Genomic DNA, 144,179 nt, shown 5'->3' on the forward strand with positions numbered 1-144,179 from the left:
TCAATTTCTTCGCCATCTGCAGAGCTAGTTGGCATATAAACTTGTAATAGTATAGTAGGCGTGCGCTTTCTGTCTATCTTGGCCACAATAATGCGTTAACTATGCTGTTTGTAATAGCTTACCCGCATTCCTATTTTTTTATTCATTTACAAATCTACTCCTGCATTACCCCTATTTGACTTTGTATTTATAACCCTGTATTCGCCTGACTAACAGTCTTGTTCCTCCTGCCACCGAACTTCACTAATTCCCACTATATCTAACTTTAACCTATCCATTTCCCTTTTTAAATTTTCTAACCTACCTGCCCTATTAAGGGATCTGACATTCCACACTCCGATCCGTAGAAAGCCAGTTTTCTTTCTCCTGATAAAGACGTCCTCTTGAGTAGTCCCCGCCCGGAGATCCGAATGGGCGACTGTTTTACCTCCGGAATATTTTACCCAAGAGGACGCCATCATCATTAACCATACAGAAAGCTGCATTCCTTCGGGAAAAATTACGGCTGTAGTTTCCCCTTGCTTTCCACCGTTCGCAGTACCAGCACAGCAAGGCCGTTTTGGTTAGTGTTACAAGGCCAGATCAGTCAATCATCCAGCCTTTTGTCCCTGCAACTACTGAAAAGACTGCTGCCCCTCTTCAGGAACCACGCGTTTGTCTGGCCTCACAATAGATACTCCTCCGTTGCGGTTGCACCTACGGTACGACTACCTGTATCGCTGAGGCACGCAAGCCTCCCCACCAACGGCAAGGTCCATGGTTCATGGGGGGAGATGTGATCTACGTGGCAGAAATAATTCACTTTTTCCGCTGCTGTAGCGTGTATCTACGTATAGTGGACCTCGAGCAACAACTGTGGACTATCAGCAGTTTCTGCCAACGGAACGACCCGAAACACAGTCTAGCTTGACGCAGCCAGTCTGTGTATTGCCATACGTCAACACCATGCATATACAAACGGTTAACATTATAAGTAAATTTATGGTTTGTCGCCATATGGGAACACCACGCAATAGAGGGTTAGGGTTAGGGACAGGGACAACACAGGAGAAATAAGTTGATCACATACCCACACCTACTAAACTACTCTTGATTTCTTAATTGCATCCCGACATAAAATCCAAATTCAGTATCTACTTGTTTGGACACAGAATCCATTACATTACTTTACAGATGATCATCCGACTCAAAATCAGAGCTGTAGCGATCTGTAGCCTGGCCGTTCCCTCTGGAGCTCGCGGTACTCGTTCAGACACACTACTGAAAGACTGACTGGCTCCCCTTGAACATGCGTAAATGACACGGATTACTTTACTGTGTACCTGAAAAAGGATTATCGTTATATGTACATGTGATATATCCAACATAATAACATTTCAGGGTAAAATTTCATCAAAACTAAACTACTTGAGTGACCCCAGTTTGGATCAGGAATTGAGAAAAAGAATAAGTTACATATTTCTGTACCACCAAAATCACTAGCCACTCACCTCCTCTTCTTGGTACTTGTGGTTTCATTTACAGGTACAAAAGTCAACTCTCTGGTATCCTCATTAACATAGACTTCAGATCAAGAAACAAACTTACTCATACGCAATACCTCCATATATACAAATAGCCCATACATCATAAAACACAAATGAAATGCACGAACCTATTCCAGATAAAACTTGTTACAATATTCACACTATCAGATCTCCACATAACTCTCAGGTAAGGGGAAACCGATTAACATCAGTCGTCTTTGTTCAGTAAACGATTTCACGTTAGATATGTGTTGGAATTGATTCGATTTTCGAGTGTGTACGCCTTCCACTTCCACAACATTAGGGTGAGAAATACACATAATTCGATGGGGCCTGTTGAAAAAGTTGAAGAACTTTTTGCCTCAGCCATCCTGCTTCTTAAACAATTTGTGAGCTCTAATTATGTGCTCTTTCTCTCTGATCTTTCTCGCGTGACAACAATAAAAATATGTAGTGTGGGCGCGAAAGACTTTTTAAATGATTTAGATTTGGATGTAACGTTGGACCGAATTCAAATTATTTTTGAGTTTATGCTTTTAATAACTGACTGATGAGCAAACTTTTTGTTCACATTAGTTACTGTAATATCAGCCAGTCTAGAAACACATTGCATTTAACATGAAAACTGAAGTAATATCTTTGAATTTTGCCTCGGCTAATATTTTTTTTAAAATTATGAGTTCTTTGTTATAATTTGTAACTGTCCACATACGCGAGAGAATTCTTCTTACTACCGTTAACAAATAATTGGAATCCGAATCATGGCTCTGGATCTCGGCGAGTAACTGAAAATAAAAATCTTAAAAACTGTGTTTTTTGCTGCTGCGTCTGACGGCCTTGTAAAAAAAAATATTTGTTATATTGTGAGCGGGCGATCTTTTCGCTTCCGTTAAATTCGTGAATTAAAATTGCCACGTAATGGTGTCTGTTGCTGCAGCGGCGGTTGCAACTGTTGCGTTGAAAATTATTTAGAATACTGGTTTTAAATACACTCCTGGAAATTGAAATAAGAACAACGTGAATTCATTGTCCCAGGAAGGGGAAACTTTATTGACACATTCCTGGGGTCAGATACATCACATGATCACACTGACAGAACCACAGGCACATAGACACAGGCAACAGAGCATGCACAATGTCGGCACTAGTACAGTGTATATCCACCTTTCGCAGCAATGCAGGCTGCTATTCTCCCATGGAGACGATCGTAGAGATGCTGGATGTAGTCCTGTGGAACGGCTTGCCATGCCATTTCCACCTGGCGCCTCAGTTGGACCAGCGTTCGTGCTGGACGTACAGACCGCGTGAGACGACGCTTCATCCAGTCCCAAACATGCTCAACGGGGGACAGATCCGGAGATCTTGCTGGTCAGGGTAGTTGACTTACACCATCTAGAGCACGTTGGGTGGCACGGGATACCTGCGGACGTGCATTGTCCTGTTGGAACAGCAAGTTCCCTTGCCGGTCTAGGAATGGTAGAACGATGGGTTCGATGACGGTTTGGATGTACCGTGCACTATTCAGTGTCCCCTCGACGATCACCAGAGGTGTACGGCCAGTGTAGGAGATCGCTCCCCACACCATGATGCCGGGTGTTGGCCCTGTGTGCCTCGGTCGTATGCAGTCCTGATTGTGGCGCTCACCTGCACGGCGCCAAACACGCATACGACCATCATTGGCACCAAGGCAGAAGCGACTCTCATCGCTGAAGACGACACGTCTCCATTCGTCCCTCCATTCACGCCTGTCGCGACACCACTGGAGGCGGGCTGCAGGATGTTGGGGCGTGAGCGGAAGACGGCCTAACGGTGTGCGGGACCGTAGCCCAGCTTCATGGAGACGGTTGCGAATGGTCCTCGCCGATACCCCAGGAGCAACAGTGTCCCTAATTTGCTGGGAAGTGGCGGTGCGGACCCCTACGGCACTGTGTAGGATCCTACGGTCTTGGCGTGCATCCGTGCGTCGCTGCGGTCCGGTCCCAGGTCGACGGGCACGTGCACCTTCCGCCGACCACTGGCGACAACATCGATGTACTGTGGAGACCACACGCCCCACGTGTTGAGCAATTCGGCGGTACGTCTACCCGGCCTCCCGCATGCCCACTATACGCCCTCGCTCAAAGTCCGTCAACTGCACATACGGTTCACGTCTACGCTGTCGCGGCATGCTACCAGTGTTAAAGACTGCGATGGAGCTCCGTATGCCACGGCAAACTGGCTGACACTGACGGCGGCGGTGCACAAATGCTGCGCAGCTGGCGCCATTCGACGGCCAACACCGCGGTTCCTGGTGTGTCCGCTGTGCCGTGCGTGTGATCATTGCTTGTACAGCCCTTTCGCAGTGTCCGGAGCAAGTATGGTGGGTCTGACACACCGGTGTCAATGTGTTCTTTTTTCCATTTCCAGGAGTGTAGGATGAGGGCATGACACAGGGCCCACCTTCTACAAATAAAAGTGAACAATAACTTTAAACTATTATATTATATTATTAAATTAATATCACAAATGAGATTACACTCATCAGCAATTAACAAATACGTCCGACCTCTACCACATCAGACAAGAGAGAGAGAGAGAGAGAGAGAGAGAGACAGAGAGAGAGAGAAAATGGATAGTAGAACAATTGATTTCCGTTCTTCTTCACATTAAACTTAAACATTGATTGTCTTGTACATAATTAGTAATTTTTGCACTCGAAAACTGAAATCAACATTTTATATAATAGTAACACACACGAGAAAAATTTGTTCGCATGTGCGAGCAGTACCGCAGTCATTATAGTATTTCCCAATGAGGCAAAAGTTCTCGTCTATATTAATGCTTTTTAATACTAGCATTCGTGTCTCTTTGGTAAAAAGTTCGTCACTTCGTCACATAGACTGATAACTTGTTCTTTTCCATCTACGTCATCATCGTTCTGGCCGGCCGATGTGACCGAGTGGTTCTAGGCGCTTCAGTCTGGACCCCGTGACAACTACGGTCACAGGTTAGAATCCTGCTCGGGCATGGATGTGTGTGATGTCCTTAAGTTAGTTAGGTTTAAGTAGTTCTAGGGGACTGACGAGCTCAGCTGTTAAGTCCCATAGCGCTCAGAGCCATTTGAACCATTTTTTTCATCGTCATTCTCAAAAAATGCATTAAATTATGTTGTCGCTTAACAAAAAATATAAAAGGAGTTATATGCAGAAGGAAATAGTATTCTTTTGCCAGAATGATATTTTCACTCTGTAGCGGAGTGTGCGCTGATATGAAACTTCCTGGCAGATTAAAGCTGTGTGCCGTGTGCCGGACCGAGACTCGAACTCGGGACCTTTGCCTTTCGCAGGCAAGTGCTCTACCAACTGAGCTACCCAAGCACGACTCACGGTCCGTTCTCACAACTTTACTTCTGCCAGTACCTCGTCTCCTACCTTCCAAACCTTACAGAAGCTATCGTCCAAACCTTGCAGGACTAGCACTCCTGGGAGAAAGGATATTGCGGAGACATGGCTTAGCCACAGCCTGGGGGATGTTTCCAGAATGAGAGTTTCACTCTGCAGTGGTTATGTATATACATAATTACATTAGTCGTAATAGTACACAATTCGAGCCCCACCGTGGGCGCCAGTTTCGCGGGACAATAATAAAACTATGTAGCGTGCGCGCGAAAGACTTTTTAGAAGTTTGAGATTTGGATGTACCTTTGAAATGTTGGTCAAAAGATAAAATTTTCTTAGAGTCCATAAAGACAGTCCTGATCTTTCATCACAGTAAAATAGCAGTGTTTTTCTCAAAGTCTGAGCAGTAAAAGAAAATGCACACAGAAGTAGTGGATTTCCATGCAATCTTGAAGGAGTAGTGCTGTCCTTCCAACGGAAAGACAGTGCTGACTCTCGACATGCAGACAGGTAATGGGCCACAACAGAGCAAACACACCGCAGAGTCAGTCGAAGTTTTGAAGAATATTGGTAGGTAGGTCGTCACAGAGAAGACCCACTGTAGTCCTGATAGAGATTACGGTATTGGTGGGCCATCAAATGTGCAGACCTACTGTAGTCCTCGTAGAAATAATGGTATTGGTGGGCCATCAAAGATGCAGACCCACTGTAGTCCTTGTAGAGACAGCCAGCAGCCATCTGTTGCAACTGTGCAGGTGCACAATCACCATCGAAGAGTCATGCGGACAATATAGCAAGTCCATAAACCACCACTTGTGCACTCACAAAGTTTTTGGAATTGTCCTTAGAACCAGTAATGCTGTTATCCAGTCCCTTGCTGAATTATTAACACACATGCAAACACTAACAGTCCCTACTTCTCACATATTGTCCATATACTATGACCATCAAAAATGTGCGCAGTGAAATGAAACTTACAAGTTACTTAATTTTATGAACTGGTGTCAATTACAATTTTATAACATAAGAATACAAAAACAAAGGTACAAAATACATCATTAAAGAACATAAAAGTACAGATAACATTTGTTGTAACACATACTTTACAAAAGACTAGAAATAAACATATACATCAGTGTTACAGGAAGTATGAAATAAGTAAATATATAAAATAATGAGAATAGTTTTCGAAACATTAATTTTGCACATGAGCATTGAAACAGAACAGAATTAACAATGTCTAAACATCTTTACAAAGTAAATAACATAGTATCTGAAAAATTCTACAACATAAATCTTGTTACCTAAACACTTAAAGACAGGAAAAAGACAAATACACAAGGGTACATAAACACATAGCGGAATAATACAAAAGGTAAGACAGCGTCCGTTTTCAGTGTGACATTTGGTACTGCAATGCAATCCAAAACTTCGTTCTGTAGATCTTTCCTCTTATTTCAACATTTGTTTCCACCAAAAAAATCGTATTCAACCATGTTTTCTGTATTCTGTTCACATCCTCTTTCAAAATTCTTTTTGGCCAAACCATTTTTTAAGCTTCTCAATGCATTTCTTCCATTTCATCACAACTCATTCTCACATATAGCCTACCCCATCTTAAGCTAACTTAAATCTACAAAACAATTAACACAAACAGCAATGACAAAAAAATTCAAATTGGCAAAGCAAGCAGCAGGTAGTAAATCTGGCTTAACAGAGTAATAGAAACTGAAATTTAGTAGCACCATGCCTGGCAAACAGCAGCAGCAAATGCAATAACTTATACCTAAACATGGCATAGCTCAAGCAGAAAAAATTGTACACTAAAGACAACAATGCAGATAAGGGAAATGTCCATTCACATCTTAATATCTATGTAATTAAAGTGGTCCACCACAATTTATTCTAAAAGACATTATCAAGTACTTGAAAAGAAAATTATGTATACAGTCACTGTTATTAGTCCCTTCTTATTTTTCTTTCCTTTCCAAGTGCTTCGTTTTCGAAGAATGTGGATCATAAAATTATAATTTAATAGATCTGTTGACAGAAAGTGTTCACATTAGCAAATGCATTTAATTTTATTTTACGAAACCAATGATGCAACACACCTGGAAAACAGATATCAAATAAAATAACCAACTATGTACAAAGTAAAGCATAAAATAATCATTCAGTAGTCATGAGGCATTTCATAAGTTAGTAGAAATTCTCTCAATTCTCATAGAAAGACACTTGTCATAATCAGGTGTGCAGATGTTCAGATATTTCCCATCAATTCATAAGCATTTCAGTAAGTAGCACAAAGTACGAGTAATGATATGTTTTCAAGTAATGAGGGTGTCACATTTGCGATGCTTTCTACAAAGGAATGTCAATAGCGAGGTTAATGGTCTCTCTTTTTCTCCACCTATTGCCTCTGAAAGGCACACACTAATGGCTTGTTCCAGGCGACTGTCGCGCAGCTCGCTGCCCAGGACGCATTACGTGAAGGTGGTAACTTAACTTTCTTACCGAAATATTTACGACATCAGTTTCCGTGTCAGTGACAGTCTCATATAAAAATTTCACAGGTCGAGAATTTGCTTTGCAAACGTGTAGATACAAATGAATATAACAGTGTCCAAAAAATTGTCGCCGGAATTGTGATACATTCATGCATATATACACATTTCATAACTCTTAAAGTACGATTCTTGGTTTCCAACATCCTTTTTCACAAGTCAGAGTCCCTAACCACTACTCATTATTTCTTACCTTATTACACATATACATATTCGTCGATACGTAGCATAATCAGATTCCTCATATAGCATCAGCCTCAACAGCATAATACACATTGTCATCATAATAATACCATCATAAAAACTCAGTCAAATCTCAAAAGCGTCGTAGCTTTCTGCAATAATTTCAAAACCTAAAGAAAATTCTCTGCTCATTTCAATAGTGTCATCTACCTCAAACATACTTTAAAAATCATGATCCCATACCAAATATGTCATTCAAAGCTCTCATAGTATCACAATGGTTCCGAAAAAATATGAACTGTTCACAAAGTACAGACAAAATACAGTTTCATAAGTATGAAGTTATCCAAATGTGTAATTGCGTAAACATCTGTCTCTGACATAGTAAAAAATGTTTGTTTCTCTGTTAAATAATCAGGTAGCGGTGCAATTCTGTGTTGGAGGAATATGGTACCGAGGTGTAAAGTTGTATAAGCAAATACCATATTAGCTAGGGCTCCTTGTGCTTGCCAAACACATGGTACACAAAGTAAGCGTGTACCTCCCTGAGGATTAATGTAATTATACCCTCAGGTGTTACAGATTTCAGCAATGGAATGAAATGTATCACGGAAAACCTTTGTATCATTGTAATTAAAAATGTTTAAAAATAAATGTTTTAAGTACAAAATTAATCACTCAAATACGTGTACTGTAGCGCTAAACTATGCGTCTTGTTGTAAGATAATCTCTATGGAAGTGTCGTAGTTATCGTCCTCCGAAAGCTAAGTTCTGCAGACGTCAGTGTACTTACCTCATGAAGAACAAAAGTGAAATGCTTTGCGTATAGATATCTTCCTTATTACGCTTATTGCCGCGATGAAGAAAGTACTGTGCTGTAATGTATTGTTGTGCTACAGAAAAGGCTGTCTCATTGTAGCTATACCACAAAAGTTAATACAAAAACATGTTTTACTTTCCAGAAGAATTCAGAAAAACTGTGCAGATATGAAACAGATACAGCTTAAAAGCAATAATAATAAATTGTGTCACTCATTAGTAGAGTCCTGATATAATCGTGTAGCTGTCAAATAAACTAACCACTGTGTCGTCTGGTATTTCTCAGAAAGTACTTTAAAGCCAGCGGTACTGGTACATGTTCTAAGTATGTAAGCCTTATAGTCGTTACGTAAACGGGCAGCTAACAAGCAGGAATGTACACACACAATAACACTGTGTCGTCTGTTCACTATAACAATGCATTTGTAATTACTGTCTAAATATGTTCCCTAGGTTCTAGACTGGATAGTTAAATTTAAAATATAGTTGCATTTTAACAGTTTCTAAGTGTGGCAAAGAGTACTAGTAACGTGAAGTAAAAAATTTTATAGCAAAGACTAAGTTAAAAAAAACAACAGATTATCTCTCAATAAACGGTTTTACATGTGAAATGTCGTGCAATCTTTTTCCCTTTATAGTGCGCAGACTTTCAAATTCAAAGCAATTATCATGTTGTATACGTCGGTAAGGAATGCTAAAATTTTTCTCAAGGTTAGTGTCTGTGTTATTTTTCTCTGAACCAGCCGGCGCACGTGGCTGCCTGCGGTGCGAGTCATTGTCTGCTGTCTTTTTGTTGGCGCGCGGCATTATTGGGATTTGGAGACCTTACTTCCATAAATTCACCTTCCCAAAAGGGCCCTGCCTTGTTTGAATCCCGCCAGTTCTGATGCAATTCAGGTCTGTCGTTACGATCATATCGTCTGTCGCCATGTCGGTAGATTCCATAGTTTCTTTCTTGTCGGTCACGTGGTGGAGAATTTCTCCCTGAATCGCAACTGCGCGCTGGACCGTTGCGTCTAAAGCTATTCTGTCCCCCTTGATAATAATTATTTTGGTTCCCATATTGTCTGTTACTCTGATTGTCTCTGTGATAGTCACTATTTCGAAGAGGTGCTCTTTTCCTGTAATTATTACTACTCTGCCAACGCTTGTCATACGGGTGGTGTCTGTTTTGGTCACGATTTGTGTTGTGGGAATAGCCTTGTCGTGTCCAGTTATTCTTTCTTTCATCGCGGAACTGCGTCGGATGTGACCTGTAATTTTTGTATTTTCCTGTTTTCGCGTTCCGCGATTGTCAGTGTCAATTTGTAATTCTTGTAAGAGTCCCTGAAAAGCTTCAATGTCGTCTTTGCAACGTCCTGCCAAAATAATATGTCGTAAATGTTCAGGTAATTTGATTAAGCAAATGCGGATGAGTTCTGAGGGGCTGTATGGGTTTGACAGGTACTGATTCTTGTGCAACATGTCTTCAAAATATTTCACAAGACTGGAAAATTCAGATTGTTCGAAATGTTTCATCATTATGATGCTATGTTTTACTCGGTCTTGTGTAGCTTGAGACCAATACGCTGAGAGGAAGGCATGATAAAATTCTCCAACACTGTTGCAATGGTGAAAGACCGATCGCATTCTCACAGCTGGATCATTCTCTAAATAGCCACACATAAATTCTAATCTGTGCTCTAATGACCAGTTGGGAGCAAAACAATGAGAGAATTGATGGAGCCACGCTTGTGGATGAATGTCGTTGCCAGAATTCTTAAATGTTTTGAATTTATGTGTAGTAACGAACAGCTTATAGTCAACATCATCGTGTCGGCGAGTAGCATATCGGTCATTGTTAACGTCGTGTCGGCGGTTCCATTTCCAAATTCGATGCACCTTTCCAATTTCTTTCATAATTTCCGAAATGCCCTGTGTTATTATTTTGTGGCTTTTCCGTATTTCTAAGTTCCTCTTCCCATGTTGGAGCGTGAGTGTCCTCTGAAATATGTAATCTTTGTATTACTTGTGCCAACTGATCTTGTACTTCCCGGATTTCTCTTTGGTGTTGCGTATTAATTTGATTCTGATTTTGGTTGAATTGCTTAATTTGTTCATACTCTTCTGTGTCAGTGATGGCTACAGGTCTTGTACCATTCAGGTCATCTTCCACCTTTGCAGATAAGTTAGTGAAGTGATCCGAAGTTCGACTACTTTCTCCGATAGTGTACTTATTTCCTCAGTGTGTTTTTCTGAACCAAGTTTCAGAGTGTCCATTTGTGTTGAAATCGTGCCTACTGTGTCCTTTAAGTTTTCCTGAGTTTTTGTATGTTGCGTAACCGAATCGGTAGATGCAACTGAGTCAATTTTAGCTTGCAAGGTCTCATGATTTTCATGAAGAATAGTTTGCAGTTCTTTTATGGCTGCTTCGTGATTCTGTAATGTATTTTCATGCCGCGAAAAAATAGGTTGGAAATGCTCACAAATTTGTGTTTTTATGTCATTACAGACTTTTTGACATTTAGAATCGATTTTATGTAACTCAGTAGTTAAATCTTCACGTGTTTGTTCAAGTGTATGTTCCACTGAGTCTAACTTTTGAAGCTTTTGTTCCATTGCGTCTAACTGTTGCTGTATTTGTCTCTGGTGTTGTTCCATTGTGTCTAACTTTTGAAGATTTGGTTCCATTTGTTTCTGATTTTGTTCAAGCGTCGTGTCTCACTTTTGTAGCCTTTTCCCATTTGTTACATTAATTGCAATAACAATGCACTGGTGTCTGAAACATGTTCCTCAGTGCTTTTCGGCAGTGAAGTTGCACTGGCAACATTCACATTTTGACAAGAATAAAATGTGTCTTGACTTATTTGAGAAAACGGTGAGGACCCAAAACCAGAATCTGCAGTATTTGCAAGATTGTGTCCTGTCATTCCCGATTCCTGAGGCGGGCTGTTGCCGACCGATTGAACGATAATGCTTCCCTGTTCACTCATTGTTTCACTGTCTACACCACTGTTTGCCGGCCGCTCCATTACCCTACGCACAATTACCAAATTACTATATAGAACATTAGTTAATTCATTACACGGTGGCGCTAACACACTGCTTTCGTCTTCACTGTCATTTCTCAGTTTACTTTGCAGCCTAGTATTACGTTTTTCACACGCCATAATTGTCACAATATTTCACACGATAACCCAGAAAAGCACAATTTGAAGAGCAAAAATAAGAAAACACATTAACATAGCACTGAAAATAGTAGCTAGTTAATCACAACCACAGCTGCGAAATACTTGGTGCAAATCTACATGCATGCCACAACTGTTTTACTGTACAACAATGGAAGACTGCAACTACAAAGGAGATTCTCTCTACAATTACGCACTAGCAATAAACAAAAGCTACACTAATTACACAAACTACAAGGAAAAGTCAGAATTTTCCAGTGAGGTATCCTGGCAGGGTCGCCATATGAAACGTCCCCTTTGAACAATTATACATGACTGTGCTTAAACTGACACACACTATTTTTATGGGAACGCAATCTGACTTTCAAAAATCCCAACAAAAGAATGGTCCTGACTTACATTAACCTATACGTTTCACAAATCACTTCCCTCACAAAAATCTTCATTACTCGAACAACTGCAATACAGCGAGCACCAATACTGCCAGCTAAATAAAAGATTCAAACTATGGAAGGCATTAACTACTAGTAAGCATAGTTAGCAAAAGAAAGATTTTGATAGAGAACAAATAATGTATTTACCTTAATATTGTTCAAAAGTCATATTATATATATCAGTTCATGACATCCAGTCTTACAAATGTACTGTCCCTGATGGGCACACGTCCAGATCATCCGCTCTCGAAAATCTGCCATCTCACTTCCCCACATCCACCACTGCTGGCGGCTCACCTCCAACTGCGCAACGCTACGCACTGTTAACAGCCAACTGCCCAACACCACAATAGCGACTATTGCAACAATGCCGAGCAGCCTCAGACTGCACACAGCACAGTCAGTGATCTTCATACAGAGCGCTACGTGGCGTTACCAATAAGAAATCCTAAACAGCCTGCTTACACATTTAATTTGAAAACTGAAATAACATTTTTGTATTTTACCTCGGCTATTATTTTTTTTTTTACAAGTATGAGTTCTTTGTTATAATTTGCAACTGCCGACTCATGCGAGAGAATTGTTCTTACCACCGTTAACAAATAATTGGAGTCCGAGTCGTGGCTCTGGAGCTCGGCGAGTAACTGAAAATAAAAATCTTAAAAACTATGTTTTCTTCCGCTGTGTCAGACGGCCGTGTAAAAAAATATTTTTTATATTGTGAGCGGGCGATCTCTTCGCTCCTGCTAAATTCGTGAATTAAAATTGCCAGGTAATGGTGTCTGTTGCTGCAGCGGCGGCTGCAACTGTTGCGCTGAAAATTACTTAGAATACTGATTTTAAATAGGAAGCGGGCATGAGACAGGGCCCACCTTCTACAAATAAAAGTGAACAATAACTTTAAACTATTTTATTATTAAAATAATATCACAAATGAGATTACACTCATCAGCAATTAACAAATATGTCCGACCTCTACCACATCAGATAAGAGAGAGAGAGAGAGAGAGAGAGAGAGGGGGGGGGGGGGGGGAGAGAACGGATAGCAGAAGAACAATTGAACTTCGTTCTTCTTCACATTAAACTTACATTGATTGTCTTGTACATAATTAGTAATCTTTGCTCTCGAAAACTGAAATCAACATTTTATTTAATAACAATACAAATGAAAAAAATTTTGTTCGCCTGTGCGAGCAGTATCGCATTCAATATAACATTTCGCAGCGAGATAAAAGTTCCCGTCCATATTAATGCTTTTTAATATTTGCGTTCGAGTTTTTTTTCAATATTTTCATTTGGGACGGCACATCTTCTTGTTTGTCCTCTTAATATTCTGCAGCACGAGGTTCGCGATTGCTCGGTATTCTTGAACATCAAGGCATGTGGCAGCATCGTCAGGGTATTTAGTAGTCCACTAAGAACATCTTGAAATGCACTTAAGTTCGTGTTCCGTGGCGCGAGCTGGGCCCTGTTGTTGGGGGTCGTCAACTGCTCACCACGTGCTTTGCCCGACCTCTTGGCTGTCAGGGGCTAAGTCTGCCTTAGCCGTATGTACGTGGCTTATGATGCTTAGAAGCTGTGGTGCAGGAGATCAGCGCGTGGGTCCGTATGTCTTCTTATCGGCCGGTGGAACCACTGGCAGCGGTTGGCTCTGACGACAATTGGAAGTTCAGCGTGTTCCCGGCGCTGTGGTGGAGTGTGAGAAGTTGAGTATATAAGGGGTCTTTCAAGTTCTAGTGAAGTGTATGAGTTTCTTCACGAGTGGCTTTGTTGGGGTCTTCCCACCACAGTTTTCGTTTGCCTGTCCGCGGGAATGGTGGTAATTGCTTCTTGATCTGGCCGTTTCATTCACACCTTGATCGGGTAATTTAAGGTCGGTGTTGTGTGTCTCTATGGTTTGGAGTCTGTGCAAGCACCGCCCTTGCTACGTCTTCTGGTGTTGGGTAACTCGGGGAGGTGGTGGCTTGTAATGGAAGTTTTAGGGCTGATATGCTGTGGCGCTTAGAAGACCAATAATTATTCCGCCTATTGTGATTTGGGCCCCTTTACACATGTCATTCCCTCACCGAGCTAAGGAAAATTTTTTGTGAACTGCCTTTAATGTGAAGGTTTGTGTGCTGGCTTATTCACATTTATCTTGTAACAACTGGCAGGTGTAATACAAGTTATTTAACTGGCGAGAGACAACTATTTTAGCTGTAGTACAAACTAGCTACTTAAAGGCGTTTTTTTAAAGGAATTGTTCTCTTATAGATATAACAAGTTTAAAACAAGTTTAAAATCTTATTATTGGGTAGTTGTTAAAGTCATATCTTGCAATATCCTTTACATAGAGAAAATTTCCCAGCTATTTAAAAGAGTTTTTTGAATTGTTGTCATATATATATTTTTTGCATTGTAAAATGTTAATTACATCCGGAGATATTGTAACCTAAAGTTGACGCAGGAGTACCACTCCTCCGCTGTTCGATCGTGTGTATTGGAGAGCACCGAATTACGTAGGGATCCCAAGAGAACGGTGATGGACCTTAGGTACAGAAGAGACTGGAACAGCACATATCGTCCACATGCTAACACCTTTTTATTGGTCTTTTTCACTGACGCACATGTACATTACCATGAGGGGTGAGGTACACGTTCGACGGGCGTTTCATAGGACATGGAGGACGCATAAATTTGGCAGCCCGTTCTCCTGATCTTACACCTCTGGTTTTCTTTCTGTGGAGTACGTTAAAGGAGAATGTGTACCGTGATGTGTCTACAACCCCTGAGGATATGAAAATACGTATTGTGGCAGCCTTCGGCGACATTACACCAGATGTACTGCGGCGTGTACGACATTAATTACGCCAGAGATTGCAATTGTGTGCAGCAAATGATGGCCACCACATTGAACATCTATTGGCCTGACATATCGGGACACACTCTATTCCACTCCGTAATTGAAAACGGAAACCACGTGTGTACGTGTACCTCACCTCTCATGGTAATGTACATGTGCGTCAGTGAAAAAGACCAATAAACATGTGTTAGCATGTGAACGTAATGTGCTATTCCAGTCTCTTCTGTACCTAAGGTCCATCACCGTTCCCTTTGGATACCTACGTAATTCGGTGCTCTCCGATACACACGATCGAACAGCGGAGCAGTGGTACTCAAGCGTCAACTTTAGGTTACCATATCTCCCGATGTAATTAACATTTTACAATGCAACTAACGGCACTGATTACGTATTTGTTTATATGTTCAGATGTGCTAACAAAACTAAGGGGGTTCCATTTTTAAAAAAAACGTAGGTTTGTGTTAAAAAACATACTTCGGTGCATTTTTTTATGGTTTTGTATTAACCAATTACGCTAGCCACTTTCCTTACGTTCGGTCTCTCGAATCGATTAGTAATGTTGTTGCATTAATTTGTTTTGAAAGTGGTACTGATATTCAAGACCATAAAAGTGGGTTAAAAGCTGTGAGCTATCTGAGGAAGTTAACCTTGCATTACTGCGCAACTGTTTCACCAGGTATCCAGTCCAGCTTACCAAATTCCCCCAACCAGACTAACATTAATTATGAGCTTTTAGTACTCATCTTACGATAACCGGTGATATATATATATATATATATATATATATATATATATATATATATATACACAATTTAAATAAAAAGAAATAAATCAGTTTATATTTGGACATTTATTTTAACATTGATCATTGTTCCGTTAAAATTTCAGCATATCATACTTGATTCATAACTAAACTGGTACCTTATTTAGGATTGTGTAAATGTGAGTTTGTAATCTTACGGAACTCATCAAATTGGGAGCCAAGATTGGGAGACTACATTCATAAAATAACACACGAAGAACGTTGAAACATATGCAAGAGGAAATTAACCACAACCAACCGATTCCATTTTCACCCAAAGAAGTTACGCTCGTAGCGCAATCCTATCCGTCATGAAATGACCACACACTGATATACTAAATACTACCTCTCTGTGAAATCTTCCCGAAAAGAATAGCTGAGGGCTACTTTGATGCTTACACCACACGCTTCATGTGGTCAACTTGGTTTACACAAAGAGTGTAACTCCACAATAATTTTGATAATTAAAATAAATTAGATCGAAAAGCAATTTACAAAAGAAAAACCTGGTCTTACTATTAACCTGATGAGTCAAACAATTGTGTAAGCACGTGGTACTGGTCTCACAAAGTACACCCCACGTGGGTTGAACATAAAAAAAAGTTGCTATATTGAAAAATATTGTCAAGACGTGACGTTATAATCTCACGCACATTCGCATGTAAGATTGATCTTAGTTAAAGTTACTGATCAACACGTGGTTCCACTTTACTCACAAAGTAGTAACAAAGCAACTACAGGAATATATTCTGAACTTCACACTCGAATTACACTGCGTAGCAATTTAAGATAACATTAGATATTTTAGAGCTAAACCTGAAATAAAGGTGATTAAATTTTCAGTTAGGCTGAACTTAAGAAATCAATTGTCCTGCGGACTTAGCAGACACGCGCTTAGCCGGAGATCTTACCACTTCAGACGCTCGCCACGGACAGACTGACCTGGGGGACTCCTACCGAGCGTGCTACACCGTATACGAAACGGAATTGACCAGAGAGGCAGCTTCCTATACCAACATGACAAGGGATGGACAGGACCATACTAAGGATAGAAACCTCTTTGCTTTTAGAAAGCGTAGCTACCTGTTCCGACGTTGGTCCTACTGTTCTCTAGCAGACAGGCTTGTCTTCTACCATCAAGCATGCAACTAGAAATACATTTTCTCATTCATCCTCTCACACAGAAGGGAAGGGGGTTGACAAAATCAAATCATATACAGTATATAAAAGAAGGCGGATGTAGGCTCCGTATGAGACTGTGTGACATGAATTACATATAAACTGTGTTTTAAAGTGTAGTAGTGTGACAGATCATTCTTGTTTAGGTGTAAAAGTAACACGTTTCACTGCTTAGTCTCCTCCCAGATAGTCAGAAACACCACAGTAAATTTAGAAGAGGAATTTATGCCGTAAATGACAACAGATTTAAGAAATTAACATGAAAGGAATCCAACAGAGACATATATATATATATATATATATATATATATATATATATATATATATATATATATATATATATAAAACCTTACTATTGGGAAGTTGTTGACGTCACATCTGGCAATCTCCTTTTCATCAAGAAAATTATCAGCTAGTCGAAATTGTTTTTTTTAATTTTTTTATGCCAGACTTAAAAATTGTTTATTGAGAAAGCCTGTTTAAAATAAAAAGATAACCTTAGCACTGTGTGTTGTTTCACTACCACCTCCTGGCCCCCACTTCCACGATATCGTTTTTGGAATAACATATGTACTTCAGTTGTTGTTCGTGAACCGCCCTAACTGACGGTTCAATGATCACGACAGCAACACAGTCGGCTTAATTTATGTATCTCCTTCATAATTCATTCACTCTAATTGGAAGCTGGGTGGAATAGGGATATAAATACAGGTTTAATTCTTCTCCTCCTGAGCGTGCACTTCCAGTGTCTCGATCAGAACTGTAGCCCATTGTTTGAAATTACACGACACAGGGAACCAATTTCTTTGAGGAAATGGTTGGTGAAAGCTGCCGCCATTGTCTTTCCAATGGCTCGGCGCGGTGGGGTTTGACACACAAACTTGAAGGTGAGCTCCATCGCCTTGGAAACATATGCATAACCTCATTGAAAACGAACGAGAGGCTCGAGAAGGTCGACAGCAGCGAGGCCCCTGAGTCTGCACGGAGCAATGGGATGTACTGGTGCATAATACGATGCAGTGGGCAGTTTCACTCGCTGGCAGGACCTGCAAACTTGAATCACACGACGAATTCGCCTGAGCATGTCACTGAAGTAGCTGGTTTCCTGCAGCTTTTCAAAGCACTTCCGCGTACCAAAGTATCCACAAGTCAAGTGCACATACCATGCCAGTTCGTTCACAATCTCGTCATGGATAGGTACGAGCCACTGGGTGTCATCAACTCCGTACCTTTTGAACAATATACCATCACGCACGAGGTAATATTGCCGTAGTGTAGCATCGCACTTTAAGTGCCATTTCGCTTTTGTGTCACGCAGAACCTCGTCCCTATCCTGCTCGCGACCAAGGTCACTCAGCAACGTAGTGATGTGGTTCCCAAACATCGCCCTTCAAATACATAATGCTAAAATCGTTCACCCGTAAGTCACCTCCATAAAGCGCCATCACGTCAAGATCGGTTACTGAATAATTTCACTCGCTGCATGAGAGCACCGGACTGGCGAATGAAATGGTTTACCAGGCTGCGACGTCGTCTCACTTAGATCACTTAACGAGCTGCCAACCATCAGGCAGACTCTGGTCAGAATGGACGCGGAACGGTGCATCCACTAACGTTCTTTTTAGTCAATTAAATTTGTCTTGCGCCTGCTGATCCTGTATCGAACAGTGTTTTTAATTATCAAGGAGCACGGAAGTGGGGTGCATGATATGTTTAAGTTTATAAATCTTCCGTAAAATTTACGCAAACGTAGGACTCCCCTCTATTGTCTCTTTGTCATTGGTCTTGTACACGTCGCTGTCACAGGGACTTTTTCCGGGTCATGATGGATGCCCTCCATGGACACAATATGCCCAAAAATTTAATATCTTTGCTGGCGAATTGGACCTGACGAGGTTAAAAGTCACGCTAGCCTCTACGAAGATGTCTAGTAGTCTGTTCAGAAACCATATGTGCTCCTCCTAAGGCTTTCCCGCAATCGGCATGTCGTCGACAGGTATCGTCAATCATGTCTTCAGATCATCAGGTAACATACTGTTCAAGCCTCTGATGAAGTTGGCTGATGAAAAATTCAATCGAACGGAAGGCGGCGGAAGTGTAAATGGTTAGCGTAACACAAGAAGGCAGTATACTGCCTGCAGGATGGGTCCAGGGCGATTTGGCAGTGACTTTGTAGGTCGATCGACGATAATATTTTGACTCCATAGGAACGTTGGGGAGCTCGACAAGGCTCTTCGGTCTGTCTGTTTCCGATCACGGTATTTATTTGCTGGGGGTCTTAGCACCAGACGAACAGGGTTGTCACACTTTGGTACAGCCAATAATAGCGAATTATAAGAGCTTCCCGCTCGCTCAGTCACCCCGCTCCCTAATCTGCCGTAATTCGTTCTCCACAGCGCAAGTGGAATTAGGTAAGGCTTAACAGAAATGAGAATGAGACGTAAACAGAATCAAATGGGAGGACAGTGTTACGAAGCGACTCTGCAGAGACGTTTCAATATCACTTGTGTCAAGGTCTTTATGGACTCCTTGCAGGGAAATAGTGCATTTGTAACATTTTCGTCAGACAAAAAAGTATTTTTTACCGCCTCTAAACCATAAACTATTGTAAACGTAGTTTGTTTAGAAGAAAGAAACCATTTTAACATTGGAGGACTTGCTCGTATCTCAAACACTAAGAAATCTAGTGTTGGTTTGATGAAAGCTTTCTCCGTAGCTGGATAGGGCGATACATCACTCCAACACTGGAGGGTAGAGTGAGTGAAGAAAGGAGAAAAGGAAGAAGGTAGGTACAAACGGAAATTAAACTCCCATAGGATTAGGTTACCATTAATACCGGTAGATAACGATTACTGTCTATTTAATAATTCGTGACTGATTTATCACTAAATGAATCATGCCTTTATACAGGTTAAGGTACGTCACCTTGGCATCACTACAGTACAACTATCGTGGCTGTCTCGCTATTTGTCTGAGCATGTGGGATGCAGTCTCTGTCAATTGCATCTGGCAGATGGATGCAATCTGGAGAGTCCTCTGAAAGCTCTTCTGAAGGTGAGGGTACTATTTAAATCACTTATTTGGTTTGATCAGGCTCGTATGAGTCACTAGCCTGCGCTGTGGATGAGGCCATAACAACGTCTTTGCTTTCAGAAGCAACGTCGGAACCAAAAATCCAGTATTGCTACACTTGCGGCCGTTCTTTGCAGAGAAGTGAAGCAGACGAGGCAGATCTCGGGTCACCCTGCAGAAGGTGTGGCGCTCCAGGAGGGCAGCCCCAAGAATTTCGAGGGCGCTACTACAACCCACGTAAGCTGTCGTTCACAGCAGCAGCAGAAGAATCGCCATTGTCGCCACTCTCCTCTTCCGACAGTCGCAGTGTGCTGTCGCCAGTTGCTTTAGAAAACGTTCCACAGGCATCCCAGTCTCTCGCAAGTGAGCAACAACCCCAAGCACCGATGTATCAGGGCGCCCCCTCGTCAGTTGGCTGGGCGCACAATGTGCCAATGCCACCAGCAGACCCACGCATTTTCGGCCATGGATTCCCACATGAACAACAAGCTCAACATCCTGTACCTCCAAACCAATGTGGGTGTTCGCATGAACCACCAGCTCAGCGTCATGCACCTCTAAACCAATATGGAAACTTGAATGAACCACAAGCTCATTGTCCTGTACCTCCAAAGCAATATGGATGGCCGCTTGAACCAGAAGGTCAACGTCCTGTACCTCCAAACCAATATGCATGGCCATATGAACAACAAGCTCAATGTCATGTACCTCTACACCCATTTGGATTGTCGCAGGAAGCACAAGCTCAACCTCCTGTACCTCCAAACCAATTTGGATGGTTTCTTGAGCCACAAGCTCAACGTCATATACCTCTAAACCAAGTACCTCTAAACCAATATGGATTTTTGAATCAACCACAAGATCAACGTCCTGTACCTCCAAACCAACGTGGGTGGTCGTTTGAACCACAATCTCAACGTCTTGTGCCTCCAAACCAACGTGGATGGTCGCTTGAACCACAAGCTCAACGTCCTGTACCTCCAAATCAATATAGATTGTCACATGAACCAGGAACTCAACGTCCTGTACATCTAAACCAATATGGACGTTCGCGTGACCCGCGAGCTCAACGTCCTGTAACTCAGGAACCTGTCCACCAATATCATCCACCACCATCCACGAATGTACCTTCACATACCTTTCAGCCCATCCTTCAGTCATCTCTTGCAGATAATCCGGCTCTTCCACTACAGCAGGATGGGCGTGGCCTCCAAATGTCACCTGTGTCATCTATTGGGGCACCTAATCCGGCACTCCCACTACAGCAGGATGGGCGTGGCCTCCAGATGTCGCCTGTGTCATCTATTCGGGCACCAAGTCCACAGTTAGGGCTGCCTGAACAGTGTTTGCGTTGTTGCGTCCAACGGGAATCCCAGGCGCTTAGAGATCAACCTGATGCCCAGGAACCACAAGGTGGACAACTGCCAACAGCTGATACGGCGAGAAACGCAATGCAAGGCGCTCAGGAGCGGCCACAGCCAAATGTCGTGCAAAATGCAGTACCTGCACCTCATCAGGTGATGAACCCTTTTGAGGTATGCCAGCGTTGTTGTTCTGCCAAGGAGCCAGCTCTACCTGTTGTGTCAAATTTGCCTCATAATGACACACCAGCACCATTCCAACTATACGACAGTCTAGAGTCTGTGACCATAGGAGGAGGAGAAAGAGGAAACGAGTTCCTTGTTGTAGACCCAAAATCAGGTACAGCAGAACAATTTCAGATGCTGTATTCTGGCTCATATACTCTTAGACCTGCGCAAGGAACCAGAGGGAATAATATACAGTCACCTGCGTCTGCTCAAGTTATCCAGCCGATGGGATCAGTTCAGCAAGAGTCCCCAAATTTGCCTCCATCTGCACAATTACCACCATCTCTACAAGTACCTGGCGCAAGAGGAGTGCAGCCTCCACAACAGTCTGAAGCACAAGGATTGACTCAGCGCACAGCCAACGGTGCAGACGTGTATGTGCGATTGCCAGATGCGTCAGAATTGAACGGACACCTGCAGAGCAGTCTGTCGGACGCAACAGAATCCCAGATACTGCGGGCTGCAATAGCAGAACTGTCTCAGTCGAAGGCCAAGAATCCTGCTGTGTTTGTACGAATACCTGATGCAACTGAAGTGAATCAGCAACATTCCACCAAGATGTCTGCGGGTACGGACACACCTATGTCACTGGCCTTTATCGAAATGCAACCCTTTACACAACAAACTCAGGGAGCATCCAGGTTCAAGCCTCCAGTTACTGAAATAGGTGCTAGAGTACTCGAAGTCTTGCAGGAAGACCCACCACAGAATATAAAGAGGCAGTCTCACGGATACGTAAATGATGTCCGAAGTCTGATGCTTAGACGTCATCTTCGTCTTTTGCTCCAGGGAGGGCACGTATTTCCGCATTCTCATGATATAAAAACATTACAGCAGTTAAAGGAGTACCTAGAGCAAAGGCGAAAAGCAGCCGAAGAAGCTTCATTAGAGGATTCTGAGGCAGACGTATCACCTTTGTCTGTGACAGTCATTGAGAGCCAAGCAAACGAGACGGAAGAAACACCGCAACCCACCACATCACAGGCAGCAGCACCACCACAACCACAGCGATCGTCTGAAACGACTGGATCAGAGCTCGTGTCTACAGAAACTGGTCAGCATGTTGGGAGCCAAGCATCAGCAAAGGAGAACGCATCGCAACCCACTACATCTCGGGCAGCCGCACCGGTACAACCGCCGCGATCATCCGAGACGGCCAGATCTGAGTCCGTGCCTACAGAAATTGGTCAACAGGGTGGGAGACAAGCACCAGCGGCAGCACATGATTTGCAGGTGAGTACTACAGGGAAACTACCTATCATGATTGCTGCAGTTACTGCAGAAATTTTAATTGTATTTAAACTGTCCTCTGTTTATATAACTATGCAGGTATTCGTGGCTGCTGTCACTGAAGATAAATCTTTTAGGTTATTGGGCCATGTCGTGTTCCTCTTCAATTTCTTCTATGTGTTTGACGTTTCGACCGCTCAGCTGGGATCTCCTGGTGTCTACAGCTAGCATTTACTTCTAAAAGGGAGTTTTCCAGCGCTTATACTGAAGAAATAGGGCTGTTGGGTAACATTCTACTGGCTACAATTGGCGGACCATCGTAATTGGATAGAAAAGGAGATTTACCACTCTTAATATGAAGAAGGGCTTCTGGCTAAATTTCTCCGGCTGCAAATCGTGGTCTATCGTCATAAAGCAGAAGCTAAATAGGTAGAGCAAAGAAGGGGGAAAGTTTATCGAAATATTCTTGTCGTTGCGCAGAGAAACCTTCCAGCCCGCTATTTGTATTTCTTGCGCACCGTGGCGGCGTATTTACTTCCTTGATCTCGGTAAGTCACGAGGGTGCAAGCTTGTAGCAGTCTTCTCTAATGAAGTCACATTGAAACATTCCCTTAGAAATTTTTTATAAATGACAGTGCTGGAAAACCTCTACTTTATTTGCTTTTCAAACAGCTGAGCAAAACTGAACGTGCTCAGACATTTCTCTCTCTACTTATTCTGATCATCAATAAACTGACATACAATATTTTTAGCGCAACGCAATCTGACTTTCAATAATCCCTACAAAAGAATGGCCCTGACGAACAATAACCTATACCTTTCGTGAATCACTTGCCTCACAAAAATCTTAGTTACTCGAACTATTGCAATACAGCGAGCGCCAATACTGCAAGCTAAATAAAAGATTCTAAGATTCTAACTACGGAAGGCACTAACTACTGATAGGCATAGTCAGCAAATGAAAGATTCTGATACAGAACAAACAATGTATTTACCTTAATAGTGTTCAAAAGTATATCAGTTCATGACATCCACTCTTAGAAATTTCCTCTTTCTGATGGACACAAGTCTAGATCATCCGCTCTCAAAACTCCGCCATCTCTCTCCCCACATCTACCACTGCTGTGTGGCGTTACCAACATAAAAACCTAAACAGCCTACTTACAACATTCGTTCTTGCAAATATTAAACGCTATTCTTCTATGGACGTTGGTCTCCTTGGCCAGCACACGTACGTTGTTGAGATCAGTGCCTTGATCGCAGTTCTAAGGCTCCACCAGTGTAACTTCGATTTAACTGCGTCTGACGAGCCGGCCGGAGTGGCCGAGCGGTTCTAGGCGCTTCAGTCTGGAACTGCGCGATCACTACGGTCGCAGTTTCGAATCCTGCCTCAGGCATGGATTTGTGTGATGTCCTTAGGTTAGTTAGGTTTAAGTAGTTCTAAGTTCTAGGGGACTGATGACCTCAGTTGTTGAGTCCCATAGTGCTCAGAGCCATTTTTTTTGTTTTGCGTCTGACGATCATATTCCATAATAAGCTCTCTCATAATCCTTTCCTTTTCGCCTACATACACTGTGCCATAGCCACACGTCACTTCATAGACCCGCATAGTGGGATGATGGATGTCCAAGTGCGTCTATTTTGTATAGGAAAAGTCTTATATGTTTTTTGTTTGTTTTGTTTTTGACTTTAAAGTATCATTTTCCAATAGAATTCTGCAGATTCTTTCAGTAACTCCAGAACCAGAACAGTGGCACGTAGATGAACCATGCGGTAATCTAACACAATGAGAAAGCGGTTCCTCGTAATTCTTACTATTATTTTTATTGTTGTTTGATGCAGATCTCCGTTATACTCTATCCTGTGCAGTCGTCTTCATCTCAGAATAACTACTGCAACCTGCACCCATTTAAACCTGCTTACGTATTCATCTCTTGGTTTCCATCTACAGTTTTTACTAAGCTTCCCTCCAATAATTGACTGGTGATTCCTTGATATCTCAGAGTATGTCTTATCAACCGAACCCTCTTTTAATCAGGTAGTGCCACTCATTTCGTATCTTCCCATTCTATTCAGTACCTCCTCATCAGTTACGCGATCTACCCTTCTAATCGTCAGCATTCTTCTGTAACACCACATTTCAAAACCTTACGTTGTCTTATTGTGTGGTCTTCTTATCGTCCACGTTTCACTTCCTTAGAATGGTTCCCTCCAGACAGATACCTATAGGAAAGATTTCCTAACGCTCAAATTTATATTCGATGTTAAATTCTCTTCGTCAGAGACGCTTTCTTGTCATTGCCAGTATATATTTTATACCCTTTCTACTTCGGCCATCATCAGTTATTTTACTGCCCAAATAGCAAAACTCATCTACTACTTTAAATACCTCATTTTCTAATGTAATTCCCTCAGTGTCGCCTGATCAATTCGACTTCATTCCGTTACACTTGTTTTACCTTTGTTAATGTTCATCTTACATCCCCTCCTTTCAAGACACTGTCCATTCTGTTCAACTGCTTTTCCAGGTCCTTTGCTGTCTCTGACCGAATTACAATGTCATCGGCAAACCTCAAAGTTTTTATTTCTCGTCCCTGAACTTTAATTCCTTCTCCAAATTTTTCTTTGGTTTCCTTTACTGCTTGCTCAATGTACGGATTGAATAAAATCGGGGATGGGCTACGAACCTGTCTCACTCCATTCTCAGTCACTGCTTCCCTTTCTTGAAAACAGCCCTTTCGTTTCTGTACAAGTTATAAATAACCTCTGCGTCTTTCACAGTTTCAGAGTGGGTATTGCCAGACAATGGCCCGAATCTTGAAACCTTGTCTTTGTCGGGAAAGTACTCTACCAACTGAGCTTTTCAAGCCCCACTCGCGACTTTGACTCGCTTAACTTCCGTCAGTATCTCACCTCCTACCTTCCAAATTTCACTGAAGTTCTCCTGCAAAGATCCCAGTTCCAAGTTCCGGACACGCACAGAGTTCTACTCTACCAGAATGCTTTCAATAGCGTCGCAGAGTGAAAAGTCATTCTGGAAAGGTCGTGAAAAGGTTTCTTTAAGTCTTTAAATGCTTTAAAAGTAGGTTAGCCTTCCGTCAGCCTATCTTTTTAAACAAGTCATATTGCCTTCCGTCTTCCTATATGTCTCCGGAATCCTGATTGATCTTCCTCGAGGTCGGCTTCAACCAGTTTTTTCTTACCAGTCGCCAGTAAATAATTCGTGTATGTATTTTATAAACAACACTTATTAAACTGATGGTCATTAATATTTAAACCTGTCAGCACCTGACTTTTTTTTGAACTGAAATTATTACATTCATCTTGAAGTCTGAGGAAATTTCTCCTGTCTCATGCAGCTTCCACTCCTGGTGGAATACTTTTGTCGTGGCTGACTCTCCAGAGTACCCTACCACCTTCCACTGGTGTAGTCAGTCGTTGCGTAATATTTCCTCTGAAATGCGCAACCAGCTCTGATACTTTATCTTGTCCAGATCGCATCAGCATAAATTCTTACCTTTTTGCAGTTTCTTCAGTTTTAGTCCACAGCTCATAACCAATATGTTGTGGTCAGAGTGTACGAGGTGCATTAAAGTTCTAATGCCTCCGAATTTTTTTCCTAATTAACTACTCACCCGAAATCGATGAAACTGGCATTACTTCTCGAAGTAATCGCTCTGCAGAAGTACACATTTTTCAAAACGCTGACGCCATGGCAGCGACTAAGGCTTCTTTAGGAGTCTGTTTTGACCACTGGACAATCGCTGAGGCAATAGCAGCACGGCTGGTGAATGTGCGGCCACGGAGAGTGTCTTTCATTGGTGGAAAAGCCAAAAGTCACTAGGAGCCAGGTCAGGTGTGTAGGGAGCATGAGGAATCACTTCAAAGTTGTTATCACAAAGAAACTGTTGCGTAACGATAGCTCGATGGGCGGGTGCGTTGTCTTGGTGAAACAGCACACGCGTAGCCCTTCCCGGACGTTTTTGTTGCAGTGCAGGAAGGAATTTGTTCTTCAAAACATTTTCGTAGGATGCACCTATTACCGTAGTGCCCTTTGGAACGCAATGGGTAAGAATTACGCCCTCGCTGTTCCAGAACATGGACACCATCATTTTTTCAGCACTGGCGGTTACCCGAAATTTTTTTTGGTGGCGGTGAATCTGTGTGCTTCCATTGAGCTGACTGGCGCTTTGTTTCTGGATTGAAAAATGGCATCCTCGTCTCATCCATTGTCACAACCGACGAAAAGAAAGTCCCATTCATGCTGTCGTTGCGCGTCAACATTGCTTGGCAACATGTCACACGGGCAGCCATGTGGTCGTCCGTCAGCATTTGTGGCACCCACCTGGATGACACTTTTCGCATTTTCAGGTCGTCATGCAGGATTGCGCGCACAGAAATGCCAACTCTGGAGGCGATCTGTTCAACAGTCATTCGGCGATCCCCCCAAAAAATTCTCTCCACTTTCTCGATCATGTCGTCAGACCGGCTTGTGCGAGCCCGAGGTTGTTTTGGTTTATTGTCACACGATGTTCTGCCTTCATTAAACTGTCTCACCCACGAACGCACTCTCGACACATCCATAACTCCATCACCACATGTCTCCTTCAACTGTCGATGAATTTCAATTGGTTTCACACCACGCAAATTCAGAAAACGAATGATTGCACGCTGTTCAAGTAAGGAAAACGTCGCCATTTTAAGTATTTAAAACAGTTCTCATTCTCACTGCTGGCGGTAAAATTCCATCTGCCATACGGTGCTGCCATCTCTGGGACATATTGACAATGAACGCGGCCTCATTTTAAAACAATGCGCATGTTTCTATCTCTTTCCAGTCCGGAGAAAAAAAATCGGAGGCCTTAGAACTTGAATGCACCTCGTAGAACTGCTTCTGGAAACGTCTTACAGTTTAAAATCTGGTTCCGAAATCTCTGTCTCACCATTATGTAATCAATCCGAAACCGTCCGGTGTCTCCAGATCAGGTCGGTGTGTACATTATTCTTTTGTAATCCATAAACAAACTGTTAGCGATTTTTGAATTACCCTCTGTGCAAAATTCGACAAGGCGGCTTCGTCTTTCATTCCTTGCTCGCAGACGTACATTTGTCCTTTTCTTCCTTTTCGTACTATAGAATTCTAGTTATATTTCCCTTTCCCTTAATTACCTGAAAACCTTTTTGTCCCTTGTCACATATTCTTTTAATCTCGTCACCATCTGCGGTGCTAATTGGCGTCTAAACTTGTAATACTGTGGAGGGAGTTGGCTTCGTGTCTGTTTTCGCTACGATATTGCATTCCCTATGCTGTTGATAGTAGTTTAACCGGAGTCCTTCTTTCTTATTCATAATTAGACCTACTGTTGTATGACTCTCATATGATTTAGTATTTATTACGGTGTACTCTCTTGCCACCGCACTTTACTAATTCCCACTATATCCGACAAAAACCTATCCATTTCCCTTTTTAAATTTCCTAACCTACCTACCCGATTAAGGGCTCTGATATTGCACGCTCCGATCCTTAGAACGCCAGTTTTGTTGCTCCTGATAACGATGCTCTCCTGAGAGTCCCCGCCCGGAAATCCGTATGGGGACTGTTTTACCTCCGGAATATTTTACCCAAGAGGATGACATCGTCATTAAACCATACAGTAGAGATGCATGCTCTCGGGAAAAGTAACGACTGTAATTTATTCTTATTTCAGCCGTTGGCAACAACAACGTAGAGGGCCATGTTGGCTGACGTTACAAGGCCAGATGTCAATCATCCAGACTGTTGACTGTGCAACTACATTAAAGGCTGCTCCCCTTCTTCAAGAACCACATGTTTGTCTAGTCTCTCAATAGAAACCCCCCCCCCCCCAATTGTAGTTGCACCTACAGAACGGATATGTGCTTCGTTGGGTCTTGCAAGCTTCCGCACATCGGTACTTCCGGGATTCATGGAAGAGGGGGGCTTCATATTAAAATAATTAATAATGTTTTTTTTCGAAAGCCCTGTCTATCGACAAATCATCGTAGCCATTGGCCGTCATTATCTTCTTTAAGAAGTCCAATTCGTTTTCCAAGCTGTTATTGTCACTGATGCGGAGGGCACCTGAAGAATGAATCTGAGGAAAGCTTGCTCCTGGACTGTGTGGTGGTGCGAAGAGGCATCTAAATATCTGTTTGCGTTTTTAGGCTTGTAGTATTGTCAAATTTTGTATACATCAGTACATCTACGAAAGGAATACTGGCCTCACTCTCTACTTTCAGGGTGAAGTTGGTTTTGCGATGAATGTCAAGTAACGGTGTTCTTCTTTGCTTTGTGGCCATGTAACAAATGTGGCATCCACAATGTGGAGCCAACAAGGAGGTTTTAATGGCGTTTACTTCATGCTTATACTTACTCTTTATTTATTTATGGCTTTATTTAGAATACGGACTTCAGGCCATCTCTTACATCGGATCATGTACTATACATATAAAAACTGTTATTTTATTTTCAAGGGTCATCAGTCTACTGACTGTTTTGATGAGACCCGCCACGATATCGCGTCCTATACAGACCTCTTCATCTCATAGTGATACTAATACCCATCGTCCTCTATTATTTGTTGGATGCATTCAGATCTCTGGTTTTCACTGCAGTTTTTACCCTCTGCATCTCCCTCTAGTACCATGGAAATTTTACCTCCATGTCTTAACATACGTCTTGCCGTCATGTGTCCCCTTCTTATAAGTGTTTTCCACATATTTGTTTTATCTGCGTTTCTGCGAAGGACCTCCTCATTTCTTATGGGTCCACCTGATTTTCAACATGCATCTATAGAACCACGTAGCAAAATTTTCATTGCCTTCTGTTACAGTCTTACTACTATACAGCGCTATGCTCCAAACTCAGAAAAGTATTATCCAAATTAGAGCCAGTCTTTGATGCTAACAGATTCGTCTTGGCCACGAATGCTCTCTTCGCTTGTGCTAGCCTGCTTCCTTTGTCCCTCTTACTTCGTCCGTCAGTTCATATGCTAATATAATGTGTTCCATGGTAGAAAGACCTTCCGTTTCAACGTACAAGACGGTGCGCGGCCGACAAAGTATAGCTTAACCTTCGAGTCATTATGTAACTAGTTTTAAAAGTATGCAGAAATTTATTCACCGTAATACTGTGTAACTGTTGAATTAACAATATCCTAGCTTTAAAGTATTGTATAGCACTTAAATATGTAGAACTGACGGTACATACAAACGCTACATAGGCCGGCCTCTGTGACCGAGCGGTTCTAAGCGCTTCAGTATAGAACCGCGCGACCGCTACAGTCGCAGGTTTGAATCCTGCCTCGGGCATGGATGTGTTTGGTCTCCTCAGGTTAGTTAGGTTTAAGTAGTTCTAAGTTCTAGGGGACTGATGACCTCAGATGTTAAGTCCCACAGTGCTCAGAGCCATTTGAGCCAAACGCTGCACAAAACAGAACTTCACGTCTCACAACAACACCAAAAATAGCAGAAAATGCCGGGAATTGATTATGGCAGTCTCTAGTGCATATTGCGTCATGTGATTCTAAACTGCAGTAACTAGATTGAAACAATCATGTGTTCCTAGGGACTCTATCCTCCAGGACAACTCTCTCCCCCACTCCCCACAATATATACACTATGTGATCAAAGCATCCGGATACCTCAAAAACTATTCTTTTTCATATTAGGTGCATTGTACTGCCACCTACTGCCAGGTATTCCATATCAGCGACCTCAGTAGTTATCAGACATCATGAAGAGCAGAATGGGGCGCTCTGCGGAATTCACGGACTTCGAACGTGGTCAGGTGATTGGGTATCACTTGTGTCATACGGCTGTACGCGAGATTTTAACACTCCTAAACATCCCTAGGTCCACTTTTTCCGATGTGATAGTGAAGTGGAAACGTGATGGGACGCGTACAGCACAAAAGCGTACAGACCGACCTGGTCTGTTGACTGACAGAGACATCCGACAGTTGAAGAGGGTCGTAATGTGTAATTGGCAGACATCTATCCAGACCATCACACAGGAATTCCAAACAGCATCAGGATCCACTGCAAGCACTATGGCAGTTAGGCGGGAGGTGAGAAAACTTGGATTTCTTGGTCGAGTCGCTGCCCATAAGCTACACATCACGCCGGTGAAAGCCAAACGACGCCTCGCTTGGTGTAAGGAGCGTAAACATTAGACGACTGAACGGTGGAAAAACGTTGTGTGGAGTGACGAATCGTGGTACACAATGGGGCGATCCGATGGCAGGCTGTGGGTATGGCGAATGCCCGGTGAACGTCAGCTGCCTACAGTAAAATTCGGAGGCGATGGTGTTATAGTGTGGTCGTGTTTTTGATGAAGGGGACTTGCACACTTTGTTGTTTTGCGTAGTAATATTACAGCACAGGCCTACATTGATGTTTTAAGCACCTTCTTGCTTCCCACTGTTGATGAGCAATTCGGGGATGTCGATTTCATCTTTCAACACGATCGATCACCTGTTCATAACGCACGGCCTGTGGCGGAGTGGTTACGCGACAATAACATCCCTGTAATGGACTGGTCTGCACAGAGTCCTAACCTGAATCCTATAAAACACCTTTGGAATGTTTTGGAACGCTGCCTTCGTGCCAGGCCTCACCTACCGACATCGATACCTCTCCCCGGTGCAGCACTCCGTGAAGAATGGGCTGTCATTCCCCAAGAAACCTTGAACGTATTCCTGCGAGAGTGGAAGCGGTCATCAAGGCTAAGGGTGGGCCAACACCATATTGAATTCCAGCATTACCGATGGAGGGCGCCACGAAGTTGTGCGTCATTTTCAGCCAGGTGTCCGGATACTTTGATGACATAGTGTATGTAACAAAATTTTAATTTTAGTGTGGGGCAATAAGCAACACAGCCCAAGAAGTAAATTAAAATAGTTCCAATCCCCCAGTCTGACGGAAGTTTTCGGAAGGTTTCCCGTGGTCATTAGACGAAAGCTGGTACTGGGAACCCCTTCTCAAACCTTCCCAGATGGAATCCTCTCTGCCACACTCCGAGCTTACGGATATAGTGGCTGAAAGAACCAAGCTCCCCAACAGCAGGCTCTGTCTCACGAGTTGGGAACGAAAAATATAAAAAAGCAAAAAAAAATTATTCTAATCATTGAATTCTCATCTGAAAATATTCAGTTTTGATTGCTCTAGTGACTGCGTAAATTTGCTCCTCAACATTTGTGGGACCTGTGTAACAGTGGTGTTAATTTTAATCTATACAGTAAGTTCTAAGAATAGCGTTTATTGTAAAAGTGTGACGCCTGCGGCTTATTAACTACTCCCAAAGGTTTTGTACCTTCCTCGTATCAACGAATGTGTGAGTAATCGCTTTAAGAGCAGTCTGTATCAAAGTGCACATCTTTAAGCATCTTTAAAGTCAAAATCTGTTGCTGGGTAGCATTCAATACCGTGTCCTCCGTATGCATTGTAATGCGGTTTGACCTCCTCGATGTTATTTGCTTTAGTCTTTAGTTGTCTGGTGGCAACCGGTTTCGGAACCAAGTACAATCATCAAGCCATATTATGATCAAAAAGCACAGCACTTAGTTAAAATAATTCATTAAGACACATTTGGAAAATATTATTCCTGTATCATGCCAAGTGAATGGTGCAGCGCGCAACATTAAAGTGTAGGCAACCCCTTACCCGGGGCGTACAGTCATCAAAATCATCATGGGATTGCACGATGATAAATAAAAATGCATGTGTGGGCTAAACCTAACGATATTTTCTGGTTGTGATGGCCGCTTCAGCAAATGGCAGTGTTTCCCCAATACGTGCCTCCTTCACATGCTACAAAGTTGTCGGAATATCTGTCCCACACTTCAACAGCGAACTTCCTGAAGTTATCCAGTGTGTGAAGAGAGCTTCTATGATAAATCACTGAAAAAAGTTTTATCTGGTCCCAAGTGGGGCTCAATCAAGTTTATGTCAGCAGATACTGCAGGCCATTCCAATCGGTTGATTCCTGCATACTGGAGCAAGGTGTTACGAAGAGGGTACAGTGTTATCGTGCATTATTATCTTGAAAGACTAAACTGTCGCCACAATGGTGACTAAAGAGCTGGACGACAGCTTGGTGTATTCTGTCTCAACATTGCACAGGTCTGAAATTACCCTCACTAGTGATTAGGGGCGTTCGACATCGGCATATGAGACGGCTCCAAAATATGACCGACCCTCTTCTCTGCTGCACCAGAGGCGATCACGAGGCGTCGGACAAATCATACATTCTTCAGTGAATAGACCTCGACGTCTTGGCTCCAGTTTGCACAGTTGTTTTCTTGCTAATTTTCTTCACGCACCACGGTGTTGGAGCAGGGCTGGCGCGGACGGGGGCGAGTGAGGGATAGATTGGATAGTCGAGAGGCATGCCTCAGAAGCAAACTCCGAAGTAAGCCGATCACGCCGTCTGGTGCAAATGCACAACCAGTTAACAGGCTCTGGTGGGCCCGAAGCTGAAGGCACCTGAGTGTGACTGCGAACGGAGGATGCAGCATACGTGGCCCAAGGATTTTTGTGAGTGTGTGTGCGCGCAGTGGTCGACACAGCCCTCCAGGTTGCCACCCAAAATGGCAGCATGGGGGTCTGTTCATTTATCGTCTAGGCCTCTATTGGCTGCAATTGGTAGATCTTCAGTGTTTTGAGTCTCGCCTCGCGATAGCGGATGAGAATTCGAAAGAGTCCACTATGGTGTGTACCAACTCACCTGCTACATACATGTATTGACAGCTCTCCTTGCTACAAAGTTATTAGGTTGGAATGAAATGTCAGAAGCACGTGGACGACCTGAACACTGCGCGCTCTTCTCAGCTGCACTGTCAATGGAGGTTTACTCACTTTTCTATTACGCAAGTGCCTGTAGTCAACGATTGTGTGTAATCAAAATAGTGTTTACGAATTTAAACGAGTTATGAGTGTAATGTACAGATATTTGTGGCCAGCTAAGATCAGTTATATTTTCTTTAGCAAGTTAAGAGACTGAAGTGTTCGAATATGTTCTCTGCAATCACCATACTAAATGAGTAGAGTATCAATACGTTCGCAAAGCCTCGGCTGACGAAACACGTTTGCCTGGTTAGACGCCGAGCTCTTTTCCATTTCCGTAAAATCTTGGTGACACTGAGTTTTCTGTCTGATGGTGCCGAAGCCGCAGACCCCTGTGCCGCAGTCGAGGCGAGCAGTCATGCGGGGACAGCGTGCGCCCATCCCGGGCCCCCGGGGAACGAACACAAGATCACCAGGATCCAGGTAGGAAATAATTACATCATTAACTCACACACCGGCACTTGTTGTCATTTCTTTGGGGGGGGGGGGGGGATGGAGGAGATGGGGGGGATGGAGGGGATTCTTCCAGCTGGTTTTGTTCGGCACGCCATGATTTCCTCTGTTGTGTCAGTGTCTCCATCTCCGAGTAGAACTTGTAGAACTTATAATAAATAAAATATAAAATGTAGCCGAGCGGTTCTAGGCGCTACAGTCTGGAACCGCGCGACCACTACGGTCGTTGGTTCGAATCCTGCCTCTGGCATGAATGTTCGTGATGTCCTTAGGTTAGTTAGGTTTAAGTAGTTCTAAGTTCTAGGGGACTGATGACCTCAGAAGTTAAGTCCCATACTGCTCAGAGCCAAATAAAATGTAAATGTCGTGTGACTGGGGCCTCCCGTCAGGGAGGCGCAAGTCTTTCGACCTGACGCCACTTCGGCGACTTGCACGTCGATGGGGACGAAATGATAATGATTAGGAAAACACAACATCCAGTCCCTGAGCGGATAAAATCTCCGGGAATTGAGCCCGTGCTCTTAGGATTGATATTCTGTCGCGCTGACCACTCAGCTACCGGGGGCGGGCACTTACAATGGCCTCAGTTATTATTGCGCTGTGTATTTCGCTCTCTGTCTTGCTCAGTAATTATTACCCTCTACCGAAATAAAATTGTTTTGATTAATTACATACACTCCTGGAAATTGAAATAAGAACACCGTGAATTCATTGTCCCAGGAAGGGGAAACTTTATTGACACATTCCTGGGGTCAGATACATCACATGATCACACTGACAGAACCACAGGCACATAGACACAGGCAACAGAGCATGCACAATGTCGGCACTAGTACAGTGTATATCCACCTTTCGCAGCAATGCAGGCTGCTATTCTCCCATGGAGACGATCGTAGAGATGCTGGATGTAGTCCTGTGGAACGGCTTGCTATGCCATTTCCATCTGGCGTCTCAGTTGGACCAGCGTTCGTGCTGGACGTGCAGACCGCGTGAGACGACGCTTCATCCAGTCCCAAACATGCTCAATGGGGGACAGATCCGGAGATCTTGCTGGCCAGGGTAGTTGACTTACACCTTGTAGAGCACGTTGGGTGGCACGGGATACATGCGGACGTGCATTGTCCTGTTGGAACAGCAAGTTCCCTTGCCGGTCTAGGAATGGTAGAACGATGGGTTCGATGACGGTTTGGATGTACCTTGCACTATTCAGTGTCCCCTCGACGATCACCAGAGGTGTACGGCCAGTGTAGGAGATCGCTCCCCACACCATGATGCCGGGTATTGGCCCTGTGTGCCTCGGTCGTATGCAGTCCTGATTGTGGCGCTCACCTGCACGGCGCCAAACACGCATACGACCATCATTGGCACCAAGGCAGAAGCGACTCTCATCGCTGAAGACGACACGTCTCCATTCGTCCCTCCATTCACGCCTGTCGCGACACCACTGGAGGCGGGCTGCACGATGTTGGGGCGTGAGCGGAAGACGGCCTAACGGTGTGCGGGACCGTAGCCCAGCTTCATGGAGACGGTTGCGAATGGTCTTCGCCAGGAGCAACAGTGTCCCTAATTTGCTGGGAAGTGGCGGTGCGGTCCCCTACGGCACTGCGTAGGATCCTACGGTCTTGGCGTGCATCCGTGCGTCGCTGCGGTCCGGTCCCAGGTCGACGGGCACGTGCACCTTCCGCCGACCACTGGCGACAACATCGATGTACTGTGGAGACCTCACGCTCCACGTGTTGAGCAATTGGGCGGTACGTCCACCCGGCCTCCCGCATACCCACTATACGCCCTCGCTCAAAGTCCGTCAACTGCACATACGGTTCACGTTCACGCTGTCGTGGCATGCTACCAGTGTTAAAGACTGCGATGGAGCTCCGTATGCCACGGCAAACTGGCTGACACTGACGGCGGCGGTTCACAAATGCTGCGCAGCTAGCGCCATTCGACGGCCAACACCGCGGTTCCTGGTGTGTCCGCTGTGCCGTGCGTGTGATCATTGCTTGTACAGCCCTCTCGCAGTGTCCGGAGCAAGTATGGTGGGTCTGACACACCGGTGTCAATGTGTTCTTTTTTCCATATCCAGGAGTGTATTATCTTCAATTGTCGACAACCGCAGCCAAATGTACGCTTTATGAAGGCAGCAAACGCCGCTCTGACTGTAGAAAGTTTATTAAAGCCGCGAATGGTTTCACGCCAGTTAGGTGCATCCTCAAGTGATCGTCCGCAGCTGGTGGTCGTGCGGTAGCGTTCTCGCTTCCCGTGCCCGGGTTCGATTCCCGGCGGGGTCAGGGATTTTCTCTGCCTCGTGATGAATGGGTGTTGTGTGATGTCCTTAGGTGAGTTGGATTTAAGTAGTTCTAAGTTATAGGGGACTGATGACCATAGATGTTAAGTCCCATAGTGCTCAGAGCAATTTGAACCTCAGGTGATCTAAACAGGGGTTAGAAAGCAAGTATTTTACAACTTTTATTTTTACACAGTTTAATGAATACTGTTCATGGAGTAGAACAGACCCGCACATAACGTACTTACGTAATTCTGTCTGGAACATTGCTTAAGGCTGTACTTGAAGCCTCTCCCCGTCCTTGACATTACTGATAAAATAAAAACCCGTTAGAAGCATTTGACGAATAGATAAAACGGGATCTCCCTAAGACAAAATAACCAGTATTTGGTGCGGAGAGAGTAAAATAAGCTCTTCAAAACGAGCGCAGATGCACATCATGACCAATAAAACTTACCATAATATCAGCTGAAGATGATGTGTGCTCGGCCGTAAGGAATACTGAACTAGCTGGAACCCTATACAAGTAGCCAAGAGGAAAACAGCATTGGCCGTGGTATACGAAAACCCAGCGGGATAGAGCTAGACAAAGTGGGGCTAGTGTACCGAACGGCGAAGAGTGAAAGAAGGAGAGGTGCTGCACATGAAGTAAATTACAATTTAAATCAGCAAGTCATATAAAACATGGGCGAAGCGGGAATAGAAACTAATACAGTTAATCCCGTATGCTACAAACTAATAATATTTTTTTATTAATATAAACTTTGTAATTTTCCACGAAATGGGAGAACCAATAAAGAATTTATAAAGAGTAAAAGCTTCCACTTGAAGTGAGATACGTTGTCGAGCATTAGAACAATGGGCTATTTCCATAGGTATTCAAAATTGTATAAAACATTCCTATGCCTCCGTTCTGTCTGGATATTCATGGAGATTTTTGTAAGTCTAGGAAAATCGCTGTCTCTTTTGAAATATTAAGGTTGTTACCCTTATTTTCCAAATATATAATCTGCATACTCTCGTTTATGTCCCTGATCTTGTGTCCTGTGTCGGTAAATGCGCACTTAGTGCTGATCTTGAATTCACGCAACAGGAATTGAAAAACATTCAACAGTTTGGCCTATATATTTGGCGTCACATTGCTGACAAGAGATGCGGTAGACACCCGATAACTTAAACATATCACGAAGCATACTTTCCTTGTGTCTAAATTTTTTTGCCGTAGTCCTTAGGAATATAATAAGCCGGGGATGTGTTTTATGAATTTAGGCATTTACCTATTCTTTCAGAATTTCCTCCAAAGAAAGGAATCCTGTGGTACTTTTTTTCTAGAGGAATCTGAATTATCGGTTGTGATCTGACGCTCTTCGGATGAAAGTTGTACCGCACTGCGATTCCTATTTTGCGCGTATTGGTGCGTATATACGAATTCGTACGCTTTCAAGGGCTGATTCAACTTAATCTGCATCAAATATTCATTTTATTTTGCTTTAGGGACACATTGTTTCATCTGTTCGACAGACGTTTCTGGCGCATTTTAATTTTATCGTGACGGGGAGAAGCTTCAAGAAAGCGTTTAATAATGCCACAGACACAATTACGTGAGTACGTAATGCACGAGTCTGTTCTACTCTATGTAACAGTGTCCACTGAATCTGCGTAAAAAAAAAGAAATTGTAAAATACTTCCTTTCAAATCCCTGTTTAGAGTACCTGAGGATGCGCCTAAACTGACGTGAAACTGCTCATGGTTTTAATAAACTTTCTACAGTTGGGGGAGTGTCTGTTGCCTTCATATAAAAATATTTTAATTAAAATTAATATATTGTGCAAATAGTAATTAATGAAACATGGATGACATTTTGACTATTACTGTGATGATGGAATGTTACCACTGAATTGGTGATTTTCTGTGACAGTGATTTCATTAACGTTTCATATAAATGTAATAGTCATATCACTTGAAAACTACGTTGTTCCTAATGAAAGATTTATTCTTATAACGGGAAAGTATTCTATATAATATCAGGTGCTCTACTTCAGTAAGTATTCGCAAATAATACGAGGTTTGTTACAAAAGTATCCTACCTTTATTTCTTTGTGAACACCTGATGGAGTTGAAACTAGCGCGCTTGCGTGTCTCGATGTTGAACCTTTTATGCGCAGGAGTGAATTTTTTCCCGCCTGCCGATAGCGTCGGTTGCTGGCAAGCAGCAGTTGAATGAAGTTCAATGAAGTAATGTGCAGTGCTTGGGTCGGTATTTCATTATAAGGGAAATGACGGAATAATTGGAGCAGCGCTACTGCATCAACTTTTGCCAGAAACTGTGCGACAGCTGGCTGGAAACCGTTCGGAAGGTTAAGACCACTTTTCGTGACAATGCTATGGGCGTCACACAGAATAAGGTTCAACCGGTGTAAGGACGACTGAACATTGGTGGAGAGCGAGCCACGCTCCTGTCGGCCATCAACATGCCCAAATGGCCAGTTCATTCACAAAGTGAACGCTTCTACATCTACAAGATTACTCTGTAATTCACGCTTAAGTGCCTCGCAGAGGGTTCATTGAACCATTTTCATACTAATCCTCTACCATTCCACTCTCGAATAGCTCGTGGGAAAAAGGAACACCTAAATCTTTCCGTTAGAGCTCTGGTTTTTCTTATTTTATTATGATGATAATTTCTCCCTACGTAGGTGGGTGCCAACAAAATATTTTCGCATTCGGAAGAGAAAGTTGGTGATTGAAATTTCGTAAATAGATCTCGAAGCAAAGAAAACCGCCTTTGTTTCAGTGACTGCCACCCCAACTCGCGTATCATATCAGTGACACCCTCACCACTATTGCGCGATAACACTAAACGAGCTGAACTTCTTTGCACTTTTTCGACGTCCTCCGTCAATCCTACCTGGTTATAATCCCATACCGCGCAGCGATATTCCAGCAGAGGACGAACAAGATTAATACAGGCTGTCTCTTTAGTGGGTCTGTCGCATCTTCTAAGTGTTCTGTCAACAAAGCGCAGTCTTTGTTTCGCCTTCCCCACAATATTATCTATTTAAGTTGCTCGTAATTGTAATTCCTAGGTATTTAGTCGAACTGACAGCCCTTAGATTTGTGCGATTTATTGTATACTCAAAATTTATCGGATTTCTTTTAGTACCCATATGGATGACCTCGCACTTTTCTTTGTTTAGTGCCAGTTGCCACTTTTCGCACCATACAGAAATCTCTCTAGATCATTTTGTAATTGGAATTGATCGTCTGATGATTTTACTAGATGGTAAATTACAGCGTCATCTGCAAACAATCTAAGGGGGCTGCTCAGATTTTTCATTTATGTAAATCAGGAACAGCAGAGTGCCTATGACACTACCTTGTGGAACGCCAGATATCACTACTCGATGATTTACCGTCCATCACTACCAACTGCAACCTCTCTGAGAGGAAATCACGAACCCAGTCACACAACTGAGATGATATCCGCATGCTCGCAATTTGATTAATAGACGGTTGTGAGGAATCGGCATCAAACCCCTTCTGGAAATCTAGGGATATGGAGTCGATCTGAGATCCCTTGTCGCGCCAGAACGGTAAACACATAAACTGCGGTGACACTCAGACGTCTTGCAGGTCGTTTCGCCCTGCATACAATAGGCGAAACTCGACCGAAGTCAGTCGTTCCGCCAGGCGCTTAAACCTATTGTACGAAACCCTCAGAACTCAGGGAAGTGCAGCCCCCAACCGAAAATGCCATGTGCCACGTCCTCCGATGCTTACCTCACACAGGCCACCCAGGGAAGTAACCCAACATGTATAGGAATTAAGTGAAAAGTATTTTTTGCACTCTCAGTCCAAATTCTCTCATTATAAGAATCTTATTCGGTCTATTACTACCGTGCAATGACATAGAACATTAATAAAATTGATGAAAGTGAAAGGAGACATACAAAAGAGGACATGGAACGTCTCAAGAACACTCCAGGAAATTGAAATAAGAACACATTGTCCCAGGAAGGGGAAACTTTATTGACACATTCCTGGGGTCAGATACATCACATGATCACACTGACAGAACCACAGGCACATAGACACAGGCAACAGAGCATGCACAATGTCGCCACTAGTACAGTGTATATCCACCTTTCGCAGCAATGCAGGCTGCTATTCTCCCATGGAGACGATCGTAGAGATGCTGTACGTAGTCCTGTGGAACGGCTTGCCATGCCATTTCCACCTGGCGCCTCAGTTGGACCAGCGTTCGTGCTGGACGTGCAGACCGCGTGAGACGACGCTTCATCCAGTCCCAAACATGCTCAATGGGGGACAGATCCGGAGATCTTCCTGGCCAGGGTAGTTGACTTACACCTTCTAGAGCACGTTGGGTGGCACTTTATGCATGTGGACGTGCATTGTCCTGTTGGAACAGCAAGTTCCCTTGCCGGTCTAGGAATGGTAGAACGATGGGTTCGATGACGGTTTGGATGTACCTTGCACTATTCAGTGTCCCCTCGACGATCACCAGAGGTGTACGGCCAGTGTAGGAGATCGCTCCCCACACCATGATGCCGGGTGTTGGCCCTGTGTGCCTCGGTCGTATGCAGTCCTGATTGTGGCGCTCACCTGCACGGCGCCAAACACGCATACGACCATCATTGGCACCAAGGCAGAAGAGACTCTCATCGCTGAAGACGACACGTCTCCATTCGTCCCTCCATTCACGCCTGTCGCGACACCACTGGAGGCGGGCTGCACGATGTTGGAGCGTGAGCGGAAGACGGCCTAACGGTGTGCGGGACCGTAGCCCAGCTTCATGGAGACGGTTGCGAATGGTCCTCGCCGATACCCCAGGAGCAACAGTGTCCCTAATTTGCTGGGAAGTGGCGGTGCGGTCCCCTACGGCACTGCGTAGGATCCTACGGTCTTGGCGTGCATCCGTGCGTCGCTGCGGTCCGGTCCCAGGTCGACGGGCACGTGCACCTTCCGCCGACCACTGGCGACAACATCGATGTACTGTGGAGACCTCACGCCCTACGTGTTGAGCAATTGGGCGGTACGTCCACCCGGCCTACCGCATGCCCACTATACGCCCTCGCTCAAAGTCCGTCAACTGCACATACGGTTCACGTCCACGCTGTTGCGGCATGCTACCAGTGTTAAAGACTGCGATGGAGCTCCGTATGCCGAGGCAAACTGGCTGGCACTGACGGCGGCGGTGCACAAATGCTGCGCAGCTAGCGCCATTCGACTGCCAACACCGCGGTTCCTGGAGTGTCCGCTGTGCCGTGCGTGTGATCATTGCTTGTACAGCCCTCTGGCAGTGTCCGGAGCAAGTATGGTGGGTCTGACACACCGGTGTCAGTGTGTTCTTTTTTCCATTTCCATGAGTGTATATGCTCCAAAATCCTACTGCATATTGAGGTCAGTGGTATAGGCCTGTGATTCAGTGGGTTACTCCTGTTTCCTTTCCTGAATATTGGTGTGACCTGTGCTACTTTACAGTCTTTAGGAGCAGACCTTTCGTCAAGTGAGTGGTTGTATATGATTGTTAAGAAAGTCTTTATTGTGACTGCATACCCAGAAAGGAACCTGACTGGTATAGCATCTGGACCTGAAGACCTGCCTTTCTTAAGTGATTTGAGTTGTTTCGCAGCACCTAAGATATCTATTTTTATGTCACTCATGTTAATCTGTACTAGTTTCGAATTCTGAAATATTTACTTCGTCTTCTTTCGCGAAGAAATTACGGAAAACTGTATTTAGTAACTCCGCTTTTGTGACACTATCATCAGTAACATTTCCATCGCTATCGCGCAGTGACGGTATTGACTCTTTTTTGCCACTGGTGCATTTTACATACTACCAGAATCTCTTTGGGTTTTCTACCATATATTGAGGCAATGTTTCAGTGTGGAAACTATTAAAAGCATCTCACATTGGCGTCCGCACTAAATTTCACGCTTCCGTGAAACTTAGCCAGCTTTGGAGATGTTGCGTTCTTTGGTTATGCAGAATTATCATGTGACTATCAGAAATCTAACGTATGAGGTAGACACTAGCACTTTTTCGGAACGTTCCGTTGTGACCGAATATTTGACCGTGAAGAGGGTGTAGGCGAAATTCATGCCGGAGCTGTTCACGGCGGAGCGAAAGCGACAATGCGTTGCAGTCTCAGAGGTCACGCTGGACTCCACAAACAGTAAACATGACATCGTGAACACCATAATCAGTAGTGACGAGACCCGTGTACAGGTACGACCCGACAGTGCTCCAGCACATTCCTTGCATGTGATTCAGACTTTTTCAGCGAAAACCCATATTTGTGCTTCTGTTCATCAAATTCAAGAGGCCATTGAAAGGAACGCGATTTCGGACAAGAGAGGAAATTATGATAGCAACGACAGCCGACTTAAACTCCATTCTGAAGGAGGCTTCCAGCAATGGCTGGAAGAAGTGTGTGGAGTCACAAGGGAACTACTTTAAGGGTTATTAGACGTCCATCGGTCCAGGTAATCCAGTCTTTTTTCCCGGCCAAATTGTCGGATACTTTCCTAACAGACCTCGTACATGGCCATTCAATCTATGATATATCTATACCTATGATGATTCATACATCCACCAACTGGTATGCCCAAAATGCTTCCTGTGTTTTATGATGTATTTTTTCTGTGCCTGGAATTGTTCTTTATGTTTTACCTTAATCTAGTCAGACACGATCTTCATACTAATTCGAGTCACCAGTAACAGATAAGGTGTGAAGTCAGAAGAGTTTGCATTACCCTGCCTGCACAAGTCCTGTGAAAGAGTTGTCGCAGGTACCTCTTCCAGTTACTTGATGCAGGGCTGCATTTAATGTTGTGGGGAAGCAACAGTGCCTCTGCAAAAACATAAAGGATGCTTCGATGCACTGTTGTTCTGCAGCATATCTTTCATGGAGTGCCCAGAGAAACACTTGAGACACCAGTCTCTTTCTGCTAACAGAATACAGTTTAGAGAAATTGTAAACATGGCACAGATCCCCATACTGGTATCTTTATCGTCTGGCATGAAATGGACATCAGATACACTGTCCAATCACATTAATGTGACCACCTGTCAAGAATCTGAATAAACATCTTTTCCAACTTGGACCACTGAGAGACACGCAGGAAGACAGCGAGTGAGGTTTTGGAAGGTACCAACAGGTATGTGTAGCTATGATGGCTCGAGTGCTGTGGCCAGCTGAGCTAAGTTTCTCGACTGAGGATCCACGACGTGAACAGCCCTATAAAGTGATGCTACACATTTTCGATTGAGTTTAAATTCGGCCTGTTTGGTTGCCATGGGTGTACGGTAAGCTCTTCCTGGTGCTCACCAAAACACATGCATACCCAGTGAGCTGCATGACGTGCTGCGTTGTACAACCACGAAAAACAAATTGCATGTACAGATGGACACGCTTCTAGAGGACAGATGAATGCTTGTGTTGATCCATTGTGCCTCCAAGAATGTGTAGATCACACAGGGATTACCACGAAAACATTTCCCAGACCATAACCTTCCGATGATTGCTGCAGGTTGTTTGCTTTCAAACGTTTCTCGCCATACACGGCAACCGCCATATGTGTGGTGGAGCATAATAAGTGATTAATCTGAAAAGGTCATCTGTCACCACTCAATGGGCGTCGAGTTACGTTCTTGGCATGCAAATACCAGCCTTTGCAGCTGATGAAGAGCAATCAGAATGGGTGCCTGAACCAGGCGCCCGCTGCAGAGGCCCAAATGCAGTAACGTTCGCAGAAATGTCGTTGAGGAGACACTGTTGGTAGTCCTGTGATTCATTTGGGCTGTCAGCTACCCAACAGTCACACTTCTTCCCGCACGTACACATTTCCACAGCCGTCATTCACCACTGCCATTTGTCGCCCGCAGTGCACCACTGTTATCTTGGCACTAGTTTTGAGATGCGAAAAATTTAAAGATATTGTAACAGCGTAAGGCTACATGTTTCTCACACGGACTGCATTACATCCAGTGCCTGTATGGAGACTGCATGGTACGAGACATCCTAATGCAGACGATGTAAGTCACGGTGGAAAACTAGGAAAAATACAAGCCACATGAAAGAATACAAATACGTTACCAGAGATAACAAAATATCAAAGTAATACGCAACACTGTGTATACAATAAACTAACAAAAAGCGCATGTGCTGTCTAGTAACTTCATAAAATAACCATTCAAAGAAGCGTAGCACTGAATAAAGTTTGCAGTTCACAGAAGGCATGAATATCAGAGTTCAAACGTGTAGCGCAAAGTGCCCCACCATACTTGAACTTAAACTATGCTTGCAACGTTAACGTCACAGAACATCCATACTAAGACATGAACATGTAAATCTATATCAGTATCAATGAAACGAAGAATGCAATAACCCTTTACGTGAATGTGTCCATCGAAAGAGATTACATTTTACAACTGATTATGGTGGCCCAAAACGAAACTGTCCGACATTTTAAAGCTGTTTTAAGACTACCTTAGTTGCAATTTCTAGTTTTCGTAGTGCTGGAATTAAGACGAAAGCACACAACAATTTCCTCTTTTTCTATTATTTTTGCTGTATGATGTATATGAAAAGTTTCTTAAGTATCCATATGTTAACTAGTATATTGTTTTATGAAATTCACTGTGAGGAAAGTCACATTCTTATTTTGTGTACTACCCCAAGCTACTTTTTCACTCAGAACTTGTAGCCTCTTCATACGTGAGGGAGAGTCTAGAAAGCGAATTGAACAGATTTTGCCTTTGGTTTCTCAACAGTAGTTTGCTGTGTTTCAGGGTTAAAGAAGATTTCGGGTCATCAGGCTCGGATTCCTACGATACTCCCGGACACAACGAGAACTCGTGAACTGGACTAAGATGACACTACCGCGACAAATTGTAAGTTAGTTGCCTTTCAGTGTTTAGGATTAAGCAAAGAACGGTAGAAACTTCGTATTTACATATCTTTAGATACAGCGCTTTAAAGCAAATGTTGCAATGCTGTAAACTTCTGCATGGTTTGAGTCATTAACGCAATGGGCACATTTCTGATTACAAACGCTAAGATACGGCATTGAATCCTTAGTCGGAATTAGGATTACTTTCTGGTCAGTACTTATGACTTCTTGCACCACTGACTATGATTTGGATGAATGAAAAATGGCCAGTGGTTTGGAGTCCATGTTTAACTGTAGATTTTCCTATAACTGGCTGGTAAGTTCGTTGAACGGCCAGAGGAACTCCAAGGCATACTACATGAAAGAAATAGTCCATGGCTGGTGAAACACTGCGGCTTTCAAACCAAGCTTTACATTCTTATTTTGGACGGAAGAGGAACGGTGAAATGCAATGTATCTTTTGATCAATAACAACTGCATTTGCCCTACTGAAAGAAGATTAGAGCATAATTCATGTAGTCATAAGGTTTCAGTAATTACCTCGAAAATATGAAGCTATGCATTTGATGTTGTGTTTTCTTCAGTGGTCAACGGGCATCACATCGGATGACGTGTGAACTGCATCAAAGCGCACTGCCAGTGTGCTGGTGCCCTGCTTAACTGTCCCGGCCTGGATTCCCCATTTGTGGTGTATGGGGCCAGTCCTCTGTCTGTCGTCAGCGATGTATTGCAAGGAACCACTTGAGTACGGCTCAATAGAACGCCTTCTCTTAGAAATTACGACAGTAAAAATGTTAGCTGCTAATGACTTAACAATGTGTATCGGAAGGGCGACTTTCTATAGGACATATGTATTACACTACACAAAATGGACATCGTAGACATTCAAGAAATGTTCAAAACAAACCAGTCACTTGCGCTATGAACATCGGAAGAGAAAGGGCGCGCCATAGTGATCACAAAGGTTCGCACGATCAAGATCGAAGGCGGACTGGTGGGAGTTACAAACCGTGCAGGACGTTCAGCTGGCTATCCACTCTTAAAGGATGCTTGTAGAACCATATTGGTGCAGCGGTGTGTCAGAACTGCTGGAATGTGATGCCATGCAACCAAATGCAGAACAGCTTATCGTGAAACTTGCTACCCTTTAAAGCACAGCTGCAGATAGTGCGATAAAACGTTTTATTGGCACGGAGAGAACAAACACCCAGAGGCTTAATTTGTCCAATGGTTCCAGGTGGCATGAGTTGCAACCTCACACGCTTTTCAGGAGGGATAGTTCTAAAGGTGTATGATTTTTATACAGAGGCCAGGAATGAACCAAAAGCGTGTAATTTTGACCAGCTATTGGCCATGAGCATTGTTGAAATTCTCTTACGCCAATTTTTCCACTATTGTTTGCTGTGACGTAAATATCACCTACTGTCCCTTCAAGATCAGGCACACAAGATGAAATCATAGGGGGCAGTCTATCAAAAACTCCTCGGAGCACAATAAATACACTACTGACCATTAAAATTGCTACACCAAGAAGAAACAGAAATGCCGATGATAAACGGGTATTCGTTGGACAATTATATTATACTAGAACTGACATGTGATTACATTTTCACGCAGTTTGGGTCCATAGATCCTGAGAAATCAGTACCCAGAACAACCACCTTGATAAACTTGAGCATTGAGTCAAACAGAGCTTGGATGGCGTGTACAGGTACAGCTGCCCATGCAGCTTCAACACGATACCACAGTTCATCAAGAGTAGTGACTGGCGTATTGTGACGAGCCAGTTGGTCGGCCACCATTGACCAGACGTTTTCAATTGGTGAGAGATCTGGAGAATGCACTGGCCAGGGCAGCAGTCGAACATTTTCTGTATCCAAAAAGGCCCTTACAGGACATGCAGCATGCGGTCGTGCATTATCCTGCTGAAATGTGAGGTATCGCAGGGATCGAATGAAGGGTAGAGCCACGGGTCGTAACATATCTGAAATGTAACGTCCACTGTTCAAAGTGCCGTCAATGCGAACAAGAGGTGACCGAGACGTGTAACCAATGGTACCTCGTACCATCACGCCGGGTGATACGCCAGTATCGCGATGACGAATACAAGTTTCCAATGTGCGTTCACCGCGATGTCGCCAAACACGGATGCGACCATCATGATGCTGTAAACAGAAACTGGATTGACCCGAAAAAATGATGTTTTGCCATTCGTGCACCCTGGTTCGTCGTTGAGTACACCATCGCAGGCGCTCCTGTCTGTGATGCAGCGTCCAGGGTAGCTGCAGCCATGGTCTCCGAGCTGATAGTCCACGCTGCTGTAAACGTCGTCGAATTGTTCGTGCAGATGGTTGTTGTCCTGCAAACGTCCCCATCTGCTGACTCAGGGATCGAGATATGGCTGCACGATCCGTTACAGCCTTGCGGATAAGATGCCTGTCATCTCGACTGCTAGTTATACGTGGCCTTTGGGATCCAGCACCCTCCTAAACCCACCGATTTAATATTCTGCTAACAGTCATAGGATCTCGACCAACGCGAGCAGCAATGTCGCGATACGATAAGCCGCAATCGCGATAGGCTACAATCCGACCTTCATCAAAGTCGGAAACGTGATGGTACGCTTTTCTCCTCCTTACACGAGGCATCAGAACAGCGTTTCACTAGGCAACGCCGGTCAACTGCTGTTTGTGTATGAGAAATCGGTTGGAAACATTCCTCATGTCAGCAAGTTGAAGGTATCGCCACCGGCGCCAACCTCGTGTGAATGATCTGAAAAGCTAATCATTTGCATATCGCAGCATCTTCTTCCTGTCGGTTAAATTTCGTATCTGTAGCACGTCATCTTCCTGGTGTAGCAATTTTAATGGACAGTAGTGTAACTATGCAGCCAATTTACCAACCAGATTAACAGTCGGCTTAAAAATATACGAATGCGTTAAGCCATTGATGTCAGTTGATTGTGATATATCTTTCTTCGTACCGTACCTCTAATTTGCAGGGTTCCTTTCATATACATCTCCTCTTCAAATACCGATTTGTTTTCAGTAAATTTCTTGCCGAATGATGGGATAAGTTTGTTTATCTCCCCTACAAATTTCTGACGAAATGTCAGCTTCGGCAACTATTGTTGTGGATATAATGCAGCCTTTACTTTGTTTATCGTTGTCATAGCTCTGCTCATATCAATACCACCAATGTTATGAGTTACTCGTCGACTAAGCGTTTCAGCTACGCTCCCGAGCCTAATGCTGTGCACACCACTGGATACCTTCAGTCCCGCACCCTGCTGCCATTGGCAGCCCATATTGTGGTTGCATGGTAGATAATATGTGGGGCGTCGAATGACGTAAACATCGTTGGTCTTTTGCGATCTTGCACTCAAGGGGTTCCTTGTTAGTGCCACCACTGCTGGTTCCCAAGCTTTTCTGAGTTGAAATGCTATGTCTGTCTTAATTAAATCGTTAATATACGTATTTCAATTGCTTGTTAATGATGGGGTTCATAAACATAAAATTGGGCGAGAGAATCTTTGTCTCTCCACAGTTCATGCTGTGTCCCACGTCAAGGCAGTGTTTAGCGTCAACAGATATTTCTGGCTGACCTAATCTTGTGTGACACGAAGATTCGTGGCATTTGTCTTTAACAGTGTGACGCTTCTGACCAGTGTAACATTACGTACTCGTGATCTCCTTAGATCTGATTCAAGAAACTTCGAATGAAATGTGCCTCCCGCCCTCCAGCGTGACTGCAAACGATGTTGGTTTCTCTTAAATATGTCCTAGATCTAAGAACGACAGGAGTGTATTAAATTAAGTAACACTGCGGGAAACCTTACATTCTCCCGAGGTGTCGCACTGTTAAAGACATACGATAAAAATAGACGTCACACCGGATTGAGTTAGCCAGAAAAATAAGCTGTTACTGAGCACTGTCGTGATACGGGACACGTCATAAAATACGCAGACAAAAATTTTCTGTCGGCCTCAACTTTCTGGGACTCCGCCTTTAAAGACGCAGTCAGGCAGTCAGAATACGTTTAAATAACTACTTAATTAACAGATACACGGGATATCAACTCTGCAAAGCTTGGAAACCAGCTTTAGCGGCACTAAGACATTGTCAGCTGCAGACAGATAAATGTAACGAGTTAACACAGATGAGGAATCGAAGTCAGGACCCTTAAGTCGGGTACCAACACCGTGTCAGCGCCACCAGCGCTTTTTCAAGCCACGCATGCGGAGGTAGTGTCCCGTTTCTCCGGAAGGGGGCTCCGGATGTCAACGCCCTCTAGGGCGACATTATAGCTCCACCCTTTCCATCTGCACTTTCCTTGCGGACTATACAACCATATCAGCAGCCCGGCAGCGGCATCTGAAGATGGCGAGCATCTGCCTCTTGAAAATATTGTACAGCTCACACAACACTATCCAACAGAGCGACCGTGAAAAGTTCAGGCATTTATTACCTTGGAAAGGCTCAAACAGGGCATTTGGTTCGTTTATGTAGACGAGATGATTAAACGGGAGTCAATAAACTCCGTAACGAGAGAAATAGACTACTGTGCTGCGTCTCTTTTTTATTGACATGTCGGGATCAGCAAACAATGACGTTCGCCAAGTTTGCTCATTATTTAGACTCTGCTAAAGACGAAACAACGAGTATTAGGGCATGGGCGAGAGAAAAAATCTGTTGCACAAGGCGATAATTACAAAGAGTCTCCAGAAGCCTGCCTTCTTTTCAGCTGATTATATCTCATGTCAGTCAGCGGATTTCTGGGCGTAGGTGCACATCGCTTTCAGACGGGATGCTGTAGCAGGTCAGACTTTCAAGTTCCATCGCCTTCCACGCTGATCGTCACAAGAAAATACAGTACAATAGAAACCTGCCATACTCACATCCAGTCAGTTTCTGAGCATATGAGAAGTTGTTTAAGAGTAAGAACGGCAGAGCCATCATGACTTTATCCCCTGCGCCGAAGATATATTAGGAAGGAATTCCGTTCTTCCGTTTGTGAGCAGTACTGGAGCTTTAACATATCACCTAGTCAGACATCTGGTTTCTCTTTTGGCCCCTTTGGTAGGAAAGTGCGAACACTATATTCGCTTTTCAGAAGATTTTATACGGCGACTAAAAAATCCAAGTCTCGGATCAGCTGACTTATTAGTGAGTTTCGTTGCGGTCTCTTTGTTCTTATGACTGCGTACGGCGAATTCACTACAGCTCTTAGGAGCTAAGCTGGAAGAGGACATCTTACCTCTTTTCAAACATGTGCTTACGCGGCCAGTATTTTGAGTAAACTGGCGGTCTTGATATAGGTAGCGCTCTGTCTTCTATAGTAGCTAAAATTTTTATGGAAGACTTCGAGGACAAAGCCCTTTATCTCGCGGATTTGAAACATAAATGTTTTGCAGAAATGTAAACCATACATTTGTGGTTTGGCCACATGTGACAGTAACTATTCCTTCATTTTTGAAACATGTTTTCATGTTTGTCTATAAAGGGTATTCCAGGAAGCAGATTCACAATTCCATCATGCACTAAACCTCAAGATCAGCCAGAAGAAACGGAGGAAACCAGGAATGTATAACATTCCGCGCCGGTGTGGGAAGTCTTTCATTGGCTAGACATGTTGCACTGTAAAGACAGATGCCACGAACATAGGCAACACACCGGATTGGATCAATCAGAAGAATCTGCTGTCGGTGAACACTGTCTTGACACTGGATGTTGCACGAAATACAGCGTGACGGAGATTCTCTCGTTCACCTTCGAGTACTTGGACTCCACCACTGATGAAGCAGCCAAAGTACCTAACAATTTAATTAACAGAGACAGGGATTTCATCTTGGCAGAGCACGAGAGCTAGCGCTGGTGGCATTCAACATCGTCAGCCACAGACGAACGAGTGTAACGAAGTAACGTAGACGGCATATTCAAGCCAGGATAATTAAGCCGGTCACCTACACTTGGCCAACATGCTGTAACAGTGTCGGTAGCCGCATATTTTGGATGGTAGCCATGCAGCGCTACAGAGACAGTCTAAAAATAGTGAATGCTCTTTATTCATGCATCTTGCCACAGCTGAGTACAGGATGGTGGTGACTCCGACGAGGGATTCTGCTGATTTTGGTTCTGCTGACGCCCAGGATTGGTGTGGAGCCTGGCGTCGGCCGATCATGGCCTTTGTGACACTACCTCCTCCTCTGTCAGTGGCGTTTCTTCATGCTCAGCGACCCCTTGTGCAGTTGATGTCGGAAGGCGGCTGAACGGTGACGAAACGTGCAATGACTTATTGCTCACGTGCTGGAGTTCGCGGCTGTTACCACGGCCCTTCGTTGGTTCGCTGTGGGAGCGGATATAGGATCGAACAGCTTCAGGATGGGCTGCCCCCCCCCCCCCCCCCCCATAGATGCGAACTGCAGTCCTCAGTCAGCATTCCATGTGGTGGCCAGGCGACACAGCTCCCATAGTGGTTGAGCTGAAGTACGGGCAGAAGTGGTTGTAGTACAAACGGCTGTGTGAGTCTGGGCAGTACATTAAAACCTTTGGCGGTCACCGATGTGGAAAAGATTGTGACACCTTGTTGCTTGAGTGCTGCTGAATTAAGTACACTACTGGCCATTAAAATTGTTACACCACGAAGATGACGTGCTACAGACGCGAAATTTAACCGATAGGGAGAAGAATCTGTGATATGCAAATGATTAGCTTTTCAGAGCATTCACACGAGATTGGCGCCGGTGGCGACACCTACAACGTGCTGACGTGAGGAAAGTTTCCAACCGATTTGTCATACACAAACAGCTGTTGATCGGCGTTGCCTGGTGAAACGTTGTTGTGATGCCTCGTGTAAGGAGGAGAAAAGCGTACTATCACGTTTCCGACTTTGATGAAGGTCGGATTGTAGCCTATCGCGATTGCGGTTTATCGTATCGCGACATTGCTGCTCGTGTTGGTCGAGATCCAATAACTGTTAGCAGAATACGGAATTGGTGGGTTCAGGAGGGTAATAGGAAACGCCGTGCTGGATTCCAACTGCCTCGTATCACTACCAGTCGAGATGACAGGCATCTTATCCCCATGGCTGTAACGGATCGTGCAGCCACGTCTCGATCCCTGAGTCAACAGATGGGGACGTTTGAAAGACAACAACCATCTGCACGAACAGTTGGACAACGTTTGCAGCAGCATGGACTATCAGCTCGGAGACCATGGCTGCGATTACCCTTCATGCTGCATCACAGACAGGAGCGCCTGGAATGGTGTACTCAACGACGAATCTGGGTGCACGAATGGCAAAGCGTCATTTTTTCGGATGAATCCAGGTTAGTTTTACAGCGTCACGATGGTCGCATCCGTGTTTGGCGACATCGCGGTGAACGCACATTGGAACCTGTATTCGTCATCGCCAGACTGGCGTATCACCCGGCGTGATGGTATGGGGTGCCACTGATTACACGTCTCGGTCACCTCTTGTTCACACTGACGGCACTTTGAACAGGGGACGTTACATTTCAGATATGTTACGAGCCGTGGCTCTACCATTCATTCGATCCATGCGGAACCCTGTATTTCAGCAGGATAATGCACGACCGCATGTTGAAGGTCCTGTACGAGCCTTTCTGTATACAGAAAATGTTCGACTGCTGCCCTGGCCAGCACATTCTCTAGATCTCTCACCAACTGAAAACATCTGGTCAATGGTGGCCGACCAACTGGCTCGTCACAATACGCCAGTCACCACTCTTGGTGAACTGTGGTATCGTGTTGAAGCTACATGGGCAGCTGTACCTGTACACGCCATCCAAGCTCTGTTTGACTCAATGCCCAGGCGTATCAAGGCCGTTATTACGGCCAGAGGTGGTTGTTCTGGGCACTGATTTCTCAGGATTTATGCACCCAAATTGCGTGAAAATATAGTCACATGTCAGTTCTAGTATAATATATTTGTCCAATAAATACCCGTTTATCATCTGCATTTCTTCTTGGTGTAGCAATGTTAATGGCCAGTAGAGCATTTCCTCACAGTAGCAGACCGGCCTGCTTCGCTATATTGTGACGGCTATCTTATAATTCATTAAGCACAACACTCATGCTCGCCTGCAGCTGATGCTGCTGCAGTCATCTTTCTAACTTCGTACATTTATGACCAAATGCGGTTTACACGCTACCTGTAGCAAGACCTGGTCCCTCGGGTCAACTTAAACCTAACTTACATTTGAACAGTCTAAGTAACTAATTCTCTGGTGGCTGGCCTAGTTGGCTTTATTCTGCTTGCAGTTCAGTATTATTTTCTTATGCACTACTTATCCTAGGGTTCACCAGTTTCTTCCTGGCCTCCTCTGGCCCATCCGCACTCTGCTCAACTTTACAATATTGCTTGTGTTATTCTGATGTCGATGCACTGCGGCGACCATACCTGTTACGAAACACATCAGATTAATTCTCAGTTGCGAATACGTCGTCAACCATGGTTTGGGTACGGCCGTGAGTCGTGCACGGGTACCCTAATGGTAAGGTGACCGCTCGCGATAAACGGGAAGTACGGATTCGAGTTCCGGTCCGCCACAAATTTTACTGTCGTCATTCCATTCTACAAACGACGGTAGTCATTATTCGCAATTGTGAATTCATCTGATCTGCGCAACTTTGGTCCCTGTTTGATGCTGGTCCACCGTGTATCGCTCTACGTGTTGCAGTAAAGGGATTCGCGTCTCTTGTTCTTTAATGAGTTTATCTATGGAATGCGTTAAATGTGGTCCAAACGTCCGATTCAGAATAGTTAAATTTGCGTGTGGTAGAACTCCTATGGGCTCCCCTAGCCAATGTAACTGAGGCTGAGAAATTCTCATTTGCGTCATTCCTGAGATTGTAGCAGGTATTGAGAAGGTAGGTCCTACTACTTCGCCTGACGTCAACAGTCAACTCATTTCCATCTCTACCCTTTTTACTTACGTCACCATCCCCTACTCATACCAACTGGCTACAGATTTTACTTTGGAGTACAACCAGTGCTCCTTAGTTTGCTGAAAGTACAACTCAGACCTCGTTACGTCTGTTGTGCAGTCTCTTTCTCCCTTCTGTCCTAATAATAATTTCACAACGCATCAGTTCTGGTCTCCACTCATTACTCTGTTTCGACACATTGTGATATTTCCCCTGTAGTATCTGTGAAATTCTGCTTCCTCCATTTCTGCATACCTGCTTTTATCCTCGGAAATTAACAACTGCTGCATCTGTACCTAGATAAACTTCTTTAGTGTAAAAACGTTTCCCAAAGCAAGTTTTACTGTCCAGGTCGCAGTGCTACGTACCCTGTTTACCAGTTTCAGCAAATTTATATTGCCATTTTCAGATCGTCACGTTGAAACGCCCCTTAGAAAAATTATACATGACTGTGCTTAAACTGACACACAATATTTTTAGTGCAGCGCAATCTGACTTTCAAAAACCCCTACAAAAGAATGGCCCCGACTAACACTAACCTACACGTTTCACAAATCACTTACGTCGCCAAAAATCTTCGTTAATCGAACTACTGCAATACAGCGAGCGCCACTACTGCCAGCTAAATAAAAGATTCCAACTACTGAAGGCACTAACTACTGATAGGCATAGTTAGCAAATGAAAGATTTTGTTGGGGACAAACAAAGTATTTACCTTACTAGTGTTCAAAAGTCATAATGTATATAGCAGTTCATGACATCCAGTTTACAAATTTCAAAAATCTGCCATTTCTCTCCCCACATCCAGCACTGATGGCGGCTCACCTCCAACTGCGCAACGCTACGCGCTGTTCACATCCATCTGCCCAACACTACAATGGCAGACAACAATGCAAACTAGCCACAGACTGCGCACAGCACAGCCAGTGATTTTTCATGCAGAGCGCTACGTGGCGTTACCAATAAGAAAACCTAAACAGCCTACTTACATAGCCCCCATGCTCCCCACAAAAATTTTTACAAATTGTTTTTGGCACTGGCCAATACATATTTGTTAAAAAAATTTCACAGTTACAATAACAAAGAAATCAAATGCACACACATATTGATACAACGTTGGTGAAAAGCTAAAATTTTCTCACAGTCCATAGAGAGAGTCCTGATCATTCATCACAGTAACATTGCACCGTTTTTCTCAAAGTCTGAGCAGTAAAAGAAAATGTACACGGAAGTAGTGGATTTCCATGCAGTCTTGAAGAAGTAGTGTTCTCCTTCCAACGGAAAGACAATGCTGACTCTTCACATGCAGATAGGTAATAGGCCACGACAGAGCAACCCCACAGCAGAGCCAGTCGAAGTTTTGAAGAATACTGGTAGGTACGTGATCACAGAGTAGACCCACTGTAGTCCTAGTAGAGGTTACAGTCAGCAACCACCTGTTGCGACTGTGCAGGTGCACAATCAGCATTGAAGAGTCTAGTGGAGAATATAGCAAGTCCATAACCCACCACCTGTGCATTCATAAAGTTTTTGGAATTGTCCTTAGAACCAGCAATGCTCTTAACCAGTCCCTTGCTGAATTATCAACACACGTGCAAACACTATCAGTCCCTACTTCTCACATATTGTCCATATACTATGACCAACAGCAACGTGTGCAGTGAAATGTAACTTACAAGTTACTTAATTTGATGAACTGGTGCCAATTACAATTTTATAACACAAGAATACAATAACAAAGGCACAAAATATATCATTAAAGAACATAATAGTACAGACAACATTTGCAGTAATACAGGCTTTACAAAAGAATAGAAATAAACATATGTAGCAGTCTTGCAGGAATTATGATATAAGTAAATACACTCCTGGAAATTGAAATAAGAACACCGTGAATTCGTTGTCCCAAGAAGGGGAAACTTTATTGACACATTCCTGGGGTCAGATACATCACACGATCACACTGACAGAACCACAGGCACATAGACACAGGCAACAGAGCATGCACAATGTCGGCACTAGTACAGTGTATATCCACCTTTCGCAGCAATGCAGGCTGCTATTCTCCCATGGAGACGATCGTAGAGATGCTGGATGTAGTCCTGTGGAACGGCTTGCCATGCCATTTCCACCTGGCGCCTCAGTTGGGCCAGCGTTCGTGCTGGACGTGCACACCGCGTGAGACGACGCTTCATCCAGTCCCAAACATGCTCAATGGGGGACAGATCCGGAGATCTTGCTGGCCTGGGTAGTTGACTTACACCTTCTAGAGCACGTTGGGTGGCACTTTATACATGTGGACGTGCATTGTCCTGTTGGAACAGCAAGTTCCCTTGCCGGTCTAGGAATGGTAGAACGATGGGTTCGATGACGGTTTGGATGTACCGTGCACTATTCAGTGTCCCCTCGACGATCACCAGAGGTGTACGGCCAGTGTATGAGATCGCTCCCCACACCATGATGCTGGGTGTTGGCCCTGTGTGCCTCGGTCGTATGCAGTCCTGATTGTGGCGCTCACCTGCACGGCGCCAAACACGCATACGACCATCATTGGCACCAAGGCAGAAGCGACTCTCATCGCTGAAGGCGACACGTCTCCATTCGTCCCTCCATTCACGCCTGTCGCGACACCACTGGAGGCGGGCTGCACGATGTTGGGGCGTGAGCGGAAGATGGCCTAAGGGTGTGCGAGACCGTAGCCCAGCTTCATGGAGACGGTTGCGAATGGTCCTCGCCGATACCCCAGGAGCAACAGTGTCCCTAATTTGCTGGGAAGTGGCGGTGCGGTCCCCTACGGCACTGCGTAGGATCCTACGGTCTTGGCGTGCATCCGTGCGTCGCTGCGGTCCGGTCCCAGGTCGACGGGCACGTGCACCTTCCGCCGACCACTGGCGACAACATCGATGTACTGTGTCGACCTCACGCTCCACGTGTTGAGCAATTCGGCAGTACGTCCACCCGGCCTCCCGCATGCCCACTATACGACCTCGCTCAAAGTCCATCAACTGCACATACGGTTCACGTCCACGCTGTCGCGGCATGCTACCAGTGTTAAACACTGCGATGGAGCTCCGTATGCCACGGCAAACTGGCTGATACTGACGGCGGCGGTGCACAAATGCTGCGCAGCTAGCGCCATTCGACGGCCAACACCGCGGTTCCTGGTGTGTGTCCGCTGTGCCGTGCGTGTGATCATTGCTTGTACAGCCCTCTCGCAGTGTCCGGAGCAAGTGTGGTGGGTCTGACACACCAGTGTCAATGTGTTCTTTTTTCCATTTCCAGGAGTGTATATAAAAGATCAGAATAACTTTTGAAACATCAATTTCACACATGAGCATTAAAACAAAACAGAATAAATAATGTCTAAACATCTATACAAAGTAAACAACATATTATCAGAAAAATTCTACAACATAACTCTCATCAGATAAACACATAAAGACAGGAAGGACACAAATACCCAAGGGTACACAAACACATAGTGGGATAACACAAGGAAAGGACAGGGTTTGTTTTACTGCAGTATTTTGCAAACAAAACTTTCTTTACTTCTCAGAGATCTCCCTTTGTTCTTCATTATTTCCAAAAAGTCCTATCTATACCTGCTTTCTGTACTTTTTTTCGTATGGCTTCTCAATGCAATTTTTCCAATTCATCATAGTTAGTTTCTTATATAGTCTACACCCCTCTTAAGCTAACTTACATATACTGAGCTCAGATGCTAAACTAAGGGATGAGGCAATGCAGCAGCACAAAACAATTAACACAAACAGCAATGACAAAAAAAAATGGAAATTGGCCAAGCAATTGTAATATTACAACTAATATAAGGTACTGTGCAGCAAACAAGAAAATAAATCCGTAATAAAACTGGCTTAACAGAGTAATACAAAGTAAAATTAAGTAACACTATGCCTGGCAAACAGCAGCAGCAAATGCATTAACTTATATCTAAACATGACAAAGCTCAAGCAGAAAAAATATTACAGTAAAAATGGCCATGTTTAATACCTATGTCAAATCTTAACACTAGGGTGATGCATCACAAGAACGTATGCTAGCAGATAAGTTACCAAATCGAAAAAAAAATATTTATGTAATTCCTGTGAAGGGAAAGGTCTATTTATGTGCCCTTGTATTCTTGGAAGTAGATCATAAATTTATTATTGACTGGATCTGTTGGCATGAAATAACTATATTAGTACATCTATTAAATTTTATTTTAACCAATACTGCAGTGCAGCTAGAAACTAGATATTAAACAAAATGAGCAAATATGTACAACAATAGGATTTTCTTTCTATACATTTGTAATGCAAATTTTCGACGTGCGAAATGTTTATGTAAGATTGTCACTGTAGTGCAAACTGGTGTTGTAAATATTTCGGTAAAAAATTTATGAGACCACCTTCACGTAATGCCTCGTGGGCACCCAGCTGCGCGACAGTTGCCTGGAAAAAAAGCCATTTGTGTGTGCCTTTCAGAGGCACAGGTGGCGAAAAAAAAGAAAGAAGCCATTATCCTCGCTATTGACATTCCTTTGTAGAAAGCATCGCAAATACGACACGCTCAAACTTGAAAACATATGATTACACTGTGGAGCTCGTAATTTATGATATTTACTAAAATGCCTAATGAGACGATGAGAAACATTTTACGGCTATTGGCTTGCAAGTTGAGAGAAATGCCATATGGTATGCTTTACGTATTTATTTACTCATTTTGTTTAATATCTAGTTTCTAGCTGCCCTGCAGCATTGGTTAAAATAAAATTTTATAGATGTACTAATATAAATATTTTATGCCTACAGACCCAGTAAAGAATAACTTCGTGATATAATTCCAAAAAAATGAGGGAGCACAAAGAGACATTTCCCTTCACAAGAACTGCATACATAATTTTCTTTTCAAGTAGTTGGTAATTTATTTCATAGAATTAGTTTTTATGGTGCACCAATTTAATTATATAAACATTAAGATGTGAATAGACATCTCCCTTATCTGCATTGTTGTCTTTAGTGTAATATTTTTTCTGCTTGAGCTTTGTCTTGATTAGATATAAGTTATTGCATTTGCTGCTGCTGTTTGCCAGGCATAGTGCTACTAAATTTCACTTTGTATTACTCTGTTTAGCTAGTTTTACTACTGATTTATTTTTCTTGTTGCTGCACATTGGCTCATATTAGTTGTAATGTTGCATTGCTTGGTAATTTAGATATACTGTAGCTTGCTTTGCCAATTTCCATTTTTTTGTCATTGCTGTTTGTGTTAATTGTTTTGTGCTGCTGCGTTGCCTCGTCCCTTAGTTTATGCATCTGAGCTCAGTAGATTTAAGTTAGCTTAAGATGGGGTAGGCTATATAAGAGAACGAGTTGTGATGAATGGAAAAACTAGTGTTCAAAAGTCAAAATATATATAGCAGTTCTTGACATCCAGTCTTACAAATTAAAAAAATCCGCCATTTCTCTCCCCACATCCAGCACTGCTGGCGGCTCACCTCCAACTGCGCAACGCTACGCGCTGTTCACATCCATCTGCCCAACACTACAATGGCAGACAACAATGCAAACTAGCCACAGACTGTGCACAGCACAGCCAGTGATTTTTCATACAGAGCGCTACGTGGCATTACCAATAAGAAAATCTAAACAGCCTACTTACAACGTGTGTGAATTATAAAGCCCCTACATGGGGCTCACTGCCATCTGGCAATTGAAAACATGTCTGAAAGAACAAACACAACATACATATAAATAGTTGGAGATGGCCCACCTATGATCCCATCATTACAGATGTACAAAGACGCTCGAACTCTTACAGGAATCAGAAAATCGCTGCAAGTATCAAGGATAATGAGCAGGTGTGCTACGTCAGTAGTGTGTGGATATGTTAGAAATCTGAATCGATGAGGGACCTGGTCCAGATGGCCATGGCTGTGAAGTTGACCTTTTTTTACGGGTTTCACTTTTGGTCCAGCACAAATTTTCATCTTTACCCATTGGTGTATTTCATTGTCCACTATAAGCTAATGTCATTATTTCCACTGGATCATAAAATAAAATAAACCTTCTGGGACATCATGTTGCACTTGAGACAGTTGAATTCGTTATTTCAAGGTGAGGATGGAACCCAATAATGATCACTTGGTTGTTCACACCTGAAGGGTAACTGTGTGTTGTACATCAAAGTCCAGGACGTAGCCCGATACACAACACATGCCTCTTGGGCAGTTGTGTTACATAAAGGTAAAAAGATCAGGTTTGTTTATAAGCAATAACAGTGATATAACAAATTAGCATACAGTTTATGGTGAACAATAATTTTATTTGTTTGTTTGTTCATGGGCGATAGTACTTTAAAAATTTATAATTCTTTTTAATCTATAATTGATTAACAATAATGTTCAAAGTTAATGAATAGCTTAGTTTTTGTGCTTTAAAGATTGCTTGTGTACATATAGATATTTTTAAACTAATACTATCAGGTACAGAGATACTTTTATATACATACATACAGTGACACTTTTTGTTCGTACTAATATTAATAGAGAAAACGAGGAAACTATATATTACACATCCCATTTAAGCGTTACTTTCTAAGTGGTTTTTATACAGATCAATTTTCTTTCTTTTCACAACAATAACTTTTTTCTTATACAGTTTTCATTCCATTACACAATATATGTAGTGCATGGGAAACATGGACTAATAGTAAAAGGTAAAGAAAGCCACACATGCATGCGCACACACACACAAACACACACATGCACACACACTTGATGTTCTACAAAAACAAAAATATACAATTTACATGGTGTGCAGTTAGATAACTAGGGCACACAAACACACGCTAATGACAAGCAATTAATTTTACTATTGTGTGTACACTTGCAGCCAAACACTGTTTACAAATAAATATCCATCCACTCTCAATCACTCAGGTGTTTAGTTTGAAAACGAGACGGTCCTGATACTGTCTTCACAGATGAACTGTTGTTGTCATAGGATGACAGGCCAACTTTCAACTGTGATGCAGTATATACCACATGGTCTCATGACCGAAATACTACTTGGTGCGCCAGATGTGGAGGTCGAGACGGAGTACAGAAAATGCAGAGAACTGATACTAAATGAAATCTTTGGTTGCAAGAGCTACTGAGGCTCCACAATGCACAACTTTAGTCCATTTGTGGGTGGCACCTGGATCTGTATATTTTAGATCTGAGCTCCACAAAATCCACAATCTGCGACCCATTGACCTTGTCTTTCATCGGGCTAATAACCTTCTTGTTTTGAGGTATTAGACCATAAGTGTTATCGGCTGCACGCCCAAAAGAGTCGAATATGTTTGTTAGGATGGAACGTAACTGCTGCTTATAAGTCACAGCCTTTCAGCCAGTGTATGAAATTGTCTTAATGCATACAAAGTATTTTTGGATCAGCGAAGTTTTGCTTTGCAAACCCATATTGAAATGGGTACAAGTGGAGTTTAGAGTGGTCCAATATGCACATACTTGCACAAACAGATTTTGTGAACTGCACCGAAACCTTAGCCATTTCCAGAATGACTAGTCCTTGATTGAAGGTAACAGTCCACTGAAAATGTGGCCTGACGATATAGTACCTTGTACTATAGCGCCCCCTCTTCTCCCCTTCCCCCTGTGGGATAAACAAAAAGAATTTTGCAGTGGTTTCTTACATTTTCCACGGTTTTCCCGAAAATTTAATTATTCATTAATTTAAAAAAACCTTTTCAAAATAACATGTCATGAGAGCCTTCTTTCAGTATTTACATTTACGTATGCCCCCATCCAGAGTGGAGTGCTTGAAGGAAATGCCGCTAATAAGTTTCATGTCCAAATTGAGACATTACTGGAAGTTTTGTATTGCAGAATATATATCTATTTAGTCCCCAGTGCGTCGTCATCAGTTTGGGGATGGAACCCCAGAATGGGACTAAGCGCTCTGAACACAGCAGCAAGCCACTGTGCATGCCACGTAAATCAGTAGGATATGCCAGGTCTGCCCCCATACCATATTCTTTACCAGAACTCACAGCCACATCTTGGAACGCATACAATCTAGCGATTTCCTCATCCATTGGAACCCTCCAATCTGCAGCGATTGTTACATTATGTACCAGTATAAGTTATACGAAAAAGAGCAATATGTCAACATTGGTCAACAGTTCTACACTGACCCATGTCTAGTTTTAACATTGTATTGATGAAAACCCTGACACAGTGTAATAGAAGGGAGGGTCCAGAGTGTATCTATCCAGACATACACTGTATAGTTTCTTAAAAATATCTTCGAACAGGCATTCGTCAGTGTTAATGTATAATGTAGCATATTCTCTAAGGTTAGGGATGTTGAACTCCATCCAATCATTCACCATGTTCCCATACTCCGCTTCCATTATGGCACTGCCAAAGAGTTTAGTGGCAAATGTTACTAAGCTGAGAAGTGTGCTTTTTTGAGTCTCTCCTTCAAATCCACTTATATTTAAGAAAACAGTCACTTCCTTGTCACTGATTGAAACTTTGCGTCATTGGGATTGCAGCTCTGGTAATATGCATATCCTCTTCATGCATTGTCTCACCAGGGACACTGAAGAAACACATGCTTGAAATTAAGTGAATCGAGGAAGTAGAAAGTGGAGCATTATTGATGGATGATTTTCTTGCAAATGAGATGTAGTTTTCAACAGCCGTTTTCAACAGTGTCTGGTATGACAATAACCTTATCATTTTCCAAACCAATATACCCAAGTGCTCAACAAGATAGTATCGTATCTGCTCGAATTATGGAAGAATGTGGTATGTGTCACGGCAGTTAGTATTTCAAGTCGCATGTATTGTGTGCTGTGTTCGTGAACTTTCCTGTTACATGACAGTGACCTCTATGTGGAAGATCCGCTTTTCTGTCCAACGGCAGCTCACAAGTATAACAGTCAATTGCCTGCTGATATAGGTGATCACTGTCCTGTGATTTGGTCAAGTGACTGTTTTTGCCACAACAGCATCTACACACTGCACAAGTTTTCCTAATTTAGATAGCATCTATCTTGTGGGATTATCCTAGAGGTATGAATCGATATGATTGAGATTAGAGTCATAAATGCATAAAACTTGATACACTACAGCATATGGTAAATACTGTTCTATGAAGGAAGTGTGAGAGGCAGTGGGATCACTTTCACAGTGCAGCACAGGAGCTAGAATGCACTCGAAATCTGCACAAACTATAAAGGTTGATGTTCTTAAATTTAGCTAATTTCTTGGCCTCAATAGAGATTTCTACACACACCAGTTCCTGGCTAAAGCAGTAAATAAGATTGTTTGATAAATACTCACTCTTAGTAAAACAGTTGAGACATCTGTGACAAAAATGCCTTTTATCTCTGTCTTTACTCATATGTAACGGTAGTAGGCGGGACATGTCTTTGATGCAGATATAGTGTTGCTTTTCGCCCTTGCAGAGTAACAACAAATCTATTTGGTTGGGGAGCTGACAGGCTACTTTGGAGAAATAGGGGGGTCCTACTATTTTATGTTTTACATCTTTCTATTAATTCTGCCCAGTGTGCTCTTTGTCATCTTCTGACTTGCTATCATGTACTGCCAGGCCATGAATGTGAATTTAATAAGCTGGATTTTACTTCTCAGATTTTGGTATATCCTGGAGTTTAACAGAGAATGAGATGCTACTGAAGTTAGAATTCTCCCATACCTTATATATATGGTATGTTCTTGTATACGCTGCAAATTTCGAAAATTTCTATTACAGGCCAGGAGCGACTATGCAAAGCAAAACTCATTCTCCACAGCAGTATTCTGGGCAGTAATACATGCATGTTTATCGAGTGTACCTAGAAAGAAACAATAACACCTCGTAAGAAATGCTTGCAAGTAGGTAATAAAATTATTATTGTTGAAGAGAAAAGAACTACTACGTACGAACACGCCCATCAAAGTGGGTGTGATGCCCCTGAGCTCACACTGTAGAAGGCTATTGCTTCTTCAGTTTGATCTCTGGTGCAGATGGACTAGGGACTGCATCAACATCAATCATAGGTTGTGGCGTGGATATACTGTGGGAGTGCAAAGTCACTGGGCATGACTGGTTGTCATCCATTCCCACTGTTGCGACATTGTTGAAAAATTCTACAAGAAATAGAGAAAGCGTCACATTACCTAAGCACTTTACCATTATTACCAGTATAAGGATTGGATTGTTATGTCTGAAGGAAGCAGGATTGGACGAGGTGTTAGCTGTTGTTTAACGTATACCTTGAAGAGATTATCGCGAAAGGCTTAGATGGGAAAAGAGGAATATGTAATAGTGGAAAGAGAACAGAATGTATACGATTTGCTGCTAACATGGTATTAGTGGCAGAAAGTGAGCGGACGGTGATAATATGCTCAAAGATCTTAATGAAGCTTGTTTGAAATATGGGATGCAAATAAACACAAGTAGGTAAAATCCTTGGGTAACAGAAGAAATATTGAATTTAATTGATGAAAGAAGAAAATATAAAAATGCAGTAAATGAAGCAGGCAAAAAGGAATACAAACGTCTCAAAAATGAGATCGACAGGAAGTGCAAAACGGGTAAGCAGGATTGGCTGGACGACAAATGTAAGAATGTAGAGGCTTGTCTCACTAGGGGTAAGATAGATACTGCCTACAGGAATATTAAAGAGACCTTTGGAGAAAAGACAACCGCTTGTATGAATATCAAGAGCTCAGATGGAAACCCAGTTCTAAGCAAAGAAGGGAAAGCAGAAAGGTGGAAGGAGTATATAGAGGGTCTAAACAAGGGCGACGTACTTGAGGACAATATTCTGGAAATGGAAGAGAATGTAGATGAAGATGAAATGGGAGATATGATACTGCGTGAAGAGTTTGGCAGAGCACTGAAAGGGCTGAGTCGAAACAAGGCCCTGGGAGTAGACAACATTCCATTAAAACTAGTGACGGCCTTGGGAGAGCCAGTCCTGACAAAACTCTACCATCTGGTGAGCAAGATGTATGAGACAGGCGAAATACCCTCAGACTTCAAGAAGAATATAATAATTCCAATCCCAAAGAAAGCAGGTGTTGACAGATGTGAAAATTACCGAACAATCCGTTTAATAAGTCACAGCTGCAAAATACTAACGTGAATTCTTTACAGACGAATGAAAAACTAGTAGAAGCCGACCTCGGGGAAGATCAGTTTGGATTCCGAAGAATTATTGGGACACGTGAGGCAATACTGACCTTACGACTTATCTTAGAAGAAATATTAAGGAAAGGCAAACCTACGTTTCTAGCATTTGTAGACTTAGAGAAAGCTTTTGACAATGTTGACTGGAATACTCTCTTTCAAATTCTAAAGGTGGCAGGGGTAAAATTCAGGGAGCGAAAGGCTGTTTACAATTTATACAGAAACCAGATGGCAGTTATAAGAGTATAGGGACATGAAAGGGAAGCAGCGGTTGGGAAGGGAGTGACACTGGGTTGTAGAATCTCCCCGATGTTATTCAATCTTTATATGGAGCAAGCAGTAAAGGAAACAAAAGAAAAATTTGGAGTAGGTATTAAAATCCATGGAGAAGAAATAAAAACTTTGAGGTTCGCCGATGACATTGTAATTCTGTCAGAGACAGCAAAGGACTTGGAAGAGCAGTTTAATGGAATGGACAGTGTCTTGAAAGGAGGATATTAGATGAACATCAACAAAAGCAAAACGAGGATAATGGAATGTAGTCGAATTAAGTCGGGTGATGCTGAGGGAATTAGATTAGGAAATGAGACATTTAAAGTAGTAAAGGAGTTTTGCTATTTGGGAAGGAAAATAACTGATGCTGGTCGAAGTAGAGAGCATATAAAATGTAGACTGTCAATGGCAAGAACAGCGTTTCTGAAGCAGAGAAATTTGTTAACATCGTGTATAGATTTAAGTGTCGGGAAAGCTTTTCTGAAAGTATTTGTATGGAGTGTAGCCATGTATGGAAGTGAAACAAGGACGATAAATAGTTTAGACAAGAACAGAATAGAAGCTTTCGAAATGTGGTACTACAGAATACTGCTAAAGATTAGATGGGTAGATCACATAACTCTTGAGGAGGTATTGAATAGACTTGGGGAGAAGAGGAGTTTGTGGCACAACTTGACAAGAAGAAGGTACCGGTTGGTAGGACATGTTCTGAGGCATCAAGGGATCACCAGTTTAGCATTGGAGGGCAGCGTGGAGGGTAAAAATCGTAGAGGGAGACCAAGACATGAATACACTAAGCAGATTCAGAAGGATGTGGGTTGCAGTAACTACTGGGAGATGAAGAAGCTTGCACAGAATAGAGTAGCATGGAGAGCTGCATCAAACCAGTCTCAGGACTGAAGACAACAGCAACAACATTGGGTTGGAGATGTCAGCTTGTCTTGTTTACACGTAATCCTACAAGAAATACATAACTTAACATATAGATGAAAATTCATTAAGTATGGCCTATACAGGACGTCGATTTGCTGCCTGGCGTCAGTTCTCAGCGGGACTCATCAGCAGAAGCAGCATTTCCTGAAGATGGCGACCAGTTTGATCGCCGAAGTATCGAGTCAAGCTGATTTTAGGGTCCAGTAGCAAACCCGAAGAGACTTTCAAGACTTATTACGCCGGGAAAGCCTACGTAATGACATGGTTTATATTCTGTTTAAGATTTTGTATTACCTTGTTCCGCCTATTGCCTTGATGTTGTATCGTTCCCAACTGTTTACAAATTTTTTTGTAGTCTGTATTTGTGTATTATTTTGCATCGCCTTTTATGTTCCTATTCATCGAATCGTACGAAACATGTTTGATAGTTTGATTTGCCCCCACCTCTTGTAAGGTCTATAGTACGGGGCTCAACTGTACCGACTCAGGTTTTCCTGCGGTATAGTCCGATCTACTTCTGCGCAAGGACAATTTCTGTGAGTTGTACTGTGTGATTGTTTCTCCAGTTCGTATCGTTACCTTCCTTTCGACATACTTTCTTCAGTGTTCATATGGCTGTTGTGAAATGTTGCCGTATAGCCGGCCACAGTGGCCGAGCGTTTCTAGGCGCTTCAGTCCGGAACCGCGCAGTTGCTACGGTCGCAGGTTCGAATCCTTCCACGGGCATGGATGTGTGTGAGATCCTTAGGTTAGTTAGGATTACGTAGTTCTAAGTCTAGGGGACTGATGACCTCAGATGTTATGTACCATAGTGCTTAGACCCATTTGAATCATTTTTTGAAATGTTGCCCTATTGTGATTCTGTTGGGCAAAGGCTGGCTGCCGTACGCCATGTTGACGTTATTGTTGTTGCTGCGTGCCGGCCATTGGACTGTTTTTAGATACAAGCACTGCATAATTTTGAGATAAGGGATTGAAATTATCTTGTGGATGGTAATCGTTTCTGTTGTACGGATAGTTCCGTTTAAATATTTTGTTCTTGTCATTTCCATTCCCGTATCCATTACCGCCGTTAATGTAATCATGTGATTTCGCGTACCAACCACACTGTATGTTCGCGTCAGGCTTTTTGTATTGGCTATTCGAATTATATAGTTGTGGTGCTTGGATGTCTGACGCTCTATTTGTTATTACTCTTTCCTCATATATTATGTCGATTGAATCTAAAATGAATAGAAAACATTCTGTGGCATGCTCAGGTGTGGTAACTAATTTTTGACGAATGAGTGATGGCAAACGACTTTTCAATATTTTTAAAACATCAACATGAGAAATAGGATTCGTCCAATAACACGTTTTGTTCAGAAATTTCTCAAAATACCCTCGCAAGCTACCATATTTGCTATTAAAAGGGGCGGGGTGAAAAACCTCTTGCCTAAGTCTCTCCTGTACGGCTTCTGACCAGTATTTGTCAAGAAATGCCCGTTCAAATTGCCCACAAAGTTACATCGTCTTTCGTGTACCCAACAAGAAACCGGATCTTTTGTGCTTCCTTCCAGTTTCTAGGAAACACATGTCGAAAAGCACTAATAAATACAACAGAATTCATCCTCTTATTTTCACTCGTAAACGTTAGAAATTGACGGTGTCTTAATAGACCTTCCTCAGCAAATATAGTGGACATGCTGTTTGCATTTTGTGCTGTGTTTACATAACTGTCATAATTATTCAAATTTCTCATAGGTACTGGTTCTGGTGTTATGCCGTGTGAACTTACACTCCGTAGTCTGTCATTACTACTGGCATTGTTTGTAGGATTTGCAATGATCTGTGTGCATGCATTACTTTGGTTTGCTGTGGCTGGCACTTTGTTTATGTGTGCAGCTTGTGTCTCTGTAGCACTTTCACCTAAGTAGTTGCGTATTCTGTGCTCTGTAGCTTGCAAACTGGTGTTTACTTTGTCGATAATGTCATTTTCCTTCTGCTCAAAAACTTTTTCACGTACATCAGTGATTACTCTACATTCATTCACTATTTTTTCTGATACAGTACTGGTTTTGTCCAAAGTACCTGCTTCAGCCTGTGAAATTACATCAGATAAATTTTCACTAATTTTGCCTCCTTCCTTTTTGATACAGACTGATTCGATTTCAAGTGATGCTACTTTCAAAGTGAGTTCTTCAGTTGCTATTGGTTTATTTTCATAATCTTTATGCAGTTTGTTCACTACGGTAGTGATGTTCTTTACTATGGAAGTTAGTTGCGTTTGTGTAGCTTCCAGGTTTGTGTGTGTCTTTAATCGCTTTTATTTGTGGCTCTACTGTATCATTCTGCTCGTTAACTGTGTCTAATTTCTGTCTTATTTCCGTAATGTCAATGTTTACTTCGGAAAGTACATCTTGTTTTAGCTGTTTTTCCATGTCTTTAAATTTTATATTCATTATCTCGCGAAGATTCTTTGTCAGATCACTGATCTGTTGTGTGACTGTATCTTGAAAATCTTTTAAAACTTGTTTCTGCTCTTGTTTTATGTTGTTTATGTCTTGTGTGGCTATGGTAAGGTTTCGCGACGAACTGTCAAATTTGGTATTTATGTCTGTATGCAAACTGGTGTTTGTATTTTTTATTTCGGTGCTGAATCTATCGAGTTTTTGAAGTATCGCGGCAAGTGCGCTATTTTGGTTGCTATGTAATGTACTTTGGTTGTTAACAACTGTACTCTGTAAATTAACATTTGGATTTCGTATGATGGGTGACAGTAAAATGTCGTCAAAAATCATGTTCTCTTCGCTTTCTATGTTTTCCTGTGCGAGCATAATGTTGCTCGTGGAGATAGGTGATGTAGTTTCATCTATTGTCATCAACGTATAGTAAAAATTAGAACTTTGTGAAAGCTCACTAGCACTTGTTACTTCGGTTATGTTCATCTATGCACTACTTATACTTCTGAGTGTGGAAGACATGCGAACGTACTTCACGTGTTCTGTCTTGCAATTGTACGCCATCTTAGCTCATTGCGTTTTCGACATTGTCAACAATAATGGAAACTAATTTTTGTGCCATTTTGACTGAATATTAAAATTTTGAAAAATAAGAAATCGAAATATATAAGTTTTCGAAATTGAAAAATACGATTTACGTGTCGTCAAGCGTTAATTCGCTACTTTTCTGACGCACAGAATGTTATGACACATAAACTACAGACTTTTCTCTCGCTAATCAGTACGTAAAAATTCCTGCAAAGTTCTCTACACTACATTTAGGAAAGGATAATTAAGGTAAAGGATGCCTAATTACTACGCAGGAACGCTACCAAGCATAGCTAAGCAAGCAGTTACATAGCGGTCCTACCTTTGCTGCGATGAAAGAAACAGCGTATTTTCAAAATGTTCCGTAAATTCCGGTTTCACTTTTGATTCCTTGTTGGAATGGTTACTTTATCCACAAGAATTTTTGGTTCTTGTTATTTTGCTCCCAGTCGTGATGTTGCACACGAAAATGTAAACATAATTAGTCCATGAAAAAAATTTCATACAATGTCATAAATAATTTTCAACAATTTACCTTATACACATCTGGTTTCATGGTTTTCTCAACGTTTCACGGTCTCCAGTTGAGCATATATATTAAAATTGCTACACCAAGAAGAAATGCAAATGATAAACGGGTATTTAGTGGACAAATATATTATACTAGAACTGACATGTTATTACATTTTCAGGCAATTTGGGTGCATAGATCCTGATAAATCAGTACCCAGAACAACCACCTTTGCCCGTATTAACGGCCTTGGTACGCCTGGGCATTGAGTCAGACAGAGCTTGGATGGCGTGTACGGATACAGCTGCCCATGCAGCTTCAACACGATACCACAGTTCATCAAGAGTAGTGATTGACGTATTGTCACGAGCCAGTTGCTCGGCCACCGTTGACCACACGTTTTCAATTGATGAGAGATCTGGAGAACGTGCTGGCCAGGGCAGCAGTCGAACATTTTCTGTATCCAGAAATGCCTGTACAGGACCTGCAACATGCGGTCATGCATTATCCTGCTGAAATGTAGGGTTTCGCAGGGATGGAATAAAGGATAGAGCCAGGGGTCGTAACACATCTGAAATGTAACATCCAATGTTGAAAGTGCCGTCAATGCGAACGAGAGGTGACCGAGACGTGTAACTAATGGCACCCCATACCATCATGCCGGGTGATACGCCAGCGTGCCGATGACAAATACATGCTCCCAGTTTGCGTTCACGGCGATGTCGCCAAACACGGGTGCGACCATCGTGACGCTGTAAACAGAACCTGGATTCATCTGAAAAAATGTCGTTTTGCCATTCGTGCACCCAGGTTCGTCGTTGAGTACACCATCGCAGGCGCTCCTGTCTGTGATGCAGCGTCAAGGGTAACCACAGCCATGGTCGTCGAGCTGATAGTCCATGCTGCTGCAAACGTCGTCGAACTGTTCCTGCTGATGGTTGTCGTCTTGCAAACGTCCCCATTTGTTGACTCAGGGATCGAGACGTGGCTGCACGATATATATATATATATTCTTCCACTTAAATACTTCTCATGTTCAACCATGAATAGAATACTGATTTTTATCGGACTTACTGTTCAGATGCAGTCAGCTACAGTGATATGTTGTTAGCATAACGCGCACAAGAAGGTAAAAGAACTTTCGTGGTTTTGCACTAAAAGGAACTCTCACACTTCATAGTTTCATACAAATTATTATTCAGATAACACAATGTCTGCTACTCACTTCTCACAAGAGTACGTCTTCTCCCTACGAGAACTAAAGACAGAGTCTTCTAAAAATTGAACAAAATTTCCATCATTTGTCATTCACCTTCCGGCGTAGCAAAATACATCTTTGCTGACGCTTACAGTGGCCGCGCTAGTGTTCATTGTCATTGGTTTTTAACTTTATCGTAGCATGCTGGGGTTTTTCCTTATGTACCTATACACAGTGACAGCCCTGACACATCATAGATACATGACATAAACCACATGAAATGTAAAGAATAACTAACATAAATATTAGTCAAAGATCACAACTTGTATCTCATTACACATGAATATAATTAAAAGTTAAAGGAATTAGAAAACCCCTTGGATAGATGCTATTCTAGAATCCGCATTCACATAATTGTAAAGTAATAATATAAATGCGTATATCATTGTAAATATAATAATACGAATGTGATTTAAAATATCGTCCAGATCCACAGCAGTAACACAAAAAGTGTTGCAACAGAGCAGTGACACATCATGGATATTATTTAGTATATACAAAATTAACAAGTTCACTACTTCAAAGAAACTAGTATTTGTACACAAGTATGTATTTACAGAAGTAATGAGTAGCTTAGTTGTGACTTGTTATTTCTTCCACAGCCACTTAAGATCTGTAGATCACTTAGTTAGATTATAGCATGGCAGAATAGTGTTTTAAAGCAACACAAAATTTGTTTATTTACTTAACTAGTAAGGGAGCAATTGTTGTGTAGCCTAAAAGTTATTAACACGTACAGCTCACTAACAAACACCGCCATGTATATAAAATTAGATCTATGTGGACTTAACAAACAGAGTTTTCCCAAGGAGATAATACATGCAGATAATACTAACATGTAGTCGAATTAAGTCGAGTGATGCTGAGGGAATTAGATTAGGAAATGAGACAGTTAAAGTAGTAAAGGAGTTTTCCTATTTGTGGAGCAAAATAACTGATGATGGTCGAAGTAGAGAGGTTTAAAATGTAGACTGGCAATGACAAGGAAAGAATTTCTGAGGAACAGAAATTTATTAACATCGATTGTAGATTTAAGTGTCAGGAAGTCATTTCCGAAAGTATTTGTATGGACTGTAGCCATGTATGGAAGTGAAACATGGACGATAAATAGTTTGGACAAGAAGAGAATAGAAGCTTTCGAAATGTGGTGCTACAGAAGAATGCTGAAGATTAGATGGGTAGATCACATAACTAATGATGAGGTACTGAATAGAATTGGGAAGAAGAGGAGTTTGTGGCAAAACTTGACAAGAAGGAGAGACCGGTTGGTAGGACACGTTCTGAGGCTTCAAGGGATCACAAAGTTAGCATTGGAGGGCAGTGTGGAGGGTAAAAATCGTAGAGGTAGACCAAGAGATGAATACACTATGCAGATTCAGAAGGACGTAAGTTGCAGTAAGTACTGGGAAATTAAGAAACTTGCACAGGATAGAGTAGCATAGAGAGCTGCACCAAACCAGTCTCAGGACTGAAGACCACAACAACAATACTAACTTGGGTAGTCCCACATGCAGGTGCCACATTTGATGTACAATATGAAGTCCTCTTCCACGGGTTGTTTTACAGAAAGGACTTCTATATCTACTCTTTCCTGTCTTCTTTTTGTTGTCTGCTAGAAATATGTGAAATATCGATTATTTCCTGCTACTAAACTTATGTATTTTTCTTTAAAAAAGTATAATTGTTGCAAGTAAAGAAAAGGAAGTGTCGAAGATCGAACAAAAGAACGGAATGCAGGCTCACCTCCATGTGGTGATGGATGGGGAACTGTGCCTGTGGTCTCAACCATAGCGCACAACTCTGCTGCATGGTGGGGGCCATGGTTACTGGCTAAGGGGTCTGTGTGGAGCTCAATGGCCTGCATAAGGTAATAGTAGTCCTAATGCAACTTGAAGAAAAGAAGGAAAATGAATGAAAGTCAAGAAAAGAATGCTTTATGGATAGCACTCCATGAGGAATAAAAATGACATCTTTTTAATGTCCATATTGATAAACACTGGTATTGTCTGTTAACTTTACGTTTTAGCACGTAAATCATGACTCCTTAACGTCGATCAGATTTATTTTCAAAGAGAACGTTGAGATCCCTATTAATTCATGTTAAGAATTGACCTATGTAGATACTATATATCGTAATTTTAAAAAAACTCCATATCCTTTCGATGTATACCAGTATATGACTATACAGTACTTTTTTGCTGACTCCATCATAGCATCTGTAATACAACATAAACTATACAGAAAATCCTAGCTGCCTGTCTCACATTTAGATTTGGTTAATAATTTAAAGTCTTATACACTTATCCATAAGGCGATGACTTTTTCCAGGCATGTATGCATTAGAAGATGTATTTAACATTGACCTATGACATAGCCATGGGTTTTTTATATGACCTATGACATAGCCATGGGTTTTTTATATATATTTCCTCTAAAAGATTACCAGTGCTAAATTTTTTCTGATAAACCTGTTGCTAATGCAGTGTGAGCCAAGTGTAAGTGGTCACCCATTATGACATATGTTTTAATTTGTTATCACCACTGATTAATTTATTTCAGTTGACTTTAGGTCAAAGCTATTCGAAATATGTTATCAAAAATCATTAAACGATAAACAGATGCCATTGTTGTTAGATGGTTATGTATTGATGTTTTCTACAAATCATTAGACATAAAGTTGTGGTTAAGATATCTAAAGTCAGCATCCGTGTGTGTTTTAGAACGTATAAGGATTAGCTTTGGCAGTTGGCTCTGTGTTTGACAGAGGTTCATTTACTGGGTTGATATTTGGAAGATAGAGAATGACAAGTGATTTTCACTCACTTTGTAGATTCGCTATGGCTAAATGCGTGAATGCAAATCACTGTTGGATGATAAAGAAATCTTGTAAGGTAAGCAATAAGAGCACACTTATTCTTAAACAGAGAATTTGAAAAAAATATGATGAAATATGGTAAAATATGGGAAAGGGGCAAAAATTTCGGTACGAAAATGTATTTATACAGAGTGAGTAATCATGATTTGCAGCATAAGCACTACATATATAGGAGATGAATGATACCACACACAGAAAAAAGGATTATATAGAGGGAGAAACTGGATATCTAGATTTTCAATACAACTGCAAGATACAGGTGAGGGATAGCACCACACACATTTGCTTTAATAGTGGAAAGACGGTACATTCAGAGACGAAACTGCTATAGTCCTCTGTGTACCCTTCTTTGACATGTACTGACAGGTCTACTACCCAGTAAATGAGGGTCCAGTCTCATCCCTCTTCCAAAAATATTGCCATTATACAAACATTTATTAATATCCAGGATATTGCTGAGGGGGATGAATTGTGCTTTTCCATGATCACTTCTGACTTCTGATAGATATTACCCACAATATGCAGAGCATACAGGAGAATATCATACATCTTAAGTATGGGAGCACTGAAACATCAACGGCTTCGTATTATCCAGTTCACATTTACAGCCTGGCAGAAGATGTTAGCAAGCCAAACCATGAAGAAGAACACACAGTGCAGAACAAACAGAAAACAAACAGATTAAAACTGTGTGCCCGACCGAGACTCGAACTCGGGACCTTTACCTTTCGCGGGCAAGTGCTCTACCAACTGAGCTACCGAAGCACGACTCACGTCCGGTACTCACAGCTTTACTTCTGCCAGTATCCGTCTCCTACCTTCCAAACTTTACAGAAGCTCTTCTGCGAACCTTGCAGAACTAGCACTCCTGAAAGAAAGGATACTGCGGAGACATGGCTTAGCCACAGCCTGGGGGATGTTTCCAGAATGAGATTTTCACTCTGCAGCGGAGTGTGCGCTGATATGAAACTTGCCCGCGAAAGGCAAAGGTCCCGAGTTCGAGTCTCGGTCGGGCACACAGTTTTAATCTGCCAGGAAGTTTCATATCAGCGCACACTCCGCTGCAGAGTGAAAATCTCATTCAGAAAACAAACAGATTGTAGGCGACTTGCCTACAACAAATAATCGCATAGCCGTCCGGTATAATGAGTGAACGAAAAAATATTTATTCGTAAAAACTCACAATGAGAAGAAACTAAAAAACCAACAGAGAAGTAACCAAAACTAGGAGATCCTATAGTCTTACGGCAAAGATAAAAAACAACACATGACCAAAAAAAAAAACTCTCGTGCACTTTTGATATCACTTTGCACCAGACATGAAAAATATCACTGCCACACAGCCCCCCCCCCCCCCCCCCCCTTAAAGTGCGGAGCCCCAGGGATATCTTGATACTTGAATTTTATTTGACGTCCAGCTCTGGTGTGCGTCGGGTGTCTCGGCGGCGGTGACGTTGTTGTTTGTGGTGGTGATTCACCTGTCTCGGACGATGTACTGAGCGGTGTTTTGGTATGCTCTGCGTCCATCATGTGTTGATGCACAGGCGTGGTGTGAGAGTTCGGAGAGGGTAAAACCCATGCTGCTTGACACGTTCAATCGATACCTTTGTCGGAACACCATTGTACATTACGTCCACGTTATGCTTATTTCTACTCAGCACCTGAAATGGGCCCTTATATGGTGGGTGTAAAGGCGATTTGACTGAGTCTGTTCTCAACATTACTTGAGAGCAATTGTACAAGTCTTTGTGTACAAACACCTTACAGTTACCATGGCGAGAAGGTGGCGGGCAACGTATATTTGTGCAGTGACGTTTTAGCTGCTGCACCCAGTGTGTGAGGCCCTCTGATCCAGGTAGTGAGGTTGGTACTAAATAATCTGCAGGAATCTGTAGCGGCTCGCCGTAAGCCATCTCGGCAACTGATGCACCAAATCGGGCTTGTGAGCTGTCTGCAGGCCTAACAACACTGATGGTAATACTTCCGCCAATCTCTCTTGATGACACATCAATGCTGCTCTGAGTGTTCTGTGCCACCGTTCGACCATACCATCACTGGCAGGGTGACAGGCAGTCGTATGGTGGCGTTGGAAACCGCACATTTTGGATAGCTCGAGGAACAACGTAGATTCGAACTGACGTCCTTGGTCAGTTGTGACATGAAGGGGCCATCCAAAACGGGAAACCCACGTACACAGAAACGTCTTAGCAGTAGTTTCGGCTGAAATATCGACTATTGGAGTTGCTTCTGTTGTGGTTGGCAGGAGAGCCAACACCGTATTACTAAAGGAGGCCGAAATGCACGCGTCTCAGCTCACGCAGGCTGGCGTGAGGTCTGGAACATGACAAGGGAATTAAAATTGAGAAAAACGGACGTAGCTGGTGGAATACTTAACTTTAATCCATTAACGATGAACGTCGCTCTTGACATTACATGATTGGAGTTGCTTCTGTTGTGGTTGGCAGGAGAGCCAACACCGTATTACTAAAGGAGGCCGAAATGCACGCGTCTCAGCTCACGCAGGCTGGCGTGAGGTCTGGAACATGACAAGGGAATTAAAATTGAGAAAAACGGACGTAGCTGGTGGAATACTTAACTTTAATCCATTAACGATGAACGTCGCTCTTGACATTACATGATTCACAGTATCTATCGTAACTGATAATGGCGCCTTGCTAGGTCGTAGCAAATAACGTAGCTGAAGGCTATGCTAACTATCGTCTCGGCAAATGAGAGCGTATTTTGTCAGTGAATCATAGCTAGCAAAGTCGGCTGTAAAACTGGGCGAGTGCTAGGAAGTCTCTCTAGACCTGCCGTGTGGCGGCGCTCGGTCTGCAATCACTGATAGTGGCGACACGAGGGTCCGACGCATACTACCGGACCGCGGCCGATTTAAAGGCTACCACCTAGCAAGTGTGGTGTCTGGCGGTGACACCACAGCTTCTGCCGATCTTGTGCACCTATCTATGGCCGTAAACAAATATCTGTAACCCTCTGACTGTGGGAGAGGTCCAACCAGGTCCACGTGAACGTGTGCGAATCTAGCAAAGGTATCTTGAAAATCTCCAATATCAGCACGCACATGTCGTCCTACTTTACTCTGTTGACAAGGAATGCAGGAACGTACCCAAAGGCGCGCGTCTCTTTTCATAGAAGGCCACACATAGCGGTCTGTCAGCAGCTTTATTGTAGCGTTGGCTCCTGGGTGCGATAGTCTGTGGACACTGTCGAATGCCGTCTTGCGCAATATTTCTGAAATGAATGGTCTTGGTCTGCCTTGAGAAAAGTCTCACCACAGCTTCCGCTTGGAGTTAAGCACCAGAATTTGCTCGAACTTCAGACCTGTAGACGGGTCGTTTAACAGCTGTCGTAGTTCTGCATCCTTGGTCTGTTGCACTGCAAGTTTATCATAGTCTATACTTTCTGAAATCCCGCAAATACGTGAAAAAAAGTCAGCCACTAAATTTTCTGCGCCTCTTAAATGGCGTATATCTGCCGTGAACTGACTTATGGACGCAATATAACGGAACTGTTTTGGTGAGCATTTATCACTGGTGTTTTTAAAAACCGATGTTATGGGTTTGTGGTCTGTAAACATAGTCACTGGTCTAGCCTCTATTTGTGGGCGGAAGTATCGAATTGCTTCGTAGATCGCGAACAATTCTCTGTCATACGCGCTCCACTTCTGTTGTGCAGTCTGTAACTTTTTAGAGAAAAACCGTAGTGGTTGCCATTGCCCTTCTACACGCTGGTGCAGCCCCGCCCCTATTGCTGACTGGTTCGCGTCTACAACAATAGCTAGCTGTGCCTAGTGAACTGGGTGAGCGAGCAACACTGCTTTGCTGAGGCTTGCTTGAAGATCATTAAATACTTTGTCCATTTCTTGTGTCCACTTAACTATTCGTCGGCCTTTGGCGTCGTGTTCCTTGAGTGCATCAGTAAGTGGTACTTGCACCGCAGCCGTTGCTGGTAGGTGACGTCTATAAAAATTTATTAATCCCATGTATCGTCGTAGCTCTTGGTAGTTTGTCGGTTTCGGAAGGGCCTGTATCGCCGGGATCTTCTCTGGCAGAGGCAATATGCCTTCTGATGACACAGTATGGCCGAGGAAAGTGACTTGGTTCTTGTGCATGACGCATTTATTTTCGTTTAAAACGACTCCGTAGTCAGATAGACGCTTGCGAAGTTGACACAGATGCTGTTCATGTGTTTGACTTTCCGGAGAGAAAACCAAAATGTCATCAAGATAAGCTAAGCAAAATGTTAATCCCTTTATCATCTCGTCGATAAATCGCTGCCAAGTCTCTGCTGCGTTCTTAAGGCCAAAAGACATAAATAAAAACTCGAATAATCCAAATGGTGTAATCACTGCTGTCTTCTGAACATCTCTTGGAGCCACCGGTATCTGGTTGTATGCTTTCTTGCAATCGAGGACGCTAAAAATTTTCGCGCCGGCCAAGCACATGTGAAGTCCTGTACATCAGGTACAGGTATTTATCTGGAATGGTTCTTGAGTTTAATGCTCGGTAATCCCCACACGGTCTCCATGATCCATCTTTCTTATGTACTAAGTGTAGGGGTGAAGACCACGGGCTGTCTGACCGGCGAATTATTCTCGCCTGTAACATTTCCTCGAATATTGCCTTTGTTTCTGTCAATCTCTCTGGTGCGATTCTACGTGCTCGTTGTGAAACTGGTTGTCCTGGCGTGGTACGAACATAGTGAACCGTACTATGTTTAACTTCTTTTGTCTGTCAGTCAGAACATCTCTGAATCTTCTCTTCGCCATGTAGCTCTTCGCCTACAGAGTTGCCAATCGCCTGTAGCTTCTCACAAGTTGTATGCCCTTTAGTGCTTGATATTGCACAGTTGTCCGTCAGATTTAACAAACGTTTTCCTTGTAAGTCGACCACCAACTCGAAATGTGCCAGAAAATCAGCGCCCAAAATAGGTTCTGATATACCAGCTATCAAAAAAGACTAAGTAAACTTTTTGGAAAAACCCACATCAATCTTGCACACTTTACATCCGTACGTGTTAATCACCGAGTTATTCACTGCCTTCAAACGTGGCTGTATGTCTTTTTCGTTGTGTGCCGCATGTCCGACAGGAAGCGAACTAATGTCTGACCCGGTATCCACCAAAAACCTTGTATCCGTAAGTACGTCTGATACATACAATCTTTTCGAAGCAGGAGGCATATGTATTGACGACTGTTGTCTCTGACATGAAAACACTGCGTTGTTTCTGTACATACCTTGGTTGTCCGAGTAGGCGCATGGTGATGTGCATCTTGTAGCATCTCTCCGAATAAGGAACTTTAAATCTTTCGTTAGCTACGTCGAACATTAACTGCAAAAGCAATGAACGACGACGGCAAACGATACGGTTCGGTAACGGAAGAAATTCATAGGCTTCAGAATGAGATAGAAACTTTACTGTTGCATATTTCGAAAGATATGAACTTAAAGTGTATACCGGACCAAAGGAATGACGTTGGTTCAACATCCATGGCAGCACAACCACAGCAAGTAACATCAACGGAAGTACCCGCTGGTTTCAACGCTTCACCAACTCAACGGTTGCAATTACGAGCGCCCCCATTCAAGCCTTCTCAGCCACACACATGGTTCGCGGTAATGAAAAATATATTTCTACAACAAAGAATAGTCAGTGATCACGTCGGGGTCACCAATTATGTAGGCGACTTGCCTACAACAAATAATCGCATAGCCGTCCGGTATAATGAGTTAACGAAAAAATATTTATTCGTGAAAACTCACGATGAGAAGAAACTAAAAAACAACAGAGAAGTAACAAAACCTAGGAGATCCTATAGTCTTACGTCAAAGATAAAAAACAACACATGACCAAAAAAAAAACCTCTCCCGCACTTTTGATCTCACTTTGCATCAGACATGAAAAATATCACTGCACAAGATTTAAAGCACAAAATAGCAGGACTAAAGTAGTAGGACCGCTATACTTGTCCAAAGTAGCTGCTCTTCTCTCAAAATACATAGATTTGCAGTTATTTTCAAGGGGGAAAAACAACACTACATCTGGATCAAAGACATATCCTACTTACTTTAATCCCCTTTGAGTAAAATCAGGCATAAGCGCAATTTTTGTCGTAGATGCTTCAGTTCTTTTACTAAGAGCCGGTGTTTTGCGAAGCATGTAACTGATTGCTTTAGCCAGGAACTGGTAAATGCGGAAATACTTACCAAGGCATAGAATATCTCAGAATTTAAGAATTCCCATCATGAGGAGCACTACCCATTTATAGTTTGTGCAGATTTCGATTGCATTTTAGCTCTTATGGAACACAGAAAAGGAAAGAATATTGCCTGTCATACTACCTTCACAGAATGGCTTCATCATAAGCAGCAGCATATCAAATCATATAATCGTATGACTCTAATCTCAACCATTTTGATTCATTCATCTGAAATAATCCTGCAAGATGGCTGCTCTTTGAGCTTGAAAAACTTGTCAGTGTGCTCATGCTAATTACAGCAAATGCGTTCCATAATCATATCGCAGGAGAACGATATCTTATGCGAGCAGGCAGCTGATTGTCACTTTTGTGACTTGTCACTGAATGGAAACGTAGAAACTCGATGTAGAGACCACTGGCAACAACCAGGGAAGCTCTGCAGCGAGAGACTACACATGAAACATGAAATACGAATAGCCACAACACATACCAGTCTTCTTCCATAAACTGAGTTGGTATGATGCTTACGTTTTTGTTGAGAACTTGTGTGATATCGATTTGGAAAATGATTAGGTCAATTTTTTACCTGACCCCATTGAAAACTACACCTCATTTCCCAAGCGAATCATGCGTAAATTAATGCACACTTACTGGATTTGCTATGCTTCATGCACATACCTCTTCAGAAACTTGCTGAAACAATGCATCAAAAAGGTATGCATATCTCGAGAGCTGCAGTGATGTAAAATTTGTGCTAGTACCAAAGAAGGGGTCTATCTTCACAAGTACCTGGGTTTGAGGGAGAGCCACAAGAAAATAACACTGATCAAGTTACTTTTTATGTATCCAGACAGTATTATCTACTGAGTCAAGTGCTATGATCCATTTCAAGTAGTTTATTTACCATCCTGAGACATTTGACTATTCTGTATTTGCAATTGATAATCCTTATGTCTTAGTCCTCCAAAACAAGAAGGTTATTAGCCTGATGACAGGCAGAGTGAGTGTATCACAGATTGTGGAATCTGTTAAGTTCAAATCTAAAATGTACATTACACATAGCATACTGATTGCGTTCCACCCAGTGGCAGTCTATGAATGTGCATTGTGTGGTCTCATGATCAAATATTACAAAGAGTGTGTGTTTGATGGCATTGATGGTTCTCTCTCTTAACCTCAGCAAAGGGAGCACCAAATGGTCTTTCGATTGTGAGACAATGTGCTACATACTGCATCATAGCTGAAAGTCAGGCTTTCACACTGTGTTGACAAATCGCTCGACAATGATGATGGTCTATATACCGTTCCATTCTCAAACTATTCATCTGAGTGACTGAGAGAGGATTGGTATTTACTTGTAAATTTTATGCATGTGTGAATGTATTCAGATTACTTGGATGACCTGTTACTCATAGGTGTATGTATGTTTATGGTTGCATGAGTCAACTGATTGCACACTATGTGTGAATGTAAGTTGTATATATGTATTTGTGGACTATGAATTCATATGTATGTGTGTGACTGTGTGTGTGTGTGTGTGTGTGTGTGTGTGTGTGTGTGTGTGTGTGTGTGTGTGTGTGTCATTTTCTTCATGTGCAATTGCTAGTCCCTGTTTCCCATGCACTGTGTTTGTTGTATAATAGAATGTGAACAGTATACAGAAAAATGATTGTTGGTAAAAGAAGGAATGTTATTGTATGAAAACCAGTTAGGAAGTAATGATTACATTGAAAATATAGATTCCACTTCTTCTCTACTCTAAATATATAGTACCTCTGTAAATATGCATATAACAAGCACCTCTGTACCTGCCAGTATTAGTTTCCAATGTCTTTGGGTATATGAGCGGTTTTAAAGTGCAAAAAGTAATTTATTGTAAATTAACTTCGAAAATAATTGTTGATACATCATAAAATAAAAAAGAGTATGAACTATTTAAAACATGTTATTACTATAATTAAACAAAAATGTATTGCAAAAAGAAAATTATTGTTAACAATAAGCCATATATTAATTAGTTACATCATTATTATTATCTATAAATAAACCTGAGTTTTTACAACTGTTTACAAATGATCATGCTCCAACAATTCCTCTAGAGATGATATTATTTAGAAACAAACCTGATCCTTGCATTACAGAGTACCAATGACTAGGCTCATGCTATTACTCTAGAGAGAGAATGGCATGAATCTTATTGTTAATAACTCAGAAATTAATCTGTTATTGTTGCTTACAACAAACCTGATCCTCTATGGTGAGCAGACCTCGAATGCTGAGGCATATGCAGTTGTTCTAGTTATAAAAGATGGGGAGGGGCAGTTCAATTCTTATTGGCTCTTGTGTCGAGGAGAGGTGTTTCCCACAAATTTTATGCCATGCAGTATCCCAAGATGTATGACTGGGGTATCAGGTTACATATTGACCTTGACTTTACCACACACAAGGACCCTAGAGGTGTAGACATCGGTGGGACTGATATTGAGCTACATTCTGACTTTGAAGATAACATGCCTATTTGCTTAAGCTGTAACATGATACCCTGGCAGGCTTGCAGCTTCAATCTGTGGGTACAACTGGTACTGACCCTGTCTGTTCTCGGAGTAGTGGGCAGTGCAGGACACATCCAGACAATTCAGCTGATCGTATTATCCTTCTTACAAGTCAGAGAGAAGTGTTTTTGCAGTATAACTGTAATCATGCTTAACTGTTACACAATGCAGTCCCTACAGTGCCATCTATTTTGGTCTGTAGTACCAGCAGTATACACTTATGATCGAAAAAATTATAACCGTTCCCTTATTTACGTGTCGATCCCCCTTTGGATTGCAATACAGCAATGATTGCACATGGCATCGATTAGACTGAAGAACAATTCCGGTCTTATGACAAGGATGCAGGTAGTATCAGAATATTATTGATGTAGTACACAGCTGTAGTGGTGCTTTCAATTACCACCGCAGGTCCCAATTAAGCCACCTATATCGCAGTACTGCCCCCCACCAGCTTGCATCTGTATGCAGCAGTATGATAGCATGTGTGGACATGAGCATCGACCTGGTTGTAACAAGAAATTTGATTCATCAGAGGAGGCAGCACATTTCTATAGATCAACTGATAGAGGACGAGTCACTGCCTCACTATTCTCCATATTCAAGGGTACAATTTAATGTTGATTTTTCACCCAGGACGTCGTGTTTGTGAGACGACAGGAAGTATCAGGATAAGTAGGCAGTGATGGAAGCATGTACATTGTTGACGCATGGTGGCTCTCCTTCTAACAGCATTTTTCTGGAATTGAGCGCAAGCGGGCAGTTCGGTCATTTAACAGTAAATCTTGCAGTGGACTCTGGGAGTTGAAAGCTACAAGCAGCTATTAGGGAAAGAATTATCTCGAAGCACTTGCTGGGGATAGAATTCTGGGCTCAAGAATTGCTCACATGATCTGCAGACAATGCATTCGGTCGACAGGGCGGAAAAATGGTCTATCTGGACCTACCTGTTAGGCATCTCTTGCCACAACAGGAGGGGCCAGGGACACAAGAGAAATCTTGGTCACCCAGCCAACGTGTTATGACAGCATTGTAAACGCCCTTTGTGGACAGGTGTGGCGGCCATAAAAATTCGCGACTTCCATGTTACCCGTGGACAGGGTGCTATTGAGGGAGCTACCAGGTGGTGCTATCCCTCGTCCTGCATAGTTTTTTTGGGTACCCTCATGCCTGCAGAATTTTTTTGTTGGCTTCAGGCCTTCAGAACAATTTTAGAAGGAGTATAACATTTATCTCACCCCTAAAACGATCTGTGTTGGGACCAAATGCACTTCTCTAGGATTAGCCAGAGCCCATGGTCAAAATCGTCATAATTTTCAGGCCATCCAGATAATGATTTCCATGATAAATGTGTTGTTCACTCTGTAGCTTTGTGGAAACTCATAATAACACGGTGACTAAGGTGGTCATCGAAAAAGAAGTCAGAAGCAAAACGTCTCCTTCTTTCTGCACGGGAATGTACAAACCAGAGAATGGTCGCTTCACCTTAAAAGAGAAGAATATTGTTAACTTTGATTAGATTTGGCCGATGAGTAGAACAGACGAATTAGAGGAGAGGCATGGAGCTTATGGAATTTTGTGACTGGCACGAAACCTTTTTGGGGGTGGTTGTAGGAGTGCTTTTGCGGAGTTTACTGAGGTTTGATGGAAAGTGGGGAGAGGTGATACTTGGTCTTTCCATTTAGACTGCCATCTGGAGTGGAACTTCTGTTTCAGACTCTGGTCTGGAGACGATTCTGGTTCTAACTTTTGTTATGAGTGGGGTGCATTTGGATTACTTGCCCTGAGCATGACTCTGCAATAGCGCTAGTATTGTCAGGGGAGCCTGTGGTGAGGGCTGAGGTGTATTAGCTGTACTGACAGGTTAGACCTCTGTCATCTCGGACAACTCGCTGTGTCGATGGCAGTCTTATGTGTGAGAGGTCTGCCACTTCCACGTTTGATCTCCTTGTGTGCACTGCTGTATAACTGAGGCAAATTGGTCAATGGTGTGACTGGCGAACGGGAGTGTCACAAGCTGGAACCTTCTGAGATTTCAGGGCTCCATTAGAGAGTAATTGCGATCCATCTAATAGATCAATAGCCACAACTTTGCGTATTTCATGCCTGCGATAAGGAATTACAGATGCCGCATGTCACTCCTCTGCAGATACTTGAACAATGACCGACACCTGAAACGGTGGTACATATCTAGATAAGGAGTATGATATTGCCAACTGTTCTCAGCTGCAGCAACATGGTGTAAATTAACCCATCAAGGTCTATTCAGTGCTAGATAATTTCGGATTGCATTATCCATATTGAGAACCAGAGTAAATAGTTCAATCAGGACAACCTTACTCTCTGCCAACCAGCGGCCACACTCCGTTGTCAACTGTTTGTTGCATATTTTTGCTACCATTAGATCATGATTATTTGTGTCGTCATGCTCAACATGTTTTTTTAGCAAATTGTTTATCAATAAACTTGTGGCATAACTTTAGTAAACTATCAGTCCTGTGTGGATATATTTTTGTCAGCCATCAACAGTTGACGAAAATAACGTCAGGTCCACCATTTCATTAACATAATTTCGGGACTCAGGTTCTTTTATATTCTATTACACGTGGTAACCTCTAATGCAGGCTATCACCAAAAAACACAGTTAAAGGGCAAAATCAATTTAGCAAGTGCATGTTACAGGTAGTCAAGTGGAAGGTTTGGTAGTTAAAGTGATTGCTGTCAGGGCAGTAACTCAGGGTCAACTATCGCCATCTAAAACATACCGCAAGTCCAGCATAGTCTTGTCCAGTGATTCAATTTCGATGATCCCATTCACACTGCAGTCATGATTGAGGATGGCCTTGGTGCGATCTGGGAAAGCATAGGGGTCGTCTGCTGCAGAGCTCAATGTTCATCAACGTGTGTTGGCCAGTGTGCTCAGAAACACTTATGCCTTCTCCAGCAGAGTACTATATCGTCTGATCGTTAGATCTGCATTACAAAATGAGCAAGTTTCCGACCTTCACATTCTGAGATGCGGAATTGACATCTTACACATTGGACATGCTTGTGGTTTCACCAGCCTTCAACCACATTCTGTACATGGGCACGACAGTGTCATATGATTAGCCGAGCAGCTTTGCCATTTCCAAGACGCTTATTCCCAGGCGCCAGCCCTGGCCCTTATCACTTTAGAATGATTTCTGATTCATATGCGCTCCGCTTACATTCTTTTCTTACCTCGTCACACGCCGATAACGCAACCAGATGGAATTCAGCTCGCAGTAGGCAGTGGTCATAATGTTTTGTCTCCTCAGTGTGTCTTCACTGTCTATCGTCGCCTAAGATATGATTTAACACACTTGCAGCAGTTCAATGCACATCTGCAGGATTGAATTCTAGCTAGAGGTGGCCATGAAGTTAGTTAGTTATATGTACCATAGTTCAGTTGAACGATTCTTTCATCGCAGTTATTTCCTGGCTACCAGAGTTTAGGCAAACATTCGTCAGTGGAGTGGAAGGAGGTGTCCAGAGACATGTAGTGAATAATAAAGCTCATTTTTTTCTCCTAGTATTGTAGGTATGGACATCACCATTCTTCTCAAATTGTGGTTGATTTACTTACAAAGAATTTTGTTAGCGAATATATGAACTGTGATGGCACAATTAAAATGTTTAGCCCTTCGAAGAAGTTTCTGTAAGCCGTCATGGATGAACACCACATATTATTCTTACTGCTTACTTTTGTGCAATCATTACCTTCTTTCTACCTCATGAGTAACCCCAAAAAATTATCGCATAAGACATCGTTAAGTGGAAATATGCTAAATATATCAGGAGGTTGATTCTTTTCTTTCCAAGATTAACAATTATATGAAGGGCAAACTAGCCGAACTTAATTGTTTGAAAAGGTCGATAATATGCTTCATTGAATTCACGTTTTCATCTACACACACACCCAAAAATTTGGAACATTCAACTCTATTTGGTGACTTCTGCTACATTAGTTTTTGGTATGACTACTTGTTGCACAGAACTGAATGTAGTGCTTTTTTTCTAAATTTAGAGAGAGTCCATTTTCTGAGACCCACTTTACAATTCTTTGGAAAACATCATTAACCATTTGTTCTGTTGCTTTCTTTATGATGCGATTTATTATAACACTAGTATTTCTTTTTGTTGAATGTCAAGTGAGAGGTCATTCACATCCACAAGGAATAGCAGTCTTGTCCGGAAACATTCTTTATTCCAGTGATGCATTGCATATGTCACTAAGGACATTTCCTATTAAGTTGGACCAACTTTCCAGAATTATGTTTGAAATTCCATGAACACCACATGAGCTTTTGTTTTTCTTAGAATTTTTGGAATTTTATTAATGTCAGTGCAGAATGTTGGTGCTATTTGTAGCAGTTTAATATTTTGTGGAACGACTTTTTAATATATTTTCTTGCTTCTTCAACCTTACCATTTTGACCTATTTTTGTTGCTACATTTAGAAAGTGATTGTTAGAAGAGTTTGAAACTTGTAAATTATGAGTCACAACATTGTCAGTTTGTCATGGTATCTTGTACAGTGATTGGCTGTTCTGTGTCCCATTTGGCAACATCCCATGTAGTTTTAAACTTATTATCTGCATTACTCATTTCTCTCAGGATGTGAATACTTCTGGATATTTTAATGGCTTTTAAAAATAATACAGTATTTGTTGAAGTTCTCGAGTAATATCAGATTTTGACTTACTTTGGCCTTTAAAAAAATTTTCCTCTTCCTCTTAAATGAACTTTTAATTCCCTTGGTTGTCCACAGCATACTTGTTTTTAATGGCTCTTCTGGATTATTTTTTAGGAAAGCAACATTCAAGTATTGAATTATGTATTATGGAATAAACTGAATCTGACATTAGCTTTTTTTTCTACTCATATATCCCATTACATGTAACCTCTTCCAAATTACTCTTAAAACACTGTATCCTGTTATCATAAATAGGCCTTAGCTTTTTGTATGAACCTGCCTCAGGGTTGTAAGGTGCCATATTGTTTATTTCCATTAACTGTGCGCCATGATCAGATAGTCCATTACAAAGTCTGCATTGAAGTCTCCACATACTACTAACTGTTTTTTTTCTTGTCTCATAGGTAACTCAATAATTTATCTAGATCTCTCATGAATAGCTGAAAGCTTCCTAGAGGCTATCTATAGACTGTTACGATTATCGGAGAAGTATTCTGCAGTAACAACTCAAAACCACAAGCTTCTAGGTTCTGATCAACACAAAAACTACTTGTTTCAATATTATGAATTCTGTGTCGGACTTGTGTGTCTTGCAAGTCTGATAATGCACTTTATACTACCGAGCTTTATCAACGAAGTGCAGAGTTGATTGGACGTTTACGCCCGCCACCTCGTGGTCGTGCGGTAGCGTTCTCGCTTCCCACGCCCGGGTTCCCGGGGTCGATTCCCCCGTGGGCCAGGGATTTTCTCTGCCTCGTGATGGCTGGGTGTTGTGTGCTGTTCTTAGGTTATTTAGCTTTACGTAGTTCTAAGTTCTAGGGGACTGATGACCATAGATGTTAATTCCCATAGTGCTCAGAGTCATTTGAACAATTTTTGTTTGTTTAGATGTTTAGATCGTCGATAGAAGAATACCGTAATCTTCAATGCGATAGAGTCTGCAGCTACGATGAATTTTTTGAATGATTTCGAGATGACTTCGCTACCATCCTCTTTATTTCATGTACGATTGTACGATTTTGGCCTTAAGGCATTTTCAAGTATCTAAAACGGAAGCATTAGACATTGGATACAAGTGTCATTAATACACACTCCTGGAAATTGAAATAAGAACACCGTGAATTCATTGTCCCAGGAAGGGGAAACTTTATTGACACATTCCTGGGGTCAGATACATCATATGATCACACTGACAGAACCACAGGCACATAGACACAGGCAACAGAGCATGCACAATGTCGGCACTAGTACAGTGTATATCCACCTTTCGCAGCAATGCAGGCTGCTATTCTCCCATGGAGACGATCGTAGAGATGCTGGATGTAGTGCTGTGGAACGGCTTGCCATGCCATTTCCACCTGGCGCCTCACTTGGACCAGCGTTCGTGCTGGACGTGCACACCGCGTGAGACGACGCTTCATCCAGTCCCAAACATGCTCAATGGGGGACAGATCCGGAGATCTTGCTGGCCAGGGTAGTTGACTTACACCTTCTAGAGCACGTTGGGGCGCACGGGATACATGCGGACGTGCATTGTCCTGTTGGAACAGCAAGTTCCCTTGCCGGTCTAGGAATGGGGTTCGATGACGGTTTGGATGTACTGTGCACTATTCAGTGTCCTCTAGACGATCACCAGAGGTGTACGGCCAGTGTAGGAGATCGCTCCCCACACCATGATGCCGGATGTTGGCCCTGTGTGCCTCGGTCGTATGCAGTCCTGATTGTGGCGCTCACCTGCACGGCGCCAAACACGCATACGACCATCATTGGCACCAAGGCAGAAGCGACTCTCATCGCTGAAGACGACACGTCTCCTTTCGTCCCTCCATTCACGCCTGTCGCGACACCACTGGAGGCGGGCTGCACGATGTTGGGGCGTGAGCGGAAGACGGCCTAACGGTGTGCGGGACCGTAGCCCAGCTTCATGGAGACGGTTGCGAATGGTCCTCGCCGATACCCCAGAAGCAACAGTGTCCCTAATTTGCTGGGAAGTGGCGGTGCGGTCCCCTACGGCACTGCATAGGATCCTACGGTCTTGGCGTGCATCCGTGCGTCGCTGCGGTCCGTTCCCAGGTCGACGGGCACGTGCACCTTCCGCCGACCACTGGCGACAACATCGATGTACTGTGGAGACCTCACGCCCCACGTGTTGAGCAATTCGGCGGTACGTCCACCCGGCCTCCCGCATGCCCACTATGCGCCCTCGCTCAAAGTCCGTCAGCTGCACATACGGTTCACGTCCACGCTGTCGCGGCATGCTACCAGTGTTAAAGACTGCGATGGAGCTCCGTATGCCACGGCAAACTGGCTGACACTGACGGCGGCGGTGCACAAATGCTGCGCAGCTAGCGCCATTCGACGGCCAACACCGCGGTTCCTGGTGTGTCCGCTGTGCCGTGCGTGTGATCATTGCTTGTACAGCCCTCTCGCAGTGTCCGGAGCAAGTATGGTGGGTCTGACACACCGGTGTCAATGAGTTCTTTTTTCCATTTCCAGGACCGTAAATTGTGAAAAATTTTGAACATTAATTTAGGTTACATTACAGCTTATTATATCTGCTTACATTCAGTGTAATGTATCATATTCTGGTCAGTTCTGCGCATTCGCAGGGAATACTCTTTGCCGAGAATATGACAGTCAGAATGATTTGTGGTGTCAGTTCATGAACTGCGTACAGATCTTTATTCAGGTGTCTCGACATTCTCTACCTACCTCGTACACACATTCCATCATGGGATATGTCGTTCATAACTCAGGCTCACAATGAAACTGTCTCTTTCACATAATGAATAGTTGATGACAAAACGAATTGCTCTTGGATAATAAAATTACATACTTTTTGCAGGTTTCATTTTGAATAGACTTGCAGCACAGCAAGTGGAAAGGAATTCTCGTGGCACACTCCATTTTTTTCCTGTCCAAGAGTTCCTCACATTAATTTAGATTCTTATAGCATTACGTATTATTTATTCTTTATTATTTATTCTACATGCATTTTTGTTTCTTCAGTTTCTAGTGCTGTTTAATTTTTTATCAGCTTTCTGAGAGTCATGTAGTGACTGGCTACATGGAAAACTAACTGTGGTTTCCGTGGTCTCTAAGGAACCTACGAAATCGAAATTAAAATAAAAAAAGGCGGACGAGATGATTTGGATTTGACTACCGTTTTCTTTATTTTATTACACTGGCTGTTTCCGGGAGAGCTTACTCAGGAACCACGAATATCCGGCGACAGAGTGAGGGCGTAGCGATGGGTCTTCCGATAATATGGCCAGAGTCTATTCTTCACGGTATAAGACTCTGTCGGTTCTTCGGTAATCTCTCATCCACACATCGTTGCTCCAGATGGCCCCGTGAGAGCGCCATTGGAAAGTCGCGGACAATTTTGCACCACAGTTGTATCTGACATCCTTAATTTGTGGCTTGTGTCTTTTGCCGCCCGGTGCTCTCAGATTTCCGTTACTGACTGTGTAAGTACATGTAAGTGTGTAAAGTCGCTAGTGGATTTGTCTGTATCGCAGGGATCTGGAGGTACTTGGAGCAAGCTGCATGGTGGCCTTTCAACTCCGACAGCCATTACGTCCCATACTGGACGACCGAACTCTTGAAGACTCCGGACTGCTTATCAATAGAAAAAAATCCTTGTATTTGCAGACTGTTCAGATAAAATATGCTGTTCAATATAGCTCTAAAATATTGCCGTTTTTCTGTCTTACCCAGTTTGTTTATTAGCATATTTGTGTCATGTTACTTTCCAGTTGTTTGCCGCGTGGCAGCCTATCCATACAGGGTGTATCATAATTACTAGTGAAAGTTAAGCCTTGAAAATGGCGGAGTGTGCATCCGCCGAAATACCGGCAGTTGTCGAAAATTCAACCTGGCTGAATGCCCGTAAGTACTTTGAACAGGGTGAAATTATTCGATAAAACAAACAAAAACGTTCCATTCTGAATGGGGCGACAAATGAGCCATTAGCGAGACAATTGTGAATGTGTGGTTATAAGCCGCCAGGTGGAATCGATTTAAATTTTAACCCTAATTAGAAGAAATGTATTTGAAATGTAGATTTTTCGATTAAGTCCTCATCTGTTTGGGATCATATTTAACCTAAGACCCATGGTTGAAGTATGTGGCAGAACCATGACGGCGCAGCGGCACATTTTGATGGTGAGGTAAGATGACATCTACTGTATCAATATGTTCCCACATAGATAGGTCAAGCAGGGCCTGATGTCGTCATAAGTGAAGTGCACAGTCTTGTAGAGACTAACGAAATGATCCTATTGTGTCTGAAAAAATTCGTAACTCACTGCAGAGGCAATTGCAGTATTGCATCCAAATTATCGAGGACAAGTGGAACATGTCCCTTATTTTTACATATATGTAGTATGGAATCAAATGATACTGATTACACTTTTGTAGCTTGTGACGGAACGTCGCATAAACTGATATTTAGAGAAAAATAAAAAGGTTTTTTTTGTGCGTTAAGAAATAGTGACGTGTGAATGCAAGACTGCGTCCGTGTGCGCGATGAATATCAGTATTAAAATGTGTAGTTCATTATCTGTAAAGCTCGCAAACAGCGATCCGTTTAACAAATACCCTTTTATCTATAGTATCTGTTGTGTCATGAGATGAAGAAGATTAGAGATAATTTTTTGGGTTAGATTTTTCATCCTAGCTTGTTTCGTCTATTGGAAGGCCGCCATTGTATTAAAATTTGATATTTAATAACTTCGTGTTGCGGGGAGCTCTCTTTCCCTAGCAGCATTTCGTCGGCCATTGCGCTGATGATAGTTTTTAGTTATAAATTCAGACTGTATATTACATGTAAATGCGGAAGATTTCTCTAGTTTGATCTTTTAATGGTTTCAAAGCTAGTAAAGTAAAGGCAAATTCCATTCATTAATGTTTTCATACCGAATGAGTTCAGTATGTTTAAGATTGGCCGCTTAACGGCAGATTGGATTCTCCTCAGTTTTTGCCTTGCAGATAACGAATAGTAAATTCAGAAAAATATTCCGTTTAATAAGAATAAAAAATGTATCTCAGTTTCTTTGTGAAAGTTGGTACATAAGTAAGCAGTAGCCTCTGAGAACCAAATTGATCATTACAGTTTGCGTAAAAGCACGCATATTTTCTTCCCATAATAGCAGCGCTCGCTCGAACTATTTGTAAGAAGGCGGTGAGTCGCGCGCTGTGTATAAAATATTATTTCATGCGTACTTCGGTGTAGCCGATGTCAGTACGTATGTTGTCGTGGTATTGGGTTATTTCAGAGTCTGATGCTAGTCCACAATATTCAACAGAGTAAATAATATTGCAGTATTCAGTTTTTTTTAATTAATCACAGCATATATAGAATTTAACAAAAGTCCCAATCCCGAGTACCACGATACTGACTTGGAACTTCAGTTACGTTTATCGTGTGGATGAAAACCAATGTTATCTATCCAGTGGCCTCAACTAGGCCTAAAATCGAAAGCAACTAAAACTTGTATTAGCCAGTCAAAAACGTCTGTTACAATGTATAGTAGAACACTATCCATTATTGTCCTCTCCCCTGAATGCGCTTTGGTGAAGTGAACCGTTGCTGAAACGTCTCAAAACATCACTTGATGATAGTTCCATTTTTGTATCAAAAATTCCTTGTACATTATTTGAAATAATGGTGTTTGGTGAAGTGAAGCATTACTGAAAACCTCTAAAAATGTCAGATGAGGAAAGTTCATTTTCTGATTCCACCATTCCTCGACAATTATTTGCAGTTGTACCTGCTGCCTCCATATCGCAGACAGCACACTTATCAACATCAGTGTTTTGTTTGGAATACAGCGACTTAATAGCGCAAAACTGTTGCCTGTCATAAGTAGCCCAACCGGTTTACATTTTATTCACTTTAAAGTATAGAAAAACAAAAACAAGTTATTGACTTAGTTGTGGTGATGACTGCAACTTCAAATCTTTCTTCTCAAAAGGCTTGGAGGTTCGAAACAAAGAGGACTAGAACATCATGTTAGCATTTGTTTGTGACGCCCACATCAACATATATATGATTAGATACATGTTGCTCTCAACAGCTATATCGAAAACAGAAAATCTACCACAGTAAGCCAATAATATCTTCTCAAACTGCTCATAGTATAATGTTTCTCCGGTTTATGCACCTCGAGTTCGGTAAACGTATCGACATTGGCAGTGGTGTGATTATGTCCGACCCAATGCAGGATTATGTGCCATCCTATGCAGACACTACGCACTTTCCAACACAGTGAATTTATGCTTCCTTCGGTCCTTGACACTGTAAGCTCTCCATTTCGCCTATTTCCATGAAAGAGGCATTGCCCAACAAGGAGTTGAGAAGTGGCTTCATGAGCTAATATGGCTGGGACCGTGACTGGGACAAATAACTGTAGCCTTAGAAGTCCACTGATTGCCCTATTTAGAAGAAATGAATAGGAATAGGAAAGACAGATGAAGGGGAAGAGAAATAGCCTGAGGGAGGGAGGGGAAGGAGGCTCGGAAGGGTGGCTTTGGACGGGGGGGCGCCCGGTTTGTTCCTGCATCTGGGCAACTTGACAGTCAAAGGCCAAATTTTATCCAAAATGACTATTGCTCTCTTACTGCAGTTGGCCCTGTGAACACTTTTGGGTTCTTCAGTGTACTCGGGAAAGCAACCTACGAGTCACTACTGCAAAGCTAATGACAAAACATATCACGTCCTAGGTGCCTGCACTTGCTAGTTGCTCCGCTATACGAAATATTACTTAGAAAATATTTGAAAATATAATACTTCTTTTATAACATCGTACACACAATTCCCAGAGTGATCGAACTGGCGGCCAAATTGTCACGTAACTACACAAAAAATGTAAAAATTAAAATTCGAAACAGTGGTTGCAAAATGATCGCTAATACAGAATTAAGTCCTAGAAAACGTTCCCAAAGATTAAACAAAGAAGTTGTCGGATCAGAATGATATTAATTTCTGGGTTAACTGTTCCTGGACTGAAAGATGTATTTTCCAGCGGCGTAGTAATACGTTCAGTCAGTGTGCCGCAGAAGATACTGATTCGCCTCAAAATGGAAAGCATTCCCTGGAGGTAATATACAACTTTTCAGAAAATTTTAATACATGTTTGTCAAATGGTATTACTAGATGTAGATGTAAAAATAATGAGGGTTGATTTGAATTGAATAGAGATTCTGACGTTTATTAAAAGCTAGGGTTCACCACAGATCACTCAGTTTTCACTATGAATATGAATATGCATAGATTTTCACGATAAACTCGTGTGTATTTATATTCGCAGGGAGAAATGAGTGATGAGTGACCAATTACCAAATACAGTGGAAGCTGTTCGGTGGATACCAATTACTAAGCTGCCCATGGGTCGCAAGCCACTATCCAGTATCATGCTATAGAGATAAACACGTAATTTCCATGTTCATCGTATGAAGATGAGCCTGAAAATATTCGAAATGTAGTTAATGGAATAAAAAAATATTTTTAATGAGTGACTGGTTGCTGTTTCCTGTCCTTTTATTGAATATAGTAACGGGCTCTAAACCATACCTAATGGACAAGCTTAGCCCTAACGCAAGTATACCAATGTAAGATAAGATGCCTCCAAATGAACGGTTGCGTACAGAGTAAAGGGGATGACAAGTTTCGACTTTATCGTGTTGTTTCATAAGGGACAAAATACATTTCATCAATCATTTGTCCGAGAGTGTTTTAAAATAGCTGAACCTGATATCCTACAAGAATCATCTGAAATGAAAATATCTTTATCTTTTTAGTTGTTCTTGTAGATATATATTTTGTTTCTTATTTATATTTTGTCTGGGAAACACACTCTAAGATAATAAAGGAGGACGGAAACTGGAAGATGTGATGTACATATACAGACAAACAGATGACTGGACTGCAATCTTAGAAAAATTGGGTGATTTGTTGAAGAGAAAGAGATTCGCAAATCGAGCAAGACACCAACGCGTTGGTCCACCTCTGGCTCTTATTCGAGCTTGGCATTGACTGTCTGAGTTGTTGGACGTCCTCCTGAGGGATATCGCACCAAATTGTGTCCAATTGGCGCATTAGATCATCGAATTTTCTAGCTGGTTGCAGGCCGCCGAATTTTCTAACTGGTTGGATGCCGCTGTCTATAATGCTCCTCTTATTCTCATTTTGGGAGAGATCCGGCGACCTTTCTAGCCAAGACAGAGTTTGGCATGCACGAAGACTAACCGTAGTGGCTCTTACCATATGATGGTGGGTATTATCTTTCTGAAATGGAAGCCCAGGATGACTTACCATGAAAGGCAACAAAACGGCGCTCAGAATATCGTCGATGTACCGCTGTGCTGTAAGGCTAACGCGGATGACAACACAAAGGGGTCATATTGTGATATGAAATGACATCCCAGACCATCGCTCCTGATTGTCACGTCGTATGGCGGCGACAGTGAGGTTGGTGTCTCACCGGTACCTTGGGCATCTCCAGACATCCCTTCGCTGGCTATCGAGACTCAGTTCGAAACGGGACTCATCACTGAAGACAATTGTGATCACTTAATGAGATCCAGGCCGATGACTTATCTGGAGACGCCACAGGCACTGGCGGGATACCAGCCTGACTGTCGCCCGCCATACGATCCGACAATCATGAGTGATGATCTGTGGTGCCCTTCCTTTTCGTAGTAAGACGCTGGAAGTTTGTAGCTGTCCTCTGTATTGATGTTGTCAGGCTGCTTAATAATTTCAATAGCCTCTCGAATTCTGCGCTGGCGTGTCCACGAGTCTTTTGCCAGCACACGTACTTCCTGGAATAAGATATGGTTAGTTTAATTTAGCTATGTCATGTTCTCGGTTATTTCATCGATATGATGTGGAACAAGTCGGATTACAAGATATATACACACACATGAATAGTGCTAATATAAATATTACTGAAATTTTTAGTTCTACACACACAACTGCATTTAGAGGTACAATTTTTTTACCAGTTCTGAAACAGTAACTCGTCCGTGGAATAGAAGGAGTTGTCCAAAAGAAATGATTTTAAGCTAGATTTAAAACTTGATTTGCTACCTGCTAGACACATTATGTTGTTGGGCAAATGATCAAAATTTTTGTTGCTAAATAATATACTCTTTTTTGAGCAACTGACAGCTTCAACAACGGATAGGAAAGGTCATTTTCCCCTCTAGTGTTGTACATATGAACATCACTGTTCTTCGCGAATTGAGATGGAGTAGTTATAACGAATTTCATTAGCGAATGTATGTACTCTGATGGTGCAGTTAAAATACCTAACTCCTTGAATAGGTGCCTACATGACGTCCTTGGGTGAACACCACTAGTTATTATCGTTGCTCTCTTTTGTGGAATCAATACTTTATGTCTAAGTGGTGAGTTACCCCAGAAAACTATTCTATAAGACATTATTGAGTGGAAATATGCAAAGTACGTTAGGAGGCTGATATGTTTATTACCAAGAACAGCGATTATACGAAGAGCGAAAGAATCTGAACTTAATTGTTTGAGAAGCTCAGTAATACGTCTATTCGGCGTACAGAACTGGATATAGTGAGTTTCTTCAAAATTAAGGGAGGGTCCATTTTCTGAGAACCACATAATAATTCTTTGAAAGACGTGCTTAACAGTACCTTCAGCTGCTTATTCTGGGATGGGATTTATTATAACACTTGTGTCATCTGCAAAAAGTGCTATTTCTGCTTGCTGAACGTTAAGTGAGAGGTCATTCACATGAATAAGGAACAACAGAGGACCCTGTTAGATTCCCTTTGTGATAACTCCCCATTAACTGGAATTTACCACCCTTCCAACATTATTTGTGTTATTCAGCGCAACTTTTTGCTTTCTCTTCATTAAGTACGATTCTAACGAGCTGTATGTATAGCCTTGAATTTCATAAAACCAGGATTTTTTCTAAGAGTGTGACATGATCCACACAGTCAAATGCCTCGGAAAGACCACAAAAAATACCAACTGGCGACAATTTGTTATTTAGGGCTTGTACTATTTGATGGGTAAATGTGTAGATAGTATTCACAGTCGAGTAACCCTTCTGGAGTTCGAACTGTGACATGCTCAGTAAATTATTTTCTCTTAAATGTGAGACTACTCTTGAATTCATAACGTTTTCGAATATTATAGAAAATCAAGTCAGCAGTGAGATTGTTCTATAATAATTCAAGTCACTCTTGTCCCCTTTCTTATGAAGAGATTTGACAATTGCGTATTTCAATGTGTCTGGAAAAATTCCGTGTGCCAGCGAAACATTAAATATATCACTAAGGACTCCACTTATTACATTAGAACAACACTTCAAAATTCTGTTAGGAACTCCATCAACACCACATGAGCTCTGGTTTTTCAGTATTTTTAACATTTTTTTTGCTTCTTCAACTAAACCCTTTAACCCTATTTTTGCTGCTAGATTCAGAAAGTAATTGTTAAAAATACTTGCAACTTGTGAATTATCACTGACAACATCAGCATTTATCTTTATTGCTTTGATATCCTGTGCACTGTCAGGCTGCCCCATCTCCAATTTCACAATATTCCATATAGTTTTAATCTTATTATCAGCATTATTAATTTCTGTCAGAACACATAAGTTTCTCGACTTCTTAATGGCTTTCCTTAAAATATTACAGTATCTTTTGTAGTAAGCAAGTAACGACGGATCCTGACTTATTATGACCTGTCCATATAGTTCCCTCTTCCTCTTACACAATATCTTAATTCCCTTAGTAATCCATGGCTTACTTGAGTTTGTAATGGCTGTTTTGGATAACGTTTCACGAAAGCAACTCTCCAATATTGAAACAAATTTACGGTGGAATGAATTGGATTTGGCATCAGCATCATTTTCTGTGTATACTTCATGCTATTCGACTTCTTCTAGACTGCTATTAAAACTCTGTACCCTGTTCAAATCAATAATCCTCCCTGCCTTATATGAGCAGTCCTCAAGCCTGTATGGTGCTATATGTGTTATTTCCATTAACTGTGCATCACGATCAGATAGCCGATTAACAACTGGATACACATTAATTGTTTCTGCCTGAGCACTTTCTATGAAAATGTTATCGATAAGTGACCTACAATCCTGTTGCACACGAGTTGGAAAATTTACAACACATACGAGACTGAAACAACAGCTCTAGCTCATTTTTCCTAACCATATCTTTTAAGAAATCTACTTTAAAATCACCACAAACCACTAACTGTTTCATTTGTCTGACAGGTAGCTCAATAATGCCTCTATATTTTTCACGAAAAGCTGAAAGTTACCTTGAGGGGATCTGTAGATTGTTACAATTATTATAGAAGTATATTGCAGTAGCAACTCACAAGCACATGCTTCAAGGATCTGATCTACATAAAAACTATTTGTCTCAATATTTTTGACTTTGTGTCCAGTTTTTTATATAATTAGCAACTCCTCCTTTTTCCATATTGATTCTACATGAATAAGATACTAATCTGTGATCCCTTAAATTTAACTTCTCCATCCCTGGGGTTAGATGGTATTCAGAGAGACACAAAACATCCATACTTTCAGAATTTACCCATTTTCTAGGTATACAAGAAGCTCATTTACCTTATTTTTCAATCCTATGATGTTCTGGTGAAATAGACAAATTTTATTTCTGGGGTACTGCTACAGACATTATGGCACTGTTCTGTTTGAATCTCTTTCAATACTCTCTGCCTGCAACCGGACTGTAACCTAAAAAATGTGTGCTTCTGATGCCAGTGATCACAGGTATTTTGTCTTGTGTTCAAGCGGCTACCCTTACATTTTCTGCAAGAAGACCAACTAATCTATCCTTCCCCCTCCAATTCAGGTGCAGGCCATGATTAGTGTAACCTCACCTCCCAATTGCATCAACAGGCACAGCACAGATATGAGATTTAGTTTCTGCCACCAGTAACCCCCCCCCCCCTCCCCCTAGCTCTCTGTTAATACGGTTGACCTCTGTATTAATCCAGGGCTGGTCATGGGGCGGCAAAACATCGACAAACCCCTCACGTGTGTGAGCTGTTGCTGCTCTTATTACATTCAGGCCAAACCTAATACTATCGTCCGAATTCCTAGCCAGGCTGTTTCCTGTTCCTCCTGCTGTAAGAACATGGTCCTCACCATCAATATCATTGCACAAGGCCCCTCGTTTTTCTGTAACCTGGCTAAACTTAGCACTAGGTTTCACAGTGCTTGTGACCTGGCACTCGACTCCTAGCCTATCCTGTAGCAACTGGCCTACTCCTCTCCCATGAATGCTGTCTAACAGCAGGACTGTTTTCTTTCTGCTCGACTTTACTCCCGACCTAGCATTACAATTGTTACTACAGTCAGGGTGGTGTTCCGCAATCGCCGATTTATTATGCTGTGTTAATCGCAAATAGCGTCCATGTTCTGCTAACTGGTCTCCCTGTCTCCCTATGTAGGCAGCTCCGCACTCACAACGTAGTTCTTATATCCTTGCAGTATTTAGTTTGTTGATTGCATCCTTGGTGGGACCTGTCATGTTGTGATAGTGTGGCTGCTGTTGAAAATCTGTTTGAAATCTCAGTGGCGGAGGACAGTGTGTAACCCTTTACTGACACTCTTCACATATTGTACGTGCACTAGCGGAAGCTTCTCTTCCTTGGCCTCTTCTATTGTTTTATTTCGGCTGCTGTTGCCCGCCTTTCTTATAAAGTTGTTGTCATAACAGTTAGCGCGAAACGTGTGGTGTAGCTTCCTCAATTCTTCTTTCATGTTATCCAATAGGCTCGGGCAGTCAAGGTGCGCAGAACTGAATACTTCTGACGAGGGAAACTCCCCATTCCATCCCCCTCACATTTAGTCTTAAGATGGATACCTCTTCGAAAATTGAATACAGATCAAGCATGAAAACGGCAAGAAGGTCTACCGAACTGTGAAAAAGAAGCAAAATAGAAACAGTGAACGTACCAAGTTGAAGACGTGCAACATCGAGTTAATCGTAATAATCACTAGAACCCAACCAGGTGTGTGGTCATGGCGTTGGACTGCGCAACTGCAAGTCTGAGTTCAAATCTCGCTCGTATCCCAGATTTTTTTGGTCATAAAATTATGAACTCTCCGTCCGGTCATTGACGTGTCTGTTCTCCTACAGTTTTGGCAAGACATTGGATAAAGAATACTAGTCATGTGGTAATAACATATTACTGTCGCAAGTAAATGTGGTGAATACTGAGAGCAGGCGAGATGGTGTATGGACCACCCACAGAAGTGAAAACAACAAACAAACGGTTGTGAACTACGAGGGTGAGTCAAATGAAAACCTTAAATTTGTAATAACAAATCGAAATTTAGCGCCGATATCCTGTAAGTTGGTAAGTGTGCTACAGACAGCGTGCAGAGTGTCCTGTAGGTGGCAGCATAGTGCAGATGCACACATACCGTCGCTGTATCAGTATAAAGATGGCCGCCCCACTTGCGACTTGCACCAGGGAAGAACAGCCTTCTGTTATTCGGTTTTTGCGTAGTGAAGGTGTGAAACAAACTGAAAATAATTGGCGAATGAAGGTTCAGTACGGTGATGCATGTGTGTCACAGGAGCAAGTCTACGAATGGAGTAGGAAATTTGCAAATGGTGTGACTTCAGTGGAAGATGCTCCTCGTCCAAGTCAGGCACAAAGAGTTGTGACTCCACAGAACATTGCAGCAGTTGAAGCCATAGTGAAAGAAAACCGCCGAGTGACTCTGAATGACATGGCACCATATTTACAGATTAATCATGGGTCAGCACACCACATTGTGCGTGATGTGCTCCAGTTTCACAAAGTGTCTGCAATATGGGTGCCAGGGCAGCTGACTCCGGAAATGAGAGAACGACGTGTTGATGCTTGTGAAGAGCTTCTTCGGCGCTTTGAACGAGAAGGTGATGTGGCTTCCTTGAAAGAATCGAAACCTGGGTTCACTTCCCACTTCCATCAACCGGAAACGAAGAGAGCGAGCAAGGAATGGCGCCATTCCTCATCACCAAAGCCAAAGAAGTTTCGAACAGAACCATCAGCAGGGAAGGTTATGCTGACTCTTTTGGAACGAAAAAGGCGTTGTTTTGGAGCATTACATGCGTAGAGGGACCACATCATACACAGATCTCCTAAAAATCATCTGCGGCCTGCAATAAAATCAAAGCGACGTAGATTGCTGTCAGCAGGTGTCCTTTTGCAACATGACAATGCAACGCCCCACACTGCCCGTACAACAGTTGCAGCAATCACAGACCTGCATTTTGAGTGTCTTCCTCATCCACAATACTCACCAGACCTTGCCCCAAGTGATTTCCATATGTTTGGACCACTCACAGACGTAATGGGAGGAAAGAAGTTCCGTTCTGATGAAGAGGTATGTCACGCGGTGCATGAGTGGTTGCGCGCACTACCAAAAGAATTTTTTTCTAGAGGAATTTATGCACTTTGTAAGCGTTGGAGGACTTGCATTGAACGTGGGGGAGGTTCTGTTGAAAAGTGATACAGCTTTGTACCACTTCTGCACAATAAATAATATTTTAAAAAATATTTAAATTTTCATTTGACTGACCCTAATATGTTACAACAAAGGAATTTAAGAGCCAAAACTTACAAAACAGAATGTAGCAGTCATAACATGTGGTACTTGTGTGAAAGAAATAGGAGGTAGGTAGGTCTGGCGGTCCCTCACTGTTGCAAGCAGACGTTACTCCATGACACAGACACATATCTGAATACAGCGAACAGACACGTCGATGGCTGGGCGGACAGTTCATAATTTTACAAAATCATGTGGCACAAGCGAGCTTTAAACACGGATCTCCCCTTCGCATTCCAGCTCCATAACAACACAACCATAACACCATGGCTACGCAAGTATGATCAATGCTGGACATCTTGTGTTTGGACCTACGCTATTTCTAGTTTGCTTCTTTTTTCACAGTTCAGTACAACTCCCCCAGCCAGCCGCTGTGGCCGAGCGGTTCAAGGCGATTCAAGTCCTAAAACCGCGCTAATGCTGCGGACGCAGTTTCGAATCCTGCCTCCGGCATGGATGTTTGTGATGCCTTAGGTTAGTTAGGTTTAAGTAGTTCTAAGTCTAGGGGACTGATGATCTCAGAAGTTAAGTCCCATAGTGCTCATAGCCATTTGAACAGCTTCTTCCTATTTACATGCTTGATCTGTGATCAATTTTTTACGTGCTATCCACTGGGCCATCTTACGACTAAATCTGAGAGACGTGTGATGGGAGTTTCCCTCGTGAGCTGAGTGATGGTGGCTCTCCGCGTGCAGGCATCAATTTGTGTGGGTTGGCTTCCGGTAAATTTTGTGTCTCAGTGTGTCATCCGCAGTTCTATATATCTCAACGTCCAAAAATAGTAACACACCGTTCTTTTCGGTTTCGTGACGGAACTACATATTCTTATGTAGCCTGTTTAAATGCTGAAGGAAGCTCCACAGCTCCGCCTACCCATTTGGACAGATAACGAATGTGTCGTCTGCATACCGTAGTCGGCAAGAGGGGCATAACGGTACAGAAGGTAGAGCCATTTTCTCAATGTTTTCATGAAGATGTCCATAGCGAATGGGAAGAGGGGGGGAGCCCATTGGTACTCCATCTATGTTGTTGTTGTTGTCTTCAGTCCTAAGACTGGTTTGATGCAGCTCTCCATGCTACTCTATTCTGTGCAAGCTTCTTCATCTCCCAGTAGTTACTGCAACCTACATCCTTCTGAATCTGCTTAGTGTATTCATGTCTTGGTCTCCCTCTACGATTTTTACCCTCCACGCTGCCCTCCAATGCTAAATTGGTGATCCCTTGATGCCTCAGAACATGTCCTACCAACCGGTACCTTCTTCTTGTCAAGTTGTGCCACAAACTCCTCTTCTCCCCAGTTCTGTTCAATACCTCCTCATTAGTTATGTGATCTACCCATCTAATCTTCAGCATTCTTCTGTAGCACCACATTTCGAAAGTTGCTGCTCTGTTCTTGTCCAAACTATTTATCATCCATGTTTCACTTCCATACATGGCTACACTCCATACAAATACTTTCAGAAACGACTTCCTGACACTTGAATCTATACTCGATGTTAACAAATTCATCTTCTTCAGAAACGCTTTCCTTGCCATTGCCAGTCTACATTTTATATCCTCTCTACTTCGACCATCATCAGTTATTTTGCTCCCCAAATAGAAAAGCTCTTTTACTACTTTAAGTGTCTCATTTCCTAATCTAATTCCTCAGCATCACCCGACTTAATTCGACTACATTCCATTATCCTCGTTTTGCTTTTGTTGATGTTCATCTTATGTCCTCCTTTCAAGACACTGTCCATTCCGTTCAACTGCTCTTCCAAGTCCTTTGCTGTCTCTGACAGAATTACAATGTCATCGGCGAACCTTAACGTTTCTATTTCTTCTCCATGGGCTTTAATATCTACTCCGAATTTTTCTTTTGTTTCCTTTACTGTTTGCTCAATATACAGATTGACTAACATCGGGGAGAGGCTACAACCCTGTCTCACTCCCTTCCCAACCGCTGCTTCCCTTTCATGCCCCTCGACTCTTATAACTGACATGTGGTTTCTATACAAATTGAAAATAGCCTTTCGCTCCCTGTATTTTACCCCTGCCACCTTTAGAATTTGAAAGAGAGTATTCCAGTCAACATTGTCAAAAGCTTTCTCTAAGTCTACAGATGCTACAAATGTAGGTTTGCCTTTCCTTAATCTATTTTCTAAGATAAGTCGTAGGGTCAGTATTGCCACACGTGTTCCAACATTTCTGCGGAATCCAAACTGATCTTCGCCGAGGTCGGCTTCTACCAGTTTTTCCATTCGTCTGTAAAGAATTCGCGCTAGTATTTTGCGGCAGTGACTTATTAAATTGATAGTTCGGTAATTTTCACATCTGTCATCACCTGCTTTCTTTGGGATTGGAATTATTATATTTTTCTTGAAGTGTGAGGGTATTTCGCCTGTCTCATACATCTTGCTCACTTCATCTAATTGCTTGTAATATTTTTTAAAGTATGTTATATAATGACACAGTTAATCACGCAGAAGAATTTTAATCATTTCGGTAATAATATTGTTTAACTGAGTTATGCGAATAGTGGAACAGATGGCAGTATTTTGTAGTTCCTGGTTCAACAACACAGGCATTGTTACATTTAATTCTTGATAATTAATCCGTCTAGATTGAAACTCTCTATGTAACAATAGAGGTATCGTATGGTTCCACAAAGTGGTATCTGTAAATATATCACCTCACCTTCACTGATTGGAGCATGAAATGGAATAACCAGCATACAAGAAGTAAGCATTTCGTATATGTCCAGTAACTGTCGATACGCTGTTGCTGGCCTATGTACGATAGAAGATGCTGATTTAAATAAAACAGTTAGGAGATGACTTCGAGAGAATGTAAGAAACTATAATGAAAATTTAGTAAGAGAAACAATTTAAATGATAAGAGAGGAAAGTAAGCAAAGCAAAAACTGATTTTAATTAGTTGTCACATTATCGTTTGCGATAGTAGATAGCTATTAAACACACAGAAAACTGTACAGGCATTTCTAGGCTAATTTTGATGTTTGTATAGTTCAAAAGAGAAATCAGAAAAGCAGTAATGAAGTAGTGCATGAACAGATACCGGAAATAATGCCTGATCTGATGTATGAATGGTTTCGGAGTGAGAAAAAAGAAAAGGAAAATTATGACAGTTATGTCCAGCTAGGGTAAAGCTAGAGAAAGAGTTACAAAAAGAACAATCAGAATTACTTACATTATGTCTGCGAAGGAATACAATGCACTATAGCTGAAACAGTGCTGTAACCATTTAATTTCACAAGAAATCAACAGGCAGACAAAAAAGCTATGGTCCCATCAGTCTCATTTCCAATGTCGGCTCATAGGTATATGTTCTGAGTGTTCAAATATTTTTAAATTCAGATGAATGTAAGAGTGAGAAATTAAAAGCATCAGTTGTATAACAGTTATGCTTATCAACATATTTATACAACTTTACCGACTGTCAATAATAATAATAATAATAATAACAATAATAATAACAGTAACTATAATGATAATAATAATAATAATAATATAATATGCATAACTTGTCTGAAAAAAGGAAGAGCTATTTTTGTGGAATTTTGTTGTTTTGCACATAATTAAGTACGGTTTATGACAAGAACGAATTAATGTTTAAGCTTTCGCTATTATCCGTTTCGAATTTTTGTGAAAGTGGGAGTTTTCATGTCTTTTTGTTTTTTGGAAAAATTTACAAGAGCCCTAATTCATTAATAATTAACGAATTAAATTGTGGGTGAAAATAAAGAATCCTTACTTTGCACCCTACACGACAACTTAAGCTTATTATTCACTTCTTCTTTAAATGTTTACTTGTAGTCACACTTATTTCATTTCGTCACTTTCTCTGACAACGGATTTGTTCTGGGAGGGCCTACTTTCTTTGAAGCTACCTTTTTCCAGTAATTTTCTTTCTTGTTAGCGCTTAATACAGGTTCGACGAGTTCATGTTGACATGCACAGGAAAGCCGATTCCTGCACAGTAAACAACCAGCACCAAACACAAACTGCCAGCATCAGAAATTTTTAAATTGAACTAGTACTATCTACGAACAAGTTCGTTTGACTAGAATACAAATGAGACTCTAAGCGCTTTAAGGACTAAGAACACGCTGTCTTCGACCCCCATATTTAAGGGAATATCAGAGAAACCAGTGAGACAGCTTTTCGTGAATGTTCAGATATACGTACAATGTGGGCCTACAGTACAGATAAACCTGACTCACCATAATATCAACAGATGGCAGAAGCATGATTGGATGCTACAGTCTCACAGTCACTTCAACTGTGGACGAAATGAGTACACAGATGAGGGACATGATCCAGAGGGAGGTGAAGGCAGAGGTAGAAAGTGCCACAATAGAGGTAGCTTCTGGCAAAAGTGGAACTGTCGAAGGCTTTGGTGAGGAGATAACTAGTAGCCTGTTAGGGAACTCATACAGTCTACCTATCCCATGTGGAAAGATAACCGACAAACGCATGTCGGAGAACCTGACAGACAAATGCGTTATAAAAGCACAGTGTTCACCAGTATGGTAATACACCAACAGTACCGCCTATGTATGCACCCGTGATTAAGAATAGAGAGTGCCGAGTAATAACACCGGCTATGCCCTCACGAAGATAGAAGAACGACTGCACATCTTGGCTTATAAGGTAGGCCACCAAGTGCTCCACTGATCAAAGGCAGCTAAGTCCTTCTCATCGCGCTTTGCATGCATCGCAGCACTACGGCTAATAGCATTCCAAGTCCTCAGAAAGGGACTTGCCGTTACACATAAGCTCGCAGACTGCTAGGTGAGCAGTTGGGAGACCGACACAAGTCCCTCCTACAGGGTGGTCAGCTACAGACTAAGATATCTCCACTGAAAAATGACCCATATCTATGCGAGTGTGACCTGTGTTTCCTATGCTGCTGCACTGATTTTCTATGCCCAAGCCTATTGCATTACTATCTCTAGGACGTAAAGAAATCAAGCCATGTTTCTGCTACATCTTGCCGCTGTGTTCGTAATTCGGCGCCTGCACTGGCCAGCTTGGCTAAAGGGTGAGGTAACCAGCTCACGATGCACCCGTGTTACATGCATTATCAACGACTCTCCTCACTGATTCCGTCTAGCTGTTAAGGATACACGGTACTTTCCAGTTCAATTTAATGTAAAATTCATTACCTATTTCTTTCAAGCACTGTTTGTAATGTACACTCCTGGAAATGGAAAAAAAGAACACATTGACACCGGTGTGTCAGACCCACCATACTTGCTCCGGACACTGCGAGAGGGCTGTACAAGCAATGATCACACGCACGCCACAGCGGACACACCACGAACCGCGGTGTTGGCCGTCGAATGGCGCTAGCTGCGCAGCATTTGTGCACCGCCGCCATCAGTGTCAGCCAGTTTGCCGTGGCATACGGAGCTCCATCGCAGTCTTTAACACTGGTAGCATGCCGCGACAGCGTGGACGTGAACCGTATGTGCAGTTGACGGACTTTGAGCGAGGGCATATAGTGGGCATGCGGGAGGCCGGGTGGACGTATCGCCGAATTGCTCAACACGTGGTGCGTGAGGTCTCCACAGTACATCGATGTTGTCGCCAGTGGTCGGCGGAAGGTGCACGTGCCCGTCGACCTGGGACCGGACCGCAGTGACGCACGGATGCACGCCGAGACCGTAGGATCCTACGCAGTGCCGTAGGGGACCGCACCGCCACTTCCCAGCAAATTAGGGACACTGTTGCTCCTGAGGTATCGGCGATGACCATTCGCAACCGTCTCCATGAAGCTGGGCTACGGTCCCGCACACCGTTAGGCCGTCTTCCGCTCACGCCCCAACATCGTGCAGCCCGCCTCCAGTGGTGTCGCGACAGGCGTGAATGGAGGGACGAATGGAGACGTGTCGTCTTCAGCGATGAGAGTCGCTTCTGCCTTGGTGCCAATGATGGTCGTATGCGTGTTTGGCGCCGTGCAGGTGAGCGCCACAATCAGGACTGCATACGACCGAGGCACACAGGGCCAACACCCGGCATCATGGTGAGGGGAGCGATCTCCTACACTGGCTGTACACCTCTGGTGATCGTCGAGGGGACACTGAATAGTGCACGGTACATCCAAACCGTCATCGAACCCATCGTTCTACCATTCCTAGACCGGCAACAGGACAATGCACGTCCCCATGTATCCCGTGCCACCCAACGTGCTCTAGAAGGTGTAAGTCAACTACCCTGGCCAGCAAGATCTCCGGATCTGTCCCCCATTGAGCATGTTTGGGACTGGATGAAGCGTCGTCTCACGCGGTCTGCACGTCCAGCACGAACGCTGGTCCAACTGAGGTGCCAGGTGGAAATGGCATGGCAAGCCGTTCCACAGGACTACATCCAGCATCTCTACGATCGTCTCCATGGGAGCATAGCAGCCTGCATTCCTGCGAAAGGTGGATATACACTGTACTAGTGCCGACATCGTGCATGCTCTGTTGCCTGTGTCTATGTGCCTGTGGTTCTGTCAGTGTGATCATGTGATGTATCTGACCCCAGGAATGTGTCAATAAAGTTTCCCCTTCCTGGGACAATGAATTCACGGTGTTCTTATTTCAATTTCCAGGAGTGTATTATGTTTTACAGATTTTTTTTTGATATCAGGTAATGCTGCACACTTTATAAACAAATAAGAAGTATTTTGAATATTTTTGAACCTTTTTAGGGTTACTAAAAATACAAAGAAATTGATGCAATTTTTTTCCAAAATGCTTCCTCAAATTGAGGTACCATCTAATCCAATGTTATGCATTTGAAGGAGACCAAATTTTTACCAGATGTGCATGTCGTAATGGTTGAGGTACTACACCTACTTACACCACTGGCCATTAAAATTACTACACTACGAAGATCACGTGCTACAGACGCGAAATCTAGCCGATAGGAAGAAGAATCTGTGATATTCAAAGCATTCACACGAGGTTGGCGCCGGTGGCGACACCTACACCGTGCTGACACGGGGAAAGTTGCCAACCGATTTCTCATACACAAACAGCAGTTGACCGGCGTTGACTGCTGAAACGATGTTGTGATGCCTCGTGTAAGGAGGAGAAATGCGTACCATCACGTTTCCGACTTTGATAAACGTCGGATTGTAGCCTATCGCGATTGCGGTTGATCATATCGCGACATTGCTGCTCGCGTTGATCGAGATCCAATGACTGTTAGCAGAATATGGAATCGGTGGTTTCAGGAGTGTAATACGGAACGCCGTGCAGGGTCCCAACGGCATCGTATCACTGGCAGTCGAGATGACAGGCATCTTATCCACATGGCTGTAACGGATCGTGCAGCCACGTCTCGATCCCTAAGTCAACAGATGAGGACGTTTGCAAGACAACAACCATCTGTACGAACAGTTCGACGACGTTTGCAGCAGCATGGGCTATCAGTTAGGAGACCATGGCTGCGGTTACCCTTGACGCTGCATCACAGACAGGAGCGCCTGCGATGGTGTACTCATCGACGAACCTGGGTGCAAGAATGGCAAAACGTCATTTTTCCGGATGAATCGAGTTTCTGTTTACAGCATCATGATGGTCGCATCCGTGTTGGCGACATCGCGGTGAACGCACATTGGAAGCGTGTATTCGTCGTCGCCATACTGGCGTATCACCCGGCACTTTTAACAGTGGACGTTACATTTCAGAAGTGTTACGACCCGTGGCTCTACCCTTCATTCGATCCCTTCGAAACTCTTTATTTCAGCAGGATAATGCACGACCGCGTGTTGCAGGTACTGTACGGGCCTTTCTGCGTACAGAAAATGTTCGACTGCTGCACTGGCCAGCACATTCTCCAGATCTCTCACCAATTGAAAGCGTGTGGTCAATGGCGGCCGAGCAACTAGCTCGTCACAATACGCCAGTCACTACTCTTGATGAACTGTGGTATCGTGTTGAAGTTGCATGGGCAACTGTACCTGTACGCGCTATCCAAGCTCTGTTTGCCTCAATGCCCAGGCGTATCAAGGTCGTTATTACGGCCAGAGGTGGTTATTCTGGGTACTGATTTATCAGGATCTATGCACCCAAATTGCGTGAAAATGTAATCACATGTCAATTCTAGTATAATCTATTTGCCCAATGAATACCCGTTTATTATCTGCATTTCTTCTTGGTGTAGGAATTTTAATGGCCAGTAATGTAATTTCACTTGTTGTGTATATTACAAGGATAAAAATATCACATCTTACATTTTAATTTTTATAGTTTTTTCCTAACAACAATGCTATTTTTCTGTAATTTAGTTGATTCTGCAATAAATCTTCGGTGTACTACATAAGCATGGACTGTTGCGAGTTACAGAATAAAAGAATTAGAGCAATGCTTTATAAACTTAGGTAAATATTTGTACCTTAATTCTGAAAAATCAAACTTGTGAGAAATTGAGAATGAAGATATGAGTCCAGTTAGACTGTGCCTCAGAACATTCCTGAAGCATAGTCTTCATCTTGGAGCATTTCGTCATCTTCAAGCTTCCTCTTTGCATGCCTTTTAGCACTTCTTGCTTCTTTGGTAACTTGAAGACCGAATCTGTTAGCTTCTGTGACACGTAAGCAATTGATCTTCCATATTAGAGCCACATTTTGTGCCTAAATTTCTCAGGACTTTCAACCTTCTTATCACTCGATCATTGAAACATATCGCTGTATCTAGTAAACCAACTTTTAATTTATTTAGTCCCTCAAAAACATTCTTGGGTAATTTTTCGCATATGCGTTGGTTGAAACTTTCGGTTTTATTCTGTGTGCCCCATGAAGACATTTACTAAGCAAAACAGAGTCACTCAGGTCTCTGAAAATTGGTTTTATTTCATTCATAAGAAGCTTAGGAAGAGAATGCTTATGATGGTATATTTGACCATTTTCTTTTGATTTTTGGTAACCACACCAATAATCTGCCCCTTTAGGGCAAAGTCCATGAACATGGTAGTCATCTGTGGACAACTTATGAAAGTAGATGGCCGATACAGCTTTTCTTATTGCTGTAACATCATTCAGAGGTACAGTTCGTCTAATGACCAAACCATAATAACTCTGAAGAAGGTCTATTTCAGTTTCTGTCAATCTGCCTGGGCCAGACAGACATTTTCCTTTCCTTTCATTTCTCTTCGTAGCTTCCTCAATCTAGCACCAACCTCTTTTGCACATGTCCACAACACTCCAGTTTTGTTACCAAGGTATCACCATAAACATTGAACTCATTAAGTTTATTGAAAGCTTTAGAGTCCCGATCGTTTAGGTACTTCTTATATCTAACGTTATAAACAGGCAACAACCTCTGAAATATTTTTAGAGCTCCATCTCACTTCATGCCTCCACTGTAACCATCATAATTCTTAGAGCACTGATGTTCAATATGTCCTTCAGTGTTACCGTGGCACGTGTGGCAGAACGTAAATATGCATTCAACGTCAACAACTTTTCCATTCTCCAGAGAAGTAGCACTCACAACACCATTCAAGGAACGATGTCCTTGACGTAGCCATGTCCCATCGAGTGCAACAGCAATTTCACTGGTTCCACTAATATTTACAGTTTTTCTACTGCACGTTTCATTGATGCATTAAACGTAACCTCAAGGCACCTAAAAGTATTTTCATATACTTTCTGAACCTATGGGGAGGAGGAGGAAGGTCCATAAAAACACAAAACGTTTGAGCAGCCTTTTTTTCCTTTTCCTATTACACTCATTGAATACACTAACTTCAGATTCACATTATGTGAACTGTGCACAATGTTCGAAATCATTTTCGAGATAGATTAATTGCACGATCTACATAGAACAACAAATTTTGCGCTACACCGTTCCAGCTACTTTGTTGTTCAGTTATTTCCAGACAGCCTACACCATCACATTGTTTACATTTCGCCGCTTCCTTTCTCAAAGAAGATGATCACATCAACAACAATAAATACACTACAAACAGCGTCAATGTTAACACAAAAATTTGAATCACCAGGAGGCGTGCTCTGTGGGAATTTTTGTTTGAAGAGCTGATACATAGGTTAGTTTCAACAGTGTGGCTTGCTTTGTCTGTGATCTGGTTACAACGGAATTTCCTTTTATTGAATTAGTTGAAGCGTGTCATAGGTCGTATTTATTGCACACTAGAGGATATGTACTTCCACAAATATATGTAACACTTGGGCAACAAACATACAGTAACACGCGAACAAACTGCTTCAGCGAAACGAAAGTGAATACGAGCAAAGATAATCATTTATAGACACTAGAAACCTGCACTGTCACTAACATATACAATGTGTCATATGTATAATCGATGGAAACAGAAAATTCACAGTTCTTTCCGAAATAATACTGGTTTCTGTAAAAGAAATGAAGGAGGCGCGGCAGCATACATGATTGTAACTTTAAAATTTGGTGTGTAGAGGTCATTTTTCTTTTGAGACCCTATAATGCATGCATCAATGTGATCAGGAAATACTATAGAATTGTGTAAAGTCATAAAAAATTTCTATTTTTCCTCTATTTAAAAGTACCCTTTATCCATCAGGCTTGATCTGCTTTCTTCTGCTTCTTTCACTGTCAGGTACCAAGTGCATCACTCCTCAAGAAAATTCGCCACGGATTTTACTCGAAGTGTGTTTGGAGAAACCCTAACATCCATACAAAACTCAATAATTATGAATTTCCAAAAACCTTGAAACACTTATTTTTTTATTATCTGATTGATAAACTAAATACCAGTTTTCGTAGTTCTAGCTTCAAAATTCCCTTGATAATGACAGACTTTCAAAACACCTTTCATCCCTTATTTCACCCTCTTAGGAGTGAAACTTCGGACAACCCCTTCTTTAACGATTCCTACAATATAAGATCCACACCCTTTCCAAACTTCAACTTTTTATTCCTTGAGGTTCGGGCTTTGCGATGATGAGTCAGTGAATCAGTCTGACCCTATTTCAACCACTATGGGATAGAATTTCTACAAACAGTAGAACACGTATTTTTTCATCTCTAACCGAGAAGCCAAAGATTTAGTTTCAAAAATACTTTCGCAATAAAATATTTTCATTTGACGCTCTACGGGTTGAATCTCCAAAAACAGTGACATGCGTATTTTTTATTTCTAACAGAGAAGCCAAATACAAGTTTTCGTAGATTTAGCTTCAAAAATATTTACACAATGAAATATTTCCATAAAAACCCCGTAGAGGTTGAATTTCCAAACACAGTGAAACATATTTTTTTGCTTCTAACTGAGAAATCAAGTTTAAATTTTCACAGATTTAGCCTTGAAAATGCTTTCACAATAAAATATTTTCATAAAAAATTTCATCCCCCTATTTCACCCCTTAGGGGTCCATTTTCCAAAAACACTGGAACAAGTATTTTTCATTTGTAATCGAGAAGTCAAATACCAATATTCACAGGCGTAGCCTTAAAAATACTTAAGTAGCTATTTAATAATGATCTACTTTCAAAAGAAGGTTACAACCACTATTTCGCCCCCATAGGGTTAAACTTCCAAAAATGCTGAAACACGTTTTTTTTATTTCTGACCTAGAAACCAAATAAAAATTTTCGTAGGTCTAGTTTCAAAATTGCCTTAATAGTGACATCTTTTTTAGACAAAATCCCTTGGTCCCCTGTTTCACACTCTTACGCCTGAGATACCGAAAAATCCGTTCTTAAACGACGCCTACGGTATAAGATTCACATCTTCAAATTTCAGGCTTCTATCTTCGGCGGTTTGGGCAGGGCGTTGATGAGTCACTTAGTCAGTCAGTCAGGACATCACCTTTTATACATAGAGATTTCATGTTTTTTACTACGCAAACGTTTAACAGAACATCGTATTCTCCATATTTATACAGCAAATGAGCACAGCATCAGTACCTCGTATTTTGTTACACTTGTATTTTTATAAAATGAACAGTTTACTATTTTGCCAGTAACTTCATTTAAATGTTGATTTCAAGTGCAGTCAAAAAACCATGCTAATTTAAAACTGGTTATTCGATTTGCTAGTGGACACCACAACTAAAAAGAGAACCAAAAGATGATTCTGTCAAGAAGGCATAATAACGTCTTAAAAATATTTAACGACAGTCTGTTGTCATTTATCGTGCGCACACTTACGCCAGAACGCTTGCTTATTTATTCATGAACTGCTCTTTTTTATTGCATTTGTTAATCTGTAAATCATCATGTTCATCTCTGAACTATTTTTAGTTGGTGATTATTTCGTGTACTGTAATTTCGAAATGAAGTTCGTTTTCGCGTATCTCTGATGAATATTTAGTTGTGACTTTTGCTGCCATTCTCGTAGCGCTGTCAACGTGATTTTAATGCATTTGATAGGGATACATTCTGTCTGTATTTTAATTGATAGTAGGACCACTTCCCGTTTAACTGAGATATCCTTTCTTGAATAAACATTATTCACCGTAATTCTCTGTCGTTTACATCAGTTTTTATTAACCCGAAATTCTAGCCAGTGCATGAACTATTTGACTGCAGGAGCTCAGCTACAGGGTATTATTTGCTGCGATTTAGCTGCGGAACATGAAGCCACACGAGCGCGGCTCTATCCTACGATTACATCAAGCTATTTTTTTTAAACCGAGTGTGCGTAGCACTAGTACTAGAAGTACGACTAGTCGCAGATAAAGACTCAGTTGGTTTGCTGGATTTGGGCTGCTGTTTAGAGGAGCAACTACACTCAGCAATACCCGTCAGGTACCGTCACAGACTGCACACTAATCTGACCCACCTTACTCAGGCAGACAGTAACGCTTTCTCTCTGGCACCATCGTAGATCTTCTGCTGACAACACATAGCCTTTCCTTCTGTTCTGAAGCCAGAAATACTTCTTGCGTCTTTTCCTATATCACATTTCCTACAACTTTCCGCTTCGTTGGTTAGAGATGCACCATGAAACACTGGTAGTATGCAGTCATACTCACCACTGGTAACCACATTCAATACATGTAGTCTAGCTCCGTCCCTGTTAATTCCAACTGTTGACAATAACGACAAACTCTGTTCTGTTGATTCTCGTATGTGCTGCAACTCTTTTGTTAACGTTTACTGTACTTTTTATAGTTCATCTAAGAAATACTGTAGTGGTAACAACATAGAATTTAATTGCCTTTGTCCTGTTAGATGAACTGCTTCTTGAAATGTTGCTAGTTCAGTCCTCACATCACTCAAACCGTCTCCCTGTGGTCACAGTAAACTCGTTACAACTATTAGGTCGAGTCTGCACTCTATCCATGTCGTTATTTACTGTTCCCATAGTGTTTCCTATATGTCGCGTCAAGCTCGTAGTCAGTTGTCCCATTACCCTAGTGTTATTCATCACATCGAGCTGCAAATTCGTCAACGGTCTGGTATGCTATTCCACTGTTGCCCTATTAGCCTCTGCTACTTGCTTGTACTTGTCCTAGCCTGCTGATCAACTCTTGAACTCCATCATTGTACCCTGTACCAAACATCGTGTTTAGTAATATCCCACTAGAATCTAACCATCCCCTTTTCCTCCATAGCAGTGTTTGTGGGGTCAAGTTCTCTCAAATTTTTGACGTACTGTTCAACGTTCTGTTTCCTTGCTCTCCATTAAAACTTATCAGCTATGCACTGATCAATTGTTCTCCTATCTCCATGATCCACTAAAAGATGGTCATATGCTTACTTTAATACTTTATCCTTGAAAAGTAAAGATAATATATCAGTCAAGAACGCTAGCAGAGTATTTCCGCTAGAAAGGGCAGGTAGACAGTCGTTAGTATCTCACTTAGACAATGAACTGACATCATTCATTTCCAATACGACAGATATAGAGGAATTACGGCCGAAGTTTAAGCTGAATGTAAATCATACCCTGGAGAAGTATGAGCCTAGTAAGTGGATTAAGACCCACCGTGGCTTAACAACGAAATTCGAAAAATGCTGAGGAAACAAAGGCTGTTGCACTCTCGGTTCAAAAGAGAAGACGCAAATGACGACAGGAAAAATTTGGCATAAATTTGTGCATCTGTAAAGAAATCGAAGCACGAAGTTTACAACAAGTACATCCTTCATGCCTCAGCAATAGATCTAGCAGAGAATCGAGAAAACTCGTCCTACGTAAATATCTAAGTGGATTTAAGGCTTCTATCCAGTCACTCGTTGAATAGTCTGATGTGGTAATAGAAGTAAGCAAAAGGAAATACGAAGTTTTAAATTTGGCGTTTAAGAAATAGTTTGCACAGGAGAATCGCAGAAACGTACCGGACAAGTTCCTATATGGATAACATAGTAATAATTATCACTGGTGTATAGAAACAACTGAAGGAGTAGAAAGCAAATAAGTCGCCAAGTCCTGGTGCAATCCCAGTTGGGTTTTACAAAAATTACTCTACCGCACTGACACCTCACTTAACTTGCATTTATTGCGAACCTCTCCTCCAGCGTAAAGCCCCAAGAGACTGGAAAAAAGTGAAGCTCACTCCAGTATATGTTGTTGTTGTGGTCTTCAGCCCTGAGACTGGTTTGATGCAGCTCCCCATGTCACTCTATCCTGTGCAAGTTTCTTCATCTCCCAGTACTTACTGCAACCTACATCCTACTGAATCTGCTTAGTGTATTCATCTCTTGGTCTCTCTCTACGATTTTTACCATCCACGCTGCCCTCCAGTACTAAATTGGTGATCCCTTGATGCTTCCAGAACATGTCCTACCAACCGATCCATTCTTCTGGTCAAGTTGTGCCACAAACTCCTCTTCTCCCCAATTCGATTCATTGCCTCCTCATTAGTTATGTGATCTACCCATCTACTATTCAGCATTCTTCTGTAGCACCAAATTTCGAAAGTTGCTACTCTATTCTTGTCCAAACTATTTATCGTCCATGTTTCACTTCCATACATGGCTACACTCCATACAAATACTTCCAGAAAAGACTTCCTGACATTTAAATCTATACTCGAGGTTAACAAATTTCTCTTCTTCAGAAACGCTGTTCTTGCCATTGCCAGTCTACATTTTATATCCTTTCTATTTCGACCATCGTCAGGTATTTCGTTCCCTAAATAGCATAACTCCTTTACTACTTTAAGTGTCTCATTTCGTAATCTAATTCCCTCAGCATCACCCGACTTAATCGACTACATTCCATTATCCTCGTTTTGCTTTTCTTGATGTTCGTCTTATATCCTCCTTTCAAGACACTATCCATTCCGTTCAACTGCTCTTCCAAGTCCTTAGCTGTCTCTGACAGAATTACAATGCCATCGCCGAACCTCAAAGTTTTTAATTCTTCTCCATGTGTTTTAATACTACTCCGAATTTTTCTTTTGTTTCCTTTACTGCTTGCTCAATATACAGATTGAATAACATCGGGGAGAGACTACAACCCTGTCTCACTCCCTTCCCAACCACTGCTTCCCTTTCATGTCCCTCGACTCTTATAACTGCCATCTGGTTTCTGTACAAATTGTAAATAGCCTTTCACTCCCTATATTTTACCCCTGCCACCTTTAGAATTTGAAAGAGAGTATTCCAGTCAACATTGTCAAAAGCTTTCTCTAAGTCTACAAATGCTAGAAAAGTAGGCTTACCTTTCCTTAATCTTTCTTCTAAGATAAGTCTTACGGTCAGTATTACCTCACGTGTTTCAACATTTCTACGGAATCCAAACTGATCTACCCCGAGGTCGGCTTCTACCAGTTTTTCCATTCGTCTGTAAAGAATTCGCGTTAGTATTTTGCAGCTGTGACTTATTTAACTGATCGTTCGGTAAAGAGACACTTAAATTAGTAAAGGAGTTGTGCTATTTGGGGAGCAAAATAACTGATGATGGTCGAAGTAGAGAGGATATAAAATGTAGACTGGCAATGGCAAGGAAAGCGTTCTGAAGAAGAGAAATTTGTTAACATCGAGTATAGATTTAAATGTCAGGAAGTCGTTTCTGAAAGTATTTGTATGGAGTGTAGGCATGTATGGAAGTGAACGCATATAAGAAGGGTAAAAAAACGGGCCCACAGAATCAGAGACCAATATCCTTAACATCGGTTTGCTGCAGTATACTTGAACATATTTTCAGTTCGTATATAATAATTTTCCGTGAGAGGGAAAAGCTCCACAAATTTGCACGGTTTTAGAAATCATCGCCCGTGCGAAACTCAACTTACCCATTTCTTATAAGATAACGTGCGAATAATGGATGAAGGGCCACAGGCGGATCCCGTAATCCTCTATTCCCATATAGCAATTGAGGTGGAGCAACAGTGCCGACGCCGGCCTGTGTAGCCGAGCGGTTCTAGGCGCTTCAGTCTGGAGCCGCGCGACCGCTATGGTCACAGGTTCGAATCCTGCCTCTGCCATGGATGTGTGTGATGTCCTTAGGTTAGTTAGGTTTAAGTAGTTCTACGTTCTAGGGGACTGATGACCTCAGATGTTAATTCCCGTAGTGTTCAGAGCCATTTTTGAACAGTGCCGACTTTTAACGAAGGTACAAACATAAGGAATAGGTTTCCAGGTATGTCCGTGGCTCGGGAACTTCTCATATAACAAAACCCAATATGTTGTTCTCGAAGGCGAGTGTTCATCAGGAATGCCCCAGGGAAGTGTGATAGGACGGCTGTTACCTTTTGCAAACATATATGATCTCGTGGACAGAGTAAGCAACAGGCTGTGGCTGTTTTGTGATGATTTCTGCGCCTTTTTGCCGATTTTGTCTAATGGTTTTTGCGGCAACTGCGCCAGCAACCTTAGTTTACTTATACTCTCTTATAATGCTGTATTTCAACATTACGGAATTATTTTTCCTACTCTTCTGCATTAACTACCATTTTTCTACATTGACAGCAAGTTGTCATACAGCACACCAACTAGAAATTTTATCTACGTCATCTTTGACCGTCTAGCAATTACTGAATGACGACACATACACCATGGGAAGGTATCGTCATTTAGGAATTGTTAAACGGTAAAAGATGACTTAGATCAAATTTCTGCTTGGTGTGCTGAATGACAACTTGCTGTCAATGCAGAAAGATGATAGTTAAGGCAGATGAGTAGGATAAATAATTCCTTAATGCTGAAATACAGCATTATTAGCGAGTAGAAGTAAACTGGGGTTTCTGACGCAGTTGGTGCAAAAACCCTTTTGATTAAATCGGCAAAATAAGGAGTAGAAATGATTTCAATTCAAGACAAGCAAGATTTTCTCTGAAGTTTATTTTAATTTCAACGAAGGAAAATCGCCGTGTATAGAATTTTTTCTGTCATTTGTGACGCAAAACAATATTTCACGATAGTGAAAGGAAAAAAAAACAGAGTAAGATAAAAAATTTTCAGCCGAAAATTTAGTACTCAAAAACATAGTTTTTTTGTCATTGTTTCGTAGAAGAAACCCTGGGTAAATAAACAGAGGTTTTTGTTTTTTGATCGAAAGCCCAGTCCGTAAGCAGGATTCGAACCGTGAACTGTCGCTAGCAAACAGTTCGTGATTCAGATCCACACGCCTGACGCACTAACCCAACCACATCACGCACTGTTCTGTATTTTAACTGCATACATCTGTCTAGTGTCGCGAGTTTATCAAGTTCCACCGTATCTCGTTTCCTCTTCCGTCGACAACAAGTAAACAATCAAGTCTTTCATTCGCTAACATGCAAAGCTTACACAATGGCAGTTGGAAAATTTTATATCTATTTCTCATCGTCACGTTTTTCTTTCATTTGTTATTAAAATTTGTCCTTAGTAAATAAAGAAGAAAAAACGCAGTAGCTCACATTCTGTCAGCTTCGTGCCTATTGTTAAGACTGGGGTTCTTACTAGGTGCAGCAGACCGAGTGAAAACGAATTATTTGCATTTGTTCTTAAATACGCCAATGATCAGAGAAAAATTCGAAGAAATGGGAGTCGGCTACCTTTCTCTAAATTTGGAAATGCTGATGAAATCTTCATAAACTATTAAGTAAGGATCTGAAAGAAATTTTCCCATTTTCCACCAATGTCTACGGTGTAAAAAGATACAGAACAACACTCAGACGGTATCTTGTCAACAAACCACTTACCGACAGACTACAAAATATAATTTCCAGAAAAATCTAAACTTTCTTGAGCTTAATTTTTTCTTGAATGAATCCAGACCAAAAATTGTGAAAAATGGAAATTCATCATGGGCTGGAAGTCTATTTCATACAACTTCCTGAGTACCAAATGCCACCAAATGGGAGAAATGTGGAATTTACGCTTCTAGCACAGAAATATAGGGTCATGAATGAAAGCGATTCAGCTAAACTCTACAAAAGAGCAATTATGTTAAAAACGGCTGACTTGCAGTCTCGCGGCCGAAGTTGGACTTTAAACAGAATTATTGGTTTACAATTAGCAATTAATCAATATATTCCCCGCCCTCCCCCCCCCCCCCCCCATGAACCATGGACCTTGGCGTTGGTGGGGAGGCTTGCGTGCCTCAGCGATACAGATAGCCGTACCGTAGGTTCAACCACCACGGAGGGGTATCTGTTGAGAGGCCAGATAAACGTGTGGTTCCTGAAGAGGGGCAGCAGCCTTTTCAGTAGTTGCAGGGGCAACAGTCTGGATGATTGACTGATCTGGCCTTGTAACAATAACCAAAACGGCCTTGCTGTGCTGGTACTACGAACGGCTGAAAGCAAGGGGAAACTACGGCCGTAATTTTTCCCGAGGACATGCAGCTTTACTGTATGATTAAATGATGATGGCGTCCTTTTGGGTAAAATATTCCGGAGGTAAAATAGTCCCCCATTCGGATCTCCGGGCGGGGACTACTCAAAAGGATGTCGTTATCAGGAGAAAGAAAACTGGCATTCTACGGATCGGAGCGTGGAATGTCAGATCCTTTAATCGGGCAGGTAGGTTATAAAATTCAAAAAGGAAAATGGATAGGTTAAAGTTAGATATAGTGGGAATTAGTGAAGTTCGGTGGCAGGAGGAACAAGACTTTTGGTTATGTGACTACAGGGTTATAAACACAAAATCGAATAGGGGTAATGCAGGAGTAGGTTTAATAATGAATAGGAAAATAGAAATGCGGGTAAGCTACTACAAACAGCATAGTGAACGCATTATTGTGGCCCAGATAGATACGAAGCCCACACCTACTACAGTAGTACAAGTTTATATGCCAACTAGCTCTTCAGATGACGAAGAAATTGAAGAAATGTATGATCAAATAAAAGAAATTATTCAGATAGTGAAGGGAGATGAAAATTTAATAGTCATGGGTGACTGGAATTCGGTAGTAAGAAAAGGGAGAGAAGGAAACGTAGTAGGTGAATATGGACTGGGGCAAAGAAATGAAAGAGGGAGCCGCCTAGTAGAATTTTGCACAGAGCACAACTTAATCATAGGTAACACTTGGTTTAAGAATCATAAAAGAAGGCTGTATACATGGAAGAAGCCTGGAGATACTGACAGGTTTCAGATAGATTAGATAATGGTAAGACAAAGATTTAGGAACCAGGTTTTAAATTGTAAGACATTTCCAGGGGCAGATGTGGACTCTGACCACAATCTATTGGTTATGATTTGTAGATTAAAACTGAAGAAACTGCAAAAAGGTGGAAATTTAAGGAGATGGGACCTGGATAAACTGAAAGTACCAGAGGTTGTACAGAGTTTCAGGGAGAGCATAAGGAAGCAATTGACAGGAATTGGTGAAAGAAATACAGTAGAAGAAGAATGGGTAGCTTTGAGGGATGAAGTAGAGAAGGCAGCAGAGGATCAAGTAGGTAAAAAGACGAGGGCTAGTAGAAATCCTTGGGTAACAGAAGAAATATTGAATTTAATTGATGAAAGGAGAAAATATAGACATGCAGTAAATGAGGCAGGCAAAAAGGAATACAGACGTCTCAAAAATGAGATCGACAGGAAATGCAAAATGGCTAAGCAGGGATGGCTAGAGGACAAATGTAAGGATGTAGAGGCTTATCTCACTACGGGTAAGATAGATACTGCCTACAGGAAAATTAAAGAGACCTTTGGAGAAAAGAGAACCACGTGTATGAATATAAAGAGCTCAGATGGCAACCCAGTTCTAAGCAAAGAAGGGAAGGCAAAAAGGTGGAAGGAGTATATAGAAGGTTTATACAAGGGCGATGTACTTGAGGACAATATTATGGAAATAGAAGAGGATGTAGATGAAGATGAAATGGGAGATACGATACTGCGTGAAGAGTTTGACAGAGCACTGAAAGACCTGAGTCGAAACAAGGCCCCCGGAGTAGACAACATTCCATTAGAACTACTGACGGCCTTGGGAGAGCCAGTCATGACAAAACTCTACCAGCTGGCGAGCAAGATGTATGAGACAGGCGAAATACCTTCAGACTTCAAGAAGTATATAATAATTCCAATCCCAAAGAAAGCAGGTGCTGACAGATATGAAAATTACCGAACAATCAGTTTAATAAGCCACAGCTGCAAAATACTAACACTATTTCTTTACAGATGAATGGAAAAACTAGTTGAAGCCGACCTCGGGGAAGATCAGTTTGGATTCCGTAGAAATACTGGAACACGTGAGGCAATACTGACCTTAAGACTTATCTTAGAAGAAAGATTAAGAAAAGGCAAACCTACGTTTCCAGCATTTGTCGACTTAGCGAAAGCTTTTGACAATGTTGACTGGAATACTCTCTTTCAAATTCTGAAGGTGGCAGGGGTAAAATACAGGGAGCGAAAGGCTATTTACAATTTGTACAGAAACCAGATGGCAGTTATTAGAGTCGAGGGGCATGAAAGGGAAGCAGTGGTTGGGAAAGGAGTGAGACAGGGTTGTAGCCTCTCCCCGATGTTATTCAATCTGTATCTTGAGCAAGCAGTAAAGGAAACAGAAGAAAAATTCATAGTAGGTATTAAAATTCATGGAGAAGTAGTAAAAACTTTGAGGTTCGCCGATGACATTGTAATTCTGGCAGACACGGCAAAGGACTTGGAAGAGCAGTTGAACGGAATGGATAATGTCTTGAAAGGAGGATATAAGATGAACATCAACAAAAGCAAAACGAGGATAATGGAATGTAGCCGAATTAAGTCGGGTGATGCTGAGGGAATTACATTAGGAAATGAGACACTTAAAGTAGTAAAGGAGTTATGCTATTTAGGGAACGAAATACCGGACAATGGTCGAAGTAGAAAGGATATAAAATGTAGACTGGCAATGGCAAGGAAAGCGTTTCTGAAGAAGAGAAATTTGTTAACATCGAATATAGATTTATTACCAGGAAGTCGTTTCTGAAAGTATTTGTATAGAGTGTAGCCATGTATGGAAGTGAAACATGGACGATAAATAGTTTGGACAAGAAGAGAATAGAAGCTTTGGAAATGTGGTGCTACAGAAGAATGCTGAAGATTAGATGGGTAGATCATATAACTAATGAGGAAGTATTGAATACGATTGGGGAGAAGAGAAGTTTGTGGCACAACTTGACCAGAAGAAGGGATCGGTTGGTAGGACATGTTCTGAGGCATCAAGGTGTCACCAATTTAGTACTGGACGGCAGCGTGGAGGGTAAAAATCGTAGAGGGAGACCAAGAGATGACTACACTACGCAGATTCAGAAGGATGTAGGTTGCAGTAAGTACTGGGAGATGAAGAAGCTTGCACAGGATAGAGTAGCATGGAGAGCTGCATCAAACCAGCCTCAGGACTGAAGACCACAACAACAACACGATATATTCCACTGAGAACCTCATCATTACTGAATTACCAGAAAAAATAAGAGCCAAGAAAACTAATATCAACGTCAAAAATTATGATCAATAATGTTTTTTATGGATTATGAAATCTGCATTACATTCTGTAAAGAAAGCTGTACAAAGAGTTAGTAAGAACAAAAATGTTAGTCGTGACAGTGTCGAAAAACTCGAAATTTGGAGTATCTAGTAGTACTCGATCTCATTCCAAAAACTGAGAAAAAAATTATCATCTCCTTCAGTGTTTATTTGTTTGAAGACAAATGACAACAGTCGATGAAGTCGAAGAACGAACTGGAGTGAATCGAAGTATATGCACAAAAAATAACAAACAGCAAGAAAGAAACATATTTAAATATGCCTATCCTTTAAAAATGGTGAAAATTTACACTTTTGTTGGATAAAAAATATGTCACGTCTTGTTTCGGCTCAACTGACACGACATAAAAAAGAAAAAATTATGTGTGACTTCAACAGCACGCAATTATTTGATGATCACAGGAAAAATTGCCTAGTCAACAAGCCCTTGAACTGCCAGAAAAAAGTATGTACACAACTCTCCGAAATCATCAAAATTTCATGAAGCTTCCGTTCGTGACTTACGCTGGTTTTGGAAGTTTGCTTCTAAAACTGGAAACTGTCGACCGAATCCAGAATCATCATGTACGATGAAATATCAAAAACGTGAACAGAGTGGTTTCGGTTACCACATCAGGTTCAATATACACTAAAAACTCCAGTCGTGCATCAAGGACCAACATTGTTTAATGTATAGAAAGAGAATTTGAAGAATTTACGCTGAACTTGAAAAAATGAGACCATTAATGCCTGAAGAACAAACAAAATTTTTTAAATCTGAACAATATTCCTTGTGTGAATCCTGCTATTCACATAAAAAAGAGAGGTTCGTCATCACGACCGTATGACTAGAAAATATGTAGGTCCACTGCGCAATTGGTCATCTTAAAACTGAAATATCCAGCTTTTGTACCAATTTATCTGCATAATTTGTCAGAATATGACTCAGATTTATGTGTGAAAGGGTTTGGTTACGCCAAGGAAGAAAGAGATTTGATGCCCAATAATGAAGACAGATACATCAGTTTTGGCAAGAAAATAAAAAAAATTGCAGTTGTGATTTATTCAAACATTTAGGTTCATGACATCAAGTCCTAACGAACTTTCATCAAATCTGAAGAAAGACCAGATGACCAACATTACAAAACTTTTCCCAGAAAAATCTAGTATATTTGGCAATCAGAAAAGGCGTCTGTCCTTATGAATATATGGACAGTTGGAAGAAATTTGAAGAACCACAACTTCCACCAAAATAAGAATTTTACAGTAAGTTGAACGGCTGTGATATAACTTATGAAGAATACAATCTTACACAAATTCCCTGGAAAAAAATTAAAATCAAGGGTTTTGGCGAATATAAACATCTGTAGTGTAAGGTTATTGATATACTTACTCCTTGATTGTCGGTATCTGTACCTTACACGCAGCGGCCTAGCGCAGCTGCACTGCCGCCAGGGGAACCTCCAGTGATCGAAAAGGTCGGTTTGACGCCAGCGGTTACGGCTGGCGTGGAAGCAAGGAGTAAAGGACAGTCGTGGCTGGAGGTCAGACGAGATTGGACAACACGTGACCACTTGCTGTGAGAAGTTCGATAAATATGTTAAATGTTGCAGTGTTCGTGGACGGGATTGAGAACTCATCAGTATTATAAGGGAGTCATTAGCAAAGATCGGTGGAAGCAATGATTGCCTCGGAAAAGTAATGTTTGTTGTTGTGGTCTTCAGTCCTGAGACTGCTTTGATGCAGCTCTCCATGCTACTCTACCCTGTGCAAGCTTCTTCATCTCCTAGTACCTACTGCAACCTACATCCTTCTGAATCTGCTTGGTGTATTCATCTCTTGGTCTCCCTCTACGATTTTTACCCTCCACGCTGCCGTCCAATACTAAATTGGTGATCCCTTGACGCCTCAGAACATGTCCTACCAACCGATCCCTTCTTCTAGTCAAGTTGTGGCACAACAATACATAATAATAACAATAACAAGCCGAAATAATAGTGAATGTCAGTATATGTGCATAAAAGCATTAGAAACATGTACCGTGACTTGTACTAGAGACCACAGACCTTTCCGTTGTATGAAGCCAGTGTCCCCTTTCGGATCCTTTTCATATTTAATAGAACTAACTGAGAGTGAAGAGTTTTAATGGCAAGTTTGGCGATTTAGATACGGCGTTTACCGGCAGGCATACTGTCCCATTTTTAGTCCTCGGGTTCCTTGGCAGTAAGATGCCCACTCTAACCTATGTAGCGAAACATTGGTCCGATCGCCATAGTTATTTCAACACAGCTGGTTGTAAAGAGAAACTTCGCTGTGAGAGATGCGATTAACGAAGCAGAGATCAAACACTTGGCAATGCTTGAAAGGACTTTCGTACGTAGTTGTTTCGGAGGAAAGAATGCAGACGAACTGTAAGTGCAAATCGGGAAGAATGTAGTGAACTACGGAAGAAACGCCGAAAAACTTGGATACAGCCATCAGATGCCACGGCATCACAGGCACCCGACCATGGGTACAAGGCGAACCACAGTAAGCAGCAGTCGACGGCGGGAGGGTAAAAAGTAAGAGTCACAAATGCCTAGGCCACTAATAGTTTTTGAAAGGTTAGGAAAGGAATAACCATAGTGTCATGCGCTTGGCAATGGGGCTGAAGTAGGAAGACGTGTGAATAAAAGGTGCGCGTGACGAATATAGTATTTTCAGTATTATTAGAAATGGTGTCTCTCGTTGTTTAACATTTTTGAAACGAATATTGAGTAAAATGGAACCGCGCACTCCCTTAGATAAATCTAAAAAGGGAAAAGTGGATGAGGAGAGCGGATTTTACGAATGGGGAAGTGTTTAAAATCAGTCCTTAACTGAAGGCAAATTCAGGAAAATAATACATCTTTGGGAATAGTGGAAAGTCTGTTAGGAAATTCTACGGAAATAATGGTAGGAAACATATCGGATTGTTTCTTTGGGGTGCGGAACCCGACTTTCACGTTTGCTGCCTTGCAGGAGGTCGGCATCAAACGAACAACACAGTGCGGGGCAAATGGAAGTGCGACAGATAAAAAGCGCAAAAAGTGAGAACATAACATTAACGGAAAAGACAGTACAGAAGGAAATGGTAGTTAAAGAGGGAGGAAGGCTAGAATACAGAGATAGAAACAGCACTAAGAAAAATAGAACATACAAGTTTAGCAAACAAAACATGGATTTCTTGAAAGAAAATTTTAAAGAACTGCAGTCATCGGTGGCATCGAAGGAAGATTTTTAAAAAACTGGAGGAAACATTGAAAACGCACGAATAAAATAAAATAGAAAACTGTCATAAACAAGCAAATAGAAAAGATAAAAGAGGAACAATTGGCGGTGAATAAAGAATTAACGCGGCAGGTGAACTTCAAATGGCCGTAATCGGTGAATTCGCGAAAAGCAAACTGTGTTAGAGGATAGTATGTTTGAGGTTCACCGCACAACGTCAAGACAAGACAGCCAAAATGGTTCACGAAGTTAATAAAAAGGTAGAGACAGTAAGCCGAGTTGTATAAGAGGTACTACAAACTGTAAAGCAGCGAGTCGATGTGGTAGTGCAAAGTAAATTGAAGTAGGAATTGGGAATTTTAACTGGACAAACAACTATGATCAGTAAAAGTGACCCACAGGTTGCGTTGATTAACAGTTGCAAATTCAACATATTTCATCCAAGGGGAAACCTGCAACCCGTAACTTTCATTAGAAATTGTTGCCAGCTGTTGCCTGCAAGATGGGTCGACAAAACGAAATTCGCGTGCGTGGTGAGTCAGATAGAGGACGAAGCCTATAACTGGGGTACCAGGCTCGTAAAGGAATGAATATCGTGTCAAGAACTTGAGAAAATGTTTCTGGATTTACAACCGCCAGTATAACAGAAGATCGGACGGGACATATGTCGAATTTTTAGAATAGGAACTTGAAAGGAACCAGTATTTAAGTACTGAATATGACGAAAGAGCAGTTGTAAGGTAGGTGGTGCAAAGACATAAGGAGAAATACTCTCAGCCTCTAAGCAGGAACCATCATTGAGTCCGTTGATCAAGCAAGGACGATATACGCCCAACTAGAGAAAGAAGAAAGGCGAGGGGGAGCGTTTAGAGAAGATTTCGACAACGCAGGGCGACAGCCAGAAGGATGGCGCGAAACGGAACGAAGAAAATAAGTCTGGACGCCGCGCGGCAGAAGACGAGGCGGCTACGGATACAAAGGTTGTGGGGGCCGGAGATACCTCAGACAGGAGAAAGACGAGCGTGACGCACGCGCGAACGAATGAGATACTTGGGAGAGAGTGGGCAGAGTAGAACCTTACGCAGGTAATCAGACGGAAAACAGGTAACAAACGACCGGTCAAGAGACGACCAAGAAAGTTCGATAGAAGAAGAGGTAACTGACGATGACAAGGCAGTAATGGTACCAGTTATAAAAACGTATATCTATGGGAAAATAACGAGGACGCTGATGGACCCTGAGAGTGAGCTGTCTTGAACCGCGCGACCGCTACGGTCGCAGGTTCGAATCCTGCCTCGGGCATAGATGTGTGTGATGTCCTTAAGTTGGTTAGGTTTAAGTAGTTCTAAGTTCTAGGGCACTGATGACCTCAGAAATTAAGTCCCACAGTGCTCAGAGCCATTTGAACCAATTTTTTTTTTTTTGAGAAATGTATCGAGTGACACTTACGTTACAAGAGGAATTTATCACTGGATCAGATTAACTCATCGAGCAGGGAGAGGAGACAGATTACGTAAGTAATGAGACAAGACCGAGAGGAGATGGTGGAATTAAGAAAATTCAGCTTACGAAAATGATATTTCATCTATAGTTGTAAAATGTTCTTCAGTTGTTAAGAGGTATGAGTGATGATATGCATGGTGTTTTCTTGTTAATATTTTCAGGGCTATTCATCCCGACGATACCACTGCAGTAAATACTTCAGTTTTTGGGGAGGGAGAGTTTTCTTTCAGTCTATCACTCCAGGAGATTGTTTTTCTTTGTTTTTCATAATAAATTTTGAAAACATTTAAGTTGCGGGATGCAAGGTTACAGATAAAGTTATTCTCTGAGTATCGATATCTGTACCTTAGATATAGTAGCCTAGTGCAGCAGCACTGCCGCCAGGGGAACGCCCAGTGATTGAAGAGCTCGGTTTGGTGCCAGCCATTACAGTTGGCGTGGAAGGCAAGACTAGTCTGGAGTCTTGGCTGCAGGTCAGACGAGACTGGATGATTTGTGAAAGCAAGCAATAAGTACATAAAAAATTATGATGTAAAAAAGTATCAAAGCATTTCGCTTATTTGGATGCAAACAACCTATATGGTTGCAGCGTGAACCAATCTTTTGAGATTTGAATGAGATGACCCAAAGTGTTTAGATTCTGAGAAAATAATCAAAATTTCAGATAAACCTGGATGTGGGTACATATATTTGAAGCTGACTGAGATAATCTAAAAGAATTGCATGGTCTACATAAAGATTTGCCACTTCCTCCTCAAATAAAATCGTGCCCAGCGCTTAAGAAAACTAATCATTAACAACACTAATTGACAAACATACATATGTTCTCCACTACAGGAATCTTTGGCAATATCTCTTCCCCTCGACAAAGCAAATAAAAATATAGGCAAAGTTTCAATATATTTCACTCTAAATGGCTGAAGAAATATATTGACGAACATGCAGATGAGAAACAAACCAAAAAATGTCTTTGAGGAAGATTTCAACAAACTGATGAACTAATTCAGTGTTTTGAAACGCGACAGAAAACATAAAAAGAGAGTAGCTATAAAATGGTCTCAGATGCAGAAAGGTATGGAAAACTTACAGCAAAACTAAACTTGAAAGGAAGAGCAATTTTTAGCGAAAGTCTTGTTGCCATCCACATGAGTGCTTATGTATTTTATATGGGTGCTTATGTATTTTATCTATGCCATACATATTCCATAATCCCAAAACAGTAGGTTTGGGATAATGCAAACCTCATTATAGCCTTCAAACAAGACAATCTGAATTTAAAACACATTTACCAAGCACATGTAGGAACTGATATGTCGTTCAATGAATCTATAAAGATATATGTTGATTACTGGAACCAGTCACAGTATTGGTTTCTCGTTACTGATTACACAAGAAACCTGAATGATGATAGGTATAGGCAAATGTCCAAGACTCTCTGTATGTATGTAGCTCAGTGAGAGGTGAGTGCATCAGTATACGCTGCACCATGGACAAAGTCGGGGTCATGTCTGGCTCTCAACTCATGAGACTGGGTGTACATAGGCAAAACATTCGCTTGTAAATGGGTGCGAAAGTTTAGACAATCGAGCGTAAAGTTGGAGATATGTGCAGGGAGCTAGAAAAAGTTTTAGCGATCTCTTCTGAGAATGATCAACGCATTAAATAAATTACTTAATGAAATCGGTATGAAAGTAATCGACTTAACTGAAAAAGTAGCAGTTTCTGAGGAGAAAATAGATGTGGAGGCCCATGTCGTTGAGAATGGCGAGCAGGCACATAATAAGAGGAGGAAGAGCGAATATATAAAGCCTCACACTGCAGGGAAAACTAATTAGTATACATTGAGATGTCAACGAAGGAGGAAGTCATTCAGGCTCGGAAATTCGTTCGAGAGAAATTATGGTTGCTACGGGTAAACATTAAGAGAGACCTTTAAACCGGTTACTGACTCTCTCAGGCACCTCTCAGCAAAAACAGGAACCATACGATAACGCTGGTGTTGCCATTGACGAATTCGTTATCCGTCACGCCGCTGGCCAGATACATAGAACATTATGTGGCAGCAGGGGAAGACCATACACTGCTGGGTACGCAGCCAATAAATGTAACTGAGGACACAATACAGATTGGTTATAGGCAGTTTGAGAGTACACCTGGCTTAATGAATCTAATTTTCCTAAGACCCACGAAAAAACCCATAAATTATTCAGTTAATGATAGGGAAATGTATCGTGAAATAGCATTTGACTGATGTACGCCAAGATCGCAAAAAGCTCGAGAAACATGAAATATAAAACCATTACACAACCAATACTCGATGATGAAAACAACAACAGCAGCAGCAGTGATGTTATTCGCACTGACCATAAAGCAGTGGACAATCGAATCCCTCAGTACCCATATTATGACGACCCCAGTGAGCTAACAGACCGACTAAGCCAGCTCGTGGCATCAGCTGCTGTAGGTAATACAGCTCATTCGAATCAGACTTTTCAATAATTTCAGAGCTTAGAGCGAGACGTATCATCGAATAAGCATGGAGACAGTAGTTAGAGAACTGCACAAACCAGCACACAGAACATACCCTCGTAGGCATGTTATGATTAAAAGTTTGGATGACTTATGGCAGGTTTATCTTCCGGATATGAGGGAATATTCACATGAGAATAATGGATTAAAATATATTACAATGGTTGTTGATACATACTCCAAATTTGCCAGGGCATTACGTGTTAAAACAGAAACGGGGAGAAATGCCACAGATGTGTTTGAGCGTTTCTTCCAGACAGTTACGAATCAATGCCCGAACAACCTCGAAACCGATCACAGTGGAGAGTTCCACAGTACGTATTTCACGATCATGATGCAACAGTATGGAATGCATCACAACCCAGAATTAACCCACCTGAAGGCCAGTATCGAACCAAACATAGCACCAATCGATATTCGTGATAATAGGCTCATGGATACGGTGTACTATCGCATTAAAATGCTGGATCCACGTAAACAGAAGTTTAATGTGTGTGATTTGGTCGGAACTCAAAACACAAGACAGCAGTTGAGAAATCATACGTGCCAAACTGGTCAGCAGAGGTGCAAAGAACGAATCCTACGACTTACGTGAACAGAGTCATAAGACGTTGGGGAAATAGAGCGCTAGTCAAATGGCTTGGTTTTTCTGCAGCACAAAACAGTTGGACTTAGCGCTAACGATTTGCTGTATAATGGGGTGCTCAGTCCACAACTATCGCAGTAGCGTAACATTCAGGCTAGGAGACGCGTTCGAGGAGCTGGTCTATTCCATACAAATGTCAGTGTAATTACAGATTCCCGGGTATAACTACTCTGGACCTGGAACAAAGCTTCAAAGACGCTTGGCACATAAGGGATTAATGCGCTTGGTGAGGTGCGTATGGAACACAATATTGCAAATGCTGCAAATATAGATCTCCCAAGTCGTCATTTTGCAGACAGGATTTTAGCTGATAAGGCTATGGCGATATGCAGAAGAAAGGATATTGATATAGGCCAACGCATTCCAGCATTTGCAGTTGATAAAACCATGCGTTGAAAAATTAAGTTGGTTTTAGCAGTGAAGTTCAAGCGAGTTACAAGTGCTGCACGTTGTGCACTAAAGAAGAAGAAGGAGCGGGAAGAAGAAGAGGATCGGTTAAAGCATCCCACGTTGTACCAGTACCCATTCCTCGTCCCAGCCCTCTCCGCTCTCTCGACGGTAGGGTCCCTCGCTGGTGGTGCACCAACGATTGCTAAAACACTCAAGAACATGCAAAACTCCCAAGTGCAGTTAGAAGAAGCAAGAATACATAACTTCATGATGGAAGCTGTAGCCATCGTAAAAGGTCTGTACTTGAAACCGTACAGGAAAGGGCTTGGCCTATTCATAAATTAAAAAAGAAACAAACCATTAGCTGTCCTACCATATCGGGCATGCACAAACAGTGATCTACTTAAGATTGTAAGAAAAAGATTCAACATTCCAAGATTCCGTGGTGTGTTTCTGTGGGATACATTACCGAAGACTCAGTATGTGGGAAATGTGAATGTAGTATTGTGAAGTCAGATGTTGCTGGAGGTCGCGGCACCCACTGGAAGTCATACGGTATCAAAAATGCAAATAGCGCCTGCTACTCAGACTCATTTGGTGACCTGGGGCCGCCAGAAAAATTAAAACGGTACTTCACTCGCAGAAGACGTGTGTTCTACAATTTACGGCGCTATCACAACTTCAATACATACTTCTGCGGGCATCTACGCATCAAGCTTCTCTTCACGTTTACAAAGAAGAAATAGAATATATAACGAAGAGCTTAAAATAGCCCTTCATCAGTTGGGGCTCAGACGTGATGTCGTACACTTTGACTTTAAAAGAATAATCATACGTATTATGTACAAATTACTTCCCACCAATTGATATGAACATTGGTGAAGGGAGTATTGCATTGATTGGACTGGAGACATACAAGAGCACCCCAAATATCACAAAGGCTAACAACAAAATGCATCTGGGAATTAATGGTGAAAAAGACATTGTGGAATTAGAACCTGGTGCACACGATGTCGACGATTTAAATGAAGCCTGAAAATAGCCTGGAAAAGGTATTGAGCTACATCCAAACATCAATACACTTCAGTCTGAAATAAGGACTGTGAATTCAACGATTGACTTTAACCAGATAGGTGCAATAAGGCGACTACTGGTTTTTACGAAAGGACAGATTTTGAAGCAGGATCCTAGAAAATTTTACAAGTCAGATTAGACTGCAGACATACAGACCTGTCAGCACAATCCGAGTCGAGTGTAACACTGCAACGAACTCCTGTCTCAACGACAGTCTGTTTCATGTTATTTACAGATTCTTCCCCTCATTTGCAACACGGTATAGGATTGATGAGACTCCCACCGATGTAATATACTTTCGTGTGGCAGTTCAGACAATAGACTATTTGGAGTTGCATATTGTGGACCCAAATAACCAACTTGTTGACTTTCACGGTGAGGAAATCATCATACGAGTACATCTATGGCAGGATGGGCGTGGAGTATGGAACCAATGCATGCAATACATAGCATGTCAATTCGCTGCCGAACCGCAAAGTAATAACACTTGCGAACTACGAATTTCTTGAATCAGTTGGATTGAAACATCGCAATGATGTCCTCACTCAGTTCAACCAGTCCAGTAGAGTATGATGAGCAAATGATACGCCAGGAATACTTCTCGCATACACATTATTCTTCAGCATATTCAACAACAATGATGAAATTAGGATTGTCATTCAGCACCAAGATGCACTGATCCTTCCGTGCAAGAGTTTCACGTATTTGGAAGGATCATTCAAGAAAACCAACGGTAGTGCTACAGTGAGATCCAATCCATCGACTCCAATCTCAGCATAACATCAATCCTTAAAACATACGTCTCTGCATCATCCACGAATCTGAATGGTGTAGAAAATGCACGACGGTTTATAGATGATCTGGTGGATAGAACAGTTGCAAGGTACAAACGATTTACTGCGTGATACCTCTAAAAATAGTTCGGGCATACTTTTAGCATATGAAGCAGATTATTATGAATGGTAAACAGGAACTCGTTCTGGTACGGAGTGCCACGGGTAATAACTCATACATTCTAGGAGCTCAAGAGGAGAATATGATCACAATCAACAAGACAGTATGGAAAATGCCTCATATGAGTGAAACAGACGAGGTGCGTTTGAAGCTTTTAAAAGTTCTCATATTTGGTACATATCTATCACTAACATTCCGCTCTTGGGAGGTTTTCAAGTACAGTGCTACCATCAGCAAACAAACAAAATTGCGCTGCTAAAACCTCTTTTCAGCTAGAGATGCCTAGATTCATCTTACTTGCGTTTCGTACTAATACTTGTAGAAGAGGGAATATACACTCCTGGAAATGGAAAAAAGAACACATTGACACCGGTGTGTCAGACCCACCATACTTGCTCCGGACACTGCGAGAGGGCTGTACAAGCAATGATCACACGCACGGCACAGCGGACACACCAGGAACCGCGGTGTTGGCCGTCGAATGGCGCTAGCTGCGCAGCATTTGTGCACCGCCGCCGTCAGTGTCAGCCAGTTTGCCGTGGCATACGGAGCTCCATCGCAGTCTTTAACACTGGTAGCATGCCGCGACAGCGTGGACGTGAACCGTATGTGCAGTTGACGGACTTTGAGCGAGGGCGTATAGTGGGCATGCGGGAGGCCAGGTGGACGTACCGCCGAATTGCTCAACACGTGGGGCGTGAGGTCTCCACAGTACATCGATGTTGTCGCCAGTGGTCGGCGGAAGGTGCACGTGCCCGTCGACCTGGGACCGGACCGCAGCGACGCACGGATACACGCCAACACCGTAGGATCCTACGCAGTGCCGTAGGGGACCGCACCGCCACTTCCCAGCAAATTAGGGACACTGTTGCTCCTGGGGTATCGGCGAGGACCATTCGCAACCGTCTCCATGAAGCTGGGCTACGGTCCCGCACACCGTTAGGCCGTCTTCCGCTCACGCCCCAACATCGTGCAGCCCGTCTCCAGTGGTGTCGCGACAGCGATGAGAGTCGCTTCTGCCTTGGTGCCAATGATGGTCGTATGCGTGTTTGGCGCCGTGCAGGTGAGCGCCACAATCAGGACTGCATACAACCAAGGCACACAGGACCAACACCCGGCATCATGGTGTGGGGAGCGATCTCCTACACTGGCCGTACACCTCTGGTGATCGTCGAGGGGACACTGAATAGTGCACGGTACATCCAAACCGTCATCGAACCCATCGTTCTACCATTCCTAGACCGGCAAGGGAACTTGCTGTTCCAACAGGACAATGCACGTCCGCATGTATCCCGTGCCACCCAACGTGCTCTAGAAGGTGTAAGTCAACTACTCTGGCCAGCAATATCTCCGGGTCTGTCCACCATGGAGCATGTTTGGGAGTGGATGAAGCGTCGTCTCACGCGGTCTGCACGTCCAGCACGAACGCTGGTCCAACTGAGGTGCCAGGTGGAAATGGCATGGCAAGCCGTTCCACAGGACTACATCCAGCATCTCTACGATCGTCTCCATGGGAGAATACCAGCCTGCATTGCTGCGAAAGGTGGATATACACTGTACTAGTGCCGACATTGTGCATGCTCTGTTGCCTGTTTCTATGTGCCTGTGGTTCTGTCTGTGTGATCATGTGATGTATCTGACCCCAGGAATGTGTCAATAAAGTTTCCCCTTCCTGGGACAATGAATTCACGGTGTTCTTATTTCAATTTCCAGGAGTGTAGTAAATGATTACACTGTATTCGCCAATTGCAAGTTACCTAACGCCAGAGTCTATCTGAATTCAGAATTCTATCCATATGATAATGTACACATGCACTGGGATGAAAATGTATACAATCTAGCATATGACATGTATGGAGGTTTCGTACTTCTTGCTATGAAAGTGCTGAAGAAAAAGCTGGTGGGTGTCTATTCAGTCCATGGAAATTCAAGGGACATTCACCAATCATCGTAATAGATTGCTCAAAACAGAATGATATAATGAAGCCTGGCCCTATAGATGTATGAATTAAATTTGAATCTCTGGTAAATTTCCTGGAATACGGTGTAGCGTATGCTACAGTTCCATATCACTTGTGTGATTAACTACTGCTCGCTCACCAGAGCTATGCAACGAGCTGTATAAATGACACCTCCTACGCTATACCCACAGCATTCCACAATGTTATCTCAAGGTGTGCACATCATTGCAGTCGCTCAGGGATTCTATGACGATAAACACAGACAGTTTATGTTTGAAGATGTTGCATTAATAGGGTACACAGAAGATTCTGGAATAATAGAGAAAGTCACAGAAATCAATGCATCACCGAGGTCTTTCAAGGATGTGAAGTGTACTAAAACATGGAAGAGTACAAAGTGGTTAACATATCCCTACCACGGAATTCACAGGGATGATCCTGGAATCCCTATAAAGATATGGTGACGTCACTTCCATTATTCAACAACATGGATATCATCATCCCTGTGAAAGGAAAGTAGAAGATGTCATGGATGAATTGAATCTTCAAATTTACTGCTGTTGAAGACTTGGAATTCTATTGGTCTCCTGCTCCCCATCGACTCAGAAAGATGTGTGAAAACAGTGTTGCTGTGTCGGCTTAAGAAAATGTAAAATTACTTTTAAGTTCGATGAGAAATAGATGAATTTTTACCTCATAATGTGTGTATGATTTCTCGTCATCCTATTCCCACTTTGATAGTATACTGTTTTACCCAGATCCCTGTGGTTTTCTTCAAGCACAGGAGATATAATTACAGACATGTTTGCTGTATGTCTTTGGAAGTGGAGGTGTTCACATGACTGCTGCTCCATTAACCCCATTCATGTTGAACGACAGGTGAAATTTCGCGCAATCATTCCATCTGTTTTGCTATCCATCATCTTAAACTCCACCTGCTTAATAGCACTCATCTTCAGAAAAACTAATATCATTTGTGTCATGCACATGCCTTATATGTACACACACATGATGCAATGCAATAGGGGATAGGTTTTTTTTGTATATAACAACAAATAAGATATATGGTAACGCATTTTTTCATTTTTTCAGTTCTCGAGATACAATATAGTTCTTGAGATTACAATTCATGTCTTGATATTACAGTTCAGTTCTTGAGATTACAATTCAGTTCTCGAGGTAAAATTCAGTTCTTGAGGTACAGTTCAGTTCTTGAGGTACAATATAGATCTTGAGGAACAATTTGACTCATTTATTCTAATGCTGAGACACTTTTTACTTACGTTCCAGCATTGAATGAGAATGTTTTAAATTTTTACAGATATATAAGTCTATGCTAAACACTAACACAGAGATACATTTTATTTACTTCTAGTACTACAACTAAATTCCACAGCCCGAAAAGCAAAGATTGTACAATAATTCTGATGAGCTCTGATATACATACATATATACATACGAACACACGCACACACACACACACGCACACACACACACACTATGTGATCAAAAGTACCTGGACACCTGGCTGAAAATAACTTACAAGTTTGGGGCGCCCTCCATCGGTAATGCTGGAATTCAATACGGTGTTGTGCAACCCTTAGCCTTGATGACAACTTCCACTCTCGCATGCATACGTTCAATCAATATATTTTCTTGGGGAATGGCAGCACATTCTTCATGGAGTACTGCACTGAGGGGAGGTATCGATGTTGGTTGGTAAAGCCTGGCACAAAGTTGGCGTTTTAAAACATCCAAAAAGTGTTCTGTAGGATTCAGGCAAGGACTCTGTGCACGTCAGTCCATTACAGGGATGTTATTGTCATGTAACTACTCCACCATAGGCCATGCTTTATGAACAGGTAGTCGATCGTGTTGGAAGATGCAATCGCCATCTCTGAATTGCTCTTCAACAGTGGGAAGCAAGAAGGTGCTTAAAACATCAATGTAGGCCTGTGATGAGATAGTGGCACGGAGAACAACAAGGGGTGCAAGACCCTCCTCTAAAAACACGACCAAAGCTTAACACCACCGCCTCCGAATTTTACCGTTGGTACTAAACACGCTGGTAGATGATGTTCACCGAGCATTCTCCATACCCACACCCTGCCATCGGATCGTCGCATTGTATATCATGACTTGTCACTCCACACAACTTTTTCCACTGTTCAATCGCCCAATGTTTACGCTTCTTACACCAAACGATGCGTCGTTTGGCATTTACTGCCATGATGTGGGGCTTATGTGCAGCCGCTCGACCATGAAATAAAAGTTTTCTGACCTCCCACCTAACTGTCCTAGTACTTGCAGTGGATCCTGATGCTGTCTGGAATTCTTGTGTGATGGTCTGGAGAGAAATCTGTCTATTGCACATTACGACCCTCTTAAACTGTCAGCGAGCTCTGCAGTCAACAGACGAGGTCGGCATGTACGCTTTTGTGCTGTACGCGTCTCTTCACGTTGCCACCTCACTATCACATCTGACAATGGTTCTAGGGATGTTTAGGAGTGTGGAAATTTCACGTACAGACGTATGACACAAGTGACACCCAATCAAATGGTTCAAATGGCTCTGAGCACTATGGGACTCAACATGTTAGGTCATAAGTCCCCTAGAACTTAGAACTTCTTAAACCTAACTAACCTAAGGACATCACACACACCCATGCCCGAGGCAGGATTCGAACCTGCGACCGTAGCAGCCCCGCGGTTCCGGACTGCAGCGCCAGAACCGCACGGCCACCGTGGCCGGCGACACCCAATCACCTGGCCACATTCGGAGTCTGTGAGTTTCGTGGAGCTCCCCATTCTGCTCTCGCATGATGTCTAATGACTACTGAGGTTACTGATATAGAGTACCTGCCAGTAGGTGGCAGCACAATGTACCTAATATGAAAAACGTATGTTTTTGGGGGTGTCCAGATACTTTTGATCACATAATGTGTATATTAAAAACTAATCTGACTTGGACTGATAGCAGCAAGTGAAAAACTTAAAAATTATTCTATATTATATTTTCAAGTCACACACACACACACACACACACACACACACACACACACGCACACACACACACACACACACACACACACACACACATATATATATATATATATATATATATATATATATATATATATATATATATATATAAAATTGGTACATATATTTTGTGACTGAATAAAGACCCAAGAATATATTCTTGGGTCTTATCTTTTTTCCACACAGAGTGTGTGGATGTACATGTGTCTTCACAGTACACATAAATAAATGAATATTTACACAACACACACACAAACACATATACATAAAATTACTTATGTTACAATAAAAGATCATGCTACTTTTCACACTGTTTCTCTCCCTCTCCCAACCCCACCCCCCCTCTCTCTCTCTCAGTCATTCTCTTACTTTCAATCAAGTCCACCACCATTTCTCCCACTACAAGTGAATAGTGTTAGTATGGCAGATTTTCAATCCTGTCATCACAAATGATCCTTTTATCGTCATGAGGCGACAGGCCGATTTTAGACTGCAGCACCATGTACACCTCGTCTCCTCTTGATCGGATACTAGTTTGCTGTACCACATGCAGCACTGCAAACACCCCTGTATGGGCACTGCAAATAGTCTTCAATAAAGAGGACTGTTCATGCCTTATGACACACATTCTTATCCTGCCTCTGGGTGGCACCTTCCAATGTGTTGTATTTGTACATTTTTGATGGCAGACCTACAAACTCCACAGTCAGCAATCTGTTGTCCTCATCTTGCATCAGGTCGATTACCTTTTTGTTCTGTGGAACAATATCATAAAGATTGTCGACCATGTATGAGGACATGTAGAATTCATTATTGTGGTAGATTATTAATTCATATGGATCACAGTTCTTCACCCAATACACGAAGCTATCTGTATCAATATAAAGCAATTTAGGATCTGCAAAATGAATTTTCCTATACTCATAATGAAAGGGGTACATGCAGAGTTTGGATAGATCTAGTATGTACCTCCCAATACAAATAGGTTTTGTAAACTCTACCACAGTCTTGCCATCTCCACAGCAACAAATTTCTTACTAAATATGGTGACCCACTTAAAATGTAATCTGGAAATGCATTTTCTCACGACATATCACCCATCCCATTTGGTTCTAATCAAAATATCATCTCATTCCCTCAAATCCTCCATTGTTTTGCCAAAAATTGAATTGTTCATTAATTTATAAAAATCTTTCTCAAAGCCACACATTGCAGAGGTTGTCTGTCTCATATTCAAATCAATATACTCCTTTAACCAAGCAAGGGGATAGGGCAGGTGATTCCAACCAGCTCCATCTCCAAGCTGAGACACTGGTGGAGATTACGATAATGAATAATGTTCCTCTCCTTATTCCCCAGCATTGTATCAGTTTTGGGGTGGAGCCTCCTTGCGGAACTAGTTGTTCTGGATACAGCACAAATCAGAGTGCACATCTCGTAAACTAATAATGTATGTGAGTTTTGCCCCTACCACATACCCTACATCAGAATCAGCCGCTATCATCCCCCCCCCCCCTGATTTTTCCACCTAATCCCTTTGGGCGCCCATCTTAACTCACCAATCGGCAGTGATTGTTACATGGCATGCCCTTATAAGTTATTTACATCCAGGTACATTTTGTAACACGAATCAAGGGATGCATTGAACCTGTCTACCATCTATGGGTTATTTGTCTTGGCCTGCCTACAGACGCACTGGCAAAGTCCCTCACGGATCCACCACTCAGAGAAAAGAAGCGTGTCAATATCAGTCAGTAATTCGATGCTGCATTTAGCTTTATTGAGCATTGCATCCCAGGACAACCCAGGTGCCATGCAATAAAAGGCGGGATGCAGAAATATATGGTCGTGCGTATACTCCAGAATTTCTCGGAAATGTCCACAAGCAAGCTTACGTCTGTGTAAATGTAAGGTTGTGCATACTCTCCTGAAGTGGAGCTGTTGAATTCCCGCCAGACATCAAGGAATGGTCATACTCTGCTTCCGTTCTGAGGTCACCTGTAAGGTTGCTGGGACAATGAAGTTATGTTAGGTAGCCTGGTTTCGTTGAGTTTTGTTATGCTATCCACGTACTCGTATGGGAAACTCACCTTCCTAGTCACATGTAAAAATTTTTCATCATCGGGAAATGCAACTCGAGTGATATGCATACCGTCCTGAGGTATAGTTTCATTGAATTTCTGGCACCTGCATAAAATGTAGCGTATCAAGGAGGTGGAGTGTAATTCTTGGCGAGATTCATTTGAAGAATTAATTTTCTGGACGCTCTCAGGTAAGACAACGATCTGATTTTTCGCCCAACCGAAATCGGCCTAGTGTTCAACTAGAATATGAGCGTCATACCCGCTTAAATTATGAAAGGAAACGGGTATGTGCCTTGGTAGCTGATACTTCAAATTGATTGCACATATTGTGAGCTCTTCCACGGAACTTCCCCAAAAGATGACAGTGGTCCCTTCAAGGCGTTTCCGCTTTTGTATCTAAGGGCAGATCACGAATATGACAGACAACTGCGTTCTTGTGCAAATCTTCATTTTCCTCCGATTTGGTCGTGGGAACATTGTCGCTGTAAGCTTATCAACCTCCCATGAAAGTTTTCCGACCTCAGTGAGCAGCCAAACCGGATTATTCCCGACGTAAGATTTGTAGCAGTTAAGACTAGAATCATAGGACGATACGTACAATTGGGTATGCTGATGCATGTGCTACATGTTTTTCTGTAAAGGTGGTATGTGAGGTCATAGGGTCATCTTCACATCGGGTCAGAGAAGCGATGAGGCTTTCGAAGTCGGCATACACTACAAATGGTCATTGTTCCTGATAGTGTGTATTTTTTTAACTTTATGAATTGATTCAGTAATCATAGTAACACATACCGGCTCCTTGGAAGGACAGCCTACTAAATGCGCTGCTAACAACTTTTTTGAGGAAAAGGCACTGAGGAACCTCAAGCAAATATGCCGTTTACCATCACGCTCACTCAGTTGGCTGGAAAGGAATCAGGACATGTCTGTTATCCAAAACATAATGATAATTACGCCTTCAGAGAACAGTTGCATGTTTACATGCATCTTACCCTTACGGGTAAAGTGAGAAATGGAGGGAGCCGACGACAGTAAGCATTTCCTGCTCACCTGTCTTTCTTGTCTTCCCCGGCCATAAATGTGAACTGATATTCTGGTGTTCTGTGCCTCAAATTTAAGTATGTCCTGGAGCTTGGCGGGGAGCTCGATACCAACAAAGCTACAACGCCCACGAATATTATCACCTACATTGTAAGTACTGGCGCACTCAAGATGATCTCTGCAATTTTAATTTCTCGCAAGCCAGGACTGACCATGCAAAACAATCTTGATCCTTTCTATTTTTGACATTAATGCATTTTCTCTTATTAGCAATATCCTTAGGAAACTTGATGTAGCTGGACCCTCCATTTAGCAGCTCATAGACACGTGTATGGATGTCCAGGTGTAGTATTCGGACGAGTGCTTTAGCTGACCCTCACAATTCTGTCCCGGAAAACCACTTCATTATAGCACTCGAGGTGCATTCACAAAACCATTCGGCCATTGGCGTACACCGTATTGTCACTCCATTTTACCCCCTGCTCCCCTCCTCCCCCCTCCCAAAGATAAAGAAGACTTGTCTCTTAAATGCCAGAAACAACTTGGGGGGGGGGGGGGTGCAATAATTTAATGGAGGCACACCGTGGATCATTGACTGCTTTGAGGAGTTCTGTTTCCACGACAAGGAGGTACATTCTTAGAAACCTGACAGGGTCGCGGAACCTTCCTGCCGGATTCTCAATCCTTGTGAACGAGATTCGCTCCTCAAAGCTGTCTGCGATCACTGTATGTTCTAACTGTGGTATGGCGTCAATGACCTGAAGTCCTTCACTAAAAGGACAGGAGGGGGAACTACTACTAGAGGGTGATTAGGTCCATCATGTTGTTGACGGAGTCGGCGAGGTCCACAGGGTTATGCGCTGAGGCACACATACCATTCGTTTCCGATTATGATTCTGAAGAGGCTGAGAACGAGGACGAGGCAGCACTGACGGGGCAGGCCAGTGGGAACAGCCTGGCTGTGGCGACAGCTTCCGAACCTTCTGACGCTGCTGTAGGCCTGGCCCGCCAACCTGAGGGGTGGTAGCTCATTGCTCGATCCAGAGAAGCGGTGTTGGGGGCGGCTGTAGTAGTAACGGTGGCTGCTGCGGTCTCTCATGCGGTGACTAGCGATGTTTTTGCCGGTGCGACATGCCTCACCGGGTGACATTTTGGCGAGGTAGGTTTAGCTGCCACTGGTATCTGCATCACTGTGGCTGTGGGGGTGTAGCTGCTGTAGAAGAGAGAGAATAACGAAAGAGATAATTAAGTACAACATTCCATTCATTGCTGCTGCTGCTCCAAGGAAAGAAAGCATACAGGCGATTCCATTGTTGTATAAGTAGAGTGAGTAATTATCTTTCACATTCTGTGAGCTCGGCGTGAACATTTTATTGACATTGACAGGTATCTCTGCCACCCCTTCAGGAAAGTCATCCTCTAAAAGAGCCA

The 144,179-nt window shown here is 42.3% G+C and overlaps 1 protein-coding gene across 1 annotated transcript; it reads left to right on the top strand.

Moving 5' to 3' along the window:
* The first annotated feature begins 20,351 nt into the window (after window positions 1–20,351).
* Window positions 20,352–91,522, top strand: LOC126267845 (trithorax group protein osa-like). The gene is made up of 4 exons (XM_049973153.1): window positions 20,352–22,787; window positions 33,969–34,069; window positions 45,201–45,302; window positions 91,350–91,522. The coding sequence occupies exons 1-3, from the start codon at window positions 20,352–20,354 to the stop codon at window positions 45,268–45,270; spliced, it is 2,607 nt and encodes an 868-aa protein (XP_049829110.1). The 3' UTR covers window positions 45,271–45,302; window positions 91,350–91,522.
* The last annotated feature ends 52,657 nt before the right edge of the window (window positions 91,523–144,179 follow it).

The sequence above is a fragment of the Schistocerca gregaria genome, chromosome 4 (assembly GCF_023897955.1).
Source record: "Schistocerca gregaria isolate iqSchGreg1 chromosome 4, iqSchGreg1.2, whole genome shotgun sequence".
Classification (NCBI taxonomy): domain Eukaryota; kingdom Metazoa; phylum Arthropoda; class Insecta; order Orthoptera; family Acrididae; genus Schistocerca; species Schistocerca gregaria.

What these genes read in the sequence shown, in the direction of transcription:
- LOC126267845 (XM_049973153.1), top strand. Translation starts at nt 20,352, where the DNA reads ATGTATCAGGGCGCCCCCTCGTCAGTTGGCTGGGCGCACAATGTGCCA. An exon ending in CGGCAGCACATGATTTGCAG is followed by an intron (nt 22,788 to 33,968) that starts GTGAGTACTACA and finishes ATGGTGCCGAAG; the next exon opens with CCGCAGACCCCTGTGCCGCA. An exon ending in ACAAGATCACCAGGATCCAG is followed by an intron (nt 34,070 to 45,200) that starts GTAGGAAATAAT and finishes GCTGTGTTTCAG; the next exon opens with GGTTAAAGAAGATTTCGGGT.